Here is a 144,179-nt window from a genome sequence, read left to right on the forward strand (position 1 = left end):
CAAGATCCTGAGAACCTGACCACCTCAGACTTCTTGCAGGCTTACGACTTTTGATATAGTTCCAGGTATATCCCTGCACCTCATACTGCACTTCCCCACACCTTAAGCAATATTCTGGGACTTCCCTAAGGTCTAACACGCTACCTGGTGGCAGAGTGCAGTAAGCATGGTCAACTTCCCACCTCCCACCTCCCTGATCTACCAAGGCCTGTGTCAGAGTGGACACGGGACCCACCATAACCCTACAGAAAACACATATTTCTCATTTACAAAGATCAATTAATATTTGTATGCACAGAGAATATTAACAATGCCTACTGAAGCACCACTGAACTCAATTTTCAACTGTATACACATAGTCATACATTAATTCAAACACACACACAAAAACACACAAACACAGATATACACACACACACACTTCTCTAGAATGTCTGATATTGGAGACACAATTAATATATCATTTTTATTTTTTATTTTATTTCCAAAGAACTTTGACACTTTTGCTGCTACCACAGTCAAGTTCAGATTTAGCTATTTGATCTAATTCTCACACTGTTTTATGTTCCTGGAATCAATCCTGCCTGGGCTATCTCAACATTCTCAGTTTGATTTCTGGATATGTAGCTGTCATGACCTCTTTGGCATAATCTCCTGAACGTTATAGTGAGTGTCACCTCAGAACTCCCAAGCCAAGTTACTGGTTCTGCACCTTGGAGCCATTTTGTTTAATTTTTATTTTTTCAACCAAATTTCCATATACTATATAGGGAAACATTATTGACATCCAAATTTCCACAACCAAATACCTAGCTTCTCCCTTATAATTCCATAGCTGGATACCCCATGAAAATGATTCTATAATGTGGACATATGTACTAGCCTCACTATTGAGGAGGTGATCAGGTATCAAATATGATCGTGAAATTCCTCTAACCTGAGTTTCCAAAGAGAGCCATCCCTACATTCTCCAATTTAGCCTTCCTGATGAGACAACTCTTGCACCATCACTCCCTGTCACTACTTAAACAAATCATGCCTATAGCATCACTACAAACTCAGTTACTAACTCTAGGGGAAAGCTTAGGTACTAAATTGAATGATAATGCTCACAAATTCATTTCTTAGTAGAGTTAGGGAAATTGTCCCTTGTCTTTCAATGGTGACACTTCTCTTTATCCAGGTTCCCCCACTATATAATCCAAATACTGAGAATATTCCAAGGCAAACACACTCTGAAACATACCTCTCCAAACTAATATTGTTTAAAGATTCAGTTCAAGAGATGGAAGGTTAGAAAGAACCTCACTGATCCTGGCCCAAAGCTCACCTAACACCATCTGGGACCCGGGTGAACGGGGGCCCCAGGAAAAGGCTGTGCAGGCCCTCCTGGTTGCCACCTGTAGAGGGCCGCAATAACATTCGCCACCACTAGATGGTGCTGGCTTGACTGCGCCCCACGTGGAAGGCCAGGATAGCCTCCACCATTACAAGATGGCGCCAGCCTTCGCCGCACCAGCCGGCTCCCTTTCAGGAAGTTAACTGTGCGCAAGTGCAAGAGTGCCTTCGTGCCAGGTCTTTGCCCACTCTGGGGTGTGCCTTATGAGATCATGGGTAAACAACCAATCAGGTGTGGGTGCGCCGCACTAGGGTGTTTATAAGCGCGCCATGTTGGCACGGCGGGCGCTTCCTCTTCTAAGATTAATAAAGTTGGTCACAGTAAGAATTTCTATGTACCCGCGTGCTTCCTGCCGGCGGGAAGTCGCGCGCGGGACATTTGGTGCCGAGAACCCGGGACAAAAAAGCCACATCATCGCCGGCGCTACGAGAAGCCTCCATTTCACGGAAGAAATTCAGAAGCTGTGGAATGCGGGTAAGACTCTGAGAGACTATGTTTAGCCTTGACCTGTTCCAGCTCAGTACCCTGCCGGACGCAGCAGGAGCCGCTATGGTTGCTCTAGCAGCCCTCGGGTTGTTTCTATTGACCTTTGAGTTTCTAGTTACCGCCAAACGGCGTCAGAGGTTGCGTGGGAACTGCCCAGCTGTAACAGCAAAGCAGTGAGTGTTGGGGGAAGGGCGAAGCGAGTCAGAAACAGAGGTTAGTGAAAAGTTGCAACAAGAAAAGGATTCTGATCGATCTCAAGCACCAGGCCCCTCTGCGGTCTTACCACCGCCAGAGGCGAAAGATTGGGGAAAGAACAGCCCAGGTGAGGAGAAGGGAGGAGATAAAAGGAACACAACATTTTGGGAGAAAAATTTTGTCTTTGTGCCTGTAAGAAGTGTGCTTAAGCTCCGGCTTTGCAGAGTCATACTGATTAGGCTTGATAGAGGCAGACCGCCTGAAAATTTATTCAGGAGAATCAAACAAAAGGACATCTCAGTGCCCGTGCACAGCCTGATGGAGTTAATGTAATTGGGTTGTGAGTAAATATATTCAGGGCTGTGTTTCACTTCCATACCATTGGCAAATGTCAGTCGTTCTGCTCAGATAATATATCTCAGTATCTTACAGGAATTGGGTTTCAACACGCTGGTGGACTAGTCCAGGAATTGAGACAATCCATCGCCCATATCGACTCCACTCGAGTGGATAGTCGCGGTGAACACCATCTGGTTTTTTCCCTCTTTGTCTATTGTTTGTCTCTGGTGCACCAGGATGTCCCCATGTCTGTCAGTGTATGTCTGTGGTTTTTATTTCTCGTTGTTTAAATGTTTTATGTTTCATGTTCAAAAGAAAAAATGGTAAAAACTTTATCTGCCAGTCGTTCACACCTTGACTTGGTTTTAACTTGTTTCAAAAGGGAACAAATGAATAAGAAACAGTTTCAATCAGGTCTTTGGACCCCTGTGCCTGGAGCCAGGTGTCTAGATTAGCTGGAGAAGCTGCCCAGAGGCTAAGCGTCTACACGAGCTGATCTTAAAGGCACCAACAGCTTCTCAGCTTCTTCGATACAAGAGTTGATAGCTGTTTCTCTTAGAGAGGTCCCTGACTTATTATTTGACTCAACAGGTGACAAGGTGCTTCTCTTAAAATCATAGCTAAAAAGGTAAAAATGGTGTTTGGTCTAAATATTAAAGATATGTGTAGCCACTTCAATTTTGTTTCTCATTGGTTTTAAATGTATAAATATGCTCTACTTGCCTTGGTTATGGACTATTGGCTTTCAAGTTATTGGATATGGTTAAAAGGGTATAATATTGGTAACAGAAAGTTGACATAAAGCTGGTAATCTGGATGGAGTCATTCTAGATAGCATGGGACATGGGCCAACCTAGGGAAACAGGTCTAAATTGAAATAATATTTTTATGGAATTATTATCCTGGAAACCAGGCTTCTAAAAGAATTTAGGACATTGTCTCTTTGTTGAGGTATTGGAGACCACACCGTCGTGCGTTCATATATAAGAATTGGCAGTCAAACTTTGTATCTGTATTTTAATGCTAATTCCACTGCCCCAAGAACAGTTGCCTAGCAAGTTTTGCTCTCCAAAGTTGTGGTTTGCCCTAAAGCTATTGGTATTTTTATGCTAATTTCCACTGCCCTAAGGACAGCTGCCTAGTCACATACTCAGAACTCAGGTGACCTTGTGGCTGTGTTCTGGTGTTACAAAGAGAACTTAAAGATTGTGATTTAGGATTGCCAGTGTTACATTGACTAACTCAAACTTATTTTTAATTAAGGAAAAATCATACAGGTAGAGATTGTTACAAGATTTATGAAGGATTGATGAGGTTTTGGAACTTGTGAGAACATTACAGCCAGTTTACTTACTCCAACTGCCATTTCAGGATAGATTTAGAGGATTGCTAACAGCCTTATATTAGGTAATTTTGTTGCTTCTTCAGTGTAAAAAGTTAGAACTTAAGTCTTTCAATGTATATGGAAATTTTTACTACAAACCTTTGCTCTCAAAATGAGCTTTGATATTTGGGGAGTAGCTGTTACACTACGCCAGATAAGAATATTTGAAGCTAATTTTAAGCTTCTAAGGATATGTTAATTGGCTAAGTACCTCACCCTACCAGAGGACTTAGGTCTTTCTTATGCACATTAGAGATAAAGCTTCAGCTGTGTTAGTACAGAGTTGTGGACTAGAGTCATAGAAGTATTTTGAAAAGAAACCTGGTAAAAGATATCTTATTCCAAACAACAGTTAATTGGTTATTACAAAATACTGATATTTGGCCTACTACATATATAAATTTTTCAGACGAAATTGATAATTTTACTCTTTACATGCTTTTGTACTTCCTGTATATTTGTGCATACAACCCATAGGAAATGCGCTTACTGTATTTATAGGTGGTTCATCTAATGAAAAGGCTACAGGTATGATTGGATCACTTGTTTATTCTCTTGAGTTTCTATTGCTTCAACACAGATTATTAGATTCTGTAGTTTAGCCACTGTTTTTAAATCAAACTTTCAATTCACAATGTGTGGCTTGTGGTTTACAATTGATTTCAATTACTTAATGTTTTATTAGAGACAGGTTTTCTACTTAAAATCAGTGAGTGATTTCAGTGTAAATTGTCTGACAACTCACTGTCCTTTCAGTGCTCTGGCTCAGACAACTAAACAAAACCATAGACCCAGCTCTTTAAAAATGGTAATGGAGTTGATGACACACCCTCACGAAAAGAGGAAGACTCCATTTGCTTACTTTCAACTCCCAGCCTCACCCTGCCAGCTCAGGGATTTCTAGTAAGACTGAATCTAGACGATATTTACAAGATTCAACATTTCTAATTAATGCTTATGTTTAGGAAAATAAAGTTTGTGAGGTGCTAGAGAAATGGCTTAGTGGTTAAGAGCACTAAATACTGTTCCTTTATAGGATATTTAAGAACTCAAACTGGATTGCCTGGGCTCTTTAGCAAGGGAGGACAAGATACCAGATAGATTATAGGCCTTACATAGGAAAAATTAGTCAAAAAATCTCATTCTTTATATATCCAAAACATTAATGCTGGAGACAATAATTTGGTATACAAGTCAATTTATAAATACAAGTGCTCAGTGTCCTCAATTTAATCCTCGAGGACTTACCTTAATAAATAATATCTTTACTATATCTTAATAAATAAAAAGGGGGAGTTATCCCTGTATGCTAAATAATGCTCCTTTTATTTCAATTTTAAAATTTTGGATGCCAAAGTGTATGGCACCCTACAACTAGGCATACTTCTGCCTCGGTGAAATAGAGAGATCCACTTATTGACATGATCCTGTCCAGATATTTTATATGGGGAAGAGGGAATGTTTGTGTTTTTTCTACAGGATGCTACAAGAGTGTGCCAGCTGCCTGAGTGGTTGCTGAGACTTGCTGATCCTGGTTGCATAAAGATTCAGCTCTCCTGGTTCGGGTCCCTGGAGTCATCCCTCTGCTCTAAGAGGAAGATGAAAGATTCCCCTTCATCCTTTGTCATCACAGAGATTTTGCCGTTGCTGCAGTCAGTGTTACTGCTGCGTGTGTCCCGTCCCACTATGGCCTGCTCTCTGACCCTCTGTACACTGCTGCTTGCTGGAGGGGACTGGACTCCAGCCGTTGCTGCTCCCCCTTCATTTTCCCTGGTGACTCTTGCTGCCTTAACTGGCCATTTTACAGACTGTAGCTTTACAGGAATGCTACCTGCGTAAAGCTACAGTGGACTGGGGAACTCTGTCCTGGTTATACAGATCTCAGAAATGGTTCCATTTTCTGCTGGTTGTTCCAGAGAAAAATGACTGATCCTGAACTGTCCTGGAAAAGACCTTGACACTTTCGCTGCTATTGTAGCAGCCATTACTGCTGCAGACATTGTGTCTGCAGTGTCTGGAGTTATCCTTCCCCAATCTATTGTTAGACAAGTACAGTGGATGAACTTTCTGGAGTAGTTACTAACAATTGGGAATTCTAAATTTTATTATAGGAGCGGCTTGACTATGGCCCTTGGTGGTAACAGCTGAGGAGGACCAAATGAGGTGCCCACTACTTATCAGTAGTGGCTCTGTCTGGTGCAGCCCTATGCTGTGGATCAGTGTTCATACTATGGTTGGTTTGCAAACTCAGATCTCAACAGAAACGTGACAAGGCCGTTATCACTCAAGCACTTGTGGCCATTGTACAAGGGACCTCCCCTGGAATTTGGTTATCTTGCTCAGGACTCTCTCTGTATCTGAGTTCTCTGCTCCTGCACCCCATGGATCTGTGGATCCATTGCACTGGGAGGAGAGGGACACTCTCTGTATCTGAGTTCTCTGCTCCTGCACCCCATGGATCTGTGGATCCATTGCACTGGGATGAGAGAGACTCATTGTTCCTTTGATCAGCCCTACCACATTGCTGAGGTTTCCTCATTGCACGTGATAGGGTGATCATGACTGCTATAAAATAATATAAATTATAAGGTTGAGATGTAGAGGGCCGCAATAACATTCGCCACCACTAGATGTCGCTGGCTTCCACTGTGCCCCGTGTGGAAGACCAGGATAGCCTCCACCATTACAAGATGGCACCAGCCGGCTCTCAGGAAGTTAACTGTGCGCATGTGCAAGAGTGCCTTCGTGCCAGGTCTTTGCCCACTCCAGGGCGTGCCTTATGAGATCATGGGTAAACAACCAATCAGGTGTGGGTGCGCCGCACTAGGGTGTTTATAAGCGCACCATGTTGGCGTGGCAGGCGCTTCCTTTTCTAAGATTAATAAAGTTGGTCACAGTAAGGATTTCTATGTACCGGCATGCTTCCTGCCGGCGGGAAGTCGCGTGCGGGACAGCCACCCTCACAGAGAGCTCAAAAGTAGCCCCCCACAAGCACCTTGAGCTGCCGGACCAACTTTTCTGCTCCAAGAAACCTGCCTGGTGGACTCAGGACCAGGCACACAGGAAGAGCTGAAGACAGGTAGACAGGAAAGACTACACGCCTGAAAGCAGAACATACTGTTCACGTAACTGGCTGAAAGAAAACAGGAAAATATGTCTACAGCACTCCTGACACACAGGCCTATAGGGCAGTCTAGCCACTGTCAGAAATAGCAAAACAAGGAAACACCAGAGACAAATTGATGGCAAGAGGCAAGCAAAGGAACCAAAGAAACAGAAACCAAGACTACATGGCATCACTGGAGCCCAATTCTCCAACCAAAGCAAACACTGAATATCCAAACACACCAGAAAAGCAAGATCTAGTCTTAAAATCATATTTGATCATAATGATGGAGGACTTCCAGAAAGACATGAAGAACTCCCTTAGAGAAACGCAGGAAAACATAAACAAGTAGAAGCCTAAAGAGAGGAATCACAAAAATCTCTGAAAGAATTCCCGGAAAACACAAACAGATTAAGGAATTAAAAATGGAAATAGAAGCAATAAAGAAAGGACACAGGGAAAAAAAAACCCTTGATATAGAAAACCAAAGGAAGAGACAACAGCCATAGATACAAGCATCACAAACAGAACACAAGAGATAGAAGAGAGAGCCTCAGGAGCAGAAGATTCCACAGAAATCATCGACACAACTGTCAAAGATAATGTAAAACGGAAAAAGCTACTGGTCCAAAACATACAGGAAATCCAGGACTCAATGAGAACATCAAACCTAAGGATAATAGGTATAGAAGAGAGAGAAGACTCCCAGCTCAAATGACCAGTAAATAACTTCAACAAAATCATAGAAGAAAATTTTTATACCATAAATAAACTGATGCCCATAAACATGCAAGAAGCCTACAGAACTCCCAATAGGTTGGAACAGAAAAGAAAATTGTCCCATCACATAATAGTAAAAACAAAAAATGCAAAAAATAAAGAAAGAATACTAAAAGCTGTAAGGGAAAAGGGTCAAGTAACATATAAAGGCAGACCTATCAGAATCACAGCAGACTTCCCATGAGAGACTACAAAAGCCAGAAGATCCTGGACAGATGTCATACAGACCCTAAGAGAACACAAATGCCAGCCCATCTTACTGTAACCTGCAAAAGTCTCAATTAACATAGATGGAGATACCAAGATATTCCATGAGAAAAACAAATTTGCACAATATCTTTCTACAAATACAGTGCTACAAAGGATAATAAATGGTAAAGCCCAACATAAGGAGGCAAGCTGCACCCTAGAAAATGCAAGAAACAAATTGTCTTGGCAACAAAACAAAGAGAAGAAAAGCACACAAACATAATCTCACATCCAAATATGAATATAACCAGAAGAAGGAATCACTATTCCTTAATATCTCTAAACATCAATGGCCTCAACTCTGCAATAAAAAGACATAGATTAAGAAACTGAGGACCCTGCATTCTGCTGCCTCTAGGAAACATGCCTCAGAGACAAAGACAGACACTACCTCAGAGTGAAAGGCTGTAAAAACAACTTTCCACGCAAATGGTCTGAAGAAGCAAGCTGGAGTAGCCATTCTAATATTGAATAAAATCGATTTTAAACTAAAAGTCGTCAAAAAAGATAAGGAAGGACACTTCATATTCATCAAAGGAAAAATCCACCAGGATGCACTGTCAATGCTAAATATCTATGACCAAATACAAGGGTGCCTACATACATAAAAGAAACCTTACTAAAGCTCAAAGCACGTATTGACCCTCACAGTATAATGGTAGTAGATTTCAACACCCGACTCTCATCAGTGGACAGTTTATGGAAACAGAAATTAAACAGAGACAGAGACAGACTAAGAGAAGTCATGAACCAAATGGACTTAACAGATATTTATAGAACATTCTATCCTAAAGCACAGGATATACATTCTTCTCAGCACCTCATGGTACTTTCTCCAAAATTGACCATATAATTGGTCAAAAAACGGGCCTCAACAGATACAGAATCATAGAAATAATCCCATGAGTCCTATAAGACCATCACAGCCTAAAGCTGGTCTTCAACAATAAGGGAAGAACGCCCACATATACATGAAAGTTGAACAATGCTCTACTCAACGATAACCTGACCAGGAAGAAATAAAGAAAGAAAGTAAGACTTCTTAGAATTTAATGAAAATGAAGGTACAACATACCGAAACTTATGGGACACAATGAAAGCTGTGCTAAGAGGAAAACTCATAGCTCTGAGTGCCTGCAGAAAGAAACAGGAGAAAGCATATATCAGCAGCTTGACAGCCCACCTAAAAGCTCTAGAACAAAAGAAGCAAATACACCCAGGAGGAGTAGAAGCCAGGAAATAATCAAACTCAGAGTTTAAGTCAACCAAGGAGAAACAAAAGGGACCATAGAAAGAATCAACAGAACCAAAAGTTGGTTCTTTGAGAAAATCAACAAGATAGATAAACCCTTAACCAGACTAAGGAGAGGACACAGAGAGTGTGTCCAAATTAACAAAATCAGAAATGAAATGGGAGACATAAATACAGAATCAGAGGAAATTCAAAAAATCATCAGATCCTACTACAAAAACCTATGTTCAACAAAACTTGAAAATCTGCAGGAAATGGACAATTTCCTAGACAGATACCAGGTACCAAATTTAAATCAGGAACAGATAAACCATTTAAACAACCCCATATCCAACTAAAATCAGGGACTAGAAAAGGCTGCCCACTCTCTACCTACTTATTCTATATAGTTCTTGAAGTTCTAGCCAGAGCAATCAGACAACAAAAGGAGATCAATGAGATACAGATTGGAAAGGAAGAAATCAAAATATCACTATTTGCAGATGATATGATAGTATATTTAAGTGATCCCAAAAGTTCCACCAGAGAACTACTAAAGCTGATAAACAACTTCAGCAAAGTGGCTGGGTATAAAATTAACTCAAATTAATCAGTAGCATTCCTCTACACAAAAGAGAAACAAGCCGAGAAAGAAATTAGGGAAATGACACCCATAATAATAGTCTCAAATAATATAAAGTACCTCGGTGTGAATTTAACCAAGCAAGTAAAAGATCTGTATGATAAGCACTTGAAGCCTCTGAAGAAAGAAATTGACGAAGACCTCAGAAGATGGAACGATCTCCAATGCTCATGAATTGGCAGGATCAATAGAGTAAAAATGATCATTTTACCAAAAGCAATCTACAGATCCAATGCAATCCCCATCAAAATACCAATCCAATTCTTCAAAGAGTTAGACAGAACAATTTGCAAATTCATCTGGAATAACAAAAAACCCAGGATAGCTAAAACTATCCTCAACAGTAAAAGGAATTCTGGGGGAATCACTATCCCTGAACTCAAGAAGTATTATAGACAAATAGTGATAAAAACTTCATGGTATTGGTACAGAGACAGACAGATAGACCAGTGGAATAGAATTGAAGACCCAGAATTGAACCCACACACCTATGGGCACTTGATTTTTGACAAAGGAGCCAAAACCATCCCGTGGATGGTGCTGGTTAAGCTGGAGGTCAGCATGTAGAATAATCCAGGTCCATCCATGCTTATCAACCCGTACAAAGCTTAAGTCCAAGTGGATCAAGGACCTCCAAATCAAACCAGATACACTAAAACTAGTAGAAGAAAACGTGGGAAAACATCTTGAACACCTGGGCACTGGAGAAAATTTCCTGAACAAAACACCAATGGCTTATGCTCTAAGATCAAGAATCGACAAATGGGATCTCATAAAACTGCAAAGCTTATGTAAGGCAAAGGACAATGTGGTTAGGACAAAACGGAAACCAACAGATTGGGAAACGATCTTTACTAATCCTGTAACATATAGAGGGCTTATATCCAAAATACACAAAGAACTCAAGAAATTAGACCACAGGGAGACAAATAACCCTATTAAAATTTGGGGTTCAGAGCTAAAAAAGTAATCACAGCTGAGGAATGCCAAATGGCTGAGAAACACTTAAAGAAATGTTCACCTTCTTTAGTCATAAGTGAAATGCAAATCAAAACATGCCTGAGATTCCACCTCACACTAGTGAGAATGGCTACGATCAAAAACTCAGGTGACAGCAAATGCTGGCGAGGATGTGGAGAAAGAGGAACACTCCTCCAGTTTTGGTGGGATTGCAGTTGGTACTACCATTCTGGAAATCAGTCTGGAGGTTCCTCAGAAAATTGGACATTGAATTTCCTGAGGACCCAGCTATACCACTCTTGGGCATATACCCAAAAGATGCCCCAACATATAACAAAGACACATGTTCTACTATGTTCATAGCAGCCTGATTTATAATAGCCAGAAGTTGGAAAGAACCCAGATGCCCTTCAACAGAGGAATGAATACAGAAAATGTGGTACATCTACACAATGGAATATTACTCAGCTATCAAAAACAATGACTTTATGAAATTCATTGGCAAATGGATGCAACTGGAAAATATCCTGAGTGAGGTAACCCAATCACAGAATAACACACATGGTATGCACTCATTGATAAGTGGCTATTAGCCCAAATGTTTGAATTACCCTAGATGCACAGAGCACATGAAATTCAAGAAAATGGCCAAAATGTGAAAGCTTCACTCCTTCTTTAAAAGGGGAAAATAATACCTTTGGCAGGGATAGTGAGGCAAATTTAGAACAGAGGCAGAAGGAACACCCATTCAGAGCCTGCCCCTTATTTGACCCATACATGGACAGCCACCAATCTAGAAAAGATGGATGAAGCAAAGAAGTACAGGCCGACAGGAACCGGATACAGATATCTCCTGAGAGACACACCCAGAATACAACAAATACATAGCTGAATACCAGCAGCAATCCACTGAACTGAGATTGGGACCCCCGTTGAAGGAATCAGAGGAAGGACTGGAAGAGATTGAATGGGCTCGAGACACAATATGAACAACAATGCTAACCAACCAGAGCTTCCAGGGACTAAGCCACTCCCCAAAGACTATACATGGACTGACCCTGGGCTCCAAATTCATAGGTAGCAATGAATACCCTAGTAAGAGCACCAGTGGAAGGGGAAGCCCCTTGTCCTTCGAAGACTGAATCCCCAGTGAATGGGGAGGGTGTTAATGGGGGGAGGATTGGGAGCGGAACCCATATTGAAGGGGAGAATAAAGGGTTTGGGGGATGTTGGCCTGGAAACCGGGAAGGGGAATAACTATTGAAATTTATATAAGAGATACGCATGTTAATAAAGATAAAAAAGAAAAAAGAGTTGGAAAGATAAATTCTGGAACTATTCACAGAGTCCCAGTTCATGTTGTGTTCTCTATTTTCTTGCCATTAGCACCAGGTAAACATGTATATCTCCATTGCTAAGTTCCTAAATATGTATGCAATATTGAAACATCAGTTTTTCTGAAGTTCTTTAAAAATCTTCATTCTTCACAATAAGTCCTAATGTCAAAGACTCTTGCAAGAAAATTCTCTGGTATAGTACCTAATAATCAAACAAGGTTTTTCATCTTGTCTGTAGGAGAACATGTTCTATAAATTTAACTCTGTACCATGTATTCCTGGTAAACTACTTAAAAACTTTTCCCAGCTCTACCAGGTACTCCTTGTACAGCCTTAATTTTTTAGCACACATAGCTTGTTGGCTTTGTCTGCAGAAATTTGTGCCTTACTAATTAAACCCTTCCCCTATTTCCAAGCCTACTTATATATAGGCAAATGATACACTGAATTGGTCTTGTGATGTTCTTTTTTTCCATTAAGTGTCTGCCATGATGTATTGTGTGTAAGGCACTAATCTATGTATACATCAGTATTTTATTAAAAGTCATTTTATTTCAGTATTCCTTGGACAGACTAATGTTAGGGGTTTACTATGTCTATCTAATATTGGGCTCCTTTCCACTTCAGCATATACTCTATTTGTTCTATCTCATGAAAAGGGACTTGAATCATTTTAAATTATGGTGGTTACTCACATAACATATTTAACACTATTAAAACAATAAATCTTCAATCAGGTCACTACTATAGTTAACAGGAATTGCAACTGTTTGAGATTGACAGTGGGAAGTAGTTTAACTTTGATTACTACAAATACTAACCAGTAAATCTGAAGCTTGTATTTGGCAAGAATTCTATTCCTTCATATTCAATAGCATAAAAAATATTGTTCTTTGCAGGAGGGCCAGAACATATGGTTGTGGAGAACGCTGTTGAAATAGACAGGAAATAAACCACCATGCCAAGAGTACACAGGGATGGAAGTATGGCTCCATCCTCATATATAGCAAATGATGGACTTGTTAGGCATCAATGGAAGGAGAGGCCTTCTTTCAGGCCGAGGCTTGATGCACCAGAGTAGGGGAATGTCAGGGCAAGGAGTTGGGAGGAAGTTAGTGTGTGGGTGGGTGAAGGAGCACCCTCATATAATCAGGGGGAATGGGAATGGGATAGTGGATTTCTAGAGGGGAATCCAGGAAAGGAGATAAAATTTAAAATGTAAATAAAGAATCCAATAAAAGAAATGGAAAGACTCCTCAATAAATATTTCTTTTAAGAGAAAAAAACAAAATAAACCTAAGAAATAAGCAGTGATTGTGTTTTTAAGGAAGCATAGTGTTTATGAAATCACATTTGTCAAAGTCTCAAACTAATATTTTCCTGTTCTATTAATGGGGGTTTTATTGTAGGCATAAGATGTATAGTTTGGGAGTTATCACACCAATAATGTTGTGACACTGCTTAATTGTTTACATATATGTACATATATGAGAAGTGTCTACAATAATGGATTTCCTGAATGTTTTAAAAAGGCCTTTTTGTTGCTACCCTGGGTTCTCCACACAAGAATATGTTTTTGTTTACCTGTCACTTGGCATTTGTTTTGTTCACTTTTGTAAGTTGTATCTTAGGATTAATTTGCTTACTAGTGCTTGTTGGCAAAATCTGAACACATTATCATAGCATTCAGAGTTTTAGATGTGAAAAAAAAATAAAGGAGTAGGTAAGTGATATAGAGGATGAAATGAGCTTAAACATGCTCTGAGAATCAGCTGATGCTTAATATAGAACACATTTTTTTTATTAACTTGAGTATTTCTTATATACATTTCGAGTGTTATTCCCTTTCCCGGTTTCCAGACAAACATCCCCCTCCCCCCTCCCCTTCCTTATGGGTGTTCCCCTCCCAACCCTCCCCCCATTGCTGCCCTCCCCCCATAGAATAGTTCACTGGGGGTTCAGTCTTAGCAGGACCCAGGGCTTCCCCTTTCCACTGGTGCTCTTACTAGGATATTCATTGCTACCTATGGGGTCAGAGTCCAGGGTCAGTCCATGTATAGTCTTTAGGTAGTGGCTTAGTCCCTGGAAGCTCTGGTTGCTTGGCATTGTTGTACTTTTGGGGTCTCGAGCCCCTTCGAGCTCTTCCAGTTCTTTCTCTGATTCCTTCAATAGGGGACCTATTCTCAGTTCAGTGGTTTGCTGCTGGCATTCGCCTCTGTATTTGCTGTATTCTGGCTGTGTCTCTCAGGAGCGATCTACATCCGGCTCCTGTCGGTCTGCACTTCTTTGCTTCATCCATCTTGTCTAATTGGGTGGCTGTATATGTATGGGCCACATGTGGGGCAGGCTCTGAATGGGTGTTCCTTCAGTCTCTGTTTTAATCTTTGCCTCTCCCTTCCCTGCCAAGGGTATTCTTTTTCCTCATTTAAAGAAGGAGTGAAGCATTCACATTTTGATCATCCGTCTTGAGTTTCGTTTGTTCTAGGGATCTAGGGTAATTCAAGCATTTGGGCTAATAGCCACTTATCAATGAGTGCATACCGTGTATGTCTTTCTGTGATTGGGTTAGCTCACTCAGGATGATATTTTCCAGTTCCAACCATTTGCCTACGAATTTCATAAACTCGTTGTTTTTGATAGCTGAGTAATATTCCATTGTGTAGATGTACCACATTTTCTGTATCCATTCCTCTGTTGAAGGGCATCTGGGTTCTTTCCAGCTTCTGGCTATTATAAATAAGGCTGCGATGAACATAGTGGAGCACGTGTCTCTTTTATATGTTGAGGCATCTTTTGGGTATATGCCCAAGAGAGGTATAGCTGGATCCTCAGGCAGTTCAATATCCAATTTTCTGAGGAACCTCCAGACTGATTTCCAGAATGGTTTTACCAGTCTGTAATCCCACCAACAATGGAGGAGTGTTCCTCTTTCTCCACATCCTCGCCAGCATCTGCTGTCACCTGAGTTTTTGATCTTAGCCAATCGCACTGGTGTGAGGTGAAATCTCAGGGTTGTTTTGATTTGCATTTCCCTTATGACTAAAGATGTTGAACATTTCTTTAGGTGTTTCTCAGCCATTCGGCATTCCTCAGCTGTGAATTCTTTGTTTCGCTCTGAACCCCATTTTTTAATAGGGTTATTTGTTTCCCTGCAGTCTAACTTCTTGAGTTCTTTGTATATTTTGGATATAAGGCCTCTATCTGTTGTAGGATTGGTAAAGATCTTTTCCCAATCTGTTGGTTGCCAGACAAAACGGCAAATATAGAACACATTTATTTCGAATCCTTTCAGGTCTACATGATTTTCCTTCAGTGTTAAGAAGCACCTCAAGGAAGATTCTCACAGGTGTTGCAAATGCAAAAGGCCTCATTTAGGTCTCTGAAAGAGCCTCTTTGGAAGCATACTTACCCTTAACAGGACTCTTTAGTTTCAAATATCTTATCTCAAAGACAAGCACGATTACACTAAAGAGTGACATGGTGGATACTAGGAGGCTTACTGGCAACACAGTAGTTAAATACTTGCTTCTTAAGCTTTCTTTCTGAACATGAAAATCTGGTGAAAAATCAAGAGTAGTTTGGACATAAAGATCTACCATGTGATTCCACGTCACAGAAACAAATATGTATACATTGCTAACACTCACCCTTACAGCAGAGTTCATGTAGAACTATGTATGCACCTCCACAAATGGTTGTTTCTTGCAACTGATCTTAATGTTCATTGCACTGAAAACGGGAACCATGGTTTCATCAAAATGGCCCATACTATAAGTTTCTGTGCATATAAGAATTCAGTTGAAATTTCCAAGTTGAATCAATAGGTATGTACACCATCATGTGGGTTAGTGTCACAGAGATATTAAACTGTTCAAATAATGTGCTTCCCATAGTCCAAAGGACACAAACTGCACAAAATGGTTGTCAATTTCCCACATATTTGCCAGCATATCCTGCTTGCAATGTGTATATCAAAGATGAGAGCTGATAGTCAGCCAAGGAGTCCACTTAGCATGTAGATGCACTCTGTCCGACTGTTAAATCTGAAGATGATATTGAACAAGTATAAATTCAATGCAGTCACATGAAAGTATCTGGGAAAACAAAAAGTCACATTTTGTGGAGGACAAAGATCTCATAACACATATCTATTTTCACATATTTGCATTTAAGTAGTATATGAATCAGTGTTTAAAATGCTGCATATAACAATAGACGAAGCCTAGAAATCCATGACAGTGGAAGGATGACCATTTACCAGTGATTTTTTTGCATAATTTTAGTGTATCTTTCAAATAATAATCTGAAAGTATTTATTTATGAAGAATATTAACACTTGGAATTACTATTTAAAAAGAAAATAACTTTTGCAAATAATGTGATGGTTTATCATCTGTTTTTTCAATGCCCAAATGTAATAAAATAATGAGAGCAACAAGTACAAGAGTTCTTGAATATCATTTCTAAATTATATTGCAAGACTATCATATAACCATTGGAAAATGAAGTCCACTGTAAGAACAAGTAAAATGAAAAATTATTCACATGTTATAACAATGCATGTCCAAATTACATACATGAAACATCTATAGTCTTATATGTGTTTACAGTATTTAACACACACACACACACACACACACACACACACACACACACACACACACACCCTTACAAACAGATGGGAACCTTGTGTAGAGCACACTAACTGTGTGGTATATCTTTCTTATATATTCTTTCTGAAATTAAAAAAAATAGCTATAAATATTTTATAATTAAAGTCACAATGACAATGACTTTCAAATTCTGGAGATAATTGTGCATTGTTATTCCTCGTGAAAAATTCATTCTTCAGTGCCTAAATCCAAAATCTGCATGTAAACCCTGAGGATTTATTGAAGTTTCCATGATTTACACATAATGTAATCAAATGTAAACTCTTATTGATGAAATTTATTTGATTTTTGAATGTAAATTTTCCTAACTATTGCATGTGTACCTTTTAGCAGAAAAAATGAAGATTCCACATGTATGCACAAATTCATGTTCATCTCTCCTGATTTCAAAATTTTGGATGTAGTCCGTGCTTGTGCTCATGGAAAGTTATTCTTTCAGGGATGACAGAGTATACTTGAGAAGAACACCAAGCAGGCACTTATTTACATTTACCAGGTATGTGATAAATTTCATTGCCATTTTCCATTCAGAAGTACTAAGGGTACTAGAAGTAAGGGTACTAAAAACAGGATCTAGTTGCTGGAAAAAATCTTCCCTCCCAGGTACCAACAACTGAGCAGTTTCAGTGGACTTTGCTCCCCAATTTGAAGAACATATTAGCTCTACCATTTGAAAAGTTATAGCAGAAAGATGTGATTTCAATTGATCTAGGCCTCAGTAATACCCTACTAACACCTTCTTATTCACAAAGACAGATTCAGGGTAGTGGACTACAGGAGCAGTGCATTTTGATTTATAACCTCACACAGGTAGAAAATGCTACAGTTTCAAACAAATGTGCTATCGTAGCAGGATCAGGTTCTGCTCATATTTGAATTCCATGCAATATGTGCATCTGTTTCATCCATTCCCAATTTGAAAGCCCCCATTTAACTCATTTAAAGTTTTACCAAGGATGTATCAAGGATGAGTAATCCATTTGAAAGATGCTATGATCAAAAATATCTGCCAACTAACAGAAATGTTGAACAGAAATGGAGTCACACAAGATGTGAATCACCTTCAAGAAAAGCAGTTTTTTAGGAAGACACTTCAACTCAGAAAAGTGTCTTACCAACCAACTTCTGGGTCACACAAACCTTTAAAATTCTGCTCTATGCTTTGATTAAATGGAACCTCTGACATACACTTTATGGATATTAACACATTTGATTTTCCTAAACCTCCAATCAGATGCAAGCAATCATCATTTACTTTTTATTGATAGAAGAGATAGTCTAAATCATATACTCAACTTCAGGAAACTACACATATATTCTGGTCAGCACAAGCTGAAGAACCCTCTTACATATGCAGGGCTTCATGGCACTTGATATTGTCAGATTTACATACATGGAAATGTTATCAACAAACTGCTCAATCATATATCAGTGGCCCCTCTGTCACTCTTTATTTTGTGAAATAGTAAGTTGTTACTGATAACTACATAAAATATTAAATACTTGCCTCTATATATTCCTTGAAGTGGAAGTGTTAGTGATTACCCAGTGTTAGGCAGTGACCTTAAAAATTCTTGTTGCCATGACTACCAAAGCTAAATGACTCATTATGAGCGATGATTCAGAGTCAAGACTTATGGTCTTATAGTGCCATTAAGGTAAATGTCCTTCTCATAGGTGAGAAGGTTTAGAAAAATAATTTCTTTCTTTTTTTATATTGGAGAATTTATGTATATACAATTCAAATGTCATCCCATATCCCTCTCCCATCCCCCTACTTCTCCTCCAACTTATGGAAGACAATGCCATCCTCTGCTACATATGTGGCTGGATCTCTCTACATATACTCTTTGATAGGGGATTTAGTCACTGGTAGCTCTGAGGGGTCTGGTTGGTTGATATTGTGGTTCATCCTATGTGGTTGGAAATCCCCTCAGCTCCTTCAGTACTTTCTCTAACTCCTCCATTGTGGTCCCTGTGCTCAGTTGATGGTTAACTGCAAGAATCCACATTTGTATTTGTCAGGCTCTGGCAAGGCCTCTCAGGAGGCATCCACACTTGCCTCCTCTCAGCAAGCATTTATTGGTATAAGCAATAATAACTGAACCCAGTTCGTGGCTGCATACGTGATAAATCCCCAGGTGGAGCAATCAATGGATGGCCTCTGCTCCACTTTGTGTCCTTGTATTTCATTTATACAAGGAGCAGTTCTACACTAAAATTTTGATAATGGTGGGTGTCTTGGTCCCCCAATCGGGGCCTTTGCCTAATTTCTATATATGGTCTCTACAGGTTTGCCCTCCCCTTTGCTCAGCATTTCAGGTAATATCTTACCCATTTTGTTCTGCAAGCATATTGATTTCCTATCATCTTAGACATGATTGTGGCTAATCACAGTTCTCCAGCCCCCATTGTTACACACCTCTGTTCATATTTCTGATCCTCTCTCTGTATATTGTCCTCATATATTTTTCTATCTTATCCTGCCACCCTATATTACTTCCCCCCTCCTATCTTCCTCCTAAATCCCTCCAACCCTCTACCACCCGTGGGTATTTTATTCTTCCTTCTACTAAGAACTGAAACATCCACATTTCTGTCTTCCTGCTTGAGTTTCATATGGTCTGAGAACTGTATCTTAGGTATTCAGAGCTTTTGGGTAAATATCTATTAATCAGTGAGTGCATTCCATGTGTATCCTTTAGGGACTGTATTACCGCACTCAGGATGATATTGTCTAATTCCATCCATTTGCCCATGAATTTCATGAATTATTGCTTTTAGATGTACCAAATTTTTTATATTCTTTCCTCTGTTGATGGACTTCTGGGTTCTTTCCAACTTCTGGATATTATAAATAAGGCTACCATGAACATAATTGAGCGTGTGTCCTTGTTATAGGCTAGAGCATCTTTTGAGTATGTGCCCATGAGTTGTAGAGCTGGGTCTTCAGATAGAAAGATGTCCAATTTTCTGAGGAAGCACCAGACTGATTTCCAGAATGGTTTCACCATCTTGCAATCCCACCAACAATGGGGGGGTTTTCTTTTTTCGCCACATTCTTGCCAGCATCTGTTGTCACTTGAGCTTTTGATCTTTGCCATTCTGACAGATTTGAGGAGGATTCTCAGTATTGTTTTGATTTGAATTTTCCTTATGACTAAGATGTTGAATATTTCTTTAGGTGCTTCTTGGTCATTCGCTATTCCTCAGTTGAGAATTTCTTGTTGAGCTCTGCACCCCACTATCATTTAAACTTTATTTTTCTTGGATTTTTTATGTTTTAGATGTAACTTGTCTCCCATATTCCCTCCTCCTCCCCGTGCTTCTGTGAGGAGGCTCCTACTTTGTTCTAACCACTCCCAAATTAATGCACTGCCATTCTCCTATACTGGGGAAATGAGTCTTCAAGGACCAAAGGCTTTTCCTCCTACTGCTGCTGGACAATGGCATCATCTGCTTCATATGCGGATGGAGTTGTTTCCCACTATATATACTCATTGACTGGTGGTTTAGTCCCTGGAAGCTCTGGTGGAGTCTGATTAGTTCATATTGTTCTTCTTCCTACTCACCATTTTTAAGGTTACTTTGGTCTCTGGTGTCTATCTTCTTGAGTTCATTGTGTATTTTGAATATTAGCCTTCTAATATATGTAGGATTGGTAAAGAATTTTTTCCCAATTGCTTGGATGCCATTTTGTCCTATTGACTGTTTTTTACCTTACAGAAGCTTTGGAAATTTATGAGGATCCATTTGTCAATTCTTAATCTTAGAGCATAAGCCACTGGTGTTCTGCTCAGGAATATGTCCCCTGTGCCTATGTCTTTGAAGCTCTTCTTCTCTTTCTTTATTATTCGTTTCAGGGTATCTGGTTTTCTGTGATGGGCCTTGATTAACTTGTACTTGATCTTGGTACAAGGAGATAAACTGGATTGATTTATTTCTACATACCGACTGTCATTTGAACCAGCAACATTTTTTCAAAATGCTCTTTTTCCCACTGGATGGTTTTAGCTCTTTTTTCAAAGATAAAGTGACCATAGGTGTGTGGGTTTATTTCAGGGTCTTCAATTCTACTACACTGAACAACCAGCCTGTCTCTGTACCAATACCATGCAGCTTTTATCACCATTGCTCTGTAATACTGCCTGAGGTCAGGGGTTGTGATTCCCTCAGTTCTTTCATTTTTGAGAATTTTTTGCTATCCTGGGCTTTTATCTTTATTATTATAAATTAATTTGTAAATTGTTCTTTCTAACTTCATGGAAAATTAAAGTGGAATTTTGATGAAGATTACATTAAATCTGCAGTTTTCTCTTGGCTAGATGCCCATTTTTACTATATTAATCTCATCAATCTCTGAGCGCAGGAAATCTTTCTATCTTCTGAGATTTTCAATTTCTTTCGTCAAAGACTTGACATTCTTGTTATATAGGTCTTTCTCTTCCTTAGATAGAGTCACAACAAAGTATTTTATATTAAGACTACAGTGAAGAGTGTTGTGCCACTAATTTCTTTCTCAATCTTTTTATCAGTTGCATAGAGGAAGGTTACTAATTTCTTTGAGATAATTATATATCTAGCCAATTTACTGAAATCATTTGTCAGGTTCAGGTTTCTCTGGGCAATTTTTTGGGGGTTACTTAAGTATACTAACATATGATCTGCAAGTAGTGATATTTTGATTTCTTCCTTTCCAATTTGTATTCCTTTAACCTCCTTGTGTTGTCTAATTGCTTTGGGTATGACTTCAAATATCATATTCAATAGGTAGACAGAGAGAGTGGACAGCCTTGTCCAGTCCCTGATTTCAGTGGGATTGCTTCAAGTTCTTCTCCATTGATTTTTATTTTGGCAACTTGTTTGCATAAAATTGCTTTTACTGGGGTTGGGGATTTAGCTCAGTGGTAGAGCGCTTGCCTAGGAAGCTCAAGGCCCTGGGTTTGGTCCCCAGCTCCGAAAAAAAGAAAAAAATTGCTTTTACTATGTTTATGTATGGGCCTTGAATTTCTGATCTTTCCAAGACATTTTTCATAAATGGGAGTTGAATTTTGTCAAATGCTTTCTCAGCATTTAATAAGATGGTCATGTGTGTTTTTTTCTCTGAGTTCATTCATATAGTGGATTATTCTGTCAGAGTTCTGTATATTGAACCATTCCTGTATCACTGTGATGAAGCCTACTTGATCATAGTGAATGATTTTTTTGATTTGTTGTTGGATTTGGTTTCTGATATTCCCCATCAAGTTAAGTGCATGTGAGTGTGTGTGTGTGTGTGTGTGTGTGTGTGTGTGTGTGTCCCACACCATACAAAGTTTCATAACTTAGTTAATTATTTTTGGACCACACATAAACTCCTTAACTGTTTCCTGCCATTGTGCTTGTCCAGGAATAAAATAGATGTATCTGGTGATGTTCCTTTTGTAAAAAATTAACGTTCTTTCTTCCAGCAGACATCAAATTAAAATAGCTTCCAGGTTAAAAGCTGGTTCACTGTGTTCGGTACTTGGTGAAAATATGACTAATGTCTTGTGTGAAGTTGTGTGCATGCTGTCACAAACTGTGGTATCAGTGGAAAGGTCATGGTGAATACATGTCATTGAGGAATGAATGTTTCAAAATCTTGCACATTCTTCTCACTGTTCAATTGTAGGTCTATTTGTCAATTGTTATCTACTGCAAGAAAAACTTTTCAGATGTGGGTTGTGTAAAGCAGTAATCTGTGTGTAAAATAGATTTACATTAAGAGTTATCTTATGTCGTTGATCAAAATATTCTTAGTAGACTTCCCTATGGCAATGGCATATCAAATTCCAGGTGCTCTGTAGTGAGTCATATTGAATTTGTGCCTGGCTGCTTTGTAACTGCATGGCCACAGTTAAGAAGTCATGGGATTGTTGGACAGAGGCCTCTCCCATGTATTTACATCACAGGAAGAAAAGACCAAGTAGTAAACATCCAGTGTCTCCACTGCATGACCTCTGCTGAGCCAGGCTGATGCATGTGGAACTGACACACCTGGACCACACCTGGATGGTGGTCAATTTACTTCTGCCTTTTGCTTCCTCAGCCTTTATCCTTGAGATTTAGGCTGGTCTTCTCGGACCACACTTGGGCCTAAGCTAGCTGTGTTCAATGGTAACCTTGAAGACAGGAATCTGCTGTTCTTTGTATGTGGATGAGTTTATATCTTTCTGCAAATCTGGCTCATTTATGAATCTGCATTTGTTCCTTTAGATTGGTGAAACACCTCTCAATTCATATTGAATCCTGATATTTTGTGAAGTTGAGAAGTTATGTATTCTTGATCTTATCTAGAGCCCTTTCCCAAAGAATCAAGGGCTGACTTTAAGGTCCTAGCATTTACCATTTCACTGAGATATTAGCCAAAACTTCAGCTCCTGGAGTCCTGTGGCATCTAATTCTTCTGGAGTAATTAATATTAACAGGGAGGACATTCCTAGGAGGAATGTGAAAATATGTGCATTATTATACAAACATGACTTATGCCCACAGCAGCCATCAACATTCATGAAGGCTCACACCCAGGCCCTGTCCTGGGGCAGCATCATGTCACTATTTCGACAACAGGGCCACAGGCTTCCACACCGTTTGGAGGCTCAGACCTGGGAACTTACCCAGTGTGCTTCCTGTTCTTTTTACCTTTTGGATATTAGCCCTCTATTGGATGTGGCAATTTTAAAGTTTTTTCACAATAGGTAGACTGCCTATTTGTCTGATTGACAATGTCTTTCACCTTACAGAGGTTTTCTAGGTCCCACATTTTAATTCTTGATCTTAGAGCATGACCCATTAAACTTCTGTTTAGGAAATTTCCCCCTGTGCCAATGAGATCAAGACTCTTTTCCACTTTCTCTCTATTAGATTCAGTGCATCTGGATTTATGTTAAGTTCCTTGATCCATGTGGACTTGAGCTTTGTGCAAGTTGACAACTCTGAGTCTATTTTCATTTTTTCCACATACACATAGCCAGTTAGACCAGCACCATTTATTGAAGATGCTTTCTTCTTTCCATTGTATATTTTTGGCTTCTTTGTCAAAGTACAAGTAAATACATGTGTATTTTTATTTCTGGGTCTTCAATTATATTCCATTGATCAAACTCTGTACCAGTTCTATGAAGTTTTTATCCTAATTAAGATTGGCCTGAAGTTCTGTTTTTTGGTTGGGTTCTTGTGTGGTTTACTTATCAAAGTAATTTTTGGCTTCATAGAATGAATTAGGTAGTATACCTTCTGTTTCCTTTTTATGAAAAATTTTGATGAATATTGGTATCAGGTCATTGAAGGTCTGGTAAAATTCTGAACTAAATCTGTCTGGCCCTGGGCTTTTATTTGGATGGTTGGGAGATGGTTTCAATGAATTTTTCTATTTCCTTATGGGATATGCACCTGTTCATAAAGTTTACCTGCTCTTGACTTGACTTTGGTATGTGGTGTCTAGAAAACCATCCATTTCATCTAGTTTACAGTTTTAATGAGTATAGGCTTTTTTAGTAGGATCTGATGATTTTTTGAATATCCTCCATTTCTCTTGTTATGTCTCCCTTTTCATGGAAGAGTCTCTTAATTTGGATGCTGCCTCTGGGCCTTTTAGTTGGTTTGGCCAGCAGTTTATCTATCTTCTTTATTCTCTAAAAGAAGCATCATTTGGTTTTGTTGATTCTTTATATTAATCTCTTTGTTTTTAGTTGGTTGATTTAATCACTGAGTTTGACATATTTCCTGCCATCTACTCCTCTTGGGTTATTTTGATTTTCTTTTTGTTCTAGAGCTCTCAGATATGCTGTTAAATTGCCAGTGTAATATTTCTTGAGTTTCTTCACTAGGGCACTTAGTGCTATGAATTTTCCTCATAATGCTGTTTTTATTATTTCATAAATTTTGGTGTAATATGTCAAATTTTTCATTTAATTGCAGGAGTCTTTCTTTATTCATTCACTGATCAAATTAGCATATACTAGTTAATCATTCAGCTTTCCCCCTGTATGTGGACTTTCTGTTGTTTTTGCTGTTACTGAAGACAAACTTTGGGCCACTGAGTTCTTATAGGGTGCATGTCATTATTTCAATGTTCTTGTATTGGTTGATCATTGTTTTGTGATCAATTACATGGTCGATTTCAGAGAAGGTATCATGAGTTGCTTAAAAAAGATGTATTCTTTTATATTAGGGTGAAATGTTCTGTAGATATCTGTTGCAACCATTTGTTGCATAACCTCTATTAGTTTGACTGTGTCTGTGTTTAGATTCTGATTTAATGACCTGTCTATTTGTGAGAATGTGCTGTTTAAGTCTCAAACTATTATTGTATGGGGTTCAATGTGTGTTTTCAGCTTTAGTAAAGATCCTTTTATGAATGTGGGTAGCCTTGCCTTTGGGGAATAGATATTCAGAATTGAGACTTTCTCTTATTTTCCCCCCTTTGATGAATATGAAGTGTCTTTTCCCATCTTGCTTGATAACTTTTGATTAAAAGTCTATTTTATTGAACATTGGAGTGGCAAATCCATCTTGTTTTTTTAGAACCATTTGCATGGAAAACCTTTTTCCATCCTTTTACTCTGAGATAATGTCTGTCTTTTTGCTGAGATGTGTTTCTAATAAGCAGCAATATGATGGACCTTGTTTGGATAACCAGTCTTTTAACTTATGTCCTTTTATATGTGAGCTGAGTCCATTAATAATGAGAAATATTAAAGATAAATTATTGTTTGTTCCTGTTATATTTGCTTCTGTATGTGGCTTTCTTTATGTGCTTGTGGTTTCCTACTTTTGGCTTCTTTGTGAAATGATTAACATCTTTTCTTTTATTTGGTAGTTACCTTCCTTGTCTTGAGTTTTTTCTTGGATTCTCTGTAGGGTGGATTAATAGATAGATGCTGTTTGAATTTGGATTCATCATGGAATATTTTGGTTTCTCCATCTATATTGATTGATAGTTTTGCTGGGTATAGTAGCCTGGGCTGGCATTTGTGTTCTCTGAGAATCTGAATGACCTCTGAATAGGCTCTTCTGACTTTCATAGTCTCTGTTGAGGAGTCTGTTGTTATTCTAATAGGTTTATCTTTGTATGGTACTTGGCCCTTTTCCCTTAAAATTTTAATATTCTTGATTTGTTCTCTGCTTATTGTTTTGATTATTATGGGACAAGAAGATTTTCTTTTCTGGTCCGATTTGTTTGTGTTATATAAGCATCCCCTACCTTATTGGCCATTGCTATCTTTAGGATGATTAAGTTTTTGTCTATGCTTCTGTTGAAGAGGTTTTTGGGGCCTTTGACCTGGGAAACTTCATTCTCCTTTATTCCAATTATCCTTAGATTTGGTCTTTCATTTTGTTCTGAATTTCCTGAGTGTTGAGGGTTAGGTGTTTTTATGACTTAAATTTTTTTGACAGTTGTGTTAATCTCTTCTAAAGTATCTTCTACATCACAGATTGTCTCGTCAATCTCTTATATTCTGAAGGCGATGCTTGACTCTATGACTCTTCATCTCTTTCCTAGGTTTTCTAATTCCAGGATTATCTCTCTTTATGATTTCTTTATTGTTTCTACTTCCATTTTTTAGATCCTGGATGGTTTTGTTCACCTTCAACTCTTTTGTTTCCTTCACCTGTTTAGTTGTGTATTTCCTTACCTCTTTGCTAGATTTTTCATTTCCATTTCTGCTTCCATTTGCATTTTCTTTATTGCTTCTACTCCCACTTTTAGGTCTTAGAAGGCTCTATGCAATTCCTTTACCTGCTTTGTTTCCCCCTGTATTTGTTTAAAGAATTTATTTGTTTCATTTCTAAGGTTTTTTATCTCTTTACTGTGTTTTCCTGTATTTCTCTCAGTGTGTTATGTATATCCTTCTTACAGTACTCTATTGTTTTCATTAAACAGAATTTTTTTCTTTTTTTTTATTATTAACTTGAGTATTTCTTATATACATTTCAAGTGTTATTCCCTTTCCCGGTTTCCGGGCAAACATCCCCCTCCCCCTTCCCCTTCCTTATGGGTGTTCCCCTCCCCATCCTCCCCGCATTACCGCCCTCCCCCCAACAGTCTAGTTCACTGGGGGTTCAGTCTTAGCATGACCCAGGGCTTCCCCTTCCGATGGTGCTCTTACTAGGATATTCATTGCTACCTATGAGGTCAGAGTCCAGGGTCAGTCCATGTATAGTCTTTAGGTAGTGGCTTAGTCCCTAGAAGCTCTGGTTGCTTGGCATTGTTGTACATATGGGGTCTCGATCCCCTTCAAGCTCTTCTAGTTCTTTCTCTGATTCCTTCAATGGGGGTCCTATTCTTAGTTCAGTGGTTTGCTGCTGGCATTCGCCTCTGTATTTGCTGTATTCTGGCTGTGTCTCTCAGGAGCGATCTACATCTGGCTCCTGTAGGTCTGCACTTCTTTGCTTCATCCCTCTTGTCTAATTGGGTGGCTGTATATGTATGGGCCACATGTGGGGCAGGCTCTGAATGGGTGTTCCTTCTGTGTCTGTTTTAATCTTTGCCTCTCTCTTCCCTGCCAAGGGTAATCTTGTTCCCCTTTTAAAGAAGGAGTGAAGCATTCACATTTTAATCATCCATCTTGAGTTTCATTTGTTCTAGGCGTCTAGGGTAATTCAAGCATTTGGGCTAATAGCCACTTATCAATGAGTGCATACCATGTATGTCTTTCTCTGATTGGGTTAGCTCACTCAGGATGATATTTTCCAGTTCCAACCATTTGCCTACGAATTTCATAAAGTCATTGTATTTGATAGCTGAGTAATATTCCATTGTGTAGATGTACCACATTTTCTGTATCCATTCCTCTGTTGAAGGGCATCTGGGTTCTTTCCAGCTTCTGGCTATTATAAATAAGGCTGCGATGAACATAGTGGAGCACGTGTCTCTTTTATATGTTGGGGCATTTTTGGGTATATACCCAAGAGAGGTATAGCTGGATCCTCAGGCAGTTCTATGTCCAATTTACTGAGGAACCTCCAGACTGATTTCCAGAATGATTGTACCAGTCTGCAATCACACCAACAATGGAGGAGTGTTCCTCTTTCTCCGCATCCTCTCCAGCATCTACTGTCACCTGAGTTTTTGATCTTAGCCATTCTCACTGGTGTGAGGTGAAATCTCAGGGTTGTTTTGATTTGCATTTCCCTTATGACTAAAGATGTTGAACATTTCTTTAGGTGTTTCTCAGCCATTTGGCATTCCTCAGCTGTGAATTGTTTGTTTAGCTCTGAACCCCATTTTTAATAGGGTTATTTGTCTCCCTGCGGTCTAACTTCTTGAGTTCTTTGTATATTTTGGATATAAGGCCTCTATCTGTTGTAGGATTGGTAAAGATCTTTTCCCAATCTGTTGCTTGCAGTTTTGTCCTAACCACTGTGTCCTTTGCCTTACAGAAGCTTTGCAGTTTTATGAGATCCCATTTGTCGATTCTTGATCTTAGAGCATAAGCCATTGGTGTTTTGTTCAGGAAATTTTTTCCAGTGCCCATGTGTTAGAGATGCTTCCCTAGTTTTCTTCTATTACTTTGAGTGTGTCTGGTTTGATGTGGAGGTCCTTGATCCACTTGGACTTAAGCTTTGTACAGGGTGATAAGAATGGATCGATCTGCATTCTTCTACATGTTGACCTCCACTTGAACCAGCGCCATTTGCTGAAAATGCTATCTTTTTTCCACTTGATGGTTTTGTCTCCTTTGTCAAAAATAAAGTGACCATAGGTGTGTGGGTTCATTTCTGGGTCTTCAATTCTGTTCCATTGGTCTATCTGTCTGTCTCTGTACCAATACCATGCAGTTTTTATCAATATTGCTCTGTAATACTGCTTGAGTTCAGGGATAGTGATTCCCCCTGAAGTCCTTTTATTGTTGAGGATAGTTTTAGCTATCCTGGGTTTTTTGTTATTCCCGGTGAATTTGCAAATTGTTCTGTCTAACTCTTTGAAGAATTGGATTGGTATTTTGATGGGGATTGCATTGAATCTGTAGATCGCTTTTGGTAAAATGGCCATTTTTACTATATTAATCCTGCCAATCTATGAGCATGGGAGATCTTTCCATCTTCTGAGGTCTTCTTCAATTTCTTTCTTCAGTGTCTTGAAGTTCTTATTGTACAAATCTTTTACTAGCTTGGTTAAAGTCACACCGAGGTACTTTATATTATTTGGGTCTATTATGAAGGGTGTCGTTTCCCTAATTTCTTTCTCGGCTTGTTTCTCTTTTGTGTAGAGGAAGGCTACTGATTTATTTGAGTTAATTTTATACCCAGCCACATTGCTGAAGTTGTTAATCAGCTTTAGTAGTTCTCTGGTGGAACTTTTGGGATCACTTAAATATACTATCATATCATCTGCAAATAGTGATATTTTGACTTCTTCTTCTCCGATCTGTATCCCGTTGACCTCCTTTTGTTGTCTGATTGCTCTGGCTAGAACTTCAAGAACTATATTGAATAAGTAGAGAGAGAGTGGGCAGCCTTGTCTAGTCCCTGATTTTAGTGGCATTGCTTCAAGTTTCTCTCCATTTAGTTTAATGTTAGCAAATTGTTTGCTGTATATGGCTTTTACTATGTTTAGGTATGGGCCTTGAATTCTTATTCTTTCCAGGACTTTTATCATGAAGGGGTGTTGAATTTTGTCAAATGCTTTCTCAGCATCTAATGAAATGGTCATGTGGTTTTGTTCTTTCAGTGTGTTTATATAATGGATCACGTTGATGGTTTTCCGTATATTAAACCATCCCTGCATGCCTGGGATGAAGCCTACTTGATCATGGTGGATGATTGTTTTGATGTGCTCTTGGATTCGTTTTGCCAGAATTTTATTGAGTATTTTTGCGTCGATATTCATAAGGGAAATTGGTCTGAAGTTCTCTTTCTTTGTTGGGTCTTTGTGTGGTTTATGTATAAGAGTAATTGTGGCTTCATAAAAGGAATTCGGTAGTGCTCCATCAGTTTCAATTTTGTGGAATATTTTGTATAATATTGGTATGAGGTCTTCTATGAAGGTCTGATAGAATTCTGCACTAAACCCGTCTGGACCTGGGCTCTTTTTGGTTGGGAGACCTTTAGTGACTGCTGCTATTTCTTTAGGAGTTATGGGGTTGTTTAACTGGTTTATCTGTTCCTGATTTAAGTTCGGTACCTGGTATCTGTCTAGGAAATTTTCCATTTCCTGCAGATTTTCAAGTTTTGTTGAATATAGGCTTTTATAGTAAGATCTGATGATTTTTTGAATTTCCTCTGAATCTGTAGTTATGTCTCCCTTTTCATTTCTGATTTTGTTAATTTGGACGCATTCTCTGTGTCCTCTCGTTACTCTGGCTAAGGGTTTATCTATCTTGTTGATTTTCTCAAAGAACTGACTTTTGGTTCTGTTGATTCTTTCTATGGTCCTTTTTGTTTCTACTTGGTTGATTTCACCTCTGAGTTTATTTCCTGCCTTCTAGTCCTCCTGGGTGTATTTTCTTCTTTTTGGTATAGAGCTTTTAGGTGTGCTGTCAAGCTGGTGAAATATGCTCTCTCCTGTTTCTTTCTGCAGGCACTCAGTACTCTGAGTTTTCCTCTTAGCACAGCTTTCATTGTGTCCCATAAGTTTGGGTATGTCATACCTTCATTTTCATTAAATTCTAAGAAGTCTTTAATTTCTTTCTTTATTTCTTCCTTGACCAGGTTATCGTTGAGTAGAGCATTGTTCAACTTCCACGTATATGTGGGTGTTCCTCCCTTATTGTTATTGAAGAGCAGCTTTAGGCCTTGGTGGTCTGATAGGACGCATTGGATTATATCTATCTTTCTGTACCTGTTGAGGCCCGTTTATTGACCAGTTATATGGTCAATTTTGGAGAACGTACCATGAGGAGCTGAGAAGAATGTATATCCTTTTGCTTTAGGATAGAATGTTCTATAAATATCTGTTAAGTCCATTTGGCTCATGACTTCTCTTAGTCTGTCTACATCTCTGTTTAATTTCTGTTTCCATGATCTGTACATTGATGAGAGTGGGGTGTTGAAATCTCTCACTATTATTGTGTGAGGTGCACTATGTGCTTTGAGCTTTAGTAAGGTTTCTTTTAGGTATGTAGGTGCCTTTGTATTTGGTGCATAGACATTTAGGATTCAGAGTTCATCTTGGTGGATTTTTCTTTGATGAATATGAAGTGTCCTTTCTTATCTTTTTTGATGACTTTTAGTTGAAAATTGATTTTATTTGATATTAGAATGGCTACTCCAGCTTGCATCTTCCGACCATTTGCTTGGAAAGTTGTTTTCCAGCCTTTCACTCTGAGGTAGTGTCTGTCTTTGTCTCTGAGGTGTGTTTCCTGTAGGCAGCAGAATGCACGGTCCTCGTTGCGTATCCAGTTTGTGAATCTATGTCTTTTTATTGGGGAGTTCAGGCCATTGATGTTGAGAGATATTAAGGAATAGTGATTTTTGCTTCCTGTTATATTCATATTTGGATGTAATGTTATGTTTGTGTGCTTTTTTTCTCTTTGTTTTGTTGCCAAGATGATTAGTTTCTTGCTTCTTCTAGGTTATAGCTTGCCTCCTTATGTTGGGCTTTACCATTTATTATCCTTTGTCTTGCTGGATTTGTAGAAAGATATTGTGTAAATTTGGTTTTGTCATGGAATATCTTTGTTTCTCCATCTATGTTAATTGAGAGTTTTGCAGGATACAGTAACCTGGGCTGGCATTTGTGTTCTCTTAGGGTCTGTATGACCTCAGTCCAGGATCTTCTGGCCTTCATTGTTTCTGGCGAAAAGTCTGGTGTGATTCTGATAGGTCTGCCTTTTTATGTTACTTGACCTTTTTCCCTTACTGCTTTTAATATTCTTTCTTTAATTTGTGCGTTTGGTGTTTTTACTATTATGTGATGGGAGGTGTTTCTTTTCTGGTCCAATCTATTTGGAGTTCTGTAGGCTTCTTGTATGCCTATGGGTATCTCTTTTTTTAGGTTAGGGAAGTTTTCTTCTATGATTTTGTTGAAGATATTTACTGGTCCTTTGAGCTGGGAGTCTTCACTCTCTTCTATACCTAATATCCTTAGGTTTGATCTTCTCATTGAGTCCTGGATTTCCTGTATGTTTTGGACCAGTAGCTTTTTCCGCTTTACATTATCTTTGACAGTTGAGTCAATGATTTCTATGGAATCTTCTGCTCCTGAGATTCTCTCTTCCATCTCTTGTATTCTGTTGGTATAGCTTGTATCTACAGCTCCTTTTCTCTTCTTTTGGTTTTCTATATCCAAGTTTGTTTCCATGTGTTCTTTCTTGATTGCTTCTACTTCCATTTTTCATTCCTTCCACTGTTTGATTGTGTTTTCCTGGAATTCTTTCAGGGATTTTTGTGTCTCCTCTCTATGGGCTTCTACTTGTTTATTTATGTTTTCCTGGAATTCTTTCAGGCATTTTTGTGATTCCTCTCTGTAGGTTTCTACTTGTTTATTTATGTTTTCCTGTGTTTCTCTAAGGGAGTTCTTCACATCTTTCTTGAAGTCCTCCAGCATCATGATCAAATATGATTTTGAAACTAGATCTTGCTTTTCTGGTGTGTTTGGATATTCCTTGTTTGTTTTGATGGGAGAATTGGGCTCCGATGGTGCCATGTAGTCTTGGGTTCCTGAGCTTGCCTCTCGCCATCAGATTATCTCTAGTGTTACTTTGTTCTTCTATTTCTGACAGTGGCTAGACTGTCCTATAAGCCTGTGTGTCAGGAGTGCTGTAGACCTGTTTTCCTGTTTTCTGTCAGCCTGTTATGGGGACAGAGTGTTCTGCTTTCGGGCTTCTATTTTTTCCTCTCTACAGGTCTTCAGCTTTTCCTGTGGGCCTGTGTCTTGAGTTCACCAGGCAGGTCACTTGCAACAGAAATGTTGGTCTTACCTGTGGTCCCGAGGCTCAAGTTCGCTTGCGGGGTGCTGCCCACGAGCTCTCTGCGGAGGCAGCAACCAGGAAGATCTGCACCGCCGTTTCCGGGAGCTTCAGTGCACCAGGGTTCCAGATGGCCTTTGGTGTTTTCCTCTGGAATCAGTAATGTGTGCAGAGTGCAGTCTCTTCTGGTTTCTCAGGCGTGTCTGCCTCTCTGAAGGTTTAGCTCTCCCTCCCACAGGATTTGGGTGCAGAGGACTCTTTATCTGGTCTGTTCCTTCAGGTTCCGGCGGTGTCTCAGGCACAAGGTTCCTGCCGCTCCTGGGCCCTCCCCCACGGGAACCCAGAGGCTTTATACAGTTTCCTCTTGGGCCAGGGATGTGGGTAGGGGTGGGCAGTGTTGGTGGTCTCTTCCGCTCTGCAGCCTCAGGAGTGCCCACCTGACCAGGTGGTGAGGTCTGTCTCCCACGGGGTCTGGGAGCATAGAGCTGCTGCGGGCCGGGATTCGCGGGTGTGAGACCAAAATAGAATTTTTGATCAGGTTCCTGATTTCCAGGTCTGTTAGTGTATTCTGTGATGGCTGTGGTGGGATAAATGGGTTCTGATTATGACCACACAAAATGGTGTCTGTTCCTTATGGTCTTGCCTTTCACCATGTGGTTATCCCTAGTGTGTGGTGGTCAATATAACTCTATCTGGAGACTTCCTCTTTTGTTCCTTGGTTAATACAGGTCTCCTGTTAGGCCTGCTGCAGTGGCTGTAGACGATCTCCTTTGTGGGTTTCCACCTAGAGGGTATTAAGAGGGTCAATGAAGCTGCTGACTTTTTGCACTGGCTGCAATAAGTCTTCTGAGAAGGCATCAGAATATTGGGTCTTCAGAGGATCACTCAAAGTGTTGTCCTGTGTGAAGCTGTTCTCCAGGGTAGGCATATGGACTGTGGTTTCTGTTTCTCTATTTGCAGCTTACCTCCAGCAAGGCTTTCTGTCTTTTGTGTCAGTTGCCCTGTTTTCCACAGAGCACCTGGAAGATCTTCAGATTGTGGTGTCAGTTGCCTGCCCAGTTTCCCTGTGTACAGAGGTACTTCTTAGATGCTTTAAGCTGTGTAGCCCTGTATGCAGTAGATCTCATGGAATGTCTCCACCTGTGATGTCAGATGCCATGGCTGTAGCAGATCTCCTGGCATGCCTTATGATGTGGTGTCAAATGCTCTGAGTGCAGCTAAATTTCTGATATGCCTCAGGATATGGTGTCTTCTTGGGAGCATATTAGCTAGTAGTCATATTATCTGAGATCAGCAAATCCTCTGTTATGCCTCAGACATATCCCTTTCCAGGGAGCAGACTAGCTAGCAGTCTGTACCAGCAGAAAACAAAAGGTAGAAAGACAGTGTTTTGGGGGGCCAGCTGGGGGAGGTTATTTGGGGGATGGTGGGTCCCTGATTCCACTGTGATTGCAGTGGCAGCTGTGGGACATCAGGAAGGTTCTTTTCAAATGGTATGAGGGCAGTGGATCCTCTTGTATGCCTAAGAATGTAGCCTTTTCCAGGAAGCACACTAGCTAACAGTCTGACCCAGCAGAAAGGACCAGGAAAAAAGGGAAGTGGTATTTGAAGGTTGAGGAAGGGGGAGTTCGGGGATGGTGGTTCCCTAGGCCACTGGGCGCCCAGAGGCAGCTGTGAATCTTTGTGTGGGTTCTTACGAAATGCTCTGAATTCAGTAGGTCCTCTTGTATGCCTCAGAGCATAACCTCTTCCAGGGAGAAGACTAGCTAGCAGTCATTCCCAGCAGCAAAATCACCCTTTTCAAGGGGATTACAATACTCTGGCATTCCTTCACCTCAAACTACAGGAAAACATCCTGGTTCAATTACTTTGCCAGGTGGGTATTTTAACACAATCTTGTGAGTATCAAGAATCAATGCAATTCCTGAGATGGTTCTTTATGCATTCTCAAAAAAAAAAAAAAACTCCTTACACTCACTTAACAGTATATCAATTATCCTACAAGGTAAAAATTATGACTCATGGGGTATGAATCACCTTTCATCTGTAGGTCTTGGAAATCAATTAGCCTGCATGTTATACACACTAATGCAAGATATTACACCCATAGATCAGGTCTATTTGTTGCATTCACAATGGGGACATCATTGCCTTCCAGTGCCAACCATAACTTCCCAGGAATAGCTATGGTCATACTATGCCTGAACATGGTATTCTTCATAAGTTATATAGTAACTTAGAATGTCTTCCACTTTACCACATATTTCAAGGAGTAGCTATATTGCATATATCTCATACTGATTACCCTCATGATATTCACTAAAATCTTTTTAGTTGGCAACATATCCCCAGTCTCTATTTTTCCATACTACTAGGCTTAGATCTGGGCACACTGACCTGGCTGTGTATTTCTATGACACATGACACTTTTATCTCCATTGAAATTTACACAGTATTTGTGCCATATGTACTATTTGGTTTATCCATAGCCACACAGCACAGCAATATCTCTGACTAGTTTTTACTTCACCATATCTGTTAGAAAAACCTGGCAGAATCTAATTGAAAAGCCTCATGACTGTCTAACAATGAGCAATTGGTTACTTGTGTTTATCTGATGGGGTACATGGAACTTTTTCTTACAGGGATATTTCACACTCTCATTCTTAACTGTGGTCATTCAGCACCTGGTCTGGAATTACCTGGTGAGAGGCTTCAGAGTACATTCTACCAGTGTTATAATATTTTCAGGATTAGCTGTCAATATAACTCTGTCACTAGCTTCAAATGGTGGAATCAACTCAAAATTCCCAATGAATCCATCACAACATTCTTAAAACTATGGCTAGCAATTCAGTTCCTGAACCAATTTTCTTCAGATTGTTTCCAAAAAAACTTGCAAGGACACATAAACTCTTGTAAGAATGGCTCCATTAAGTGTCATTGCTTAAATTTTAAATATAATTTTAACAGAACCTTGTGTATCGACTCCATCCTCACAGCCTCAGGTATAGGTTGACTTGTACTTCCATAGGTCAATTTCCTTTCTAAATTATACTGGTTCATGTCTTTCTGTAAAATCTAAGTAATCCATATATTGTTAAGTACAACCTTCACCAGATCTACCTTGTATATTGACATATATTTTACGGGCTTCATGCTGATGAAACAACACCACCAACTCTGACAAGCTGCCATTACATATAAAATACTTGTGCCACAAGATCACGTTGGAATCCTCTTGGTTTTTGTGATATTCACAGTCAAGTGAGTAGATGGCTATTGTCTTCTAATAGAGACAAGAAACAAATAGCATTAGCATCCAAAGTGCATAGAATTTCCTCCCTGATCCAAGTTGGCCCTCACTGTCAACAATGCAAAGGCTAAGATATTCAGCTTTACCCCCCAAATATATAGGTACTTAAACTTTCCCAGACATGAAGTGGTTTCTTTTCAGAGTTGAGGTTCCAGCTTCCCTACATCCAATCATTTGCATTATATTTGTTATGCTTACTATTGAAACATGAATTATACCAGCAGTCTTGTGTGTTGGCAATAACTGAAGACATGAAATGAACTCCAGAAATTACAAAGAGAAAACACCTAGAGAGAGGAAGGTATTTGATATAACTAGGAGTGTTCAAATTATAACCACACCACTAGAAAAGATAGTTAATGTTTAACTGAATGATAGGACCTACACTGCTGTCTTAGTTAGGATTTTAGTGTTGTAAACATATTCAATGACCAAAGTAACTCTTATAAAGGACAGCTTTTAACTGGTGCTGGTTTACAGGTACACTGATTTGGTCCATTATCATCAGGGCAGGAACATGAAATCATCCAGACAAATGTGAGGCAAGAGGAGTTGAGAGTTCCACATCTTTTTCTGAAGGCATATAGGGTTAGACTGACTGCTAGAAAGCTAGGAGGAATGACTTAAAGCCCACCCTCACAGTGACAAAATTTGTACAAAGTCAGACGTACTACAAAAAGGCCGCACCTCAAAATAGTGCCACTCGCAGGGCCAAACATATTTAACCACCACATTCCACACTCTGGTCAACATATGCTTGTTCAAATACATGAGTCTATGAGTCTATGTGTCATATTTAGCAATACAATAATGCAAAATGAATTGTGTCCAACATCAAAAATCCCCAGTCTATCAGTCTTTTCAATGTTTAGATTTCCAAAGTTCAATGTTACTTCTGAGATTCACATAATACCTTAATGGAATCCCCTGTAAAATCAATAGCAAAAGGCAGATTATAAATCAAAAACCACAGCCAGTTCAATAACCAGATGGGTCAACTTCAAATTCTGCATTTCCATAACAGATATCAAAGTGCTCTTTAGATCTCCAACCCATTTCTGCTTTGTTGACTGCAGCACAGTTCTTTTATTATGTGTAGTTCTACCCTCTGATAGCGCTTTGCTCAGAAGGTATCCTGTGGTGCTGGCATCTTGAACTTCTTGGGGTCTCCAAGGGAACTTCAACATAACAGCCTCTTGTACCAGTATCTGGGATCCACATGTGATCTTCTGGACTCCAACTGGCTTAGATAACATATATGTCTTCTCTCTTTACACTCCAGGTTCTACTTTACTCCACTTCACTGCTGCTTCTTTTGCTGTTCATCTCATTGTACTGGCATCTCAAATACCCTAACGTCTTCTGCTGTAACTATGTTTAATCAATAGTCTCCGGTATGTTCTTTACATGATTCCAATCCTTAAATACTTTGCATGACCCTTTCACTCTTGGGATATCATGTACAACTGAGGCTGCACCTTCATCAATGTCTCTTGCTCATCTCTCACAGTGCCAAACACCAGCATCTCTCAATGATTTTCTCTTGCCTACAAAACTACTAGGTCCAGCTACAGCACAACATAAAAAGTTGGCTATCTTTGGAACATGGCCTTTTTATGCTCTAGAAAACATCTCCCATATTTAAGCTTGTTGGTGCTGATACCTTCTTAATAAGTGCTAAATTCCTAACTTCATGTAATGAGCATAATTTGTCCCTGAAGTCCCTTCAATTTCGAATTGGAAATCCAGAGAGGAGTTGTCAAAGCTACTGATTAATGCTGCCTCCTTGGGCTGCTGGAATATTGCCCCCTTTTCTATTAAATTATCACCAGCTTTTGGTTTTCTAACTCCTTCACTACATAAGCTTGGCTATACAAGACCTTGCTCTGTAGATCGACATTGAACTCAGTGATCTCTAGGGCTCTGTATTCTGAAAGCTGTGATTATAGGCACATGTCATCACACTTACCCTTCAAGTTTTCTCTACTTGGAATTTTCTCTGTCCAAGACTGGCCTTGAACTCAGAGATATAGATGGAAAACTCCAACACAAGAAGGGAAACTAAACCCTAGAAAAAGCAAGAGAGTAATATTCTTATAACATACCCAAAAGAAGAGAGCCACACAAATGTAATTCCACCTCTAAAAACAAAAGTAACAGGAAACAACAAACACTATACCTTAATACTTCTTAACATCAATAGATATGATACCCTAATAAAAAGACATAAACTAAGAGACTGGATACATAAAGAGGATCCAGCACAGAACAGTGAAAAAGCCAGACCCCTTAATTAAATGCTATAAAATAATTTTCCAAGCAAATGTTCCCAAGAAAAAAATCTGGAGTAGCCATTCTAATAACAAATAAAATTGACTTTCCACAAACATTTGTAAAAAAATGAGGAAGGACACTATATTCATCATAGGAAAAATCCACCAAGATGAACTCTCAATCCAGAATATCTATGTTCCAAATGCAATGGCAGTGAGTTCCATAAAATAAACCTTACTAAAGCTCACAGCACACATTGCACCTCACAAAATGATAGTGGGATACTTCAACACCCCACTCTCTGCAAAGGACAGATCATGGAAACAGAAACTAAGCAGAGACACAGAAAAACTAATAGAAGTTATGAGCCAAATGGATTTAACAGATATCTATATAATATTTCATCCCATAACAAAATAATATACCTTCTTCTTACACTTCATGGTACCTTCTCCAAAATTGACCGCATAATTTGTCACATAACAGGACTGAACAGATACAAGAAGATTGAAGTAATCCATTGCATCCGATTAAATCACCACAAACTAAGGCTGGAATTCAATAACAATAAAAATGACAGAAAGCCAACATACACATGGAAATTGAACCATCCTCTACTTCATGATATCTTGCTGAAGAAGAAATGCTGTGGTCTAGCCTCAACACTGGATCAGAATTCTCAGCTGGAAGCAGGGATATCTGGAAGGCTCATAATAAAAATACACAAACTACTCTTTGAGTACAAACTGACAGGAAATTTCAAGGCTCAAAGAAGTTACTGTCTGTTCTCTCTCTCTCTCTCTCTCTCTCTCTCTCTCTCTCTCTCTCTCTCTCTCTCTCTTGCTTGCCTGCAGCTTGTGGCTATACACTTTCTGCTTTCCTTTTAAACTCTGCTTTTTCATTTGTCCTTTTCTTTTCTCATTTCCCACATTCATGCACACCGCTGTCCATTACTCTTTTATCCTTACCCACACTCTTCACACATACGTCACACATATACCACACACACCACATCCACTCTCCTTTCACACACACAGTCTTTATACACACCTCACATTATCTCTTCACTCACTCTTTACATGTTATTCTCACGTGCGTGCTCTCTCTGTCTCTCTCTCCATCTCTGTCTCTGTCTCTCTCTCTCTCACACACACAAACACACAAACACACAATTTCATGTACACCTCACTCTCTCTCTACTTACTCTCCATTTGCTCTTTAGAAGCTCACACATTTTCTCTCACTCACACCTTCACTAGCTTTCTCATTTGTTCTCTCAATCACTCTCTAGCTTTTCTCTTGCCCCAGTCTGTTATTGATAACCCAAAAGCAGGGAGAAAAAAGACATTGTATAGTCATTGCCAAATCAAACTCAAAAGAATAACCACATCCCATAAAGAATTAAGAATTACAATTGTTCCCCAAATATTCAAGCTTCCTCTATTCCTAGGCCTGTAGCCAATAATAATTGCAAACTTACCATTTTTAAACTTTAACTTTTGCCTTATTATACTTAAGAGCTCCGAGCTGTGAGGTCAGCAACATTCATTTTCCTATGAAGATATATTGATAAATGATATGGGCAAAGCTGCCAGTCAGTGGCAAGAAAGAACCAAGTTAACCCTAATCTCATTAGTTCCCCTAGCAATCTGTTCCTTTACATTGCACACAATGACTCTCATAAGAGTCCCAGTATTTTGACTTAGTTTTACTAGTATAAAATTTTATGCATTCTATACTTCCTTATCCAGAAACCACTCGCAAATATTATGCAAAACTTATTTCCTAACATCAATAACTCTTTTCCTTTCTTGTGGTCTCAATGTTGGCTCTAATTTATTTTCTAATAATTTCTTCAAAGTTTTTTTGAAAGTCAAGCATTAATCTGGAACTACCATTGTGGAGTTATTACATTGTTTCTAAGATGAGAACACACAGCATGCACCTAGGTCATTAAGGCTGTGTTGTGCTGTGCTTCTATGACTCAATTTCCAATTGTTTAAGAGTTATTACATCAAGGAACATCTAGTTTCCTAGAACTTACCAGAGCAGAAGGATAAAGAAGTAGAAAAGTCAGATATCATAGAATAAATATACACAGCAAGGACAACTGAAAATCAGTCACACACAAATGAAATTTATACAGTCATTGTCCAGAGCTAAGGTTCAGAGAAATGGGAACAACCTTTTCTTACAAAAAGCTTCTGGCAGTTCCTGAGATGTCTCCATCCCAGCCAACTGTGGGCAGCCTCTTATTTCAGATTACAGCTCCCCTGGAGGGATGGGTCTCCTGCTCCTCAGGGTCCCAGACACCATACTTTTGTACAAGAAGCTGCCACATGCTTCTGAGATATCTAATCCCGGCCTACTGCTGGTAGTCAAATTTATGGTACGCTGTCCCAAGCAAAGAAATAATGAAAGAAAACAAAGACTTTTTAGAATTTAATGAAAATGAAAGCACAACATACCTAAACTTATGGGATACAATGAAAACAGTGCTGTGAAGAAAACTCATAGATCTGAGAATCTCATAAAAGAAACAGGAGAGAGCATACACTAGCAGCTTGACAACACACATTAAGAGCACTAGAACAAAAAGAAACGAATAACCCAAGAGAAGTAGAAGGCAGGAAATAATCAAACTCAGGGCTGAAATCAACCAATTAGAACCAAAATAACTATTAAAAAAGAAAAACAAGCAAACAGAAAAACAGGAGCTGGTTCTTTGAGAAAATCAACAAGATACATAAAACCTTAGCCAGACTAACCAGTGGGGAGGGAGAGAGTATTCAAATGAAGAAAATCAGAAATTAAAAGGGAGACATAACAACAGAATATGAGTAAATTAAAAAAATGGATCCTACTGAAAACAAAACTGAAAAATCTGGATGAAATAAAAAAATTCTAGAGAGATACCAGGTTCCAAAGTTAAATCAACATCAGATGAACCATCTAAACAGTTCCATAGCTCCTAAATAAAGAGAAGCAGTTATGAAAGTTCTCCCAAACAAAAAAGCCCACAACCACATGGGTTTAGTGCAGAATTCTATCAGACCTTCATAGAAGACCTAACATACTATCGAATTATTGCACAAAAATAAATAGAATGAATACTAACCAATTCCTTCTATTAAGCCATAATTACATTTATGCCTAAACCACCAAAAGACCCAACACAGAGAGAACTTCAGAATAATTTTACTTGTGAATATCAACACAAAGATACTCAATAAAATTCTCACAAACAGAATCAAAGAACACACCAAAAACTGTTATCCATCATGTTCAAGTAGGCTACATCACAGGGATGCAGGGATGGTTCAATATATGGAAATCCATCAATGTAATTCACTACATAAACAAAGTCAAAGAAAAAAACACATCATCTATCACATTAGATGCAGAGAGGGCATTTGACAAAATTCAACACCCCTTCAAGTAAAACGTCTTGGAAAGATCTGGAATTCAAGGCCCATAACTAAGCTCAGTAAAAGTGATATAGAGCAAACCAGTAGCCAACATCAAACTAAATGGAGAGAAACTTGGAGCAACCCCACTAATATCAAGGACTAGACAAGGCTGCACATTCTCTTACTACTTATTCACTATAGTATTCAAAGTCCTAGGGGGAGAAATCAGAAAACCAAGACAGGTAAAAGAGATACAGATTGGAAAGGAAGAAGTCAAAATATCACTATTTGCAGATGATATGATAGTATACTTTGGTGACCCCAAACGTTCCACCTGAGAACTCCTGAGCCTGATAAACAACAACAGAAATGTGGCTGGATATGAATTTAATTCAAACAAATCAGTATCTGTCATCTACTTAAAAGATAAATAGGCTAAGAAAGAAATTAGGTAAATGACACCCTTCAAAATTGTCACAAATAATATAAAATACCTTGCTGTAGCTCTAACCAAGCAAGTGAAAGATCTGATGGACAAGAACTTCAAGTCTCTAAAGAAAGAAATTGAAAAGATCTCAGAAGATGAAAAGACCTCCCACAATCATGGAATTACAGGATCAATATTGTAAAAATTTGTATCTTGCCAAAAGCAATCTACAGATTCAATACAACGCCCATCATAATTCCAACTCAATTCTTCATAGAGTTAGAAAGAGCAATTTACAAAATTATTTGGAATAACAAAAACCCAGGATAGTAAAACCTATGCCTCTACAATAAAAGAACTTCTGAGGTTCTCCCCGTCCCTGATCAGAAGCTGCATTGTAGTGAAATAGTAACAGAAACTGTATCATATTAGTACAGAGACAGGAAAGTAGATCAATTAGAATAGAAGATACAGAAATGGACCCCACACACCTATGGTCACCTGATATTTCACAAAATAGCTAAAACAATCCAGTGGAAAAAAGATAGCACTTTCACAAAATGGTTCAACTGGAGGTCAGCATGTAGATGAATCAACTTGAACCATTCTTATCTCCCTGTAAAAAGCTCAAGTCCCAGTGTATCTTCACATAAAACCAATACACACAAACTAATTGGAAAAAAAGTGGGGAAGATCCTTGAACACATAGGCACAGAGGAAAATTAACTGAACTGAACACCAATGGTTTATGATCTAAGATAAAGAATCAACAAATGGGACTTCATAAAATTAGAAAGCTTCTGTAAGGCAAAGGTCACTGTCATTTGGACAAAATGGCAACCAAAAGATTGGGAAAAGATATATACCAATCTTACATCTCATAGAAAGCTAATACCAACATGTACAAAGTACTCAAGGAGTTATATTAGAGAGAATAAAATAACCATTTTAAAATGGAGTACAAATCTAAACAAAGAATTCTCAGCTGAGGAATATTAAATAGCAGAGAAGAACCTAAATAAATGTTCAACATCTTTACTCATCAGGAAAATGCAAATCAAAATAACCCTGAGATTCTACCTAACACTAGTCAGAATAGGTAAGTTAAAAAATGCAGTTGACAACAGATGCAGGCTAGGATGTGAAAGAAGAGGATCACTCCTCCATTGTTGGGGTGTACAACCACTCTGAAAATTAGTCTGGAAGTTCCTCAGAAAATTTGACATAGTACTACCTGAGAAGCCAGCTATACCATTCCTGTGCATATGCCCAAAGTATGCTCCAACCTATAACAAGGATGCATGTTCCACCATGTCCATAGCAGCCTTAATTATAATAGCCAGAACCAAGGAATAAGCGAGATATCTGTCAACAGAAGAATGGATACAGAAAATGTGGTACATTTACACAATGGAGTACTACTCAGGTATTAAAAACAATGACTTCATGAAATTCATAGGCAAATGGATGGAACTAGAAAATATTATCCTGAGTGAGGTAACCCAATCAAAAAAATACACACATGATATACACTCACTGTTAGGTGGATATTAGCCCCAAAGCTAGGGTTATCCAAGATACAATCTACAGACTACATGAAGCTCAAGAAGAAGGATTACCAAATTGTAGATACTTTAGTCCTTCTTAGAAAGGAGAGCAAAAATATTCATAGGACTAAATATGGAGACAAATTTTGGAGCAGAGACTTAAGGGAAGTCCACTCAGAGCCTACCCCACCTGGGGATCCAGCCCAGGATCAAGCCCAGACAATACCGCTGATGCCAAGAAGTGCAAGTTGACAGAAGCCTGATAGAACTGGCTCCGGAGAGAATATGCCAGAGTATGATAAATACAAAGGTGAATGCTTGCAGGCAACCGTTGAACTGAGAATGGGGTCCCCATTAAAAGAGTTAGAGAAAAGGCTAAAAGAGCTGAAGGCACTTGCAACCCCATAAGAACAATAATACCGACGAACCACAGCTTCCAACTATCCAAGGAGGACACATGGACAGACCCAAGGCTCCATCTGCATATTAACAGAGGATGGCCATATTGTGCACATTGAAAGGAGAAACCCTTGGTCCTACCAAAGCTGGACTCCCCAGTTCAGGGGAATGTCAGGTCAGGGAGTCAGGAAAGGGTTGGTGGGTGGGGAATACCCTCATAGAAGAAGGGGGAAGTGTGCATCAGGGGGTTTATGAAAGGGAAACAGGGAAAGTTGATAACAATTAAATGTAAATTTTAATAATCCACTTAACAATGTTTAAAAAAAGAAAGACAATGAAGAGCAAAGAAAAAAATAAAAACAAAAACAAAGAATGGAGGGTGACCTTTATTTTAGCAATTGTGTGTAGATTTTACCATGCATACTGGTAAATGATAAAAACATTTATAAGATGCCAAGGTCATAAATATCACTTCTTTGAACTACTGGCATAATTATGCACTAACACCATCTGACCCTGCAGTTTATGATTAGGAGAATTTAATGAGTGCTTCTATTTCCTTAGGGGTTGTAGTCCGGTTAAATATTTAATTTTGGTAAGTTGCCTCTGTCTAGAAAATCATTAATTTCTTGAACATTTTTTTTTTAATTTTGTGGACTATAGTGTTTTGAAGTAAGACTTCACGACTCTTTGGATTTCCTCAGTGTCTGTTGTTATGTCTCCATTTTTATGTCACATTTTTTAGTTTGGATAGTGTCTCTCTGTCCTTCACTAAGTGTTTGTATATCTTGTTAATTTTTTAAATAAACCAGCACTTATTTTTGATTGGTTTTTTGGATATTTTATTTATTTAAATTTCAAATGTTATCCCCTTTTCTAGTTTCCCCTCTGGAAACCCTCTATCCTCCCTGCCCCTGCTTCTATGAGGTTACTCACCCAACTAACCACCCACCCACTCCTGTCTTTCTGCCCTGACATTTCCATACACTGGGGCATTGAGCCTTCTCAGGACCAAAAGACTTTCCTCCCATTGGTGCCTGAGAAGGCCATCCTCTGCTACATATGTAGCTGGAGCCATGGGTCACTCCATGCATAATTTTTGTTGGTTCTTCAGTCCCTTTGACTTCTGGGCAGTCACCTTGGTTGATATTGATATTCTTCCTGTGGTACCAAACACTTCAACTCTTTCAATCCTTTTCTTTACCTCCTCCATTTGGCAACCCATGTCCCCATTAAAATGGTTGGCTATGACCATCCACCTCTGTATTTGTCAGACTCTGGCAGAACCTCTCAGGATACAGATGTATCAGTCTCCTGTCAGCAAGCAGTTATTGACATCTGCAATAGTGTCTGGGTTTGGTGTTTGTTTATGGGGTGTTTCTGCAAGTGAGGCCATTTCTGGAAGGCCTTTTCTTCAGTCTATACTCCACATTTTGTCTTTGTACTTCTTTCCTTGAGTATTTTGTTGTTCCTCCTTTTAAGAAAGACTGAAGCATCCATGCTTTTGTCTTTCATCTTTTTGAGCCTCATGAAGTCTGTGAATTGTATCTTGGGTATTCCGAGCTTTTGGGCTAATATCCATTTATCAGTGAGTGTATACCATATGTGTTCTTTTGTGGTTAAGACACTATATTACAGATGATATTACAGCTGTATTACAGAGCATTAGTTATAAAAACTGCATGGTATTGGTATAGGAACATGCAGCTTGATTCATGTAGTCAGATTGAAGCCTCTGAAACACACACACCTATGGACATTTCAATTTTTACAAAGAAGGTAAAATTGTACAATAGAGAAAAGAAAGCATCTTCAACAAATCATACTGGTCTAATTTGATGTCTACATGTGGTAGATCAAAAATAGTTTTATATTTGTCATGCTGCATAAAACTCAAGTTCAAGTAGATAAAGGACATAAACGTAATACTGAATTCACTTAATCTCATAACAGAAAAATGGAAAATACTCTTGAATGAATTGGTACAATATACTATTTTTTTAATTGGACACCCATTGCTTAGGGTATAAAAATTTGATAAACAGGACTCAAGAAAGTGAAAAACTACTGTTAGGAAAAGGACAATGTCATAGGGACAGAACAGCAGCCTACAAATTGTGACAAGGTCTTTACCAATCCTACATCTCACAAAAGGAAAATACTCAAAATGTATAAAAGAACTAAAAAATGATAGACACTAGCAAACCAAATAATCCAAATAAAAAATGTGGTGCACTCACACCAGTGAGAATGGCTAAGATCAAAAACTCAGGTGACAGCAAATGCTGGTGAGGATGCGGAGAAAGAGGAACACTCCTCCATTGTTGGTGTGATTGCAGACTGGTACAACCATTCTGGAAATCAGTCTGGAGGTTCCTCAGAAAACTGGACATTGAACTACCTGAGGGCCCAGCTATACCTCTCTTCGGCATATACTCAAAAGATGCCCCAACATATAAAAAAGACACGTGCTCCACTATGTTCATCGCAGCCGTATTTATAATAGCCAGAAGCTGGAAAGAACCCAGATGCCCTTCAACAGAGGAATGGATACAGAAAATGTGGTACATCTACACAATGGAATATTACTCAGCTATCAAAAACAATGACTCTATGAAATCCATAGGCAAATGGTTGGAACTGGAAAATATCATCCTGAGTGAGGTAACCCAATCACAGAAAAACACACATGGTATGCACTCATTGATAAGTGGCTATTAGCCCAAATGCTTGAATTACCCTAGATGAACAGAACACATGAAACTCAAGAAGGATGATCAAAATGTGAATGTTTCACTCCTTCTTTAAAAGGGGAACAAGAATACCCTTGGCAGGGAATAGGGAGGCAACGCTTAGAACAGAGGCAGAAGGAACACCCACTCAGAGCCTGCCCATACACATGTGGCCCATTCATATACAGCCACCCAATTAGACAAGATGGATGAAGCAAAGAAGTGCAGGCCAACAGGAGCCGCGTGTAGATCTCTCTTGAGAGACACAACCAGAATACAGCAATACAGAGGCGAATGCCAGCAGCAAACCACTGAACTGAGAACGGGACCCCCGTTTAAGGAATCAGAGAAAGAACTCGAAGAGCTTGAAGGAGCTCAAGACCCCTAATGAACAACAATGCCAAGCAACCAGAGCTTCCAGGGACTAAGCCACTACCTAAGGACTATACATGGACTGACCCTGGACTCTGACCTCATAGGTAGCAATGAATATTCTAGTAAGATCACCAGTGGAAGGGGAAGCCCTTGGTCCTGCTAAGACTGAACCCCCAGTGAACGTGATTGTTGGGGGAGGGCAGCAATGGGGTGAGGATGGGGAGGGGAACACCCATAAAGAAGGGGAGGGGGAGGGATTAGGGGGATGTTTGCCCAGAAACCGGGAAAGGGAATAACACTCGAAATGTAAATAAGAAACACTCAAGTTAATAAAAAAAATGTGGTGCAGAACCAAAAATAATTCTCAACAGAGGAATTTAAAACGGCTGAAATGCACTGAAGGAAGTGTTCAACAGTCTTCAGAACCAACAAAATGAAAATGGAAACTCCATCTCAAAGCCCTTAGAATGATTAATATATAATAACTCAAGTTGTTGACTTGTTGATGAGGGTATGGAACAAGGGGAACATTCCACCCTTGCTGTTGTGAGTGTAAACTTGTACAATTTGTAAATCAATTTGTCAGTTTCTTGGAAAACTTGGTATTGTTATACCTCAAGACCTAACATTATCACTTCTGGGCATATACCCCAAAGGTACCCTACTGTGTGAAAATACTTGCTCAATTATGTTCATAGGTGCTTTATTCATAAGATTCAGAAATTTAAATCAACATAGATACCCAGTAACTGAAGAATGGATAAAAATGGCATATCTAAAAATTTAAACAGTATCCAGCTATTAAAATAAAATTATCATGAATATTCCAGGCAAAGAGATGGAACTTGAGAATAGTATCTACAGTGAAGTAGCCTAGTCCAGAAAGGAAATGCATAGTATGTAGTCACTTACAAATGGGTATTAGCTATAAAATCAGGATACTCACACTATACTCCATAGAAACAAAAAAGCTAAAGATGAAGGAAGAACCAAGCAAGGATGATCAGAGTTCACTTTGAAGGAGAGAATAAACTAGTCATATGAGGCATATGGTGGGAGGAAATTGTGAGGGAGAAGAAATGCCCTGGAGATTAAGGGTGTGGATTAAGGATTATATGTGAGGAGAAACTGGAGAGAGCCAGAAGGTAGTAAATATGAATGAACAGCTACAGGTGGCAGAGTTTGGGTTAAGGGCCATCTATCAGGTATGCCATATATCTTGGATAGGGTAGGTTCCAAATAATCAGTGGGGGATGAAATTAGCAGAGATTCAGAACAGTGTTTGAAAAATATGCAAGTATTTATTTACTTTCATGTATGAAGTTATTTGGACTCTGCTTTTACTTTTGCACATCCAGTGTGTGTGTGTGTGTGTGTGTGTGTGTGTGTGTGTGTGTGTGTGTGTGAGAGAGAGAGAGAGAGAGAGAGAGAGAGAGAGAGAGAGAGAGAGAGGGGCAGAGAGAATTTTCTCTCTACTCTCCAATAACTGGCACCAATAGGAAGCAACTCCTAGTATCTGGATCCACTCACATTAACCAGAGTCAGGACTGACTCAATATTGTCTCTGTGCTCGAATTTAACCTCTAGTGTCAGAGCTGGGTTTCTTTTGGCACCAATGGGCATACACATGCTGGACCTTAGCTCTCCTGGCAATATATAGCTTGGTATTCATGTGGGTTCCAAACAACTTCAGCAACTTCTATCCCTAGAGCTGTTGTGTTGAATCCTTCCCCTAACTTTGTTGTCTTGTCTGGCCTTCATGGGAGCAGAAGGGCCTGCCATTGACAGAGTTGATGTCACAGAATGGGAGATACCAAGGGAAAGCATCCATTTTCTGAGACGTGGAGGGGATAGGGATGAGGGACAGACTGTGGGAGGCAGACACTTGGAGTAGTGACAGCAATCAGGATGTAAAGTGAATAAATTTTAAATTTTCTAAAGAAGCCAAGTGAAGCAAATTAGTAGGAAGCTTACTCTCTGTGCACTCAGCTTGAGTTCTTCCCAAATTCCTTGGTTATTGGTGGCAATAACCCAAGCAAAGGCTCTCCTACTGTGTTTCCTTTGTGTATTGTATTTGTATTTGTCACAAATTAAGAATTTTATGACTACATGAAAGATATATATAGATATATGTATATAAATATCTATCTATATTTATATCTGTCTGTATGTCTATGTATCTATCTATGTATCTATGTATCTATCTATGTATCTATCTATGTATCTATCTATGTATCTATCTATGTATCTATCTATGTATCTATCTATGTATCTATATCTATCTATCTATCTATCTATCTATCTATCTATCTACCTATCTATCTATAAAATTGAGGTTCATAAGATGAAGAAAGCCACAAATCACTTTTGCTTTTTAATTCCAGGTAATAGAATGAAGCATAGTTGTTTACTGACTCTAAATATACTTTTTTGCTTACTAAAATTGTGATTCATTTAAAAATACCTGTTTGACACCTGACAGTTAAAAGTTATAAGAGAAAAGAATTTACAACTTAAAATTATTATTAATTAAATAATTATTAATATGGTTTATTTATGTTTTAATTTTGTGTCTACTTAATCATGGTTTTCCCCTGTGAGAACACAAGAAAAAAACTTGATATTCAGCTGGGATTGAAAAAGAATCAGCAATAAAATGACCCAGACCACGTTTCTAATGAGAGCCAGATGAAGGGGAATGAAAGTAAGCACAATGGGACTGTAACCCTGAAAATTGGTTCTATTCAGTGAGGCATAATGTAGATCTGGGGGGAAAGGGAAGGCTTGATCAGGTGGTGTGTATTTTCTTTTGTATAATTATTCACAAGGGGATTAATTGAGAGTATATCAACAACTCTCTCAGAAGCTTCTTTTATTTGCTTTCATATTCACTCACTTTTGTTCCAGCAAGTTTTTTGCTTCTTTCTTCATTTCTTCTATCCCCAACTCATCATTCAGTAAAATTGAAACTTTGGATAGTCAGTTGGATGGTGCCTTGCCAGGACAAACATGTGAAGGAATGTTTCATTAAAGTGGACACAGGTGTGAAAGTCTAAGACAGACACTTCAAGGAATGTTTTGCTGAAGCAGACACAAGAGAAAGATTGTTGAAAGCACATGTGAAGAAGAAAACATGCATGTATTGGTCTGCCTAATATTGATTTGTTGAGCTGCATTTGCCAGGACTCCACAGAAAGAAATGCAACAAAAATCTTCTAGTGCTCTGCTGCAGTTTCTTGCCAATTCTGTGGACACTGGCAGATTGACAGAGTGATGTCAGCTGAGAGAGGCACTTCTTCTGAGGCAACATATGTGATGACAAGAACTAGGGAAGACAGGTGAAGTTTGAAATGTATAAATAAGACTTAATGGACAATGGTAAAGTATGTGCTGTTCTTGCTTATTGGGGTCACTGCAATATTTGTAGGTTACTACTAGTCTTCACTTACCTTTGCTTCACTGAAATAGGCCAAGCCAATAAATTCTCCTGACATTAGTCCTGGTCTTTCGTGCAGAGTCATCCTGAGGCTGAAACCTGGATGGCTCTTCTAGGTAGTGTCACTGCTGGAGCTACCCAGACTCTACCAAATCTGGACTACTGATGCATCTGTGAACTGTCTGCAAGTGGATCTAACTACTTCTGCTAACCTGTGCACTGACCTGCAGATTTCCAGACATCACAGACGGGCGTTGCCCCAAAGAACCTTTCTTTCTTTTTTTCTTTTTTATTAACTTGAGTATTTCTTATATACATTTCAAGTGTTATTCCCTTTCCCGGTTTCTGGGCAAAAATCCCCCTCCCCCCTCCCCCCTCCCCTCCCTTATGGGTATTCCCCTCCCAACCCTCTCCCCATTGCCGCCCTCCCCCCAACAGTCTAGTTCACTGGGGGTTCAGTCTTAGCAGGACCCAGGGCTTCTCCTTCCACTGGTGCTCTTACTAAGATGTTCATTGCTACCTATGTGGTCAGAGTCCAGGGTCAGTCCATGTATAGTCTTTAGGTAGTGGCTTAGTCCCTGGAAGCTCTGGTTGCTTGGCATTGTTGTACATATGGGGTCTCGAGCCCCTTCAAGCTCTTCCAGTTCTTTCTCTGATTCCTTCAACGGGGGTCCTATTCTCAGTTCAGTGGTTTGCTGCTGGCATTCGCCTCTGTATTTGCTGTATTCTGGCTGTGTCTCTCAGGAGCGATCTACATCCGGCTCCTGACGGTCTGCACTTCTTTGCTTCATCCATCTTGTCTAATTGGGTGGCTGTATATGTATGGGCCACATGTGGGGCAGGCTCTGAATGGGTGTTACTTAAGTCTCTGTTTTAATCTTTGCCTCTTTCTTCCCTGCCAAGGGTATTCTTGTTCCCCTTTTAAAGAAGGCGTGAAACATTCACATTTTGATCATCCGTCTTGAGTTTCATTTGTTCTAGGCATCTAGGGTAATTCAAGCATTTGGGCTAATAGCCACTTATCAATGAGTGCATACCATGTATGTCTTTCTGTGATTGGGTTAGCTCACTCAGAATGATATTTTCCAGTTCCAACCATTTGCCTACGAATTTCATAAAGCCATTGTTTTTGATAGCTGAGTAATATTCCATTGTGTAGATGTACCACATTTTCTGTATCCATTCCTCTGTTGAAGGGCATCTGGGTTCTTTCCAGCTTCTGGCTATTATAAATAAGGCTGCGATGAACATAGTGGAGCACGTGTCTTTTTCATATGTTGGGGCATCTTTTGGGTATATGCCCAAAAGTGGTATAGCTGGATCCTCAGGCAGTTCAATGTCCAATTTTCTGAGGATCCTCCAGACTGATTTCCAGAATGGTTGTACCAGTCTGCAATCCCACCAACAATGGAGGAGTGTTCCTCTTTCTCCGCATCCTCGCCAGCATCTGCTGTCACCTGAGTTTTTGATCTTAGCCATTCTCACTGGTGTGAGGTGAAATCTCAGTGTTGTTTTGATTTGCATTTCCCTTATGACTAAAGATGTTGAACATTTCTTTAGGTGTTTCTCAGCCATTCGGCATTCCTCAGCTGTGAATCGTTTGTTTAGCTCTGAACCCCATTTTTTAATAGGGTTATTTGTCTCCCTGCGGTCTAACTTCTTGAGTTCCAAAGAACCTTTCTAATCATGTCCATTTCTCACATATCCTTACTTTCCCACTATCTCTGTTGGCTGGTGGGTTAAAGGGAGGGTGAAGCATTTAAGAACGCTCATTTTGTACATTAAAATTTAAAAAATTAATGCTAAAATGTTTAATCTCTGCATTTTTGGATGAATCCTGTGGATTCCCTTGCTGTTGATTTCATGGTTTTATTACATACTGGCTATGTAGGATATTTGAAATTATTTCAAATTTTCTGAACTTTTTAAAATGTGTTTCATGTTCATAATGTAATCCATTTTAGATAAGTTTCCATGCCCAGATAAACAGAATGTATATTTTTATCATGTGTCTCCATCTGTCTCAGACAGGTGCTGGTACAGCCACTCAATGGACAGCTATGTTAAGCTCCTGAATGCAAGCACAACTTGGCCTCTGAAATAGTGTCAGGGTTTAGTGCCTGTAAACAGGATGGATCCAAATTTGGGCCAGTCGCTGGATTGCCTTTAGTTAAGTCTCTACTCTCTTCTGCCCTTGTGTTTATTTTAAACAGAAATGATTCTCAGTCAACAATTTTGTTGTTGGGTGACTCCATCCCAAAACTGGGGAAATTGTCTATCTCCTGGAAATTGTCTCCTCAAGTTTCATCTCCCCACTGGTAAGCATTTTAGCTAATGTCATCCTCACTGAGTCCTAGCTGCCTCTCATATCAGAGCTCTCTAGTACTTTCTAAAGTTTACCCCCACCTCACCTCCCACAGCTTCATATCTCCATTCATTCTCTTTGGAATTATTCTCTCACCCACATAACTTATTCTGACCCATTTTCCCCTCCCTCTTCCCTTTCACAACTTTCCCTTCCTCCTAGACGTTCAGTCCTTCCCTCTCACCTGCACATTCCCTGCCACCTAAGTTTCTCCTCAGAAAAGCACAAGAGGCCTCCTATGTATAACAATTGCCTAGGCAAATTATTGCTGCATGATTAGGGTATCTTCTCCTATGAAGTCTAGATAAGGCAGACATATTAAAGGAAATGGATCTAAAGGCAGGAAATGGAATTAGTGACACACCCTGATCCAATTGTTAGGCATTACACAAATTTATATAAGAGTAGGGGACTTAGGACCACCTCATGAATGCTCTTTTGTTGGTGTTTCAGTATCTGTTATCCACTATGGGCCCAATTTAGTTGATTGATTAAGATATCCTGTGTTATCCTTGACCTATTAGTATATTTCTATGCTTCCTTTTACACATTATTCCCAGAGCTCCATCTAATGTTTGGCTGTGGGTTTCTACATCTCTTTCCATCAACTGCTGGGTGAAGCCTCTCAGATAAAAGTTTTACTAGCTTCCTCTCTGCAAGTATAGGAATATCATGAATATTGTCAATCGTGAGCCCTCTCATATGGCATGGGTCTTAAGTCAGGCTAGTCTTTGGTTGGCCCAGCCCTCTATTTTGCTTCATCTTTATACATGCACATATTGCACGTAGAACAAATTATGAGTGAAAGGTTTTGTGGGTACATTGGTGTTCCTATTACTCCATTAGAAGTCTTACCTAGTTATAAGAGGTTGCTATTTCAGGTTCCAAATCTAATATTGCTAGGAGTCTTAGCTAGGGTCATGCCGATAGTTTCCTGGCAGTTTCCCTTGCCCTGGGCTTCTAGTTTATCCTAGAGATGGCACCACCAACCAATCCCAGTTCAATCTCCCAGTTCGCTTTCCCATGGTGATCATCACCACTGATCCATCCTGTTTCCCTCCCTACTCCCTCTTCCTCTCAGGACCCTACCTCAAATCTCCCACAATTATCTATTTTAATCTCCTTCTCAGTGAGATGCAAGTATCCTGCCTTAGTTCCACTTGTTAATGAGCTTCTTTGGGTCTATGGATTTTAGCATGCTGATGCTGTACTTTGTGGCTAATATCCGATTATAACTGAGTACATACCACACATGTCTTTCTGAGTCTCTTTTATCTCAAACAGGATGATAATTTCTAGTTCTATCCACTTACCTACCCATTTCATAATGCTCTATTTTTGGTAGCTGAGTAATATTCTATTGTGCAAATGCACTGTATTTTCTATATCAATTTTTCAGTTGAAAGATAGCTAGGTTGTTTCCAGTTTTGCAGGACTATTAAAAAAGTGACTCTGAACATAGTGGAGCATTTGTCCTTGTGTTAAAGAGCATTATTTGAGTATAGAGCAAGGAGTGGTATAGTTGAGTCTTAAGACAGAACTATTCCTAAATTACAGAGAAACCATCAAGTTGAATTCCAAATCAACATGGTTGTAAATGTTTGCAATTCTTACAGCAATGGACTAGTGCCTAATCCTTTACAGCATGAGTTGTTGCTTGAGATTTTGATTTTTATCTATAATATGGAAGTAAAATGGAATGTCAGGATCATTTTGATTCATATTTCCCTGATGACTATAGATCTTGAATATCTGTTAGTGATTCCTGATCTTTTGATATTCAGTTCTTGAGAATTATGTTTTTTTAATTTCATTTTTCTTGGATATTTTATGTACTTGAATTTCAAATGTTATTCCCTTTCTCCCCTCTCTCATACTCCTCCAACCTCCACCTGATTCTGTAATGATGCTTCTACTCCCACCTACTCACTCCAATCTCAATATTATCCTACATTGGTGCAATGAACCTTGACAAGACCAAAGGATTTTCCTTTGATGCACGATGGACTATGTCATCCTCTGCTACATTTGTGGCTGGAATCATGGGTTCCTCCATGTGTACTCATTGGTTGGTGGTTTAGTCCATGGCAGCTCTGGTGGGGTCCTGTTGGTTGGTATTGTTGTTCTTCCTCTGGGGTGCCAAATCTTTTCAGCTTCTTCAGTGTTCTCAAACTCCTACATTGGGGTCCCCTTGTTCAGTCCAATAGTTCTCTGAAACCATCCTCATCTGTATCAGCTGGATTCTGGCAGAACATCTCAGGAGATATCCATATCGGGCTCCTGTCAGCAAATACTTCTTGGCATAAGCAGTATTGAATGTGTTTCATGATTGGGAACAAGCCAGTAATCTCACTGGGGAGGCTAAATGCTGCCTAAAATATGGATCGAAGACTGTGTTTCTCCACAAGAAACACTGAAAAGACTAGAACCAAGGTGTTTGTTTTCAAACTTCTGGACACACAGACCATCCTGGGAACTGCAAAGAGTTTAGAATGAGGCTCTTGGTCCTAAGATGAACCTGGAGACAGGGAAATCCAGCTTAGTTCAGGGTTGAGTACCAGGATTATGGAGTGTTCTTACGCAGGAGACTTAGATGCTGGTTGATATAACAAAGGATTCCACCCTTGTGCCAATCAGTTTATTTATGGTCAAAAAGGTGCCTACTATTTATTCAATTTGGACAAAATATTAAATACCTTTTCCATGAGTGTATGCCCCAGAAATCAAGGTATATCTATATACCTCATTAAAATGGAGAAATCTGGTCTGTGTTGTCACGCCCGCCTCGGCCGGCAAGGAAGACGCAACACGGTCGGATTCTTCTCAACATCCTTTATTACAGGACCACCTCTTTGCTTGATACGGGGACCTTGAGCTGCAAAAGCTCTCGCCTTATATACACAGCAGGCTGGGTCTATGCTAGTTGTCCTTCAGAGATTGGCGGAGCATGAATCCCTCATTAGCATATTAACGTCCCTGCCAACTGATGCCAGGTGCAAAACCAGCGCATGCGCAGTACCGTTGTTCACCACAGGTGGGCGCCGGATCACCTCATTATCCTAAGGCCGCCCTGGCAAGGGGACAAGCCTGCGCATGCGTTATAAGTCATTTACTACCAGACGGGACTGGATGTCGGTGCCATCTTTGTTTTACCGAGCCGCTCCCTACATGTGTGATATGACCAGTTGTCATGATCTTCATATCGGGGTGTCATGGTCACATGATGATGATAGAAATCATATCGGGGTGTCATGGTCGCATGATAATGATAGGAATCTGATCTGTAGCAGAATTAAAAGCTTAACACTTTCAAGTGTGAGAATTTCTGGGGCTCCAAAATCTGCTTTACCTCCCGAGTTTTTCTGTCTTCTGACATGGTTCCTCATGATCCACCTGCCTGTGCCCCCTAGATCACAAAACCTTGGTGAAATCCTTTATAAATTAGCACAGATACACCAGGTGCACTCTGTCCAGACTTGATATGTGTTCAGAGATAACATGCTGGCTTTTTCTGCTGATCTCTTTACTCATAAGAACATTGCCATAATTTCCTAACCTACTTATGCATAGACAGATGGTACAATGAATTGTTCTAGTGATGATCTATTTTTTACCATTAATTAATATTATTCTACTAAGTGTTGTATGTAAGACACTAATCTGTGGGTATATCAGTATTATTTTAAAAGTCATTTTATTTCTATCTTTTTTGAACAGAAAGAGTAAAGAAGTTTTCTAAGTCTATAACATCAGGATCCTTTCCACTTCAGCATATATTCAATGGCTTCTATTTCATGGAATGTGCCTTAAGTCCATTTAAATTATGTTGGTTACTCACATAACATTTCTGACACCATTATACCAATAGCTCACTAATCAGGTCACAATGGTAGTTCACAGGAATTGCAGCTGTTTGATATTGATAATAGGAAGTAGTCTAACATTAATTTTCACGAATACTTATCAAAAGGTGGTGAAGATATATTTGGCATGTGTTCTAATGTCCCATGATCAATTGCATGAAAATATTGTTCTCCACAACAGGGCAGCAATATCTCAATGTAGAGAATTATGAGTGGAATCACAAGTGTCTATGGTGTTGTTTTGTTTTGTTTTACCTCCAGAAGCATATTTTTATGGAACTCTACTCACCACTGATTAAAAATAATGTTTTCCATCCTGTCAACTGAAAATTTATTGGAGACATATAATATCTATTGTGGGAGTTATGTCACCAATTAGGTTGTGACACTGTTTAAATCCCTTACAAATGTGTAAATATGTACGAAGTTTGTTTATTAGTGGATTTTCATAAAGTTTTTAAAAGGGCCTTATCTATTGTTAGGATCTGAATTTCTCCACACAGGAATTTGCTTACTTTTCTTTGTTTAGGCATCAACTTCTTTATGAAGTGATTTCACTTGGCATTTGTTTATTTTTGCAATGAGTACTTAAGATGATAATTATTCTACCTGTTAGCAATTGCTTGTTGGAAAAATTTGAAGACATTATCATAGACTTTAGTGTTTGGGATATAACAAAATTAAAAAAGTAAAAATATCAAGGGATATGGAGGATGAAGTAAGCTTAACCACAGCCTGGGAACCATTTGAAATTTGATATAGAACAAAGTTATTTAGAATGAGTAGGTGGCCACATGAGTTCCCTGTAGGAATAGGAAACTTCACAAGGAACATTCTCAAAGATGTTACAAATGCATAATTGTTAGCTTCAGGCATTGAGTCGGGTTGTTGTGGAACCAGATTTGGTTTTCAGAGGATTCTGTAGTTTCTTATCTCAGAGATGAACATGAATATAGAAAACAAAGTCATGGTGGATATGAAGAGGCCTACTGGTAACACTGCAGTTAAAGGTTTGCTTTTCAGTGTTTTTTTTTCTTAACCAGAAATTCAGGTGGAAATTCAAGACTGGTTTGGCCATAAAGATCTACCATATGGTTCCAGGTCACAGAAACAAATATGAACATGCTGCTAACAAACAAAATTAAGGCAGAAATCTTATAGCAATATATCTGCATCTCCAGAAGTTGGTCTTTAATGCAGCTGATCTTAAAGGGCATTGCACTGAAAGTCAGAACCACAGGCTTCATCAAATGGCCCATACTACAAGGTTTTGTGCATACAAAAATTCATTTGAAATTTTCAAAGTTGAATTAATAGGGTGTACACCAGCATCTTGGTTAGTGTCCAAAAGACATTAAGCTGTTGACAATATGCTTCCCATAGTCCAAAGGACACAAACTGCACAACATTGTCAAATTCCCACAGCTGCCAGCATAAGCTGCTGGCAATGAGCATTTACAACTGGAAAGCTGATAAGCTGATAATTAATCCACTCAACTTGTAGATGCACTCCTTTCTACAGCTAAATCTGAAGCTAATATTGAAGAAGTATAAAGTCAAGACAGGGACACAAAGGAATTTGGCAGAACAAAATAGTCACTGTACATAGAGTACTAAGATCTCACCACATGCCACTAATTTCACACAGTTACATTTATAAAGTCTAACCATGGCCGAGCTCTCTGCACCCAAATCCTGTGGGGCAGAGAGTTGAACATCCAGAAGTATGGAACATCCTGAGACCGCAGGACAGACTGCCACTTCTGCCCACCTCTGCCCAGGTCCATGGTCTAAAAGGAAACTGCACAGTGCCTCTGGGAACAGAAATATAGGAACAGTCTGTTGCATTATGCAAGTTAAGGCAGACAAGATAAAATGAGGCCATTTTCTGTCATTGGAAGAGAAGGAATGGAGGCAGGAACACAGGTTTTACAAAGGAGAAAGAAGCAGGGAAAAAGGAACTGGGAGAACATGGCAGCAGATGTTAAGAACCTTCTCCATGGACTTAACCATGGACTGACCTAGGGCTCCAATTGCATATGTAGCAGAGAATAGCTTTGTTGGGGCACTAGTTGAGGGGAAGCTCTTGCGCCTGCCAAGGTTGGATTCCCAGGACAGTGGAATGTTGGGATTAAGGTAGGGGAGGTGGAAGGGGGGAACACCCTTGTTGGGGAGGGGAAGCAGATAGGGAGATTATAGGCAGGAAACTGGGAAATGGAAAACATTTGAAATGTAAATTAAGAAATATTCCCAACAAAAAATCATGAAGAAAGAGAAGTCTAGCCATTAATGGTTAACATAATACAAGTAAGGATATAAGAAGACTGGAAATCTAGAACCATGAAAGGATTACCATCTACAAGTGTTTTTACTCTCACAATTTCAATGTACTTGTCAAGTAATAAATTGTAAGCTTTAGTAACAAAGAATATTGATAGTAATTATAGTAGGAAAAAAAGTATATATTTTCACATGAAAGGTGATGTTTTGTCATCTGTGTTTTCAATACACATACATAAATAAATGAGAATAAAAATCACAAGGATTTTCAAATATAATTTCTAAATTACTTCTCAGGACTATCACATATCTATTGGGCAATGAATTCTGGAGAAATAACAATCAAAATAAAAATAATCCATATTTTATGAAGATGCATGTCTAAAATCCCTACATGAGACATGTATAGTCTTATATATGTATACATGCTTTAATACAAGGACAGGGACACAACACACAGGAAAAGAGATAGGAACATATAGATGCATTTCAAAAAGGAACACTAAATAGATCAAACTAACAGTGTGGAATGTTATTCTTATATACTCTTTCTGAAATGCAAAACTTTTAATATATATATATATATATATATATATATATATATTTTAAAGCCATAATAACATGACTTTCAAAGTCTCTAGATATCTGTGCCAAGGAAATTCCTCAGAGGAGAGTGATTGCTGAAACCCTGAAAGATCCTGAATTCACTCTTGAAGACTAACATCTAAAATTTACATGAAAACCATGAAGACTTGTTAATATTTCCATAACTTACCCATGAAATAAACAAATAAACACTTTTAGAAGATGCACTTTTTTGATTATTGCATATCAATTTCCCAGACTAACTTGTATATATCTCTTAGCAAAAAATAAAGACTCCACATGTAATGTATGCGCAAATTCATTTAGATGTGTCCTGCATTCATAACTTTGGAGGTAGTAAGTGTTAATGGTCATAGAAAATTATTTCCTGAGTGATGGCATGGGGTGCTTGAGTAGAATTCCAAGTAAACAAATGTTTGCAGCTACCAAGTCGGTGGTTAATTTCATTGCTACTCTCCTTGCAAAATTTATAAAGGTACTAAAATCAGGATCTTCTGGCTCAAAAACTTTCCCTCCGAAGAAAACAATACTGGACAGTTTCTGTGGCATGTGATTCCCTATTTGGAGAAAATAGTAATTGTATCCCTTGAAAAGTTACAGCCAAAATATGGGATTTCAATTGATGGTGACTTCAGTAATACCTTACTCACACCTTTTTACTTACAAAGGAAGATCTACAGCAGTGAACTGAAGTGGCAGTAAGTTTGCATTTACAACCAGAGACAGGTAAAAAATGCTATGCCACACAAATATGATAGCCTAACGGTATCTGGTATCTGGCAATTCTCATGTCTGAATCTTATAGTGTAAATGCAAGTGCTTCATACAGATCCACTTAGAAATCCCTCAAAAAACTAATTTACAGATCTATCTTCGTGTACCAATGATGAGTTGTTCCATTTGAAATATACTCTGATAATAAAAAAACTCTCAAGAGTTATTGATAAGTGCTGTTATTACTCCCTGTCATGTTGGCTGTCCTAGATGTACAAAGTGATGTTCCTTTGGTAAAAATGTCTTTCTTTTTTCTAGCAGGCTTTCAATAAAAATAAATTCTTGGAGAGTGGTGATTCTTTGTGTTAATTACTTTATGACGATATTGGTATTGTCTGGTATGAACTTGTGTACATACTATCACAGTCTCATGAATCACAGCAGCATGATGAACAGATATCATTTAGCAGTACATACCTCAATGTCTCCAACACTGTGGGTTTGTCGGTTTCTTTGTTAATTATCATCTACAGCAAACGAAGCCTATGAAATGTGTTGAGTAAGGCCAAAATCTATGAGTAAATGAGGTTTATATTAAGAGTGATCTTACTTCAATATGCCTTGATTAGAATTTTAGGACTAGGTTTCTCCTATGGTGATGACTTATCTAATATCAGGTGCTTGTCGACTTAGGCATTGTTGTAAATGGGTTCTACCTCTTGAAATGGACCCTGAGACAGTCCAATATAAATGTTGTTTGTTACTCCCATAACCTTTATAGAACTTACAAAAGTATAACATCCAGGCAGGTCACTGTATTCCTAAGGACTTGAAGCTATGTGGTTTTGTTGGTTAAATTTCTTCTGAAGTAACTATAACTGTATCTTAAAAGTATCGCGATCACTTGTAAGTAAAGATGGAAATGAGACAAAGTAAAAATATTAACCTGTTTCAAAGACTTCTCCAGAAAACATAACCAATAAGAATGCAGATTTGTTAATCCACTCTCACTGGACATATCTAAAATTGTACTTGCATGTAAGGCTCAGAAAATACGCCCAGACCCCGTGGGAAAGAGACCTCACTGCCTGGTCAGGTGGGCACTCCTGAGGCTGCAGAGCAGAAGAGACCACCAACACTGCCCACCCCTGCCCACATCCCTGGCCCAAGAGGAAACTGTATAAGGCCTCTGGGCTCCCGTGGGGGAGGGCCCAGGAGCAGCAGGACCCCTGCCTGAGACACCGCCAGAACCTGAAGGAAACAGACCGGATAAACAGTTCTCTGCACCCAAATCCCGTGGGAGGGAGGGCTAAAACTTCAGAGAGGCAGACAAGCCTGGGAAACCAGAAGAGACTGCTCTCTGTACATACATCTCGGACACCAGAGGAAAACACCAAAGGCCATCTGGAACCCTGGTGCACTGAAGCTCCCGGAAGGGGCGGCACAGGTCTTCCTGGTTGCTGCCACTGCAGAGAGCCCGTGGGCAGCACCCCTCGAGCAAACTTGAGCCTCGGGACCACAGGTAAGACCAACTTGTCTGCTGCAAGAAAGCTGCCTGGTGAAATAGGGACACACAGAGGCAGAACTCCTCTAGGACAGGGCACCTCCTGTGTTTTCCGGAAATCACACACCCGCGGATCCCGGCCCGCAGCAGCTCTCTGCTCCCAGACCCCGTGGGAAAGAGACCTCACCGCCTGGTCAGGTGGGCACTCCTGAGGCTGCAGAGCTGAAGAGACCACCAACACTGCCCACCCCTGCCCACATCCCTGGCCCAAGAGGAAACTGTATAAGGCCTCTGGGCTCCCGTGGGGGAGGGCCCAGGAGCAGCAGGACCCCTGCCTGAGACACCGCCGGAACCTGAAGGAAACAGACCGGATAAACAGTTCTCTGCACCCAAATCCCGTGGGAGGGAGAGCTAAACCTTCAGAGAGGCAGACAAGCCTGGGAAAACAGAAGAGACTGCTCTCTGCACACACATCTCAGACGCCAGAGGAAAACACCAAAGGCCATCTGGAAACCTGGTGCACTGAAGCTCCCGGAAGGGGCAGCACAGGTCTTCCTGGTTGCTGCCACTGCAGAGAGCCCGTGGGCAGCACCCCACGAGCGAACTTGAGCCTCGGGACCACAAGTAAGACCAACTTTTCTGCTGCAAGAAAGCTGCCTGGTGAACTCAAGACACAGGCCCACAGGAAGAGCTGAAGACCTGTAGAGAGGAAAAACTACACGCCCGAAAGCAGAACACTCTGTCCCCATAATTGACTGAAAGAGACGAAAACAGGAGCACTCCTGACACACAGGCTTATAGGACAGTCTAGCCACTGTCAGAAATAGCAGAACAAAGTAACACTAGAGATAATCTGATGGCGAGAGGCAAGCTCAGGAACCCAAGCAACAGAAACCAAGTCTATGTGGCATCATCGGAGCCCAATTCTCCCACCAAAACAAACATGGAATATCCAAACACACCAGAAAAGCAAGATCTAGTTTCAAAATCATATTTGATCACGATGCTGGAGGACTTCAAGAATGACGTGAAGAACTCCCTTAGGGAAACACAGGAAAACATTAATAAACAAGTAGAAGCCTACAGAGAGGAATCGCAAAAATCCCTGAAAGAATTCCAGGAAAACACATTCAAACAGTTGAAGGAATTAAAAATGGAAATAGAAGCAATCAAGAAAGAACACATGGAAACAACCCTGGATATAGAAAACCAAAAGAAGAGACAAGGAGCTGTAGATACAAGCTTCACCAAAAGAATACAAGAGATGGAAGAGAATCTCAGGAGCAGAAGATTCCATAGAAATCATTGACTCAACTGTCAAAGATAATGTAAAGCGGAAAAAGCTACTGGTCCAAAACATACAGGAAATCCAGGAATCAATGAGAAGATCAAACCTAAGGATAATAGGTATAGAACAGAGTGAAGACTCCCAGCTCAAAGGACCAGTAAATATCTTCAACAAAATCATAGAAGAAAACTTCCCTAATCTAAAAAAAGAGATATCCATAGGCATACAAGAAGCCTACAGAACTCCAAATAGATTGGACCAGAAAAGAAACACCTCCTGTCACATAATAGTCATAACACCAAACGCACAAAATAAAGAAAGAATGTTAAAAGCAGTAAGGGAAAAAGGTCAAGTAACATATAAAGGCAGACCTATCAGAATCACAACAGACTTCTCGCCAGAAACTGTGAAGGCCAGAAGATTCTGGACTGATGTCATACAGACCCTAAGGGAACACAAATGCCAGCCCAGGTTACTGTATCCTGCAAAACTCTCAATTAACATAGATGGAGAAACCAAGATATTCCATGACAAAACCAAATTTACACAATATCTTTCTACAAATCCAGCACTACAAAGGATAATAAAGGGTAAAGCCCAACATAAGGAGGCAAGCTATACCCTAGAAGAAGCAAGAAACTAATCGTCTTGGCAACAAAAGAAAGAGAATGAAAGCACACAAACATAACCTCACATGCAAATATGAATATAACGGGAAGCAATAATCACTATTCCTTAATATCTCTCAACATCAATGGCCTCAACTCCCCAATAAAAAGACATAGATTAACAAACTGGATACGCAACAAGGACCCTGCATTCTGCTGCCTACATGAAACACACCTCAGAGACAAAGACAGACATTACCTCAGAGTGAAAGGCTGGAAAACAATTTTCCAAGCAAATGGTCAGAAGAAGCAAGCTGGAGTATCCATTCTAATATCAAATAAAATCAATTTTCAACTAAAAGTCATCAAAAAAGATAAGGAAGGACACTTCATATCCATCAAAGGAAAAATCCACCAAGATGAACTCTCAATCCTAAATATCTATGCCCCAAATACAAGGGCACCTACATATGTAAAAGGAACCTTACTAAAGCTCAAAACACCCATTGCCCCTCACACAATAATAGTGGGAGATTTCAACACCCCACTCTCATCAATGGACAGATCATGGAAACAGAAATTAAACAGAGATGTAGACAGACTAAGAGAAGTCATGAGCCAAATGGACTTAACAGATATTTATAGAACATTCTATCCTAAAGCAAAAGGATATACCTTCTTCTCAGCTCCTCATGGTACTTTCTCCAAAATTGACCATATAATTGGGCAAAATACGGGCCTCAACAGGTACAGAAAGATAGATATAATCCCATGTGTGCTATCGGACCACCACCCCTAAAATTGGTCTTCAATAACAATCAAGGAAGAATGCCCACATATACTTGGAAATTGAACAATGCTCTACTCAATGATAACCTGGTCAAGGAAGAAATAAAGAAAGAAATTAAAAAATTTTTAGAATTTAATGAAAATGAAGGTACAACATACCCAAACTTATGGGACACAATGAAAGCTGTGCTAAGAGGAAAGCTCATAGAGCTGAGTGCCTGCAGAAAGAAACAGGAAAGAGCATATGTCAGCAGCTTGACAGCACACCTAAAAGCTCTAGAACAAAAAGAAGCAAATACACCCAGAAGGAGTAGAAGGCAGGAAATAATCAAATTCAGAGCTGAAATCAACCAAGTAGAAACAAAAAGGACCATAGAAAGAATCAACAGAACCAAAAGTTGATTCTTTGAGAAAATCAACAAGATAGATAAACCCTTAGCCAGACTAACGAGAGGACACAGAGAGTGCGTCCAAATTAACAAAATCAGAAATGAAAAGGGAGACATAACAACAGATTCAGAGGAAATTCAAAAAATCATCAGATCTTACTATAAAAACCTATATTCAACAAAACTTGAAAATCTTCAGGAAATGGACAATTTCCTAGACAGATACCAGGTACCGAATTTAAATCAGGAACAGATAAACCAGTTAAACAACCCCATAACTCCTAAGGAAATAGAAGCAGTCATTAAAGGTCTCCCAACCAAAAAGAGCCCAGGTCCAGACGGGTTTAGTGCAGAATTCTATCAAAGCTTCATAGAAGACCTCATACCAATATTATCCAAACTATTCCACAAAATTGAAACAGATGGATCACTACCGAATACCTTCTACGAAGCCACAATAACTCTTATACCTAAACCACACAAAGACACAACAAAGAAAGAGAACTTCAGACCAATTTCCCTTATGAATATCGACGCAAAAATACTCAACAAAATTCTGGCAAACCGAATCCAAAGCACATCAAAACAATCATCCACCATGACCAAGTAGGCTTCTTCCCAGGCATGCAGGGATGGTTTAATATACGGAAAACCATCAACGTGATCCATTATATAAACAAACTGAAAGAACAAAACCACATGATCATTTCATTAGACGCTGAGAAAGCATTTGTCAAAATTCAACACCCCTTCATGATAAAAGTCCTGGAAAGAATAGGAATTCAAGGCCCATACCTAAACATAGTAAAAGCCATATACAGCAAACCAGTTGCTAACATTAAACTAAATGGAGAGAAACTTGAAGCAATCCCACTAAAATCAGGGACTAGACAAGGCTGCCCACTCTCTCCCTACTTATTCAATATAGTTCTTGAAGTTCTAGCCAGAGCAATCAGACAACAAAAGGAGGTCAAGGGGATACAGATCGGAAAATAAGAGGTCAAAATATCACTATTTGCAGATGATATGATAGCATATTTAAGTGATCCCAAAAGTTCCACCAGAGAACTACTAAAGCTGATAAACAACTTCAGCAAAGTGGCTGGGTATAAAATTAACTCAAACAAATCAGTAGCCTTCCTCTACACAAAAGAGAAACAAGCCAAGAATGAAATTAGGGAAACGACACCCTTCATAATAGACCCAAATAATATAAAGTACCTCGGTGTGACTTTAACCAAGCAAGTAAAAGATCTGTACAATAAGAACTTCAAGACACTGAAGAAGGAAATTGAAGAAGATCTCAAAAGATGGAAAGATCTCCCATGCTCATGGATTGGCAGGATTAATATAGTAAAAATGGCCATTTTACCAAAAGCAATCTACAGATTCAATGCAATCCCCATCAAAATACCAATCCAATTCTTCAAAGAGTTAGACAGAACAATGTGCAAATTCATCTGGAATAAAAAACCCAGGATAGCTAAAGCTATCCTCAACAATAAAGGGACTTCAGGGGGAATCACTATCCCTGAACTCAAGCAGTATTACAGAGCAATAGTGATAAAAACTGCATGGTATTGGTACAGAGACAGACAGATAGACCAATGGAATAGAATTGAAGACCCAGAAATGAACCCACACACCTATGGTCACTTGATTTTTGACAAAAGGAGCCAAAACCATCAAATGGAAAAAAGATAGCATTTTCAGCAAATGGCGCTGGTTCAACTGGAGGTCAACATGTAGAAGAATGCCGATCGATCCATGCTTATCACCCTGTACAAAGCTTAAGTCCAAGTGGATCAAGGACCTCCAAATCAAACCAGACACACTCAAACTAATAGAAGAAAAACTAGGGAAGCATCTGGAACACATGAGCACTGGAAAAAATTTCCTAAACAAAACACCAATGGCTTACGCTCTAAGATCAAGAATCGACAAATGGGATCTCATAAAACTGCAAAGCTTCTGTAAGGCAAAGGACACTGTGGTTAGGACAAAACGGCAACCAACAATTTGGGAAACATCTTTACCAATCCTACAACACATAGAGGCCTTATATCCAAAGTATTCAAAGAACTCAAGAAGTTAGAACGCAGGGAAACAAATAACCCTATTAATAAATGGGGTTCAGAGCTAAACAAAGAATTCACAGCTGAGGAATGCTGAATGGCTGAGAAACACCTAAAGAAATGTTCAACATCTTTAGTCATAAGGGAAATACAAATCAAAACAACCCTGAGATTTCACCTCACACCAGTGAGAATGGCTAAGATCAAAAACTCAGGTGACAGCAAAGGCTGGCGAGGATGTGGAGGAAGAGGAACACTCCTCCATTGTTGGTGTGATTGCAAACTGGTACAACCATTCTGGAAATCAGTCTGGAGGATCCTCAGAAAATTGGACATTGAACTGCCTGAGGATCCAGCTATACCTCTCTCGGGCATATACCCAAAAGATGTCCCAACATATAAAAAAGACACGTGCTCCACTATGTTTATTGCAGCCTTATTTATAATAGCCAGAAGCTGGAAAGAACCCAGATGCCCTTCAACAGAGGAATGGATACAGAAAATGTGGTACATCTACACAATGGAATATTACTCAGCTATCAAAAACAACGACTTTATGAAATTCGTAGGCAAATGTTTGGAACTGGAAAACATCATCCTGAGTGAGCTAACCCAATCACAGAAAGACATACATGGTATGCACTCATTGATAAGTGGCTATTAGCCCAAATGCTTGAATTACCCTAGATGCCTAGAACAAATGAAACTCAAGACAGATGATCAAAATGTGAATGCTTCACTCCTTCTTTAAAAGGGGAACAAGAATACCCTTGGCAGGGAAGAGAGAGGCAAAGATTAAAACAGAGACTGAAGGAACACCCATTCAGAGCCTGCCCCACATGTGGCCCATACATATACAGCCACCCAATTAGACAAAATGGATGAATCAAAGAAGTGCAGACCAACAGGATCCGGATGTAGATCGCTCCTGAGAGACACAGCCAGAATACAGCAAATACAGAGGCGAATGCCAGCAGCAAACCACTGAACTGAGAATAGGTCCCCTGTTGAAGGAATCAGAGAAAGAACTGGAAGAGCTTGAAGGGGCTCGAGACCCCAAAACTACAACAATGCCAAGCAACCAGAGCTTCCAGGGACTAAGCCACTACCTAAAGACTATACATGGACTGACCCTGGACTCTGACCCCATAGGTAGCAATGAATATCCTAGTAAGAGCACCAGTGGAAGGGGAAGCCCTGGGTCCTGCTAAGACTGAACCCCCAGTGAACTAGACTGGTGGGGGGAGGGCGGCAATGGGGGGAGGGTTGGGAGGGGAACACCCATAAGGAAGGGGAGTGGGGAGGGGGATGTTTGCCCGGATACCGGGAAAGGGAATAACACTCGAAATGTATATAACAAATACTCAAGTTAATAAAAAAAAAAAAAGAAAATACTGTGAAGGTGGAGCTGAAAGATTATACCATAAGAGTATTATGGAGTTACTTTTCAGATTGTATCCCTAAGTTATATCAGAAGACATAACTATAAAATCTCACAATCATTACTGTTCAAATATTGGAAGCAGAAGAATGATATCAAAGAGCATGTAAAACTGGGAAGGAACAAGACAAGGAGACCCCAAACCTAGAAAATATATTATAGGCAACTCAGGGAAGCTGAAATTGGAGAGTTGGTATTATCCAAGGAAAAGAAAACCAGAGTCAAATGATCAACCTTGAAAACATTTACAAAGTTGGCATTCATTACACAGACTACATAGTAATATGTATATGTATATATGTATGTGTTTGTGTATACATATATAAACATAAATTCATATAAAAACTTGTGTGTGTGTGTGTGTGTGTGTGTGTTGAGGTTGGTGTACACCTCTGTATGTAGGCACAAAATAACTTTCAGTATAATACTGCAGATTTGTCAGAAAAAATTGAGGGTTATCAGAAGGATTTGTTAGGAAGAAATGGAATTAAAGTATAATCTTAAAAACAAATGTAAAGTATGTGCTCTTACAAACTTTAAAGTATAAAAATGATGAATGTATTCATATATGCCACCTACCCTGTTTAAGTCTGATTTGGTTAATTACTTAAACTCACCCACAATTTCTAATAAATTAGTAATTGAAAAATCTACTATCCCAAAGTATCAAAGAAAAAGAGACACATTAATTGCAGATTTTATGAGAATTTCACAATAAAGTTAAGGCTAATATTCTCCAAATTATTTCATAACATAAAAACTGAAGTAATGTATTTTAATGCATTTTATCATACCCACTATTGTCCCAAATCCATACCATAAAAAGATCTAAGTAAAATTAAAGACAAAGTTTTCTATGTATTAGATGCAAACCCTTTTTACCAAAATTCAGTGTAAATGAATAAGGACATGGAAGAAATACTGTCCATAGTATTTATGTTGGCTCCATCATAGAGATGTGGAGATAATTCACATATAATAAAACTCCTGAATAAATAGGGATGCAAGATATATACCTCAACATAATAAAAGCAGTTTAACAAAAGCCCATAACTAAAAGTAAATAGAAAAAAATGGGGATGAAGAAAATAAAACATTCCATAATAAAATGAAATTTGAATACTATCTACTCATATATTCAAACCCACAGTTTGTAACAGAAGTTAATACCACGGGGATAACTATACTCATGAAGACATAGGAAATAATCATACGAACTAACTGGAAGAACACATATACACATATACATACATACATACATACATACATACATACATACATACACACACACACACACACATACCTACAGAGAGACAGAGTGAGAGAGAGAGAAAGACAGACAGATGAAGAGAGAGAGAGAAAAAAGAGAGAGAGACAGTGAGAGAGAGAGACAGAGACAGAGAGACAGAGAGAGAAAGAGAGAGAAACTCACATACAGATAAAAAGCATACTACCATCATCACCATAAGAAACAACAGAAAAAAAAAAACCCAGGAATTAACAATCATTGGCCATTAATGTCTTTTTATTTCTGACACATTCTGGTATATGTAACTATATGGAAACAAAATCAGGATCCATCTTTCAGTTGCATACAAGGAACAGATATCAGCATGTGAACAGTTTTCATGGTATTTGATTAAATTTTTTGATCAATATGTGTCAACATCCAGTGCATTGTGGGCCCTGAGTTTTGTCACAAGTAACCAGGACACAGGGGGTGTAGAGCAAAGGCAGAAGCAACTGCATGCAGTTCCAAGCTTTATTAATTCTTATTTTTTCCATGTGGAAAGGTTTAATGAGAGAAGAATAGAAGAGCAGAAAGGGGGCCGGCTGTAGGCATGTAGAGAGGGGGGTGGTGTGGGGATGGGGGCAAGAACAGCGAAGAACAAAGAGCAAGAGGGGGTAAAAGTTTATTAATCCTTATATAGACATGAATATGCATTACTTCAATTTCCATTTTCGCAAGAGATCATAAGATCGTTATTCCCATGATACCAGGAACAACTGAGGCAAGACTAAACAAAAAAATTATGACTAAACAAAGGTTTCTTTTTAAAATATTCACATAACAAATCAAACCTCTTATTGTTATCAAAGTATACTTGCCATTATCAAGAGAGCGTGAGAACTGCTTCTGTAGAAACAGGACACAGTCGAACATATGTTTAGGCCAAGTGAGAAAAACATTTTCTTCTAAAGGGCGGCATTCCAGCCTCTACTTGCACCTGTCACCAGTCCTTATTTAACCCTGCCTGGGAGCTGCATCTGTATGCCTCCACAATTCCTTCTCTCCTTTATTTTTTGTTTTAAAAGTAACACTTGGGGTTGGGGATTTAGCTCAGAGGTAGAGCGCTTGCCTAGGAAGCGCAAGGCCCTGGGTTCGGTCCCCAGCTCCGAAAAAAAAAAGAAAAAAGAAAAAAAAAGTAACACTTTCCACAAGAGAGCTAAATGCCCTTGTAGGGGTTTAATCATGCAAAAATAAAGCAACATAATACATAATACACATAATATTATGGCAAAACTAGCTCCTCCCATACTATGGAAAATACTTTGAAGCCAACTTTGGGATCTAATCCTGTCAAGTGATCAGCCAATAATTTAGCTATTTCCTCAGGGGTAGTTCCTCTAGCTGTTTGTCAAAAATTTTTCATTAGATATATTTCTTCACTTACATTTCAAATGTTCTTCTCCTTCCCGGTTTCCTGTCCCTAAGCCCACATTCCCTCCCCTTCCCCTCCCCCATGTAGGTATTCCCCCTATACATCCTCCTTATTGCCCACCCCATATTCCCTTGCAATGGGGGTTGAACCTTGGCAGGACCAAGGGCTTCCCCTTCCACTGGTGCCCCAACAATTCTATTTTCTGCTACATATGCAGTTGGAGCCCTGGGTCAGTCCATGTATAGTCTTTCAGTGGTGGTTTAGTCCCTGGAAGCTCTTGTTGTTGGCATTATTGTTTTTATGGGGTTGCAAGCTCCTTCACCTCTTTCAGTACTTCCTGTAATTCCCCACATTGGGGTCCTATTCTTAGTTTTGTGGTTTGCTGCTAGCATTGTCCTCTGTATTGGACATGCTCTGGATGTGTCTCTCAGGAGAGCTCTATATCCCAAGTAAACAGGCATTCATACATATAATTTTTGTTGAATAATCATAATAGAATCTTGATTCATATTAAACTGAATAGAGGAATGAATACATGAATACAAACAGCAGTTAATATAAGCAAATCTATGAGTAAAATTAAATCTACCTATTAATAATATATGGCATAGGAATACAAGTAGTAACCTTTTCTTTTTTAAATGTAAAATTATACTGAGAGGCAGATTAAACAGTCCCAGAGACACTTCCATTAGCAAGCACAAATTCTTTTAATATAGCAGGAGTCTTCCACAAATGAATTTAAAATGTAGTAGACCTTTTCGCAGAGGCCAGTCAATTATCAGTAGTATCACCATCTCCCCATTCCATCAGCAACGATCGATTAAGATGTTCATTCTTCTCTCTGCTCATTCTGTTGACATTAGAAAAATCACCAGTGGTAATATTCCATTCTGAACATGTATTTATAAATTGGCCATAAGGACCCCAATTTTTCCATTTATCTTGATTTTTTTCAAAAGTACCAAGGCAATTTTTTCAAGTGAATGGATGATATTATGCCTGTGACATTTATTCCCTGTAATAGACAATTTTGATAACCCATTTGTAGGCATGGTCTCAGTCCTAAATATAAAGGCATCTTTGAGCCAGCGTAAGAAAAATTATACAAAGCTCCATCATGCCTATTCAAATAAGTCAAATTATTCCAAGGAGATGAGAAAATGCTTGGAATAGTATATAAAACCATATCTGTTTCCCCTCAAGGAGCAGGTTCAAATAAATGTGGATTAAGAATATAAGCCCAAAAAGTCACATTGGTCTCAGCAGAAGATACCATAAGTAAAGCACACATTGCTAAAAATAAATGTTCAGCAGTAAAGGACTTTCCTGTAGAAGACAACATTTTTTGTCCTTCAGTGGTTAATCGCTTCACCTGACATCACATACATAATGGGGTTGTCACAGCATGTATCCTTCTCCATTGTTGTTTATCAACATTAAGAGAATACATGGATTCAGTAACCAAAGACACTGCTTTTATCTCCGAAGGACTTGTATCAGGAGAAAATGTAGCTGGTTTAATTCCTGCAAGAGTAAGGCACAATTCTTTTTTTTTTTCATTTTTATTTTTTTAACTTGAGTATTTCTTATTTACATTTCGAGTGTTATTCCCTTTCCCGGTTTACAGGCCAACATCCCCCTAATGCCTCCCCCTCCCCTTCTTTATGGGTGTTCCCTTCCCCATCCTCCCCCCATTGCCGCCTTCCCCCCAACAATCATGTTCAGTATTAGCAGGGCCCAGCGCTTCCCCTTACACTGATGATCTTACTAGGATATTCAATGCTACCTATGAGGACAGAGTCCAGGGTCAGTCCATGTATAGTCTTTAGGTAGTGGCTTAGTCCCTGGAAGCTCTGGTTGCTTGGCATTGTTGTTCACATGGGGTCTCCAGCCCTTTCAAGCTCTTCTAGTTCTTTCTCTGATTCCTTCAACGGGAGTCCTGTTCTCAGATTAGTGGTTTGCTGCTTGCATTTGCCTATGAATTTGCTGTATTCTGAGTGTGTCTCTCAGGACAGATCTACATCCGTCTCCTGTTGGCCTGCACTTCTTTGCTTCATCCATCTTGTCTAATTGGGTGGCTGTATATGTATGGGCCACATGTGGGGCAGGCTGAGTGGGTGTTCCTTTTGTCTCTGTTTTAATCTTTGCCTCTCTATTCCCTGCCAAAGGTATTCTTGTTCCCCTTTTAAAGAAGGAGTGAAGCATTCACATTTTGATCATCTGTCTTGAGTTTCATTTGTTCTAGGCATCTAGGGTAATTCAAGCATTTGGGCTAATAGCCACTTATCAATGAGTGCGTACCATGTGTGTTTCTCTGTGATTGGGTTACCTCACTCGGGATGATATTTTCCAGTTCCAACCATTTGCCTACGAATTTCATAAAGTCATTGTTTTTGATAGCTGAGTAATATTCCATTGTGTAGATGTACCACATTTTCTGTATCCATTCCTCTGTTGAAGGGCATCTGGGTTCTTCCCAGCTTCTGGCTATTATAAATAAGGCTGCGATGAACATAGTGGAGCACGTGTCTTTTTTTATATGTTGGGGCATGTTTTGGGTATATGCCCAAGAGAGGTATAGCTGGATCCTCAAGCAGTTCAATGTCCAATTTTCTGAGGAACCTCCAGACTGATTTCCAGAATGGTTGTACCAGTCTGCAATCCCACCAACAATGGAGGAGTGTTCCTCTTTCTCCACATCCTCGCCAGCATTTGCTGTCACCTGAGTTTTTGATCTTAGCCATTCTCACTGGTGTGAGGTGAAATCTCAGGGTTGTTTTGATTTGCATTTCCCTTATGACTAAAGATGTTGAAAAGTTCTTATCAGTCCATATTTGGATCCATCTCCCAGGTAACCAGAATTGTCTCCCATTCTGTAATGAGACAAAAACCTATCCCTTACCTAAATACCCATGCCTTCAGGGGGAAGTTCAATAAAGTGTCTATCTGCTCTTGATAAAACTTTACCTTGTGGTGAATTAAGAAAATTAATAACAAATAATGCATATTCCAATATCGCTCTGGGTTTGACTGCAAACTCCCTTCAGGCAGTGCAAGATCATCTCTTTCCCTCCTTTTTAATTTTTAATTTGTTGTTTCAAGGTATGGTGTATTCTTTCAACAAAAGCTGGTCCTTGTGGATTGTATTCTATACCAGTAATATGTACAATATGAGTGTTGTTGATAAAATTGTTCAAATTTATAAGAAATACATGCTAGTCCATTATCAGTTTTAATTTTAGAGGGCAATCCCATAACAGCAAAAGTTTCCAACAGATACTGTATAACATGAGCAGTGTTTCTCATGTAGCCCATATAAATTTTGAAAAAAGTATTTCTACTTACATGTATATATGAAAGGCTACCAAACTCAGAAATATGGGTTACATCCATCTGCCACAATTTATTAGGTTGCATTCCTCTGGGATTAATGCCAGATGAAATACATCTTACATGTAAAGGCTTACAAATAGAACAATTAGCAATAATTTCTTTGTATTGAGAATAGGGAATCTTATTCAATAAGTAAATATTATGCATTGGCATGATTATGACTATGTTCTTCTTCTTGGATAGTAAATGTCACTAATTAACCTACCATATGATTGCCAAATGTTAAAGGTCCTGGCAATTTTGAATGTGATCTAATATGTGTAATAAATATTCTAGAGGTACCTAATAATTATAGTCTTTTAATATGTGAAAAGAAAATATTTAATGTAGGCTTAGATGCAGAAAGAACAGCAGTCACAATATTCTGTTCTACTCCTACAACATAAGCTGAGTAAGCTATAATATTTACTTCCAGAGTAAAATCCTGGAATACATTAAATACTGCTAATACTTTTTTTTTGTTGTAGTGAACCAATAGAAGATTCCTGCACCCAAAATTTATCTTTGGTCCAATAAGCACTCTTGGTCTTAGAGCCATCAGTAAACACAGTAACAGTGGATGATAATGGATCAACAGAAATTAGTGTATTTATCACAAATTTCTGTTTTCTAAAGCAATCCTTCAATTTACTACAGGGATAAAAAATTCAGTATTTCCAGTGCAAGAAATCAGGGCTAATTCAAAAACTTCAGACATCTGCATTAAATATTCAACTTTATCTTTACTTAAGGGGAAAACAATAGCAGTACAATCATATCCCGACAGTATAACAGCTCTTTGCCTGCCTAGTTGAGAAGTTCAAGAAATCTGTTCCTCATAATTTGCTAATGTTTTGCTAAAGTTATATTTAATACATATCCATTCTAAATGCAGCACATTTTGAGCTAAAATGTCTGTACAATATTCAAAAGTATATAAAATATACAATTTAATAACTATCAGGATCAATATGTGCCAAAAATTCATCTTTCCGTTTCCAAAAAAAAATATCCTTGCATGCCTTCATATAAACACTAATATCTCCAGGCTCCTTTATATGTAATAATGTTCTGATACATTTTCTATTAGCATTCTCAAAAGCAATCCTTTTCAGCTGTTCTCTTCTAGCTTCCTCTCCTACTACTGTTCTTTCCAATATTAATTTTAGTATAGATCAAAACTTAATATATGATTCATATAAAGTCACTGTCTTTTTCACCTGACCAATATCATCCTTTATAATAAGCTGGTTGAGCCACAACTTGAACCAGTGCTAGCCTAATGATAGGAAAAGAGAAAGCAGGTAATTAATGATCATAATTGTCTGAATCTTATCGTTAATATGCAATCCTCAGTAAACTATGTAAAAAAAAAAAAAAAACGGCGCCCAGACCCGGTGAGAGAGAGACCCAACCGCCTGGTCAGGTGGGCACTCCTGAGGCTGCAGAGCGGAAGAGACCACCAACTCTGCTCACCCCTGCCCACATCCCTGGCCCAAGAGGAAACTGTATAAGGCCTCTGGGCTCCCGTGGGGGAGGGCCCAGGAGCGGCAGGACCCCTGCCTGAGACACCACCGGAACCTGAAAGAAACAGACCGGATAAACAGTTCTCTGCACACAAATCCCGTGGGAGGAAGAGCTAACAAAACCTTCAGAGAGGCAGACAAGCCTGGGAAACCAGAAGAGACTGCTCCCTGCACACACATCTCGGACGCCAGAGGAAAAAGCCAAAGACCATCTGGAACCCTGGTGCACTGAAGCTCCCAGAAACGGCGGCACAGGTCTTCCTGGTTGCTGCCGCTGCAGAGAGCCCGTGGGCAGCACCCCACGAGCGAACTTGAGCCTCAGGACCACAGGTAAGACCAAATTTTCTGCTGCAAGAAAGCTGCCTGGTGAACTCAAGACACAGGCCCACAGGAACAGCTGAAGACCTGTAGAGAGGAAAAACTACACGCCCGAAAGCAGAACACTCTGTCGCCATAACTGACTGAAAGAGAGGAAAACAGGTCTACAGCACTCCTGACACACAGGCTTATAGGACAGTCTAGCCACTGTCAGAAATAGCAGAACAAAGTAACACTAGAGATAATCTGATGGCGAGAGGCAAGCGCAGGAACCCAAGCAACAGAAACCAAGACTACATGGCACCATCGGAGCCCAATTCTCCCATCAAAACAAACATGGAATATCCAAACACACCAGAAAAGCAAGATCTATTTTCAAAATCATATTTGATCATGATGCTGGAGGACTTCAAGAAAGACATGAAGAACTCCCTTAGAGAACAAGTAGAAGCCTACAGAGAGGAATCGCAAAAATGCCTGAAAGAATAACAAAAATCAATGAAAGAATTCCAGGAAGACATAAATAAACAAGTAGAAGCCCATAGAGAGGAGACACAAAAATCCCTGAAAGAATTCCAGGAAAACACATTCAAACAGTTGAAGGAATTAAAAATGGAAATAGAAGCAATCAAGAAAGAACACATGGAAACAACCCTGGATATAGAAAACCAAAAGAAGAGACAAGGAGCTGTAGATACAAGCTTCACCAACAGAATACAAGAGATGGAAGAGAGAATCTCAGGAGCAGAAGATTCCATAGAAATCATTGACTCAACTGTCAAAGATAATGTAAAGCGGAAAAAGCTACTGGTCCAAAACATACAGGAAATCCAGGACTCAATGAGAAGATCAAACCTAAGGATAATAGGTATAGAAGAGAGTGAAGACTCCCAGCTCAAAGGACCAGTAAATATCTTCAACAAAATCATAGAAGTAAACTTCCCTAACCTAAAAAAAGAGATACCCATACACATACAAGAAGCCTACAGAACTCCAAATAGATTGGACCAGAAAAGAAACACCTCCCGTCACATAATTGTCAAAACACCAAACGCACAAAATAAAGAAAGAATATTAAAAGCAGTAAGGGAAAAAGGTCAAGTAACATATAAAGGGAGACCTATCAGAATCACACCAGACTTCTCGCCAGAAACTATGAAGGCCAGAAGATCCTGGACTGATGTCATACAGACCCTAAGAGAACACAAATGCCAGCCCAGGTTACTGTATCCAGCAAAACTCTCAATTAACATTGATGGAGAAACCAAGATATTCCATGACAAAACCAAATTTACACAATATCTTTCTACAAATCCAGCACTACAAAGGATAATAAATGGTAAAGCCCAACATAAGGAGGCAAGCTATACCCTAGAAGAAGCAAAAAACTAATCGTCTTGGCAACAAAACAAAGAGAATGAAAGCACACAAACATAACCTCACATCCAAATATGAATATAAAGGGAAGCAATAATCACTATTCCTTAATATCTCTCAATATCAGTGGCCTCAACTCTCCAATAAAAAGACATAGATTAACAAACTGGATACGCAACGAGGACCCTGCATTCTGCTGCCTACAGGAAACACACCTCAGAGACAAAGACAGACACTACCTCAGAGTGAAAGGCTGGAAAACAACTTTCCAAGGAAATGGTCAGAAGAAGCAAGCTGGAGTAGCCATTCTAATATCAAATAAAATCAATTTCCAACTAAAAGTCATCAAAAAAGATAAGGAAGGACACTTCATATTCATCAAAGGAAAAATCCACCAAGATGAACTCTCAATCCTAAATATCTATGCCCCAAATACAAGGGCACCTACATACGTAAAAGAAACCTTACTAAAGCTCAAAACACACATTGCACCTCACACAATAATAGTGGGAGATTTCAACACACCACTCTCATCAATGGACAGATCATGGAAACAGAAATTAAACAGTGATGTCGACAGAGTAAGAGAAGTCATGAGCCAAATGGACTTAACGGATATTTATAGAACATTCTATCCTAAAGCAAAAGGATATACCTTCTTCTCAGCTCCTCATGGTACTTTCTCCAAAATTGACCATATAATTGGTCAAAAAACGGGCCTCAACAGGTACAGAAAGATAGAAATAATCCCATGCGTGCTATCGGACCACCACGGCCTAAAACTGGTCTTCAATAAGAATAAGGGAAGAATGCCCACATATACGTGGAAATTGAACAATGCTCTACTCAGTGATAACCTGGTCAAGGAAGAAATAAAGAAAGAAATTAAAAACTTTTTAGAATTTAATGAAAATGAAGATACAACATACACAAACTTATGGGACACAATGAAAGCTGTGCTAAGAGGAAAACTCATAGCGCTGAGTGGCTGCAGAAAGAAACAGGAAAGAGCATATGTCAGCAGCTTGACAGCACACCTAAAAGCTCTAGAACAAAAAGAAGCAAATACACCCAGGAGGAGTAGAAGGCAGGAAATAATCAAACTCAGAGATGAAATGAACCAAGTAGAAACAAAAAGGACCATAGAAAGAATCAACAGAACCAAAAGTTGGTTCTTTGAGAAAATCAACAAGATAGATAAACCCTTAGCCAGACTAACGAGAGGACACAGAGAGTGCGTCCAAATTAACAAAATCAGAAATGAAAAGGGAGACATAACTACAGATTCAGAGGAAATTCAAAAAATCATCAGATCTTACTATAAAAACCTATATTCAACAAAATTTGAAAATCTTCAGGAAATGGACAATTTCCTAGACAGATACCAGGTATCGAAGTTAAATCAGGAACAGATAAACCAGTTAAACAACCCCATAACTCCTAAGGAAATAGAAGCAGTCATTAAAGGTCTCCCAACCAAAAAGAGCCCAGGTCCAGACGGGTTTAGTGTAGAATTCTATCAAACCTTCATAGAAGACCTCATACCAATATTATCCAAACTATTCCACAAAATTGAAACAGATGGAGCACTACCGAATACCTTCTACGAAGTCACAATTACTCTTATACCTAAACCACACAAAGACACAACAAAGAAAGAGAACTTCAGACCAATTTCCCTTATGAATATCGACGCAAAAATACTCAACAAAATTCTGGCAAACCGAATTCAAGAGCACATCAAAACAATCATCCACCATGATCAAGTAGGCTTCATCCCAGGCATGCAGGGATGGTTTAATATACGGAAAACCATCACCGTGATCCAATATATAAACAAACTGAAAGAACAAAATCACATGATCATTTCATTAGATGCTGAGAAAGCATTGGACAAAATTCAACACCCCTTCATGATAAAAGTCCTGGAAAGAATAGGAATTCAATGTCCATACCTAAACATAGTAAAAGCCATATACAGCAAACCAGTTGCTAACATTAAACTAAATGGAGAGAAACTTGAAGCAATCCCACTAAAATCAGGGACTAGACAATGCTGCCCACTCTCTCCCTACTTATTTAATATAGTTCTTGAAGTTCTAGCCAGAGCAATCAGACAACAAAAGGAGGTCAAGGGGATACAGATCGGAAAAGAAGAGGTCAAAATATCACTATTTGCAGATGACATGATAGTATATTTAAGTGATCCCAAAAGTTCCACCAGAGAACTACTAAAGCTGATAAACAACTTCAGCAAAGTGGCTGGGTATAAAATTAACTCAAATAAATCAGTTGCCTTCCTCTATACAAAAGAGAAACAAGCCGAGAAAGAAATTAGGGAAACGACACCCTTCATAATAGACCCAAATAATATAAAGTACCTCGGTGTGACTTTAACCAAGCAAGTAAAAGATCTGTACAATAAGAACTTCAAGACACTGAGGAAAGAAATTGAAGAAGACCTCAGAAGATGGAAAGATCTCCCATGCTCATGGATTGGCAGGATTAATATAGTAAAAATGGCCATTTTACCAAAAGCAATCTACAGATTCAATGCAATCCCCATCAAAATACCAATCCAATTCTTCAAAGAGTTAGACAGAACAATGTGCAAATTCATCTGGAATAAAAAACCCAGGATAGCTAAAGCTATCCTCAACAATAAAAGGACTTCAGGGGGAATCACTATCCCTGAACTCAAGCAGTATTACAGAGCAATAGTGATAAAAACTGCATGGTATTGGTACAGAGACAGACAGATAGACCAATGGAATAGAATTGAAAACCCAGAAATGAACCCACACACCTATGGTCACTTGATTTTTGACAAAGGAGCCAAAACCATCCAATGGAAAAAAGATAGCATTTTCAGCAAATGGTGCTGGTTCAACTGGAGGGCAACATGTAGAAGAATGCCGATCGATCCATGCTTATCACCCTGTACAAAGCTTAAGTCCAAGTGGATCAAGGACCTCCACATCAAACCAGACACACTCAAACTAATAGAAGAAAAACTAGGGAAGCATCTGGAACACATAGGCACTGGAAAAAATTTCCTGAACAAAACACCAATGGCTTATGCTCTAAGATCAAGAATCAACAAATGGGATCTCATAAAACTGCAAAGCTTCTGTAAGGCAAAGGACACTGTGGTTAGGACAAAACGGCAACCAACAGATTGGGAAAAGATCTTTACCAATCCTACAACAGATAGAGGCCTTATATCCAAAATATACAAAGAACTCAAGAAGTTAGACCGCAGGGAAACAAATAACCCTATTAAAAAATGGGGTTCAGAGTTAAACAAAGAATTCACAGCTGAGGAATGCCGAATGGCTGAGAAACACCTAAAGAAATGTTCAACATCTTTAGTCATAAGGGAAATGCAAATCAAAACAACCCTGAGATTTCACCTCACACCAGTGAGAATGGCTAAGATCAAAAACTCAGGTGACAGCAGATGCTGGCGAGGATGTGGAGAAAGGGGAACACTCCTCCATTGTTGGTGGGATTGCAGACTGGTAAAACCATTCTGGAAATCAGTCTGGAGGTTCCTCAGAAAATTGGACATTGAACTGCCTGAGGATCCAGCTATACCTCTCTTGGGCATATACCCAAAAGATGCCTCAACATATAAAAGAGACATGTGCTCCACTATGTTCATCGCAGCCTTATTTATAATAGCCAGAAGCTGGAAAGAACCCAGATGCCCTTCAACAGAGGAATGGATACAGAAAATGTGGTACATCTACACAATGGAATATTACTCAGCTATCAAAAAAAACGAGTTTATGAAATTCGTAGGCAAATGGTTGGAACTGGAAAATATCATCCTGAGTGAGCTAACACAATCACAGAAAGACATACATGGTATGCACTCATTGATAAGTGGCTATTAGCCCAAATGCTTGAATTACCCTAGATCCCTAGAACAAACGAAACTCAAGACGGATGATCAAAATGTGAATGCTTCACTCCTTCTTTAAATGAGGAAAAAGAATACCCTTGGCAGGGAAGGGAGAGGCAAAGATTAAAACAGAGACTGAAGGAACACCCATTCAGAGCCTGCCCCACATGTGGCCCATACATATACAGCCACCCAATTAGACAAGATGGATGAAGCAAAGAAGTGCAGACCGACAGGAGCCGGATGTAGATCGCTCCTGAGAGACACAGCCAGAATACAGCAAATACAGAGGCGAATGCCAGCAGCAAACCACTGAACTGAGAATAGGTCCCCTGTTGAAGGAATCAGAGAAAGAACTGGAAGAGCTTGAAGGGGCTCGAGACCCCAAAACTACAACAATGCCAAGCAACCAGAGCTTCCAGGGACTAAGCCACTACCTAAAGACTATACATGGACTGACCCTGGACTCTGACCCCATAGGTAGCAATGAATATCCTAGTAAGAGCACCAGTGGAAGGGGAAGCCCTGGGTCCTGCTAAGACTGAACCCCCAGTGAACTAGTCTATGGGGGGAGGGCGGCAATGGGGGGAGGGTTGGGAGGGGAACACACATAAGGAAGGGGAGTGGGGAGGGGGATGTTTGCCCGGAAACCGGGAAAGGGAATAACACTCGAAATGTATATAAGAAATACTCAAGTTAATAAAAAAAAAAAAAAAAAAAAAAAAGAAATGTCTTAACCACCCACACAGAAAAAAGGAGGGGAATATTTTTAGGTGTATCTGATGACTCTGGTAAGTTATGCACTCATTTTCATGATTCTGGGAACTGTAAAATTTCCTTCCTGATGCCCACTAGTCATTAAAAGTTGTCCTTCTCAAAAAAAAAAAAAAAAAAAAAAAAAAAAAAAAAAAAAAAAAAAACGGCTTCAGGCATTGGTGCAGACAGGGAAACTTTTACTTTCATTTTTGTCATAATGAAGGTGTATCTTCATGTTCTATATTCATTATCACCCTTTCTTCATTCATGTCCTTGAACACAGTAAAAATTACAGCTCAAATACACCAAAAACGAATTGGAATCTTTTTGCACTGCCTGACAATTCTTTCCACATTAGCTTTCATTTTGATCCAGATATCAGAATCTATGGAAACCTCTTCAGAGAACAAAGAATGAGACTCTCTTGCTGTCCCTAAACACATTTCTAAATCAGACTGAGAAAAATCAATTCCCTGCACTTTTAAAAGGTGTTAGAGCATAGCAAGTTAAGGAGAAGATTTACCTTGTCCCGTTTCCCTGCAATAAATTATACTTACCTTATCCAACTGTCCTGAGTTACCTTAAGGGTCCCTGTTCCGGGACCAATTATCAACGTCTAGTATGTTGTGGGTCCTGGGTATGGTCGCAAATAACCAGGGCACAGGGGATGCAGGAAAAGGCAGAAACAACTGCATGCAGTTCCAAGCTTTTTTAATTCTTATTTTTTCCACGTGGAGATGTTTAATGAGAGAAGAGTAGAAGAGCAGAAAAGGGGCTGGCCATGGGCACATGGAGAGGGTTGTTGGATGGGGAAGGGGGCAAGAACTGTGAAGAACAAAGAGCAGGATGGGGTAAAAGCTTTATTAATCCTTATATAGACATGAATATGCATTACTTCAATTTCCATTTTGGCAAGATATCATAAGATCGTTATTCCCATGATATCAGGAACAACTGAGGCAAGACTAAACAAAGAAATGAGACTAAGCAAAGGCTTCTTTTTAAAATATTATATAACAAATCACCCTCTTCCTATTACCAAAATATACTTGTCCTAACCCAGAGAGCAAGAGACTCACTCCCACAGAAACAGGACATAGCAGAATATAGTTTAAGGTCAAGTGAGAAAAGTATTTTCTTCTCAAGGGTAGCATTCCAGCCCCTGTTTTCACCTGTCACCAGTCCTTACTTGATCCTGCCTGGGAGCTGCATCTCTGTGTCTCCACAAATGTGTCTGGTATTATTCCAATACTATGCTGCTTTTTAATATTTCCTGATAATAGTTTGACATTAGTAATGGTGAAACCTCCAGAAGTCTTTTTATTGTGCACTATTGTGTAGGTATGCTGTGATTTCACTCTCTTTGCTTTATTTTTCTTTATGAATGTAAGTATTGTTCTTAAAATTCTGTAAATAATTCTTTTGAAGTTGTATGGAATTATGTTCTGTCTCTAGTTTACTTTTGCTAATGAGCATGGGAGGTTATTTCATCTTCTGGTATATTCTACAGTTTTTCTTTTCAAAGATTTGAAGTTCTTGTCACGTATTTTACTTTCTTGGTTATAAGCCACTGTATTTTGTATTAATTTTTGCAACAATAATGTGTGTTTCGTCCTTAATTTCTTTTTAAACCTTTTTATAGCTGGCATTGAGGAGGGATTCTGGTTTTTGTGAGTTAAATTTGTATCCAGTCACTGTGCTGAAGGTATTTACTATACAGATCAATTTCCTGATAAAATTTCTGAGTTTGCTTACGTATACTATCATCTTATCATCTGCAAAACGAGGAACTTGACTTCTTTTTCTATTATTGTGGCTATTATGAAATGAGTTGCTTCACTAATTTTTTCTTAGCCTGTTTGTCATTTATATAAGGAAGTCTACAAATTTATTTGAGTTAATTTTATATTCTCCCACTGTGCTGAAGTTGTTTATCAGCTTTAGAAGTTCTCAGGCAGTATTTTTGAGTGAGCTTATGTATACTATCTACCATATCATCTGCAAATAGTGAGTGATAGATTTATTTTTTCTTTGCCAAATTGTATCCCCTTAATCTAGTTTTGTTGTCTCATTGTTCTAGTTAGCACTTCTAGTACTGTATTGAATAGATATGAGGAGAGTGGGCATACTTATCTTGTCCATGATTTTAATGGGACTACTTCAAGTGTCTCTCCATTTGATTTGATATTGGCTTTTGGTTTGCAGTAAATTGCTTTTATTTTATTTAGGTATGGATTCCTGATCTCTCCAATACTTTTAACATGAAAGGATGTTGTATTTTGTCAAATGTTTTGTTTGCATCTAATGACATATTCATGTGATCTTTTTCTTTGAGTTTGTTTATATAGAAGATTTCATTAATGAATTTTTGTATATTGAACCAAACTTGTAATCCTGGGATGCAGCCTACTTGAACGTTATGATGGTTTACAAATGCTTGGCCCAGGGTCTGGCACTATTGGAAGGTTTGGTCTTATTGGAGGAAGTGTTTCACTGTAGAGGTGGGATTGGAGACCCTCCTACTAGCTGCCTGAAGATGCTCAGTTTGTTCCTGGCTCCCTTTGTATGAAGATGTAGAACTCTCAGCAATTCCTGGACCATACCTGCCTGGGTGCTGACATGCTCCTGTTTTGATGATAGTGCAACGAACCTCTGAACCTGGAAGCCAGCACCAATTAAATGTTGTCCTTTATAAAACTTGCATTGGTCATGGTGTCTGTTCACAGCAATAAGACCCTAAGACAGAAGTTGGTACGAGGGGCTGAGATATTTCTGTGATAGGCCTGACCATGCTATTGTTTGTAAGAATGTGGATTTGGGGATTTTGGATTTGGTAAGCAGTGGAATGCTTTAAACTGGGCTTAATGGACTGTCCTAGTAGGAATGTGGAATATTTTTTTAATGAGAGTTATTTGAATTGTGTGGATCTGGAATATTAAAAGGACACCAGTAAGTAAAATGGAGCTAAATCCTGGATTCAAAGATATCAAATTGAATTAAGGCAGTAGTGACCTTGGGCAAGATTCCACCCAGCTAAATATAGATTCAGGCATGTTAGTAGAAGCCTTTAATGCCAGGAGGCAAAGACAACCAGATCTCTCCAGATCTCTAAGTTCAAGGTCAGCTTAGCACAGAGCAAGTTCTAGATGAATACAAACTTAGTTACTGCCTTGATGGACCACAACTTTAATCCCAGTGCTTAGGAGACAGGCATGCAGATCTCTGTGTTCAAGGTTAATCTACAGAGCAAAATGCAGGACAACCAAGCTTAGGTAGTGAAGGAGTTAGAAAAGGGAAATTTAGTGATAATGTAATAGAATGAAAGTGTCATGTTCCTGCTCCTGTAAGCAGCAGAACTCAGCAGCTTTGGCCATGTGTCTCTGGCTTTATATTCAAGAGGAGAATGGGACTACTGAGGCAATTGATGATGTTCAGCTGGAGTTAAGAAATTAGTGGTTGATTAAGAAAGAGGTCAGCATCACTGGGGTGAAATCTTCTGGGAAGTGTTTTCTGAGAGTAGAAAAAAGGCTGTGTTTCAGAGATAATCAAGGTTGTACCTCATGCTGCAGATGCACTTGGAAATGTATAAGAATCACCCAGATGGTACTGGTTTTGAAAGCAAGATGGTGTCATGAAAAATAGCTGAGGCTGGGGACTGTGAGAGGCCATGGAATGCAGTTGGTGAAAGTAGTCTCAGTTGTAGTGGACAATCCAGGACTGAAGGGGTTATGCAAAGGTGTAGAGGCTTGACAGTGGAAAGACAGTCTATGAGAGACTATTGGTGAAGCCTAATTTTTTTAACTCTATTAACTTGAATATTTCTTATTTACATTTCGATTGTTATTCCCCTTCCCGGTTTCCGCACCAACATCACCCTAACCCCTCCCCCTCCCCTTCTATATGGGCTTCCCCTCCCCATCCTCCCCCCATTACCACTCTCCCCTCAACAATCACGTTCACAAAGGGTTCATTCTTGGCAGGACCAAGGACTTCCCCTTCCACTGGTTCTCTTACTAGGCTATTCATTGCTACTTATGAGGTTGGAACCAAGGGTCAGTCCATGTATACTCTTTGGGTAGTGGCTTAGTCCCTGGAAGCTCTGGTTGGTCAGCATTGTTGTTCCTATGGAGTCTCGAGCTCCTTCAAGTTCTTCCAGTCCTTTCTCTGATTCCTTCAATGAGGGTCCTGTTCTCAGTTGGTGGATTGCTGGCGGCATTTATCTATGTATTGGCTGTATTCTGGGTGTGTCTCTCAGGAGAGAGCTACATCCAGTTCCTGTGTGCCTGCACGTCTTTGCTCGATCCATCTTATCTAGTTTGGTGGCTGTATATGTTTGGGGCACATGTGGGGCAGTCTCTGAATGGATGTTCTTTCTGCCTCTGTTCTAAACTTTGCCTCCCTAATCCCTCCCAAGGGTATTCTTAATCCCTTTTTAAAGAAGGAGTGAAGCATTCACATTTTGGTCATCCTTCTTGAGTTTCATGTGTTCTGTTCATCTAGGGTAATTCAAGCATTTGGGCTAATAGCCACTTATCAATGAGTGCATATCATGTGTGTTTTTCTGTGGGTTACCTCACTCAGGATGATGCTTTCCAGTTCCATCCATTTGCCTATGAATTTCATAAATTCATTTTTGATAGCTGAGTAATATACCATTGTGTATGTGTACCACATTTTCTGTATCCATTCCTCTGTTGAAGGGCATCTGGGTTCTTTCCAGCTTCTGGCTATTATAAGTAAGGCTGCTATGAACATAGTGGATCACGTGTCTTTGTTACATGTTGGGGCATCTTTTGGGTATGTGCCCAAGAGAGGTATAGCTGGATCCTCAGGCAGTTCAATGTCCAATTTTCTGAGGAACCTCCAGACTGATTTCCAGAACGGTTGTCTGCAATCCCACCAACAATGGAGGAGTGTTCCTCTTTCTCCACATCCTCGCCAGCATCTGCTGTCACCTGAGTTTTTGATCTTAGCCATTCTCACTGGTGTGAGGTGAAATCTCAGGGTTGTTTTGATTTGCATTTCCCTTATGACTAAAGATGCTGAACATTTCTTTAGGTGTTTCTCAGCCATTCGGCATTCCTCAGCTGTGAATTCTTTGTTTAGCTCTGAACCCCATTTTTAATAGGGTTATTTGTTTCCCTGCGGTCTAACTTCTTGAGTTCTTTGTATATTTTGGATATAAGGCCTCTATCTGTTGTAGGATTGGTAAAGATCTTTTCCCAATCTGTTGGTTGCCATTTTGTCCTAACCACAGTGTCCTTTGCCTTACAGAAGCTTTGCAGATTTAAGAGATCCCATTTGTCGATTCTTGATCTTAGAGCATAAGCCATTGCTGTTTTGTTCAGGAAATTTTCTCCAGTGCCCATGTGTTCAAGATGCTTCCCCACTTTTTCTTACATTAGTTTGAGTGTGTGTGGTTTGTTGTGGAGATCCTTGATCCACTACGACTTAAGGTTTGTACAAGGTGATGAGCATGGATCGATCTGCATTCTTCTACACGCTGACCTCAAGTTGAAAGAGCACCATCTGATGAAAATGCTATCTTTTTTCCATTACATGGTTTTGATTCCTTCGTCAAAAATCAAGTGACCACAGGTATGTGGGTTCATTTCTGGGTCTTCAATTCTATTCCACTCGTCGATCTGTCTGTCTCTATACCAATACCAAGCACAATTTGCAAATTGTTCTAACTCTCTGAAGAGTTGGATTGGTATTTTGATGGAGATTGCATTGAATCTGTAGATCACTTTTGGTAAAATGGCCATTTTTACTATATTAGTCCTGCCAATCCATAAGCATGGGAGATCTTTCCATCTTCTGAGATCTTCAATTTCTTTCTTCAGAGGCTTGAAGTTCTTATCATACAGATCTTTTACTTGCTTGGTTAAAGTCATACCGATGTATATTATATTATTTGGGACTATTATGAAGGGTGTCGTTTCCCAAATTTCTTTTTCTGCTGGTTTCTCTTTTGAGTAGAGGAAGGCTACTGATTTTTTTGAGTTAATTTTGTACCCAGCCACTTTGCTGAATGTGTTTTTCAAGTTGAGTAGTTCTCTGGTGGAACTTTTGGGATCACTTAAATATTCTATCATATCATCTGCAAATAGTGATATTTTGACTTCTTCTTTTCCATTCTGTATCCCATTGATCTCCTTCTGTTGTCTGATTGCTCTGACTAGAACATCAAGAAGTATATTGAATAAGTAGGGAGAGAGTGGGCAGCCTTGTCAGTCCCTGATTTTAGTGGGATTGCCTCAAGTTTCTCTCCATTTAGTTTAAAGATAGCTGCTGGTTTGCTGTGTATAGCTTTTACTATGTTTAGGTATGGGCCTTGAATTCCTATTCTTTCCAGGACTTTTATCATGAAGGGGTGTCCAGTTTTATCAAACGCTTTCTCAACATCTAATGAAATGATCATGTGGTTTTGTTCTTTCAGTTTGTTTATATAATGGATCACGTTGATGGTTTTCCATATATTAAACCATCCCTGCATGCCTGGGATGAAGCCTACTTGATCATGGTGGATGATTGTTTGCAGGTGCTCTTGGATTCGGTTTGCCACAATTTTATTGAGTATTTTTGCATCGATATTCACAGGGGAAATTGGTCTGAAGTTCTCTTTTTTTGGGACTTTGTGTGGTTTAGGTATAAGAGTAATTGTGGCTTCATAGAAGGAATTCGGTAGTGCTCCATCTATTTCAATTTTGTGGAATAGTTTGGATAGTGTTGGTGTGAGGTCTTCTATGAAGGTCTGATAGAATTCTGTACTGAACCCATCTGGACCTGGGCTCTTTTTGGTTGGGAAACATTTTTTGACTGCTTCTATTTTGTTAGGAGTTATCGGGTTGTTTAAATGGTTTATCTGTTCCTGATTTAACTTCAGTACCTGGTATCAGTCTAGGAAATTATCCATTTCATACAGATTTCCACGTTTTGTTGAATATAGGCTTTTATAGTAAGATCTGATGACTTTTTGGATTTCCTCTGATTCTGTAGTTATGTCTCCCATTTTCTTTCTGATTTTGTTAATTTGGACATGCTCTCTGTTTCCTCTTGTTAGTCTGGTTAAGGATTTATCTATCTTGTTGACTTTATCAAAGAACCAACTTTTGGTTCTGTTGATTCTTTCTATGGTCCTTTTTGTTTCTGCTTGGTTGATTTCATCTCTGAGTTTAATTATTTCCTGCCTTCTATTCCTCCTGTGTGTATTTGCTTCTTTTTGTTCTAGAGATTTTAGGCGTGCTGTCAAGCTGCTGATGTATGCTCTCTCCTGTTTCTTTCTGCAGCCACTCAGTGCTATGAGTTTTCCTCTTAGCACAGCTTATATTGTGTCCCATAAGTTTGGGTATGCTGTGACTTCATTTCATTAAATTCTAAGAAGTCTTTAATTTCTTTTTTATTTCTTCCTTGATCATGTTATCGTTGAGTAGAGCATTGTTCAACTTTCATGGATATGTGGGCGTTCTTCACTTATTGTTATTGAAGACCAGCTTTAGCACGTGGTGGTATGATAGGAAGCATGGGATTATTTCTATCTTTCTGTATCTGTTGAGGCCTGTATTATGACCAATTATACGGTCAGTTTTGGAGAAAGTACCATGAGGTGGTGAGAAGAAGGTATATCCTTTTGTTTTAGGAAAGAGTGTTTTATAAATATCTATTAAGTCCATTCAGTTCTTGATTTCTCTTCCTCTGTCTATATCTCTGTTTAATCTATGTTTCCATGATCTGTCCATTGGTGAGAGTGGGGTGTTGAAATCTACTATTATTGTGTGAGGTTCAGTGTGTGCTTTGAGCTTTATTAAGTTTTCTTTTATGTAGGTAGGTGCCCTTTTATTTGGAGCATAGATATTTAGGATTGAGAGTTCATCTTGGTTGATTTTTCCTCTGATGAATATAAAGTGTCCTTCCTTATCTTTTTTGATGACTTTTAATTGAAAATCTATTTTATTTGATATTAGAATGGCTAATCCAGCTTGCTTCTTCAGACCATATGCTTGGAAAGTTGTATTCCAGCCTTTCACTCTGAGTTAGTGTCTGTCTTTGTCTCTGAAGTGTGTTTCTTGTAGGCAGCAGAATGCAGGATCCTCATTGCATATCCAGTTTGTTAATCTATGTCTTTTTATTGGAGAGTTGAGATTAATGATTTGTGAGATATTAAGGAATAGCGATATTGCTTCCTGGTATATTCATATTTGGATGTGAGATTATGTTTGTGTGCTTTTCTTCTTTTTGTTTTGTTGCCAAGATGATTATTTTCGTGCTTTTTCTAGGATGTAGCTTGCCTCCTCATGTTGGGCTTTACCATTTATTATCCTTTGTAGCACTGGATTTGTCGAAAGATATTGTGTAAATTTGGTTTTGTCATGGAATATCTTGGTACTCCATCTATGTTAATTGAGAGTTTTGTAAGATACAGTAACCTGGGCTGACATTTGTGTTCTCTTAGGGTCTGTATGACATCTGTCCAGGATCTTCTGGCTTTCTTAGTCTCTGCTGAGAAGTCTGGTGTAATTCTGATACGTCTGCCTTTATATGTTACTTGACCTTTTTCCCTTACTGCTTTTAATATATTTTCTTTATTTTGTGCATTTTCTGTTTTGACTATTATGTGATGGGAGGAGTTTGTTTCTGGTCCAATCTATTTGGAGTTCTGTAGGCTTCTTGTATCTTTATGGTCATCTCTTTCTTTAGGTTAGGGAAGTTTTCTTCTATGATTATCTTGAAGTTATTTACTAGTCCTTTGAGCTGGGAGTATTCACTGTCTTCTGTACCTATTATCCTTAGCTTTGATATTCTTATTGAGTCCTGGATTTCCTGTATGTTTTAGACCAGTAGCTTTTTCTGTTTTACATTTTCTTTGACCGTTGTGTCAATGATTACTATGGAAGCTTCTGCTCCTGAGATTCTCTCTTCTATCTCTTGTATTCTTTTTGTGATGTTTGTATCTACAGCTCTTTGTCTCTTCGTTTGGTTTTCTATATCCAGGGTTGTTTCCCTGTGTCCTTTCTTCATTGCTTCTATTTCTATTTTTAATGCCTTTACCTCTTTGATTGTGTTTTCCAGGAATTCGTTCAGGGATTTTTGTGATTTCTCTCTATAGCCTTCTACTTGTTTATTTATGTTTTCCTGTGTTTCTCTAAGGGAATTCTTCATGACTTTCTTGAAGTCCTCCATCATCATGACCAAATGTGATTTTAAATCTAGATCTTGCTTTTCTGGTGTGTTTGGATATTCAGTGTTGGCTTTGGTTGGATAATTGGGCTCTGATGATGCCATGTAGTCTTGGTGTCCGATGCTTGTTTTTCTGTGCTTGCCTCTCGCCACCAGGTTGTCTCTGGTGTTACCTTGTTCTGCTATTCTGACAGTGGCTAGACTGTCCTATAAGCCTGTGTGTCAGGAGTGCTGTAGACCTGTTTTTCTGTTTTCTTTCAGCAAGTTATGGGAACAGAGTATTCTGCTTTCGCGTGTGTAGTTTTTTCTGTCTACAGGTCTTCAGCTGTTCCTGTGGGCCTGTGTCCTGGGTCCACCAGGCAGGTCGCTTGGAGTAGAAAAGATGGTCTTACCTGTGGTCCCATGGCTCAAGCTGTTATTGGGGGGCTCCTTTTGAGCTCTTGGTGTGGGCGGCAACCAGGAGGGCCTGCGTCACCTTTTCCTAGAGCCCCTGTGCTCCTGGGTCCCAGATTGCGTTAGGTGTTTTCCTCTGGAGTCAGAAATGTGGGCAGAGTGTAGTCTCTTCTGTCTTCCCATTCATGTCTGCCCCTCTGGAGGTTTAGCTCTCCCTCCCACGGGATTTGTGCGCAGAGAACTGTTGATTGGTTCCTTTCAGGTCTGGGCAGTGTCTGGACTTCATGGGATCTGCCGTTCAAGTGGCCCTATCTTCTGGTTCCCAGGAACCATAGACAGTTTGCTCTTGGGCCAGGGCTGTGTGCAGGGGTGGGCAGTATTTGTGGTGTCTCCTGCTCTGCAGTCTCAGGAGTGCCCTCCTCTCCGGGCAGTGAACTCTCTCTCCCAAGGGGTTTGGAAGCAGTGAGCTGTGGGGTGAAGCCTACTTATAATGGAAGATCCCAGTGTATTGGGGAAGCCAGTACCATGGGATTATCAAGAACACCTGAGGCAGTGGAGTGGATGGAAGTGTCTGCTACTGCAGGCAGACCTGGAGAAGTGAAACCACACAATTGGAAGATCATGTGTGGATCCCAGACATTTAAACAAGCTGTAACATTGAAGCTGCCTTGGGTACACAAAGATGTTAAAGATGCCAAAGCTGCCTTCTATCTGCTGAGGAAAGTTGCTAAGAGGGAGTGGAAACAGCTTAGCAGAAAGAAGTTTGTTGCAGTCAACAAAGATGCAAAAGGAGTTGAAGATCTGAAGACCACTTTGATAGCACACGTGGAGAAGGCAGAGTTTGAAGTTTGCCCAACTGCTTTCCTGTCTTAATTTGGGGATTACAGTTAAGTGTTTAGATGGATCTCAGAAGAGACTTTGAACTTTGGACTTTTAACATTGTTGATAATGCTATAGACTATGGGGACTTTATAAGTTGTACTAAATGTACTTTTTCATTATGTTGTGTTTAGAGATGGCCTTCATAGACTCATGTGTTTGAACAAGCCTATGGAGGACAGGGTATGGAATGTGATGGTTTGTATATGCTTGGCCCATGGAGTGGCACTATTAAAAGGTGTGGCCTTGTTGGAGGAAGTGTGCCACTGAGAGGGTGGGCATAAAGACTTTCTTCCTAGCTGCTTGTTATGCTCAGTCTCTACCTGGCTTCCTTCAGGTGACGGTGTAGAACTCTCAGCATCTCCTGTACCATGCCTACTTGCATGCTGCCATGCTCCCTCCCTCTTGATAATGGGCTGAATTTTTGAACCTGTAAGACAGCCCCAATTAAATGTTTTCTTTACAAAACTTGTACTGGTCATGATATCTGTTCACAGCAATACGAAGCTAACTAAAACAATCCTGGTGAATGATGGTTTTGATGTGTTCTCAGATTCAGTTTGGAAGAATTTTATTGAGTATTTTTGCATTGATATTCATAAGTAAGATTGGGCTGAAGTTCACTTTTTTGATTGGGTTTTTGTGCGGTTTAGGTATCAGAGTAATTATCGCTTCATAAGATGAATTAAGTAGTATTTGTTCTGTTTCTACTACATAGAATATTTTGACGAATATTAGTATCAGGTCTTCTTTGAAGGTCTGGCAGGATTCTGAACTATATCCATCTGGTCTGGGTTTTTTGTATTGTTTTGTTTTATTGTTGTTGTTGATGTTATCTTTTTTTGTTTGTTTACTTGGGTTTTTGGGGGGGATGGTTTTTTTATGAATTTCTCTATTTCTTTATTGGATATGGGCCTGTTTATAAAGTTTACCTGCTCTTGCTCTTGATTTATCTTTGGTATGTGGAATCTGTCTAGAAAATCATCCATTTAGTCTAATTACCAGTTTTGTTGTATATAGGCTTTTATAGTAGGTAATGATTGTTTGACTTTACTCCATTTCTGTTTATATGTCTCCCTCTTCATTTCTGATTTTGTGAATTTTTTTACTGCCTCTGTGCCTTTTAGTTAGTTTGGCTAGAACTTTATCTATCTTGTTGATTCTCTCGAGAAGCAGCTTTTGGCTTTGTTAATTTTTTGTATTATTCTTTTTGTTTCTGTTTGGTTCATTTCAGCCCTGAGTTTAACTTTTTTCTGACTTCTACTCCTCTTGTGTTAGTTTGTTCTTAGTGGCTCTGGACTGTCATTATTTTTACTTTCTATAAAATTAATGAGTTTGGAATCAGAGATTCAGTAGGTAGTTCAAGAAATGCAAGTTTGTACAAGCTATCCATGGGTCTTTTTCCATCACAGGATATGGTAAATGCCTAGGTATTTGTGATATCCAAACAGATACATTGGAAATGCCTATTGCCAAGTGTACAGAATAGCCTTAATATTACATGATAACTACACATAATGTCCACACATCCCACATTAAGAAGTCCAGTTATGTCCTCATTATCCTAGAGAACCTAAGGGTCTCAAAGGAAAAATGTTGTTACTTTTCTGAGTAAATATTAATTTCGTCATAAAATGCTGTCACCTGGCACTTGTTTTGTTTATTTTTGAAACTTGCATTTCATAAGTACCTTTGACTACTACCGCTTTTAGCAAAACCTGAGCATGTGATCATGGCTTTTGGAGTTTGGCGTATGAGTCATTTAAAGAAATGAACAAGTTAAAAATATGGTGGATGACATAAACCTAGGCAGACCCAGAAAGCCAAGTGAATGCCTTCTGTATAATAAATTTATTTAGAACAATTTGAGAACTACATGAATTTCTGAGGTTAACAGGTCATTTCTTCAAGGAGCCTTCTGACATGTGATGAAAATGCAGGAGCCCTCACTTTAGACCTCATGAAAGAATACTTTGGAAGCACAGGACTCTTTATTTTTATATAGCTTATCTCAAAGATAAACATGATAACATGATCACATCAAAGTATGACATGCTTCATAATAGGATATATACTGTGGACATGGCAGTAAAGTAATGGCTTCTCAAAGTTTCTTTCTTAAAAGTAAAATCAGGTAGAAAGTCAACAGTAGTTTGTCCAAAACTATCAACCATGTGGTTCCAGATCACAGAAGCAAATATGAACATGCTTCTAAGACAAAATTAAAGCAGTGATCTTGTAGCAATGTATCTGAATCTCTCCAAACGGATGTTTCCATGCATCTGCTCTTGATGGCCATTGCAATAAAGATAGAACCGTAGACTTGGTCAAAATACCATCTACTATCAGGTTCTGTGCATACAAAATTTCAGTAGAAATGTTCCAATTGAAACAATATGGGTATACACCAATATCTTTGTTAGGGTTCCAGAGACATTGAACTCTTGAGGATAAAGCTTCCCATAGTCTAAATGACACAAACTCTACCATATTGTTGTAGAACTCCCACAGACACAAGCATAAACTGCTTGCAATGAGTATTTCAAATGCTAAACCTGATAAGATTCTAAGCACACCACTCAGCTTATATATGCACATATTCCCAGTGGAAAGTGGAATATCATATTGAACAAGAACAAAGTCAAGGCGTGGACACAAAAGACTCTGGGAATACAAAATAGTCACAATATATGGAGCAACTGCTTCTGTTTTCACATAGCTGTATTTAAGTAGTCTAAAAATTAGTGTTTAACAGAATAAGAAGCCTGGAAATGCATGAAGGTAGAAAAAAATATCATCTTTCTCAATTTCAGCGTATTTGTCAAACACAAAACAAAATGTATTTTTAAAAATTGAGAATTTTAATACTTGTAATTAATAGTAAGAAGAAAGAATTTGTATCATCTTATGTACAGTAATGATTTATTATCTACTTTTTCAATGAATAAATATAAAAATTAATTAGAGCAACAAGCATAAGAATGTTAAAATATCATTTATAAACTATATTAGTTGACTATCATGTGACTATTTCAAATTGAATTCTGCTGAAGACATAAGTAAAACAATGATCCACATTGCAAAATGATGCATGTCCAAATTCATAGATGAAGTAGGTATATTGTTATACATGTGTACATACTTAGACATACAGAACCACACAACTACACATACACACAGAGTCTTTCAAAGAGATAGGAAAATGAAAGTTACATGCCAAAAGGCAACCAATGTACACCAAATTACAGTGTAGAATGACTTTCTTAGTTGTACATGTTCCTGAAATGCACAATTTAAAAAACATATATGTATATTTTGTAACCAAAACCACAACTAGCATGACTTTAAATATGTAGAGATAAACGGGCAAAATTACTTCTCAGTGTAAAAGTGAATGTTGAACACGGGAAAGACACAGAATTTAGTCTTTGGTGGCAATATCTAAAATTTACCCGTAAAACATGAGAGCATGTGGACATTTCAATTATCAACCCACAACATATTCAAGAATTTACTTTCAGAAAATAAACTTTATCTTATTGTTGAATATAAAGTTTCCTGACTATCTTTTAGGACAAAATAGACAGTCAACATTTACTACATGCACCAATGTATTTTGCTTTATTCTTAGTTCAATCATTTGGATAAAATTTCTGTTGATGCTTTTGGGGCAGAGGGCTGTGAAATGTACCCTGGTTCCTGGTTGCGCTGAGGTTTGAACCCAGTTGACCCTGAGGGATGGTAGGCATTTCTCTAAGCTCCCAGGAAGCTAGGCTGCTATCATGTAGCCCCAGACCTCCACAGCCCCCTTTAGATAGGTTTGTGACCATCAGTCACATAAGAGTAATACTCCAAGCTCTACCACATGTAGATAAGTTATCCACAAGCTCTAAGAACAAGCCAATAGGAAGTACCTACTGTAAGATGCTAACCTACCTCAAAACTGTATATAAGAATCCTATCCAGTAGGACTAATGTTGTGCAAGAACTACTCCATTGTCTGGGAGCAACTGAAGGGTCAGTGGCAGAGAGGTGGAACAGTAGAGACAATTCCCCTTCCCTGCTTGGGTTCTCTCCCTTTCCCCTGAACCCTCACACATTTACGGGCCAGAGATCTCCATGGAAAGCTTGCAATACACAGGCCCACATCTGGTGACCAGGTGGGGCTTGAACAGTGACCCAATTTCATGAACAGATATGGCAGTAAGATGAAACCCCTCTCCTATACCCTGGAGACAAACAGCCTGTCCTTTCCTGCAGTGCTTACAGTCAGTGCTATCCCCTGGATTTGGATAAGCTGAAGGGGCAACTGGCCAGAGCTATTCTCTGGCGTTGGCTGAAGGTCCCTCTAGTGCCTCTCTAAATCTCTATTGCATTCAATGACTATTGGCAAAGACTAACTTCTCCTCAAATCAAAAAGAAAGCCTGGCAATGCAGCAGCCACTTAAATGTCATATGACAGCTGGCAGTTCTTAAAACTGTTGGAAAGCTTAGCATTTTGGACCTCTGTGGAATTTCCCGAAGCCAATAGACCAAGGGAACATTCCTAATAGACAACATGTTTCTCCTGTTTTTTGTCATGGGTCTCTCATCATCACATAACAAAATTTCCCCAGTCCATGGAGATACGTGCCCTACTAAACTCCCATGGAATAAAAATAGCCAGAAACAAGTTTCCTTTTTTTGGGAGGAAGTCTTTCAGAAAGCTCCATGCACAGCCAATAATAATATTTATAACCCAGACTCATAAACCCAAGTATCTTCTCTCATCAAAAACAGAGATACTCAAGAAGGAATAACAACCTCCCATGATTGATATTTTGTCAGTTTTAGTGGCAATTTGGCAATGCATAGGGCCATCTAAAATAGGACAATCTGATAGAAACGCAGACACTGATCCGAGTCAGTCAGATGAGCCCAAAGATCAAGGTCCTAAAAAACACTCTATTTCAGATTTCACAGCCCTTACCCAACTAATAAGGTAAATAAAGCCGATATACGCACCCCTGCCTCCTTATGCTTCAGAGAAGATACTAAATAAACTGCCCCTCCCTCACCGACCCAAAGGCATGGCTCCATTACCAAAAAAACAGGTGGAACCTTGCTGATCCCGGCCCACAGCTCCCTGCTTCCAAACCCCGTGGGAGAGAGAGCTCATCACAAAGATGTGTGGGCAATCCTGAGAATGCAGGGAAGGAGAGACCACCATTTCTGTCCAAATTTGGCCACATCCCTGGACCAAGAGGAAAATGTATAGGGCCTCTGAGCACAGGAAGATAGGGACAGTCAAGATGCAGGAGCCCTGCAGTCCAGACTGCACCTGGATCTGAAGGGGCCCGGTTAAATAGCTCCCTAAAACCAAATTCCATGGGAGGTAGAGCTAGGCCTTCAGAGGGGCAGACAGGCCTGGGAAACCAGAGGAGACTACTCTCTCCATACATTTCTGACTCTAAAGGAAAATGCCTAGTGACATCAGGGCTCAATGTGCGCAGAGACCCAAGAGAAGGAAAGGAAGGCCCTTCAGATTGCAGCCCACACAGAGAGCTGAAACCAAGCCCCAAGGAGCGACTTCAGACCCGAGACCAGAGGAAAGACCAACTTTTTGCTCCAAGGGTCCTGCCTGGTGAACTCAAGACACACACCCACAGGAACAGCTGAAAGCCAGTGGACAAGAACAAATACACACCTGAAATCAGAACACTCTGTTCACATAACTGACTGAAAGAAAATAGGAAAACAGTTCTACAGCACTCCTGACACACAGGCCTATATGACAGTCAAGTCATGTCAGAAATAGCAAAAAGGTAGCACCAGAGACAACCTGATGGTGAGAGGCAAGCACAGGAACTCAGGCAACAGAAAGCAAAACTACATGGCATCATCAGAGCCCAATTCTCCCACCAAAGCAAAACTGAATATCCAAACACACCAGAAAAGCAAGATCTAGATGTAAAATTACATTTGTTCATGATTATGGAGGACTTCAAGAAAGACATAAACAGCTCCCTTAGAGAAGTGTGGAAAACGCAGGTAAACAAGTAGAAGCCCTTAGAGAGAAAACATAAAAATCCCTGAAAGAATTACAGGAAAACACAATCAAACAGGTAAAGGAATTGAACATGGAACTAGAAACAATAAGAAAGGCACAAAGGTAGATAAACCTGGATATAGAAAATCAAAAGAAGAGACAAGGAGCCGTAGACACAAGCATCACCAACAGAATACAAGAGAAAGAAGAGAGAATCTCAGGAGCAGAATATTCTATAGAAATCATCGACACAACTGTCAAAGATAATGTACAATGGAAAAAGCTACTGGCCCAAAACATACAGGAAATCCAGGACACAATGAGATCAAACATAAGGATCATAGGTATAGAAGAGTGTGAAGATTCCCAAATCAGAGGACCAGTAAGTATCTTCAAAATCATAGAAGAAAATTTCCCTAACCTAAAGAAAGAGATGCCCATAAACATAAGAGAACTTCTGTAGAACAACAAATAGATTGGACTAGAAAAGAAACTCGTCCCGTCACACAATAGTCAAAACACCAAATGCACAAAACAAAGAAAGAATATTAAAAGCAGTAAGAGAAAAGGTCAGGTTACCTATAAATGCAAACTTATCAGAATTACACCAGACTTCTCACCAGAGACTAAGAAAGCCAGAAGATCCTGAACAGATGTCATACAGACACTAAGAGAACACAAATGTCAGCCCAGTTTACTGTAACCAGCAATACTCTCAATTAACATAGATGGAGAAAGCAAGATATTCCATGACAAAACAAAATTTACAACCGTTTTTTCTACAAAGCCAGCCCTACAAAGGATAATAATTGGTAAAGCCCAACACAAGGAGGCAAGCTACACCCTAGAAAAAACAAGAAACATATCGTTTTGCAACAAAACAAAGAGAAGACAAGCACACAAACATAATCTTACCTCCAAATACAAAGAAAACGAGAAGCAAAAATCACTATAAGTAAATATATCTCAGCATCAATGGACTCAATTCCCCAATAAAAAGACAGATTAACAAACTGGACACGCAATGAGGACTCTGCATTCTGCTGCCTACAGGAAACACACCTCAGAGACAAGGGCAGACACTACCTCAGAGGGAAAGGCTGGAAAACAACTTTCCAAGCAAATGGTCTGAAGAAGCAAGCTGGAGTAGCCATTCTAATACTGAATAAAATCGAATTTCAACCAAAGGCATCAAAAATATAAGGAAGGATATTTCATATCCTTCAAAGGAAAAATCAACCAAGATGAACTTTCAATCCTAAATATCTATTCTCCAAATCAAGGGCAACTATATATATAAAAGAAACTTGACTAAAGCTCAAACTACACGTTGCACCTCAGACAATAATAGTAGGAGATTTCAACACCCCATGCTCATCAATGGAGAGATCATGGAAACAGACATTAAACAGAGACATAGACAGACTAACAGAAGTTATGAACCAAATGGACTTAACACATATTTATAGAACATTCTATCCTAAAACAAAAAGAAATAACTTCTTCTCACCACCTCATGTTACTTTCGCCAAAACCGACCATATAATTGGGCACAAATCAGACTTCAACAGATACAGAAAAATAGAAATAATCCCATGCATCCTATCAGACCATGACAGGCTAGAGCTGGTCTTGAATAACAATAAGGAAAAAATGCACACCAATAAAAGGACATTGAACAATGTTCTACTTAATAATAATCTGGTCAAGGAAGAAATAAAGAAATTAAAGATTTCTTAGAATTTAGGGAAAATGAAGGTACAACATACCCAAACAGAATGGACACAATGAAATCTGTACTAAGAGGAACTCCCATATCTCTGAGTGCCTGCAGAAAGAAACAGGAGAGAACATATATCAGAAGCTCGACAGCACATTTAAGGCTCTAGAACAAAAAGAAGCAAACACACGCAGGACGAGTAGAGGGCAGGAAATAAACAAAGTCAGAACTGAAATCAACCAAGTAGAAACAAAAAGAACTATACAAAGAATCAACAGAACCAAAAGCTGGTTCTTTGAGAAAATCAACAAGATAGATAAACCCTTAGCCAGACTAACCGGAGAACACAGAGAGTCTGTCTAAATGAATAATATCAGCAATGAAAAGGGAGAAATAACAACAGAATCAGGAGAAAATAAAAAAAATCAACAGATCCGACAACAAAAGGCAATATACAACAAAACTTGAAAATCTGGAGAAAATGGACAATTTCCTAGACAGATACCTGGTACTGGAGTTAAATCTGGTACAAATAAATGATTTAAACATTCCCATAACTCCTAAAGAAATAGAAGCCGTAATTAAAAGTATCCCAACCAAAAAGAGCCCAGTTCGTGATAGGTTTAATGCAGAATTCTATCAGACCTTCATAGAAGACCTCATACCAATACTATACAAATGATTCCACAAAATTGAAACAGACGGAGCACTACAAAATTCCTTCTATGAAGCCAGAATTATTCTTATACCTAAAAAAAAAGACCCAATAAAAAAAGAGAACTTCAGACCAATTTCCCTTATGAATATTGATGCAAAATTACTCAATAAAATACTTGCAAATCGATTCCAAGAACACCTCAAAATAATTATCCATCATGATCAAGGAGGCTTCATCACAGGTATGCAGGTATGGTTTAATATATGGAAAACCATCAACGTATTCCACTATATAAACAAACATAAAGATAAAAACCACATGATCATTTCATTAGATGCTGAGAAAGCATTTGATAAAACTCAACACCCCTTCAGGATAAAAGTCCTGGAAAGAATAGGAATTCAATGCCCATACATAAACATAGTAAAAGCCATATACAGAAAACCAGTAGCTATCATTAAACTAAATGGAGAGAAACTTGAAACAATCCCACTAAAATTACGGACCAGAAAGGCTGCCCATTCTCTACTTACTTATTCAATATAGTTCTAGATGTCCTAGCCAGATTATTCAGACGACAAAAGGAGATCAAAGCGATAGAATTTGGAAAGGAAGAAGTCAAAATATCACTATTTGCTGATGATATAATAATATATTTAAGTGATCCCTAAAGTCCCACCAGAGAACTCCAAATCTAAAAAACACCTTTAGTAAAGTGGCTGGTTATAAAATTAACTCAAATAAATCAGTTGCCTTTCTCTACACCAAAGAGAAACAAACTGAGAAAGACATTAGGTAAACGACATCCTTCATAAGAGTCCCAAATAATATAAAATACCTAGCTGTGACTTTAACCAGGCAAGTGAAAGATATTTATGGTAAGAAATTGAAGACTCTGAAGAAAGAAATTGAAGAAGACCTCAGAAGATGGAAAGATTTCCCATGCTCATGGATTGGCTGGATTAATATAGTAAAAACGGCCACTTTACCAAAAGCAATCTACAGATTCAATGCAATCCCCATAAAAATTCCATTCAATTATTCATAAAGTTTGGCAGAACAATTGGCAAATTCATCTGGGATAAGAAAAAAACCCAGGAGCGCTAAAACTATCCTTAACAATAAAAGGACTTCTGGGGGAATGGCTATCCCTGAACTCGAGGAGAATTCCAGAGCAATAATGATAAACCTCTATGGTATTTGTCCATAGACAGGCAGATAGACCAGTTGAATAGAACTGAATATCCAGAAATGAACCCACACACCTATGGTCACTTGATTTTTGACAAAGGAGCCAAAACCATCCAATGGAAAATAGATAGCATTTTCAGCAAATGGTGCTGGTGAAACTGGAGGTCAGCATAAAGAAGAATGCAGATAAATCCATTCTTATCACCTTGTACAAAGCTTAAGTCCAAGTGGATCAAGGACCTCCACATCAAACCAGATCCACTCAAACCAATAGAAGAAAATGTTGGGAAGAATCTCAAACACATGGGCACTGGAGAAAATTTCCTCAACAAAACACCAATGGCTTATGCTCTAAGATCAAGAATCGACAAGTGGGATCTCATAAAACTCTAAAGCTTCTGTAAGGCAAAGGACACTGTCATTAAGACAAAATGGCAACCAACAGATTGGGAAACAATCTTTACCAATCCTACTTCTGATAGAGGGCTTATATCCAAAATATACAAAGAACTCACGAAGTTAGATTGCAGGGAGGCAAATATCTCTATTAAAAAATGGTATTCAGAGCTAAACAAAGAATTCACAGCTGAGGAATGCTGAATGGCTGAGAAGCACCTAAAGAAATGTTCAACATCTTTAATCATAAATGAAATGCAAATCAAAACAACCCTGGGATTCCACCTCCCACCAATCAGAATGGCTAAGATCAAAAACTGGCAATAGCACATGCTGGCGAGGATGTGGAGAAAGAGGAACACTCCTCCATTGTTGGTGGGATTGCAGACTGGTGAAATCATTCTTGATATCAGTCTGGTGGTTCCTGAGAAAATTGGACATTGAACTAACTGAGGACCCAGCTCTACCTCTCCTGGACATATACCCAAAAGATGCTCCAACAAATAACAAAGACACATGCTCCACTATTTTCATAGCTGCCTTATTTATAATAGCCAGCAGCTGGAAAGAACCCAGATGCCCTTCAACAGAGGAATGGATACAGAAAAGGTGGTACATCTACACAATGGAATATTACTCAGCTATCAAAAACAATGACTTTATGAAAATCATAGGCAAACGGATGGAGCTGGAAAATACCATCCTGAGTGAGTTAACCCAATTACAGAAAAATACACATGGTATGCACTCATTGATAAGTGTATATTAGCCCAATTGCTCGAATTACCCTAGATGTGCAGAATTCATGAAACTCAAGAAGGATGACCAAAATGTGGATACTTCACTCCTTATTTAAAGTGGGAACAAGAATACCCTTGGGAGGGGATAAGGAGGCAAAATTTAAAACAGAGCCTGAAGGAAGGCCCATTCAGAGCCTGCCCCACATGTGGCCCATACATATACAGCCACCAAAATAGATAAGATGGATGAAGCAAAGAAGTGCAGGCTGACAGGAATGGAATGTAGATCTCTTCTGAGAGACACAGCCAGAATATGTCAAATACGTGAATGACAGCATCAAACCACTGAACTGAGAAGGTGACCCTCGTTGAAGGAATCGGAGAAAGGAATGAAAGAGCTGAAGGGGCTTGAGACCACATATGAACAACTGTGCCAACCAACCAGTGCTTCTAGAGACTAAGCAACTACCCAAACGCTATACATGGACTGACCCTGGGCTCCAACTGCATAGGTAACAATGAATAGCATAGTTAGGGCACCAATTGAAGGGAAAGGCATTGGTCCTGCCAATGCCGGACCCACCTCCCCAGTGAATGGGATTCTTGAAGGGAGGGCAGTAATGGGGGGAGGATCATGAGGGGAACACACAAATAGAAGGGGAGGGGCACGGGCTAGGGGGATGTTGGCCTGGAAACTGGGCAAGGGAATAACATTTGAAGTGTAAATAAGAAATACCCAATTTAATAAAGATGGAAAAAAATCAAAAAAAAGAAGAAAACAACAAGCTTTTACCTGCCTCTTCCATTTCTTGCCATGTGACCAGAGTGTGTCTTCCTTTCTCCCTCTTCAATGAGCCACAAAGATGAAAGACCTACAAAATTGATAGACAAAATCCCACAAGACTCCATAGTCCCTTATCCTGAACCACCTACAACCCAACTTTGTAACTTTCAGAATCCCCTTGAACAACCAAAACCTTTGTCCCATGCTACTTAGGAATCTGATATGGAACTCGAACCCCCAAATGCTTGAGCATTCCCAGTTAATATCAACCCCAGTAATAATAAACCACTCAACTGTCACTCATTGCAAGCCTCAGACTGAAAAAAACTTAGGCAGGCAGTTTAGGAAGATGACATCCATGCACCTTGGACAAAACCTCCCCTACAGAGCTGTATTGCCAACCTAATCACCACCCGAGATTGGGGAGATATTTGCCATTCTTCCCTACCAGGCCTGATATTTTTGTAATGGGAAGCCTTATTTTGAGGTAAATGCCATCAACAATCAGAGAAATTTGGGACTGAGGTGATACCCCTTGGTGTTTTAGTGAACTCTTTTGCCAGGAAGACATTTTCTACTGGAGCACAGTAGAAAACTCAGCTGGCAGGGTATTATGAACAGTTCCACCTCTTTGTAACTGAAACTTGGGAGAGGCTCACCCCACCCTCAGGGTCATTAGACCCTGCCACCTCCCTTGTGTCTCTCCATCAAAAGCCTGGAGAACACCTATCTGATTTTATTCTCAGAACTAAAGTGAGAATAAAAGGAAATTTTTCCAACCCATAGCCAGAGACCTCCTTTTTTTTAATATTCTTTCTTTATTCTTTTTTTTATTAACTTGAGTATTTCTTATTTACATTTCAAATGTTATTCCCTTTCCCGGTTTTCGGGCAAACATCCCCCTAATCCCTCCCCCTCCCCTTCTTTATGGGTGTTCCCCTCCCCATCCTCCCCCCTTTGCCACCATCCCCCCAACTATCACGTTCACTGAGGGTTCAGTCTTAGCAGGACCAAGGGCTTCCCCTTCCACTGGTGATCTTACTAGGATATTCAATGCTACCTATGAGGTCAGAGTCCAGGGTCAGTCTTTAGGTAGTGGCTTAGTCCCTGGAAGCTCTAGTTGATTGGCATTGTTGTTCATAAGGGGTCTCGAGCCCCTTCAGGCTCTTCCAGTCCTTTTTCTGATTCCTTCAATGGGGGTCCTGTTCTCAGTTCAGTGGTTTGCTGCTGGCATTCGCCTCTGTATTTGCTGTGTTCTGGCTGTGTCTCTCAGGAGAGATCTACATCCGTCTCCTGTCGGCCTGCACTTCTTTGCTTCATCCATCTTGTCTAATTGGGTGGCTGTATATGTATGGGCCACATGTGGGGCAGGCTCTGAATGGGTGTTCCTTCTGTGTCTGTTTTCATCTTTGCCTCCCTACTCCCTGCCAAGGGTATTCTTCTTCCCCTTTTAAAGAAGGAGTGAAACATTCACATTTTGATCATCCATCTGCGTTTCATGTGTTCTATGCATCTAGGATAATTCAAGCATTTGGGCTAATAGCCACTTATCAATGAGTGCATACCATGTGTGTTTTTCTGTGATTGGGTTACCCCACTCAGGATGATATTTTCCATTCCAAACATTTGTCTATGAATTTCATAAAGGCATTGATTTTGATAGCTGAGTAATATTCCATTGTGTAGATGTACCACATTTTCTGTATCCATTCCTCTGTTGAAGGGCATCTGGTTTCTTTCCAGCTTCTGGCTATTATAAATAAGGCTGCTATGAATATAGTGGAGCACGTGTCTTTTTTATATGTTGGGGCATCTTTTGGGTATTTGCCAAAGACCTCCTTCTTAAAACCATTGTATGGGAAGGGATGAGCTCTGAATCCAGACTAGCCAGGGTCTCCAGGAGGAGCACCATGATAGGTAGATTGTGGCAACCTGAGATGTAGGAACCATATCACATCAGATTACATTTGTGGCTCAGGCATTTGTAGCAGCAGTAAAAACAGAAGAGATCTGCTTCAAATGTGTAGAGACAAGACATTGGAGGAAAGACTGCCCACGAAACACCCTCTGCAAACCAGATACTAATCCCCCTATGAAAATTTGATCCTGCTGCAGAAAGGTTTCCACTGTAGGAGATACTGTACTGCTGAATATGATAAGTACAGTAAGCCACTGGAGTATTTAAACCAGAAGAAGTAGCCGTGAACCATGACAGTAAGAGGAACAACTACTCCCATAGTAGTCTTATGGGTATCCAGCATCTCAGAAAGTCCCCACCCAAAATTAACCAATAAAATGGATAGTAAGCCATTCAAGTGTATTGATTATACAGAAGGAGACAGGACAATTTTTAAGACAGCAAGGGATCTTATGTGACTGGCAACTGATCCCTGGGCCCCATTGCCGGTTGTGGTGGCGCACACCGGTAGGATTTGCTGAAGGAGGCAGAGGCAGGAGGATCACGAGTTCGAGGCCAACTCCTATGGTGGCTCCTCTCATGCATTCATCACCAAACAGGTCTATAGGTGAGAAGACCAAGATGGAGCTAATGGCCTCATATGCTCCCTCATGACTCAAGTAGCCACCAATCTTCTAGGAAGAGATATCTTCCAAGCCTTAGCTTTAATTCTTACACCCAACCTTAAAGGGACCACATTAAAATAGAGGCCATTACCTATAAAGAAGGTAATACCAAAGGAGTCCTTAAAACCCTTCCTCCAAATCCCCCCTATCCTAGGAGCCTCTGTTAGATTTAATATTCCCTGCCTCGATTAACTCTCCAATGAAGCCATCTGAGTCCCACCGCAGCCTCTATCAAGAGAGAAACTTAGAGCCCTCACTCAGTTGGTTGAAGAACAGCTGTTGCTACAAAACATTTGCCCCTACCACAGTCCATGGAATACTGCCGTGTTTGCTATAAAACTGAGTTCATGGCAATGGAGAATATTGCAACATTTGAGGGGAATTAACAAAACTATGTGACCCTGAGGTACCCCACAAAGAGGACTACCTCATATTTCAGCAATCCCTGTCAAAGTTCCCCTATTATCACTAGACATAAAAGTCTGCTTTTTTCTATTCCTCTCCATCCTTGAGACTGTACAAACTTTGCAACCTCAGTAACCCCCATTAACAAATTGGGCCTAGCCTTACAATATGAATGGACTCTCGTCCCATATGGAGTGGCTTACAGTTCAACCATTTGTCAGGAGGCTGTAGCCACTGCATTAAAACACTACGCAAAACCCCAGTATATACCACTATATTGATGATATATTAATATGGGGGAAGTACTTCCACCTCCCCCTCCCAGCTTAAGGACCAGCTAATACCTTACCGATCTGCCCTAGGATTCAACATAGGCCTTCACAAAATCCAATTTATTTTTCCCATTGCATTATTAGGAACAGAAATCTTCCTTACCTCAATATATCCCCTCAAACCCACCATTATCTTCCATTAAAAATTAACTTGCCTCCTTCCAGAGCATTTTAGGCAACCTTGATTGGCTTCAACCTTGGATCTGCCTTCCCAAAATTACCCTTCAACTCCTCTTCAACATTTGGAAAGGAGACAAAAATCCCTCTTCCCCAAGAACTCTGTCCCAGGAAGCAGGCCAAGGTCTGAATTCTGTCACTGCTTTCCTAAAAGATATGGATTTTGCTAGGAGTGACCAAACAATACCCATAGAGCCCCTAGCTTTATCTCCTCTCCTATACTTGTGGGGGCCCTTACCGACCTCAGGGGGTGCTGGAATGGCTCAATTCCCTAATGGGTGGCACACCCTGAATTTTAAATTAGGTGGATGCACTTGCTAGCATGATTAAAAATGGCAGAGGCAGAGCCCTGCAAACCCTAGGAAAAAAACCTGACATTCTTGTCACCCACTTCTCCCACTCTGACATTCAGTGGCTAATCAAAAATCCCACCTACTTAACTATCAACCTAATAGGGTCCCCAGGAAAAATTGAAAACTATTATCATGCCAAAAGTTGGCCTCTGCCCTTCCTCTGTTGTGATGGCTACTCCCCAAATTATTTTCAAAAGGACCCATAGTGAGAGTCCCCTCAATATTTACCGATGGGGCAAAGGGGGTAACTGTAGCCATAACAGATCAGTTCCCTGAGGGTGAACTTCCTATCCTCTGATTCAAAGAGCTGCTGTATCACTTTTCCCCAATATAAATAATTACGTGCCATCTATCTAGTTCTAAAAGAAGTAACGTGCCCCCTTAACCTCTTTTCTAACAGTGTATATGGTGTCAGTTTGCTTCCCTGGTTGCCAAAATCCTTCATCAAACTAGATGCCAACCCAATTTCCCCTCTACTCGTACAGCTTTTCACCCTCCTACAAGAAACAGCCTCCCCCATCTACCTCTATCTACCTCTAATGCCACAGTTAATTGCCAGGTCCTATATCTGAGGGAATTACACTTGCTGATCAAACTGCCTCAACAGGGACATTCATAGCCTCCACTAAGCAAGCAGATCAATTTCATTCATGCACACACAAAGAAGTATCAAGGGGCTCAATGCATGCTTCTCCCACATCCATCTTGCTCAACTCCAAAGAATAATAAAAACATTCTCCTCTTGTTCATCCTTCACTACCATCCCAGCTTTACAAATGATGGGCACCAAGGACACAAATCCAATGTCTTATGGCAAACTGATGTCACAGATATTCCTAGTTTGGTAGACAGAAATATGTTTTTGTCACTATAGACACATACTCACATTTTATATGGGCTACATCCCAAACAGGTGAAAACTCACAAAGATTATTGCACCATATGCTCTCTACCTTTGCCATCATGGGTATTACTCAACAAATAAAAACTGATTATGGCCCTGCCTTCGCTCGCTCCCAATTCAAAACCTTCTGAATATGTTGGGAAATTGCTCATGATACAGGGAATCTCCACTATACTCAGGAACAAGCAATAATAGAAAAAACACATCAAACCCTAAAAACCCAACTCCTAAAACAAAAGACAATCACCTACCCCTGTAATCTACAATTAATGATGACTATGACTAATTTAAACATATTTAACATCTACAAAAACTCCAAAATCCTTCCTATCTCCCTTCATTGGCACACACCAAAATTACCCCCTCCCCATCCTAATACAATGGTGAGATCCTTTGGATGGAATTTAGAAGGGACCAGACCCAGTCCTTACAAACAAGAGGGGTGGTTTTGCTTGTGTTTTTTCATAGAACCATCCTAAGCCTACCTGGTTTCCCACCAGAAATGCCCTACACCACCCCACCAAACAAGAAGAGGGTCTGCCTGTTGCTGGCAGATCAAGGACAGAGGAAGAAGAGGAGGCAGAGGAAACACCACATTGAGATCTACTGGAAGGACATCCATGCCCTGGTGATAGCTCTCCAGGCCGTGTGCCCTCCACAAGCCTCCCTCGTCTCTATTTCTATGGCTGTTTTTGTCATTCTTCTTGCCAACTCTGCTAGTACCCAGCCTCTTCCTAGAATTCCCAATACATTCCACTGGAGATTCTATTCTAGAGAAAACTACAACAAACACAACAAATTTATAGGATCCCAGAACTGCCCACTTCAAGGATGTTGGACCAGAATTGAGATCTCCCTACACCCAGATTCCATGTCCACTATCCCTAGACATTTGTCTGCATTCCTTACCAAAACACAGGTGACTGTCTCCAGGAAGTCTCCACATATGGAGGTTGCAGATATGGGAGATGCAGAATGGAATCCACCAGTCAGGATGGCACCATGCTTGCAAACCTTAAACTCATTTTCAGCTTTCCATCAACGATCCATGGTATCAACATTGGGAAAACGGAGTCATGGGTAAATTTGACCCCAATGGCTAGCCAAAATACCACACAGCTGACCCACACACCTCCAGTGAGCTTATTCATACCACCAAATCAGTCTCTACTCATTCTAACATTATCCGACAGGAAAATAGGTCTCAGACAGAACTGTGAGGTACTCATTTTTGGCTACAGTACATCCAACTTGCAGCTGGCCTCCTTCCTTTAACAACCCATCCCAACTCTTCGCAGTGCTTTTTCTGTGTTTCTCTCTCCAGAGCATTAGCAGCTGCTCCCACTAATATTTCCCTTCACGACATGCATGGACACCTATCCATGAGAAAAGCACAAGACATTCCTCTCTTTGACCTACCCACCTCTTTGCCTCATAAGGCCCTCCTCAAAACCCCATCCTACATGTGTCAGTGATATCAACATCACCAAATCAGTATTGGTAACCCTCCTGCCCTCCTATGGTGCAAAGACACTACAGGGACCTGTATTAACTCCCCTTGTCAAGGTTCCTGCAGTCCTATGATAATTGCCCCCCCAGGTTTATCTTTATGAACCTGAAGAACATGCTTACGGATGGGAGAAAGCTGAAAGAAGAGAGAGATCTTTATCCCTCTGCTAATTGGACTAAGCCTTACTGTCTCACTGGATGCAACAGGAACTGTTGAAGCAGTCCTCGTCCAAACACAACATATGACCAGTGACTTCCTGGACAAGCTTGACCAGGCAATGTCTTCCACTACAGACAGACTTCAGTGTCTACAACTCCAGATAGACTCGATTGCAGGAGGGGTACTTGAAAACTGGGGAGCCCTGGAATTACTCACTGCTGAACATGGAAGGACTTGCATTTTGCTGGGGGAGCATGTTGTTTCTATGTCAGTGAATCTGGGTTGGTAGAACAAGATATACAAATGCTCAATGAGGTCTGTGGGAAGCTCTGCACATACTATACTCCAAACACCCCTTCACCTTGGTACTCTAAACGCTTGGTAGCTTGGATCCTTTCCATTCTTGGCCCTGTAGTAGCCATTGGAGCCTTGGTTCTCTTGGCACCTTGTCCCATTCATCTTCTAAAACAGCATATGAGTGACATTGCAAAGATCACTACCAATCAGGTCTTGGTTCAGTAATAAACTGTTCCCAAAATAGGGCACAGTTATTCTGATGACACAACTCCCTTATAACAAGAAAACGGAAATTGTGGGACAATTGGCTGTGAAAGATATCCTGGTTCCTGATTGAGCAGAGGTTTGAAACCCAGGTAATCCTGAGGGACGGTAGGCATTTCCCAGGAATCCAGGATCCTTTTATGTAGCCACACCACCCTTACCCAGTCCCCTGTAGAGAGGTTTGTGACCATCAGCAGCACTACAAGCCCTCCCACATGTAGATAAGGTCACAGGATCTGAGACCAAGCCAATAGGAAGTACCTACTGTCAGACCCTGAACCTCCCCAGTACTGTATATAAGAATCCTAGCCAGTTCTGTTTCACTGTTTGTAGCTGAATTACAGTGAGACTTACAGTTGTTTGGGGTTCCAGTTGCCCTGTAAGCCACAGAATGCCCAGGAGGTCTTCAGACTGTGATGTCAGTTGCCCAGTTGCCCTGTATACAGAGCTACTCCAGGAGTGCCTTCAAACTGTTGTGTCTTGGGTGCAGTGGATCTCCTGGGATATCTCCAGCTGTTGTGTCAGATACCCTGCATGCAGAAGATATCCGGGAATGCCTTAGAATGGTGTATAAAATGCTCTGAGTCCTGCCAATCTTCTGATATTTCTCAGGATATGGTATCTTTAGGGGATCAGACTAGTTAGCAGTCAAATTATCTGAGTGAACATGTCCTCTGGTATGTTTCAGAATCAGAATATAGCCTCTTCCAGGGAGCAGATTAGCTAGTAGTCTTTCCCAGCAGAGAGGACAAGGTAGAAAGGGAGTAGTATTTGGCAGTGGGGGGGGGGGCAGGTGGTTCCCAAGTCCACTGGGATTGCAGCAGCAGCTGTGGGGTTGCAGAAGTGTTCTTTTCATAAGTTCTGAGTGCAGCAGATCCTCTGGTATGTCTCAGAATGTTGACTCTTCCTGAGATCAGACTAGCTATCATTTTTTTTCTAGAAGGATCAGATGGAAGGGGAGTTGTATTTGGCTGGCGGTTTAGGAGTAGGGGAGATGGTGGGTCTCCTAGTCCACTAGGATCTCAGCAGCAGCTGTGTGACTTCAGGGGGGTGAAGGTACTTACCTAATGCTCTGAGTGGTATGCTTAAGGGTATAGCCCTTTCCAGGGCACAGACTATCTAGCAGTCTGCCCGAGCAGAAAGGACCAAGTTAAAGGGAAGTGGTATTTGGTGGGCAGTGGGGAGTTGAGAGATGAGTGGTTCCCATGTCCAATGGGCTGTCAGAAACAGCTGTGTGACTTTGGGTGTGATCTTACCAAATGTGTTTATTGCAGTGTGTCTTCTAGTATGCCTCAGAATATAGCCTATTCCAGGGAGCAGACTAGCTAGCAGTCTTTCCCACCAGCACAATCATAATATTCAAAGGAATTACAATACTCTGGCATGCCTTCACCTTGAACTACATGAACACATCCTGGTTCAATTACTTTACCAGGTGCGTATTTCACCACAATATGATGAGCATCAAGATGTTTAACTGTGAACTGAAATCATTCAAAGCTTCAACAAATCCTATCTTATATGTCATATGCAAATCATTCCCATATCCCTGTAACACCTCATGTTCATTTTCCTGTAGCAAAAGAACAGAATCTCCATGTTGCTCTCCCGGAGCCTGGTCTGTTTCCCCAGTGAACACAATTCTGTGTCCATATTTCATGCCTTTTTCTACATGAACTTCACTTCTTTAATCTTGACTTCTTTAAATATATGTTTGTTTGTTTATTTATTTTATGCATATGAGTACACTGTAGCTGTCTCCACACACACTTGAAGGGGGCATCAGATCCCATTAGAAATGGATGTGAGCTACCAAGTCATTGCTGGGAATTGAACTCAAGACCTCTGGAAGAGTTGTCAGTGTTATTAATGGCTGAGCAATCTCTCCAGCCCCTAATCTTGAGTTCTCTAATCAACTTCTTTCCTTCACATTTTCACATAAGTCTGTTTCATTGATGACCTCCCCTTCTCCATTGCAATCAGAGCATAAAAACTGCATCTGCCACACCATTCCTGTTTTCAACTACTTGATCAAGGTGCGCACACTACGACCCTGACAAGCAGTATATTTCTGAAAAGATCCATAATTTCTACCATGGTCAATGCATGCAGTACAGAGCACATTCTTGCTTAGTAGTAGTTTGGTTGTCTTGCCATAATACAGGTCTTCTAAAAATACTTTCAGTGGATGCATCATGTCCTTTTGTCTTTTGACATTTCAACTCCTACTCTAATTATCCATGAAGCTAAACAATCCTCCACCAAAAATATGTAATAAAATATCATCCATGCTATCACCTCTGCCGCTGCATTCATGTAGACATTGTTCTCCATATCTGTCATATAGCTCCTGGTACTCTGGATTTGACAATACTTCATATGCAAAACTTGTTTCTTTAAATTTATCTTCAACATTGAGATTCTTATTAGGATAGTATTATTTGGCTAACTTTTTGTATGCTTTCTTCAGGTCATTCTTCCTGGCGCTGCCAGGAAGGATGGCCAAGATGTTTTAAAACTTCATGTAGGGCAAGATAGCCATGGCAGGCTACTGGAAAGCATTCACAATTAGGCAGTGGAGTGGAAGGAACATAGACCAGGCCAAGAGAGTCCAGGGTGTAGGCCAAGGAAACATCACGGGTGGCCTCTCATATCTGTTTTCAGGGGTGTAACTCCTGGGATGGTTCTTTATGCATTCTCAAAAAAAATCTCCTTAAATTCACCTAACAGCGTGTCCATTACCTGTAAGGTAGAGCTCATAACTCATGGTATGAATCACCTTTCTACTGTGAGTACTGGAAATCAACTAGTCTGCATATTATCTACACTCTAATGCAAGATATATCCATATATCATATAAATTCATAGCCTTAACAGCTTGGGAGCTAATTGCCTACCATCACCATCCATACCCTCTGAGTAATAGCTCTGGTCATACTATAACAGAACAGGCTTTTCTTTATAAGTTATACGGTAACTTAGAATATCTCCCACTTTACCATATGTATCAAGATCTAGCTATATTACATATATCTTATACTGCTTATCCTCATGATACTCACCAGAAACTTTTAGATGGCCACATACCCCAGCCTCTGTTTCTACTACAATTCTAGGTTTAGATCTTGGCACACAGACATAGCTCTTTATTTTTATGATATAATATACTGTTCTGTCCATTACAATTTATACATTATTTGTTCCATTTACAGTATTTGGTTTATCCATGGCCACACAGCCCAGTCACTATCTCTTCCTAGTCTTTAATTCACCTTGTCTGTCAGACAAAAGCCTGCACACTCCATTAGATAAACCTCATGAATGGCTAACAATGAGCAATTGGTTACTTGAGTTTATCTGATGGGGTACACAGAACTTTTTCTTACAGGGATATTTCACATTGCCATTCTTAACTGTGGTCACTCAGCACTTGCTCTGGAATTACCTTGTGAGTGGTTTCAGAGTACTTTCTACCAATGTTATAATATTTTCAGGATTAGCTCTGTCAATTTAACTCTGTCACAAACTTCAGATGATGGGATCAACTCTAAATTTCCAATTAATCCATCACAGCATTCTCAAAACTATGACTAGCAATTCAGTTTCTGAACCAGTTTTCTGCAGATTTTTTCAAGAATGACTTGCAATAACATATCTACTCTTGTAAGAATGACTCCACTAACATTCATTGCTTAAAATAAGTTTAAAGATAATTTTACCAAAAATTTGTATAACATCTACATCCCCACACCCTAAGGCATAGAAGGTCTTGCACCTCTGTTGTATAATCCCCATTCTATAGTCCACTTTCTGTAAAATATGAATATTCCAAGTATTGTTAAGCACAACCTGCACCAGAACTATCTGGTATATTGACCTATTTTTCATGAGTTTCAGCCTATGGAGAGAAGGAGTAGGATATTCTGTCATAAAATTAATTTGTGGTTTGCAAAACAACTCATTTGTTAAAGGAATTTCCCAGGATTCATGATAAGACTTTGAATTCATTGATAAGGCTGTTGAAGCAATATACCAACTATGAGAAGCTACCATTTCCTATACAACATTTAGGCCACTAGAGCCCACTGGAGTTATCTTGACATTTGTGATATTCACAGCCAAGTTAGTATAAGGTACTGTTTACTAGTGGAGATGGCACAAATGACATTAGTATTACATTGCTACTCCAAGATGGAACCCCTCACAATCAACAATGCAAAAGCTAAGACATTCAGCTTTACCTCCAAAAGATAAATATACTTAAATTTCTCCAGACATAATGTGCTTTCCCGAGTTGAGGTTCCATCTTACTTACATCCAACCTTTCAATTTATATTTGATTTATTTACTATTGCACCATGAATTTCACCCGTATTCTTGTTTGATACCAATTGTTGACTGCAACTAAAAACATGATTATGAAAAAGAGAAAAAAAAACTAGAGAGAGAGGAAGGTATTTGATATAAGTAGGAATGTTCAAATTATAAATACACACCCAGAAAAAATAGTTGATGGTTTACCTGCATGACAGTAGCTACACTGGTGTCTTAGGTAGGGCTTTACCAACATAACCAGACTCAATGACCAAGGTAACTATTATAAAGGACAACTTTTAATTGGGGCTGGATTTTAGGTTCCAGGCTTTGGTTCATTATCATCAAGAGAGCAACAAGAGAGCATCCAGGCAGACGTGGAACTAGAGGATTTGAGAGTTCTACACCTTGTTCTAAAGGCTTACAGGGTTAGACTGACTGCCAGAAAGCTAGAAGCAATGCCTTAAACCACACATCCACAGTGACAAAATTTATACAATGCTACACCTACTCCAAAAAGGACACAACACAAAGTAATGCCACACCCTGAGCAAAACATATTTAAACCACCACATGCCACTCTCTGGTCAGCATAAGCTTATTCAAGTGCATGAGTCTATGAGTCTGTGAGTCACACTTAGCCATAGCATAGTGGAAAAGGGATTTTGTCTAACATCAAAAATCCCCATAGTCTATCAGTCAAATGAATGTTCAAATTTCCAAAGTTCAGTGACACTTCTGACATTGAAGGATGGTTTCAATGGCTCAAAGATTGGAAGGAGACAGTCCATCCTAGAAAGGATCATATAGTTATGAGAGGTCTAGTTGGTAGAAGTAGACTAGTTGGTAGTATGTGAATGAGACTCTTTCCACTTGGGTGGAGCAAGGAAGAGAAATGGGGGAAATTCTAGGTCTTAGCTTCTTCTCTGTGATTTAGTGCAAGAATCTAGCCTAAGGGGTATGATGTCACCACCATTCAGATTGAGTTTTGTGTTGATTTTCTCTGCCTAACCCCTCAGAGACATACTCTAAGGCATGCTTCACTAACACAGTAGGCATTTTTTACTTACTCAAATTGTCAATGATCAACAGAGCAAAGACAAGAAGGTAGCATGGCCATTTAGAGACAAGAATCAAGGAGTTATATTCATGCAAGCCACAAGAGAGCTACAGGAAAGCTGAGACATCAAAGAGTCATGCACATTTTCTCATGTTTTTTCATGGTTTTCCCAGGATGACATTCAGATGCCCATTGTAACTTAAGGCATTTCTGGATGGAGCCAGTTTTCCTACATGATATTAGGAAACAGTTGCAAGGAAAAAAATTGAAACAGTGATCTTTGTTCTGATTCTGAGGGACATAAGTCTGATACTAGGATGCAAATGTCTTTTTTTAATTTATTTTTTTATTAACTGGAGTATTTCTTATATACATTTCGAGTGTTATTCCCTTTCCCGGTTTCCGGGCAAACATCCCCCTCCTCCATCCCCTTCCTTATGGGTGTTCCCCTCCCAACCCTCCCCCCATTGCCGCCCTCCCCCCCACAGTCTAGTTCACTAGGGGTTCAGTCTCAGCAGGACCCAGGGCTTCCCCTTCCACTGGTGCTCTTACTAGGATATTCATTGCTACCTATGAGGTCAGAGTCCAGGGTCAGTCCATATATAATCTTTAGGTAGTGGCTTAGTCCCTGGAAGCTCTGGTTGCTTGGCATTGTTGTACATATGGGGTCTCGAGCCCCTTCAAGCTCTTCCAGTTCTTTCTCTGATTCCTTCAACGGGGGTCCTATTCTCAGTTCAGTGGTTTGCTGCTGGCATTCGCCTCTGTATTTGCTGTATTCTGGCTGTGTCTCTCAGGAGCGATCTACATCCGGCTCCTGTCAGTCTGAACGTCTTTGCTTCATCCATCTTGTCTAATTGGGTGGCTGTATATGTATGGTCCACATGTGGGGCAGGCTCTGAATGGGTGTTCCTTCAGTCTCTGTTTTAAACTTTGCCTCTCCCTTCCCTGCGAAGGGTATTCTTTTCCTCATTTAAAGAAGGAGTGAAGCATTCACATTTTGATCATCCGTCTTGAGTTTCGTTTGTTCTAGGGATCTAGGGTAATTCAAGCATTTGGGCTAATAGCCACTTATCAATGAGTGCATACATGTATGTCTTTCTGTGATTGGGTTAGCTCACTCAGGATGATATTTTCCAGTTCCAACCATTTGCCTACGAATTTCATAAACTCGTTGTTTTTGATAGCTGAGTAATATTCCATTGTGTAGATGTACCACATGTTGAGGCATCTTTTCGGTATATGCCCAAGAGAGGTATAGCTGGATCCTCAGGCAGTTCAATGTCCAATTTTCTGAGGAACCTCCAGACTGATTTCCAGAATGGTTTTACCAGTCTGCAATCCCACCAACAATGGAGGAGTGTTCCTCTTTCTCCACATCCTCGCCAGCATCTGCTGTCACCTGAGTTTTTGATCTTAGCCATTCTCACTGGTGTGAGGTGAAATCACAGGGTTGTTTTGATTTGCATTTCCCTTATACTAAAGATGTTGAACATTTCTTTAGGTGTTTCTCAGCCATTCGGCATTCCTCAGCTGTGAATTCTTTGTTTAGCTCTGAACCCCATTTTTAATAGGGTTATTTGTTTCCCTGCGGTCTAACTTCTTGAGTTCTTTGTATATTTTGGATATAAGGCCTCTATCTGTTGTAGGATTGGTAAAGATCTTTTCCCAATCTGTTGGTTGCCGTTTTGTCCTAACCACAGTGTCCTCTGCCTTACAGAAGCTTTGCAGTTTTATGAGATCCCATTTGTCGATTCTTGATCTTAGAGCGTAAGCCATTGGTGTTTTGTTCAGGAAATATTTTCCAGTGCCCATGTGTTCCAGATGCTTCCCTAGGTTTTCTTCTATTAGTTTGAGTGTGTCTGGTTTGATGTGGAGGTCCTTGATCCACTTGGACTTAAGCTTTGTACAGGGTGATAAGCATGGATCGATCTGCATTCTTCTACATGTTGACCTCCAGTTGAACCAGCACCATTTGCTGAAAATGCTATCTTTTTTCCATTTGATGGTTTTGGCTCCTTTGTCAAAAATCAAGTGACCATAGGTGTTTGGGTTCATTTCTGGGTCTTCAATTCTATTCCATTGGTCTATCTGTCTGTCTCTGTACCAATACCATGCAGTTTTTATCACTATAGCTCTGTAATACTGCTTGAGTTCAGGGATAGTGATTCCCCCTGAAGTCCTTTTGTTGTTGAGGATAGCTTTAGCTATCCTGGGTTTTTTGTTATTCCAGATGAATTTGCAAATTTTTCTGTCTAACTCTTTGAAGAATTGGATTGGTATTTTGATGGGGATTGCATTGAATCTGTAGATTGCTTTTGGTAAAATGGCCATTTTTACTATATTAATCCTGCCAATCCATGAGCATGGGAGATCTTTCCATCTTCTGAGGTCTTCTTCAATTTCTTTCCTCAGTGTCTTGAAGTTCTTATTGTACAGATCTTTTACTTGCTTGGTTAAAGTCACACCGAGGTACTTTATATTATTTGGGTCTATTATGAAGGGTGTCGTTTCCCTAATTTCTTTCTCGGCTTGTTTCTCTTTTGTATAGAGGAAGGCAAATGATTTATTTGAGTTAATTTTGTACCCAGCCACTTTGCTGAAGTTGTTTCTCAGCTTTAGTAGTTCTCTGGTGTAACTTTTGGGATCACTTAAATATACTACCATATCATCTGCAAATAGTGATATTTTGACCTCTTCTTTTCCGATCTGTATCCCCTTGACCTCCTTTTGTTGTCTGATTGCTCTGGCTAGAACTTCAAGAACTATATTGAATAAGTAGAGAGAGAGTGGGCAGCCTTGTCTAGTCCCTGATTTTAGTGGGATTGCTTCAAGGTTCTCTCCATTTAGTTTAATGTTAGGAACTGGTTTGCTGTATATGGCTTTTACTATGTTTAGGTATGGGCCTTGAATTCCTATTCTTTCCAAGACATTTATCATGAAGGGGTGTTGAATTTTGTCAAATGCTTTCTCAGCATCTAATGAAATGATCATGTGGTTCTGTTCTTTCAGTTTGTTTATATAATGGATCACGTTGATGGTTTTCCTTATATTAAACCATCCCTGCATGCCTGGGATGAAGCCTACTTGATCATGGTGGATGATTGTTTTGATGTGCTCTTGAATTCGGTTTGCCAGAATTTTATTGAGAATTTTGGCGTCGATACTCATAAGGGAAATTGGTCTGAAGTTCTCTTTCTTTGTTGTGTCTTTGTGTGGTTTAGGTATAAGAGTAATTGTGGCTTCGTAGAAGGTATTCGGTAGTGATCCATCTGTTTCAATTTTGTGGAATAGTTTGGATAATATTGGTATGAGGTCTTCTATGAAGCTTTGATAGAATTCTGCACTAAACCCGTCTGGACCTGGGCTCTTTTTGGTTGGGAGACCTTTAATGACTGCTTCTATCTCCTTAGGAGTTATGGGGTTGTTTAACTGGCTTATCTGTTCCTGATTTAACTTCGATACCTGGTATCTGTGTAGGAAATTGTCCATTTCCTGAAGATTTTCAAATTTTGTTGAATATTGGTTTTTATAGTAAGATCTGATGATTTTTTGAATTTCCTCTGAATCTGTAGTAATGTCTCACTTTTCATTTCTGATTTTGTTAATTTGGACGCACTCTCTGTGTCCTCTTGTTAGTCTGGCTAAGGGTTTATCTATCTTGTTGATTTTCTTAAAGAACCAACTTTTGGTTCTGTTGATTCTTTCTTTGGTCCTTTTTGTTTCTACTTGGTTGATTTCAGCTCTGAGTTTGATGATTTCCTGTCTTCTACACCTCCTGTGTGTATTTGCTTCTTTTTGTTCTAGAGCTTTTAGGTGTGCTGTCAAGCTGCTGACATATGCTCTTTCCTGTTTCTTTCTGCAGGCACTCAGCACTATGAGTTTTCCTCTTAGCACAGCTTTCATTGTGTCCCATAAGTTTGGGTATGTTGTACCTTCATTTTCATTAAATTCTAAAAAGTCTTTAATTTCTTTCTTTATTTCTTCCTTGACCAGGTTATCATTGAGAAGAGCATTGTTCAATTTCCACGTATATGTGGGCATTCTTCCCTTATTGTTATTGAAGACTAGTTTTAGGCCGTGGTGGTCCGATAGCACGCATGGGATTATTTCTATCTTTCTGTACCTGTTGAGGCCCGTTTTTTGACCAATTATATGGTCAATTATGGAGAAAGTATCATGAGGAGCTGAGAAGAAGGTATATCCTTTTGCTTTTGGATAGAATGTTCTATAAATATCCGTTAAGTCCATTTGGCTCATGACTTCTCTTAGACTGTCTATGTCTCTGTTTAATTTCTGTTTCCATGATTTGTCCATTGATGAGAGTGTGGTGTTGAAATCTCCCACTATTATTGTGTGAGGTGCAATGTGTGTTTTGAGCTTTAGTAAGGTTTCTTTTACGTATGTAGGTGCCCTTGTATTTGGGGCATAGATATTTAGGATTGAGAGTTCATCTTGGTGGATTTTTCCTTTGATAAATATGAAGTGTCCTTCCTTATCTTTTTTGATGACTTTTAGTTGAAAATTGATTTTATTTGATATTAGAATGGCTACTCCAGCTTGCTTCTTCTGACCATTTGCTTGGAAAGTTGTTTTCCAGCCTTTCACTCTGAGGTAGTGTCTGTCTTTGTCTCTGAGGTGTGTTTCCTGTAGGCAGCAGAATGCAGGGTCCTGGTTGCGTATCCAGTTTGTTAATCTATTTCTTTTTCTTGGGGAGTTGAGGCCATTGATGTTGAGAGATATTAAGGAATAGTGATTATTGCTTCCCGTTATATTCATATTTGGATGTGAGGTTATGTTTGTGTGCTTTCATTCCCTTTGTTTTGTTGCCAAGACGATTAGTTTCTTGCTTCTTCTAGGGTATAACTTGCCTCCATATGTTGGGCTTTACCATTTATTATCCTTTGTAGTGCTGGATTTGTAGAAAGATATTGTGTAAATTTGGTTTTGTCATGGAATATCTTGGTTTCTCCATCTAGGTTAATTGAGAGTTTTGCAGGATACAGTAACCTGGGCTGGCATTTGTGTTCCCTTAGGGTCTGTTTGGCATCAGTCCAGGATCTTCTGGCCTGCATAGTTTCTGGCGAGAAGTCTGGTGTGATTCTGATAGGTCTGCCTTTATATGTTACTTGACCTTTTTTCCTTACTGCTATAATATTCTTTCTTTATTTTGTGCGTTTGGTGTTTTGACAATTATGTGACGGGAGGTGTTTTTTTCTGGTCCAGTATATTTGGAGTTCTGTAGGCTTCTTGTATGCCTATGGGTATCTCTTTTTTTAGGTTATGGAAGTTTTCTTCTATGATTTTGTTGAAGATATTTACTTGTCCTTTGAGCTGGGAGTCTTCACTCTCTTCTATAACTATTATCCTTAGGTTTGATCTTCTCATTGAGTCCTGGATTTCCTGTATGTTTTGGACCAGTAGCTTTTTCCGCTTTACATTATCTTTTGACAGTTGAGTCAATGATTTCTATGGAATCTTCTGCTCCTGAGATTCTCTCTTCCATCTCTTGTATTCTGTTGGTGAAGCTCGTATCTACACCTCCTTGTCTCTTCTTTTGGTTTTCTATATCCAGGGTTGTTTCCATGTGTTCTTTCTTGATTGCTTCTATTTCCATTTTTAATTCCTTCAACTGTTTGATTGTGTTTTCCTGGAATTCTTTCAGGGATTTTTGTGACTGCTCTCTATGGGCTTCTACTTGTTTATTTATGATTTCCTGGAATTCTTTCAGGGATTTTTGCGATTCTTCTCTGTAGGCTTCTATTTGTTCTCTAAGGGAGTTCTTCACGTCTTTCTTGAAGTCCTCCAGCATCATGATCAAATATGATTTTGAAACTAGATCTTGCTTTTCTGGTGTGTTTGGATATTCCATGTTTGTTTTGGTGCGAGAATTGGGCTCCGATGATGCCATGTAGTCGTGGTTTCTGTTGCTTGGGTTCCTGCGCTTGCCTCTCGCCATCAGATTATCTCTAGTGTTACTTTGTTCTGCTATTTCTGACAGTGGCTAAACTGTCCTATAAGCCTGTGTGTCAGGAGTGCTGTAGACCTGTTTTCCTCTCTTTCAGTCAGTTATGGGGACAGAGTGTTCTGCTTTTGGGCGTGTAGTTTTTCCTCTCTATACGTCTTCAGCTCTTCCTGTGTGCCTGTGTCTTGAGTTCACCAGGCAGGTCACTTGCAGCAGAAAAGTTGGTCTTACCTGTGGTCCTGAGGCTAAAGTTCCCTCGCGGGGTGCTGCCCTCGGGCTCTCTGTGGCGGCAGCAAAAAGAAAGATCTGCGCCGCCCCTTCCGGGAGCTTCAGTGCATCAGGGTTCCAGATGGCCTTTGGTGTTTTCCTCTGGCGTCTGAGATGTGTGTGCAGAGAGCAGTCTCTTCTGGTTTCCCAGTCTTGTCTGCCTCTCTGATGGTTTAGCTCTCCCTCCCACGGGATTTGGGTGCAGATAACTGTTTATCCGGTCTGTTTCCTTCAGGTTCTGGCGGTGTTTTAGGCAGGGGTCCTGCCGCTCTTGCGCCCTCCCCCACAGGAGCCCAGAGGCCTTATACAGTTTCCTCTTGGGCCAGGGATGTGGGCAGGGGTGGGCAGTGTTGGTGGTCTCTTCCGCTCTGCAGCCTCAGGAGTGCCCACCTGCCCAGGCGGTTGGGTCTCTCTCTCACGGGGTCTGGGAGCAGAGAGTTGCTGCAGGCCGGGATCTGCGGGTGTGGGACTTCTGGTAAACACAGGACATGCCCGGTCCTAGAGGAATTGTGCCTCCGTGTGTCCTGAGCTCACCAGGCAGCTTTCTTGCAGCAGAAAAGTTGGTCTTACCTGTGGTCCCGAGGCTCAAGTTCGCTCGTGAGGTGCTGCCCACGGTCTCTCTACAGCGGCAGCAACCAGGAAGTGCAAATGTCTTTATAACATTCAATACTTTTGTAAATAAAGAATAGATAGTATAATCTAATTAAATCTTAAAACATTGTCCACTATGTATTTCTTGAAATATGCATTTACATAATATTCATTTGCAATTGCTGGAAATTGTACTTTCTTCTATATCTATGACCTCTCTGTTCATGGACAGAATTACTAAAGGATATGATGATTGGAGTTGTGTGTGTGTTTGTCTATGTGTGTCTCTTTCTGTGGGTGCGTTTGTGTAAAAATGGAGGCTCTGTCAACCTTCAGTATTTTTTGTAGTAGCTATTGTCCACAACTCTTTTGAGATGAATTTTTTTGGCTTGAAAGTCAATAAGCAGTCTTTGCTGCCAAAATGTCTTTATCTCTCCTTCTCTGATACTCGCATGTATGTATATACATGGATTTTGACATGGGTTCTGCACATTGAAGTAAGGTCCTTCTGCATGCCTGACAAGTACTTTACACTCTAAGATATCTCTGCAGCCCACGAAGAGTAATCTTTGATTGAATATTTCCTGAGTCAAGATCTCATTAACTATTAAGTCTGCCCACTGAATTATTGATATAAAAATTTCAAGGGAACATATACCCCTACCCTTTTTTGGTTCCTGTTCTACTCCCTGACTACAAAATAAAGAAATGCATAAGATTTCCTAATTCCTACTCAGTCAAACAATCCTTGAGAAATGTGAAAATGATCAGTTCTTCCAATGACTCAGTTTTTTTGTCAGTTGTGTATCAAACTATCCTGTGTACATAGGTGTAGATGGAAGAGAAGATGAAATAACAGAATTACAATGCCAACCATATTTTCCTGCTAACTCCTTAGGAATAATATATTTTATAATTCTTCATCTTCCCATGAGACAATTTCATACCTTAACCTTCCCCATCAAAAGATTACATAGATTTGACCATAGAAGGGACAGCCAGAGTTTACCTTAGAAACTCTATTTTCACAGAGGCACTATTCATAATGTCTACTTAAGGCCTTTGAGAATTAAGTGATGCCTAAGATGTCTCTCCTAAGCTAGTAAACACTGGTATATATTCAATAGATATTTTTTCTGTCTTTTAAATTCAATTGTTTAGCCAAAGGAAGGAAGAAAAAGAAAGGAAGATATGGTGGAAAAAGAATATGCCTACTTGGTTATTATTATTCAGTAGTGAATGTTCAAGAAATAGAAATATTTCTGGGCTCCCAAACCCCGTGGGAGAGAGAGGTCACCGCCGAGACAGGTGGGCACTCCTGAGACTGCAGAGCAGAAGAGATCACCAACACTGCCCAATGCAGCCCACATCCCTGGCCCAAGAGGAAACTGTATACGGACCCTGGGTTCCCTTGGATAAGGACACAGGAGCAAGAAATCCGCTGCATCTGAGACACCACCGGAACCTGAAGAGATTGACTGATAAACAGTTCTCTGCACACAAATCCCATGGGAGGGAGAGCTAAACCTTCAGAGAGGCAGACACGCCTGGGAAACCAGAAGAGTCTACACTCAGCCCACATCTCTGACTCCAGAGGAAAACACCAAACGCCATCTGGAACACTGGTGCACAGAAGCTCCCAGAAAGGGAGGCACAGATCTTCCTGGTTGCTGCCGCCGCAGAGAGCTCATAAACAACACCCCACGAACAAACTTGAGCCTTGGGACCGGAGTTAAGAACAACTTTTCTGTTGCAAGCGACCAGCCAACAGAAACCAAGACTACATGGCATCATTGGAGCCCAATTCTCCCACAAAGCAAACACGGACTATCCAAACACACCAGAAAAGCAAGATCTAGTTTCATATTTATCAAAGGAAAAATCCACTTGTTCTCTAAGGGAGTTCTCCATGTCTCCCTTGATGTCCCCCAGCATCATGATCAAATACGATTTTGAAACTAGATCTTGCCTTTCTGGTGTGTCTGGATATTCCATGTTTATCTTGGTGGGAGAATTGGGCCCTGATGATGCCATGTAGTCTTGGCTTCCGTCGCTTGGGTTCCTGCACTTGCCTCTCGCCATCAGAACATCTCTAGTGTTACTTTGCTCTGCTATTTCCGACAGTGCCTAGACCGTCCTATAAGCCTGTGTGTCAGGAGTGCTGCAGACCTGTTCCCCTGTTTTCTTTCAGCCAGTTATGGGGACAGAGTGTTCTGCCCTCGGGCGTGTAGTTTCTCCTCTCTACAGATCTTCAGCTGTTCCCGTGGGCCTGTGTCCTGAGTTCACCAGGCAGGCTTCCCGAAGGGGAAAAGTTGGTCCCACCCGTGGCTCCAAGGCTCAAGCCCGCTCGCGGGGCACCGCCCAAGTCCTCTCCGCAGCGGCAGCAACCGGGAAGATTCGCGCCGCCCCCTCCGGGAGACACCATGCACCAGGGCTCCAGATGGCGTCCGGTGTCCTCCTCCAGCGTCTGGACACGCACAGAGCGCAGTCTCCCCTGGCCTCCCAGGCGTGTCCGCCTCCCCAAAGGCTCAGCTCTCCCCTCCACTGGATCTGGGCGCAGAGAACTGTCCTCCTTCAGGTTCCGGCGATGTCCCAGGTGCAGGGGTCCCGCCGCTCCTGGGCCCTCCCCCACGGGAACCCAGAGGCCCTACACAGCCGCCTCTTGGGCCAGGGATGTGGGCATGGGCGGGCAGTGCCGGTGCTCTCCCCCGCTCCGCAGCCCCAGGAGTGCCCACCTGAGCAGGTGGTGAGGTCTCTCCCCCACGGGGCCCGGGAGCAGAGAGCTGCTGCGGGCCGGGATCCACGGGTGTGTCATGACTTCTCTGAATCTGTCTACATCTCTGTTTAATTTCTGTTTCCATTGATGAGAGTGGGGTCTTGATTCTGATAGGTCTGCCTTTATATGGAAATAGAAGCGATCAAGAAAGAACACATGGAAACAACCTAGGACATAGAAAATCAAAAGAGACAACATGCTGTAGATACGAGCTTCACCAACAGAATACAAGAGATGGAGGAGAGAATCTCGGGAGCAGAAGATTCCATAGAGGTCATTGACTCAACTGTCAAAGATAATGTAAAGCAGAGAAAGCTACTGGTCCAAAACATACAGGAAATCCAGGACTCAATGAGAAGATCAAACCTAAGGATAATAGGTATAGAAGAGAGTGAAGACTCCCAGCTCAAAGGACCAGTAAATATCTTCAACAAAATCATAGAAGAAAACTCCCGTAACCTAAAAGAAGAGATGCCCATGGGCATACAATAAGCCTACAGAACTCCAAATAGATTGGACCAGAAGGGAAACACCTCCCGTCACATAATGGTCAGAACACCAAACGCAGAAAATAAAGAAGGAATATTAAAAGCAGTAAGGGAAAAAGGTCAGGTGACATGTGAAGGCAGGCCTGTCAGAATCACACCAGACTTTTCGCCAGAAACTATGAAGGCCAGAGGATCCTGGACAGATGTCATACAGACCCTAGGAGAACACAAATGCCAGCCCAGGTTACTGTATCCTGCAAAACTCTCAATTGACATGGATGGAGAGGCCAAGATATTCCATGACAAAACCAAATTTAAACAATATCTTTCTACGGATCCAGCACTACAAGGGATAATGTAGGGTGGAGCCCAACATGGGGAGGCAAGCTGTACCCTAGAAGAAGCAAGAAACTAATCGTCTTGGCAACAAAACAAGGAGAGGAAAAGCACACAAACATAACCTCACATCCAAATATGAATATAGCAGGAAGCAATAATCACTATTCCTTAATATCTCTCAACATCAATGGCCTCAACTCCCCAATAAAAAGACATAGATTAACGAACTGGATACACAATGAGGACCCTGCATACTGCTGCCTACAGGAAACACACCTCAGAGACAAAGACAGACACTACCTCAGAGTGAAAGGCTGGAAAACAACTTTCCAAGCAAATGGTCAGAAGAAGCAAGCTGGAGTAGCCATTCTAATATCAAATAAAATCAATTTTCAATTAAAAGTCATCAAAAAAAGATAAGGAAGGACACTTCATATTCATCAAAGGAAAAATCCACCAAGATGAACTCTCAATCCTCATCTTCGGTTGGTTTATATACAAGTGTGCAATTTCTAGGATTGAAAGTAAAATGATGCTATCTGGGGCTGGATAGAGGAGCCTTATTTTTTATTATGGCAGCTTGCTATTTTTGGAACATGGTGATTTGGTTGAACACAATAAAGTACAGTAGTAACTGAAAAAAAAACTACAATAATTGTCCAGGTAATAAAAATAAGGACATTCTGACCCATTTTCACAGCTAAGAGGAATCCAAGGAGAGCAAAGCGATTCGATGTCTATGAGGCACCCGTATGATGATGGATTGATTCTAGAACACAAGGGAGGTGAGGAAGTTGGGAAATCCGGATGAATGATAATACTAAATCAACTTTGGTACACAACTCTTAGCAAATGTATCAGTATAAGACGGGAATGTCATCATTTGGCTTGGGACATCTAGTATGTATGTAATTCTTCTGTAAATCTAAAATGTTCTGCATAAGAAACCTATTAAAATCATAATTTATGGAAAAAAAGAGAAGTCATGAACCAAATGGACTAAACAGATATTTATAGAACATTCTATCCTAAAGCAAAAGGATATACTCTCTTCTCAGGTCCTCATGGTACTTTCTCCAAAATTGACCATTGGTTAAAAAATGGGCCTCAACAGGTACAGAAAGATAGAAATAATCCCATGTGTGCTATCAGACAACCACGGCCTAAATCTGGTCTTCAATAACAATAAGGGAAGAACGCCCACATATACTTGGAAGGTGAACAATGCTCTACTCAACGATAACCTGGTCAAGGAAGAAATAAAGAAAAAAAATTAAAGACTTCTTAGAATTTAATGAAAATAAGGTACAACATACCCAAATTTATGGGACACAATGAAAGCTGTGCTAAGAGAAAAACTCATACCTCTGAGTGCCTGCAGAAAGAAACAGGAGAGAGCATATGTCAGCAGCTTGACAGCACATCTAAAAGGTCTAGAACAAAAGGAAGCAAATACACCCAGGAGGAGTAGAAGACAGGAAATAAACAAACTCAGAGCTGAAATCAGCCAAGTAGAAACAAAAAGGACCATAGAAAGAATCAACAGAACCAAAAGTTAGTTCTTTGAGAAAATCAACAAGATAGATAAACCCTTAGCCAGACTAACGAGAGGACACAGAGAGTGTTTCAAAATTAACAAAATCCGAAATGAAAAGTGAGACATAACTACAGATTCAGAGGAAATTCAAAAAATCATCAGATCTTACTATAAAAGCCTATATTCATCAAAACTTGAAAATCTGCAGGAAATGGAAAATTTCCTAGACAGATACCAGGTTCCAAAGTTAAATCTGGAACATATAAACCAGTTAAACAACCCCATAACTCCTAAGGAAATAGAAGCAGTCATTAAAGGTCTCCCAACCAAAAAGAGCCCAGGTCCAGACGGGTTTAGTGCAGAATTCTATCAGACCTTCATAGAAGACCTCATACCAATACTATCCATACTATTCCACAAAATTGAAACAGACTGAGCACTACCGAATTCCTTTTATGAAGCCACAATTGCTCTTTTACCTAAACCACACAAACACCCAACAAAGAAAGAGAACTTCAGACCAACTTCCCTTATGAATATCGACGCAAAAACACTCAATAAAATTCTGGCAAACTTAATCCAAGAGCACATTAAAACAATCATCCACCATGATCAAATAGGCTTCATCCCAGGCATGCAGGGATGGTTTAATATACGGAAAACCATCAACATGATCCATTATATAAACAAACTGAAAGAACAAAACCACATGATCTTTTCATTAGACGCTGAGAAAGCATTTGACAAAATTCAACACCCCTTCATGATAAAAGTCCTGGAAAGAATAGGAATTCAAGGCCCATACCTCAACATAATAAAAGCCATTTACAGCAAACCAGTTGCTAACATTAAAGTAAATGGAGAGAAACTTGAAGTAATCCCACTAAAATCAGGGACTAAACAAGGCTGCCCACTTCTCCCTACTTATTCAATATAATTCTTGAATTTCTCACCAGAACAATCAGACAACAAAAGGAAATTAATGGGATACAGATTGGAAAAGAAGTCAAAATATCACTATTTGTAGATGATATGATAGTATATTTAAGTGATCCCAAAAGTTCCACCAGAGAACTACTAAAGCTGATAAACAAATTCAGCAAAGTGGCTGGGTATAAATTTAACTCAAATAAATCAGTAGCCTTCCTCTACACAAAAGAGAAACAAGCCAAGAAAGAACGTAGGGAAATGACACCCTTCATAATAGACCCAAATAATGTAAAGTACCTCGGTGTGACTTTAACCAAGCAAGTAAAAGATCTGTAAAATAAGAACTTCAAGACTCTGAAGAAAGAAATTGAAGAAGACCTCAGAAGATGGAAAGATCTCCCATGCTCATGGATTGGCCGGATTAATATAGTAAAAATGGCCATTTTACCAAAAGTAATCTACAGATTCAATGCAATCTCCATCAAAATACCAATCCAATTCTTCAAAGCATTAGAAAAATTTGCACATTCATCTGGAATAACAAAAAACCCAGGATAGCTCAAACTATTCTCAACAATAAAAGGACTTCAGGGGCAATCACTATCCCTGAACTCAAGCAATATTACAGAGCAATAGTGATAAAAACTGCATGGTATTGGTACAGAGACAGACAGATAGACCAATGGAACAGAATTGAAGACCCAGAAATGAACCCACACGTCTATGGTCACTTGATTTTTGACAAAGGAGCCAAAACCATTCAATGGAAAAAAGATAGCATTTTCAGCAAATGGTGCTGGTTCAACTGGAGGTCAACATGTAGAAGAATGCAAATCAATCCATGCTCATCACCCTGTACAAAGCTTAAGTCCAAGTGGATCAAGGACCTCCACATCAAACCAGATACACTCAAACTAATAGAAGAAAAACTAGGGCAGCATCTCGAACACATGGGCACTGGAAAAATTTCCTGAACAAAACACCAATGGCTTATGCTCTAAGATCAAGAATCGACAAGTGGGATCTCAAAACTGCAAAGCTTCTTTAAGGCAAAGGACACTGTGGTTAGGACAAAACGGCAACCAACAGATTGGGAAAAGGTCTTTACCAATCCTACAACTGATATTGACCTTATATCCAAAATATACAAAGAACTCAAGAAGTTAGACCACAGGGAGACAAATAACCCTATTAAAAAATGGGGTTCAGAACTAAACAAAGAATTCACATCTGAGGAATGCCGAATGGCTGAGAAACACCTAAAGAAATGTTCAACATCTTTAGTCATAAGGGAAATGCAAATCAAAACAACCCTGAGATTTCACCTCACACCAGTGAGAAGGGCTAAGATCAAAAACTCAGGTGACAACAAATGCTGGTGAGGATGTGGAGAAAGAGGAACACTCCTCCATTGTTGGTGGGATTGCAGACTGGTAAAACCATTCTGGAACTCAGTCTGGAGGTTCCTCAGAAAATTGGACATTGAACTACCTGAGGATCCAGCTATACTTCTCTTGGGCATATACCCACAAGATGCCCCAACACATAAAAAAGACACGTGCTCCACTATGTTCATAGCAGCCTTATTTATAATAGCCAGTAGTTGGAAAGAACCCAGATGCCCTTCAACAGAGGAATGGATACAGAAAATGTGGTACATCTACACAATGGAATATTATTCAACTATCAAAAACAGTGCCTTTATGAAATTCATATACAAATGTTTTGAACTGGAAAATATCATCCTGAGTGAGGTAACCCAATCACAGTAAAACACACATGGTATGCACTCATTGGTAAATGGCTATTGGCCCAAATGCTTGAATTACCCTAGATGCATAGAACACATGAAACTCAAGACGGATGATCAAAATGTGAATTCTTCACTCCTTCTTTAAAAGGGGGAATAAGAATACACTTGGCAGGGAATAGAGAGGCAAAGATCAAAACAGAGACAGAAGGAACACCCATTCAGAGCCTGCCCCACATTTGGCCCATACATATACAACCACCCAATTAGAGAAGATGGATGAAACAAAGAATTGCAGGCAGACAGGAGCCAGATCTAGATCTCTCCTGAGAGACACAGCCAGAATACAAGTACAGAGGTGAATGCCAGCAGCAAACCACTGAACTGAGAATAGGTCCCCTGCTGAAGGAATCAGAGAAAGAACTGGAAGAGCTTGAAGGGGCTCGAGACCCCTTATTAACAACAATGCCAAGCAACTAGAGTTTCCAGGGACTAAGCCACTACCTAAAGACTATACATGGACTGGCCCTGGACTCTGACCTCATAGGTAGCAATGAATATCCTAGTAAGATCACCAGTGGAAGGGGAAGCCCTTGGTCCTGCTAAGACTGAACCCCCAGGGAACGTGATTTTTGGGGGGAGGGTTGCAATGGGGGGAGGGTGGGGAGGGGAACACCCATAAAGAAGGGGACGGGGAGGGATTAGGGGAATGTTTGCCTGAAAACCGGGAAAGGGAATAACATTCGAAATGTAAATAAGAAATACTCAATTTAATAAAAAACTAAAAAAACCAAAAAAAAAAAAAAGAAAAAGAAATATTTCTGGACTGCCAGTATGAGGAGTCATCATGAATTTCTGTTTCTGCTTCATTAGGTAAAAGTCTGCATTTCCTTCAAATTGAAAGCCGTACAAATATTTGTCCTATGATTGGAAGGAGTATAGTAAATTGAGCATGATTGTAAATCAGAAAAATTGCTGAAGCTCCAGCTGAACAGGAAGGTTAGTGATTATGAAGGGTGCAAGAGCACATTCTTAGTGACTTGGGGAGGGTTTTGATGTAGGCAGTTCATGGAGGACAGACTGGCAAGTGGGTTAACACTTGAAATGTAAACAAAATGATTAATAAAGGGAAAAAAGTGAGGCGTGACCTTGTTAGAGAAAGTGTGTCCTTGGGAGCATGGAACTGGAGAAGCTCATCCTAGCTCTATGGAGGTCAGTTTTCTCCCATTTACATATGGAACAACATGTAGAACTCTCATCTCTTCCTGTATCAGCCTGGCTGGAATTTGCTTTGCTCCTGCTTTAATGATAATGGATTGAACCTCTGAAAATGTAAGCCCAACTCCCTACTTAAAATTTTTTTTTGTTATAAAAGGTGCTCTTGTCATTGCGTATGTTGACAGCAGTAAAACCCAAACTAAGACAGTTTACTTTGATATTTAACTAGTAGAAATGACTAAAAAATATTTAGCTTTGTGAACTGATACAAAAATGAATAAACCAGGCTCTGAATATGGCAGACTAGACACCTAACAACTGTATCTATAGGAATCTGAAACAGAATCTTGCTTCCATGAACACAGTGAGAGGTGAGACTTATAAAAAGCAGCAAAGTCAACACAAAACAGGAGAGGTTTAGACACCAGAACTTCAGATTTGTAAAGTAAACTATAGACCCTAACTACACACACACACACACACACACACACACACACACACATGTATATATGTATATATATGTATATATATATATATATATATATATAGAGAGAGAGAGAGAGAGGGGGGGGGGAGGGACGGAGGGAGGGAGGGAGAGAGAGAGAGGGAAAGAAAGAGTTGAGAGTTGGGGAGATGGAAAACTCTTACCCTACTCTTAGTGGATTCACAGTGAAACAGGAAAGGTCAGCCTTTATAACATGAATAGGTCACAACCTCCCTAGTTGAGTGAATCTTTAACACACTTCCTAATAATGTTAATACTCCCAATAAAATTATGTTTTACTCCCAATTTGGGTAGTTGTACATTAATTGTAATTTTGCTACTGTTATAATGATCCTACGGTGATGACATCCACTCTGAACACTCCGCTGAGGAGCTAGCCAGCACTTCTGGGAAATGATGCATTAGATGGGAGTCATCCCATGATGCAGCTGAAGCAAGCTGATGCTGGAGGATGAGCATGCATTGGTGGAGTACAAATGGTCAATACATGGAACCTCTGCAAAGACAATCCTAGATTAGTATTGGCCACCATGACACTCTTCCAGTAGCATTTAAATGTCCAAAGGTTTTTATATCTCTTGAGTTCAAAGATCCTCACTTTGTTTTCAGGATAAAGAAGCAAACTTCCATATTATTAGAATCAGGGCCACAAGGGGACAATAGGGTCATAGATGCATGCTCTCCAATACAAATCCAACTCTGCAGAGAAATCAGATCAAAGGCCCTGTAGCTGAGGAAAGTCAGTTGGTGGAAATATCGAGGCAAATTTTAGCCAGTATTCTATTAAGAGGACAAAATTCACTCAGAAGTATAAATTCGAATATGAGTGGCAGCCTCACCATGGCTTTAATGACTGTTATCCCGTCATGTTCCTGCTTCACATTCTCTAACCTAGTTGAGGACGGAATTAAAGTATAGACATGCTTCAATTACTTCTGTACCCTTTCTGCTCTCCAATGGTATGGATGGGACTCTTAAGATTACAGAACAATTATTCATTATAAGAAGATTCCCAATATCCCTAGCATTCTACCTTTCTTTGAGTCTATTTTTGCGTCTTCTACTGCTCCTTAAAGAGAGGCATGGTGGCAAGTATTAGTTTGGGGTGGTGTTTATGGAGGTTCTTTTTTTCTCTATCTTTATTAAATTGGGTATTTCTTATTTACATTTCAATTGTTATTCCCTTTCCCGGTTTCCAGGCCAACATGCCCTAACCCCTCCCCCTCTTGCTCCCCTCTACATGGTTGTTTCCCTCCCCATCCTCCCCCAATTACCAGCCACACCCCAATAAAAACGTTCACTGGCGGTTCAGTCTTGGCAGGACCAAGGACTTCTCCTTCCACTGGTGCACTTACTAGTCTATTGATTGCTACCTATGCAGTTGGAGCCCAGGGTCAGTCCATGTACAGTCTTTGGGTAGTGGGTAGTCCCTGGAAGCTCTGGTTGGTTGGCATTGTTGTTCTTATGGAGTCTCAAGCCCCTTCAAGCTCTTTCAGTCCTTTCTGTGATTCCTTCAACGGGGGTCCTGTTCTCAGTTCAGAGGCTTTCTGCTGGCATTAACCTATCTATTTGCAATATTCTGGCTGTGTCTCTCATGAGAGATCTACACGCGGTTCCTGTCAGCCTGTACTTCTTTGCTTCATCCATCTTATCTAGATTGGTGGATGTATATGTATAGGCCGAATTTAGGGCAGGCTCTGAATTGGCGTTGCTTCAGCCTCTGTTCTAAACTTTGCCTCCCTATTCCCACCCAAGGCTATTCTGCTTCCAATCTTAAAGGAGTGAAGCATCTGCATTTTGATCATATTTTTTGAGTTTCACATGTACTGCGCATCTAGGGTAATTCGAGCATTTGGGCTAATATCCAGTTATCAATGTGTGCATACCATGTGTGTTTTTCTGTGATTGGGTTACCTCACTCAGGATGGTATTTTCCAATTCCATCCATTTGCCTATGAATTTCATAAAGTCATTGTTTTTGATTGTGGAGTAGTATTCTATTGTGTAAATGTACCACATTTTCTGTACCCATTCCTCTATTGAAGGGCATCTGGGTTCTTTCCAGACCCACACTGTTATGAATAAGGCTGATATGAACTTAGTGTAGCCTATGTCTTCCTTATGTGTTGCACATCTTTTGGGTATATGCCCAAGAGAGGTATTAGCTGGGTTCTCGGTTAGATCAATGTCCAGTTTTCTGTGGAACCTCCAGACTGATTTCCAGAATGTTTGTACCAGTCTGTAATCCCACCAACAATGGAGGAGTGTTCCTCTTTCTCCAAATCATCGCCAGCATCTGCTGTCTTTGTTTACCTCTGAATCCCATTTTCACTAGGGTTATTTGTCTCCCTGCGGTCTAACTTCTTGAGTTCTTTGTATATTTTGGATATAAGCCCTCTATCTCTTGTAGGATTGGTAAAGATCTTTTCCCAATCTGTTGCTTGCCGTTTTGTCCTAACAACAGTGTCCTTTGCCTTACAGAAGCTTTGCAGTTTTATGAGATCCCACTTGTCGATTCTTGATCTTAGAGCATAAGCCATTGGTGTTTTGTTCAGGAAATTTTTTCCAGTGCCCATGTGTTTGAGATTATTCCCCAATTTTTCTTCTATTCGTTTGAGTGTATCTGGTTTTACATGGAGGTCCTTGATCCACTTGGACTTAAGCTTTGCACAGGGTGATAAGAATAGATTGATCTGCTGTCTTCTACATACTGACCTCCAGTTGAACCAGCACCATTTGCTGAAAATGCTATCTTTTTTCCATTGGATAGTTTTGGATCCTTTGTCAAAAATCAAGTGACCATAGGTGTGTGGGTTCATTTCTGGGTCTCCATTTCTATTCCACTGGTCTATCTGCCTGTCTCTGTACCAAGACCTTACAGCTTTTATCACTGTTGCTCTGTAATACTGCTTGAGTTTAGGGATAGTGATTCCCCGGGAAGTCTTTTTAATGTTGAGGATAGTTTTAGCTATCCTGAATTTTTCTTATCCCAGATGAATTTGCAAATTGTTCTGTCTAACTCTCTGAAGAATGGGTTTGGAATTTTGATGGGGATTGCATTGAATCTGTAGATCGCTTTTGGTAAAATGGCCATTTTTACTATATTAATCCTGCCAATCCGTGAGTATGGGAGATCTTTCCATCTTCTGAGATCTTCTTCAATTTCTTTCTTCAGAGGCTTGAAGTTCTAATCATATAGATCGTTTACTTGCTTGGTTAATGACACACCAAGTTATTTTATATCATTTGGGACTATTATGAAAAGTGTCATTCCCCTAATTTCTTTCTTGGATTGCTTCTCTTTTGGGTAGAGGAATGCTACTAATTTATTTGAGTTAATTTTATACACAGCCACTTTGCTGAAGGTGTTTATTAGGTTTAGCAGTTCTCTGGTGGAACTTTTCGGATCACTTAAATATAATAATATGTCTTCTACAAATTGTGATGTTTTGACTTCTTCCTTTCCAATCTGTATCCCTTTGATCTACTTTTGTTGTCTGAGTGCTCTGTCTAGGACTTCGAGAACTATATTGAATAAGTAGGGAGAGAGTGGGCAGCCTTGTCTAGTCCCTGATTTTAGTGGGATTGCTTCAAGTTTCTCTCCATTTGGTTTAATATTGGCTACTGGTTTCCGGTATATGGTTTTTACTGTGTTTTGGTATGTACCTTAAATTCCAGAACTTTTATCATGAAAGGGTGTTGAATTTTGTGAAATGCTTTCTCAGGATCTAATGAAATGATTATGTGGGGTTTTTTGTCCTGTAAATATTTACTTATTACAAACAAACACACACACACACACACACACACACACACACACACACACACGCAAGCACACACACACACACACACAGACACACACACACACATATATCAGGAACTGTTATACACAGAAAAAAAAATGAAACTGTCCTCAGAGAGTATACAGTCTAGGAACTGTGTTACAAAAGAAGATAAACAATAAACACTTAACAAAGTATCAAATATATAAGTGCAATGAAAAACATAAGGCATGATGCTAGGATGCTAGGAAAATTGGATGATGCTACATTGAATAGAATATTAAGACATTGCCTCTCTGAATATGTAACTTTATTATCCATCTTTATTAAATTGGGTATTTCTTATTTGCATTTCAATTGTTATTCCCTTTCTGGCTTCCAGGCCAACATCCCCCTAACACCTCTCCCTTCCCACCTATATGGGTATTCCACTCCCCACCCTCCCCCAATTACTTCCCTCACCCCAACAATCACATTCACTGGGGGTTCAGTCTTGGCAGAACCAAGGGCTTGCCCTTCCACTGGTGCTCTTACTAGGCTATTCATTTCTACCTGTGAGGTTGGAGCCCAGGGTCAGTCCATGTATAGTCTTTGGGTAGTGGCTTAGTCCCTGGAAACTCTGGTTGGTTGGCATTGTTGTTCATATGGGGTCTCAAGCAACTTCAAGCTCTTTCAGTCCTTTTTCTGATTCCTTCAATAGGGGTCTCATCCACAGTTCAGTGATTTGCTGCTGGCATACGCCTATGTATTGGCTGTATTCTGGGTGTGTTTCTCATTTTCTGTATCTGATCCTTTCAGCCTGCACTTCTTTGCTTCATTCATCTTATCTAGTTTGTTGGATGTATATGTATGGGCCACATGTGGGACAGTCTCTGAATGGGTGTTCCTTCTGCCTCTGTTCTAAACTTTGCCTCCCTATTATCTCCCAAGGGTATTTTTGTTCCCCTTTTGAAGAAGGAGTGAAGCATTCTCATTTTGGTCATCCTTTTTGAGTTTCACGTGTTCAGTTCATCTAAGGTAATTCGAGCATTTGCGCTAATATCCATTTATAAATGAGTGCATACCATGTGTGTTTTTCTATGATTGGGTTACCTCACTCAGGATGATATTTTCCGTTTCCTTCCATTTGCCTATGAATTTCATAAAGTCATTGTTTTAGAAAGCTGAGTAGTATTCCATTGTGTAGATATACCACATTTTCTGTATCCATTACTTTGTTGAAGGGCATCTGGGTTCTTTTCAGCTTCTAGCTACTGTAAATAAGGCTGCTATGAACATAGTAGAGCATGTGTCCTTGTTATATATTGGAGCATCTTTTGGTTATATGCACAAGAGTGGTATAGCTGGGACCTCAGGTAGTTCAATGTCCAATTTTCTGAGGAACCTCCAGACTGATGTCCAGAATGGTTGTACTACTGTGCAATCCCACCAACAATGGAGGAGTGTTCCTATTTCTCCACTTACTTGCCAGCATCTGCTGTTGTGGGAGGTTTTGATCTTAGCCATTCTGACTGGTTTGAGGTGGAATCTCAGGGTTATTTTCATTTGCATTTCCCTTATGACTAAAGATGTTGAACATTTCTTTAGGTGCTTCCCAGCCATTCAGCATTCCTCAGATGTGAATTCTTTGTTTAGCTCTGAATTCCATTTTTGATAGAGATATTTGTCTCCCTGCAGTCTAACTTCACGAGTTCTTTGTATATTTTGGATATAAGCCCTCTATCTCTTGTAGGATTGGTAAAGATCTTTTCCCAATCTGTTGCTTGCCATTTTGTCCTAACAACAGTGTCCTTTGCCTTACAGAAGCTTTACAGTTTTATGAGATCCCACTTGTCGATTCTTGATCTTAGAGCATAAGCCATTGGTGTTTTGTTCAGGAAATTTTCTCCAGTGCCCATGTGTTCGAGATTCTTCCCCACTTTTTCTTCTATTAGTTTGATTGTATCTGGCTTGATCTGGAGGGCCTTGATCCACTTGGACTTAAACTTTGTACAGGGTGATGAGAATGGATCGGTCTGCATTCTTCGACATGTTGACCTCCAGTTGCACGAGCACCATTTGCTGAAAATGCTATCTTTTTTCCATGGATGGTTTTGGTTCCTTTGCCAAAAATCAAGTGACCATAGGTGTGTGGGTTCATTTCTAGGTCTCCATTTCTATTCCACTGGTCTATCTGCCCGTCTCTGTACCAATACCATGCAGTTTTTATCACTATTGCTCTGTAATATTGCTTGAGTTCAGGGATAGTGATTCCCCCTGAAGTCATTTTATTGTTGAGGATAGTTTTAGCTATCCTGGGTTTTTTCTTATTGTAGATGAATTTGCAAATTGTTCTGTCTAACTCTCTGAAGAATGGGATTGGATTTTGATGGGGATTGCATTGAATCTGTAGATCGCTTTTGGTAAAATGGCCATTTTTACTATATTGATCATGGTAATCCAAGAGCATGGGAGATCTTTCCATCTTCTCAGATCTGCTTCATTTTCTTTCTTCAGAGGCGTGAAGTTCTTATCAAATAGATCTTTCACTTGCTTGGTTAAATTCACACGAGGTATTTTATATTATTTGGGATTATTATGAAGGGTGTCGTTTCCCTAATTTCTTTCTCGTCTTGTTTCTCTTTTGGGTAGAGGAAGGCTACTAATTTATTTGAGTTAATTTTTATACCCAGCCACTTTGCTGGAGGCTTATATCTGGTTTAGTAGTACTCTGGTGGAACTTTGGGGATAACTTAAATATACTATCATATCACCTGCAAATAGTGATATTTTGACTTCCTCCTTTCCAATATGAATTCCTTTAATCTTCTTCTGTTATCTGAGTGCTCTGGCTAGGACTTTGAGAACTATATTTAATAAGTAGGGAGAGAGTGGGCAGCCTTGTCTAGTTCCTGATTTTAGTGGGATTATTTCAAGTTTCTCTCCATTTGGTTTAATATTGTCTACTGGTTTCCTGTATATGGCCTTAACTATGTTTTGGTATGTACCTTAAATTCCAGAACTTTTATCATGAAAGGGTGTTGAATTTTATCAAATGCTTTCTCAGCATCTAATGAAATGATCATATGGTTTACATTTTTCACTTTGTATTTATAGTAGATTACATTGATGGTTTTCCACATATTAAACCATCCTTGTATCCCTGGGATGAAGCCTGCTTGTTCATGATGGATGATTGTTTTGATGTATTCTTAGATTCGGTTTGGAAGAAATTTATTGAGTATTTTTGCTCCGATATTCAGAAGGGCAATTGGTCTGAAATTCTCTTTCTTTTTGGGTCTTTGTGTGTTTTAGCTATAAGAGTAATTGTGGCTTCATAGAAGGAATTCGGTACCCCTCCATGTGTTTAAATTTTGTGGAATAGTTTGGATAGTATTGGTATGAGGTCTTCTATGAAGATATGATAGAATTCTGTACTGAACCCATTTGTACCTGAGCTCTTTTTTATTGGGAAACTTTTAATGACTGTTTCAATTGCTTTAGGAGTTATGGGGTTGTATAAATGATGTGTCTGTTCCTGATTTAACTTCAGTAGCTGCTATCGGTCTAGGAAGTTGTCCATTTTCTCCAGATTTTCAAGAGTTGTTTCATATAGTCTTTTGAATAAGGATCTGATGATTTTTCTGAATTTCCTCTGATTCTGTTGTTATGTCTCCCTTTTCATGTCTGATTTTGTTGATTTGGACACACTCTCTGTGTCCTCTGGTTAGTTAGGCTAAGGGTTTTTCTATTTGTTGATTTTCTCTAAGAACCAGGTTTTGGTTCTGTTGATGCTTTGTATACTCCTTTTTGTTTCTACTTGATTGATTTCAACTCTGAGTTTGAATATTCCCTGCCTTCTACTCCTCATGGGTGTATTTGCTTCTTTTTGTTCTAGAGCTTTTAAGTGTGCTGTCAAGCTGCTGATATACACTCTCTCCTGTTTCTTTCTTCAGGCACTCAGAGCTATGAATTTTCCTCTTATCACAGCTTTCATTGTGTCCAATAAGTTTTGGTATGTCGTAACTTCATTTTCATTAAATTCTAAGAAGTCTTTAATTTCTTTCTTCATTTCTTCCTTGACCAGGTTATCATTGAGTATTGCATGTTTCAACTTCCATGTATATGTGGACATTCTTTCCTTATTATTATTATTGAATACCAGCGTTAGCCCGTGATGGTGTGATAGGATGCATGGAATTATTTCTATCTTTTTGTTTCTGTTGAGGCCTGTTTTATGACCAATTATATGGTCGGTTTTGGCGAAAGTAACATGAGGTGTTAAGAAGAAGGTATATCCTTTTGTTTTAGGATAGAATGTTCTATAAATATCTGCTAAGTCCATTTGTTTTATGATTTCTCTTAGTCTGTCTATGTGTCTGTTTAATTTCTCATTCCATGATCTGTCCATTGATGAATGTGGCGTGTTGAAATCTACTATTATTGTATGAGGTGCAAAGTGTGCTTTGAGCTTTAGTAAGGTTTCTTTATGTATGTAGGTGCCATTGTATTTGGAGCATAGATATTTAGGATTGAGAGTTCTTCTTGGAGGATTTTTCCTTGATGTGTATGAAGTGTCCTTCCTCATCTTTTTTGATAACATTTGGTTGAAAATCAATTTTATTCGATATTAGAATGGCTACTCCAGCTTGCTTCTTCAGACCAATTGCTTGGAAAGTTGTTTTCCAGCCTTTTAATCAGATAGTGTCTGACTTTCTCTCTGAGGTGTCTTTCCTGTAGGCAGCAAAATGCTGGGTCCTCATTGCATATACAGTTTCTTACCCTGTGTCTTTTTATTGGGGAATTGAGTCCACTGATGTTGAGCAATATTAAGAATAGTGATTGTTGTTTCCTTCTCTATTCGTATTTGGATGTGTGATTATGTTTGTGTGCTTGTCTTCTCTTTGTTTTGTTGCAAAACAATTAGTTTCTTGACTTTTCTAGGGTGTAGCTTGCCTCCTTTGTTGGGTCTTACCATTTCTTACCTTTTGTAGGGCTGGATTTGTAGAAAGATATTGTGTAAATTTGGTTTTGTCATGGAGTCTCTTGCTTTCTCCATATATGTTAATTGAAAGTTTTACTGGATATTGCAACCCGGGCTGGCATTTGTGTTCTCTTAGTGTCTGTATGACATCTGTTCAGGATCTTACGGCTTTCATAGTCTCTGGTGACAAGTCTGGTGTAATTCTGTTAGGTCAGCCTTTCATGTTACTTGACCTTCTTCCCTTACTGCTTTTAGTATTCTTTCTTTGTTTTGTACATTTGGTGTTTTGTGTATTATGTGACAGGAGGAATTTCTTTTCTGGTCCAATCTATGTGGAGTTCTGTAGGCTTCTTGTATGTTTATGGGTGTCTCTTTCTTTAGATTAGGGAAGTTTTCTTCTATGATTTTGTTGAAGATATTTACTGGTCCTTTCAGCTGGTAGTCTTCACTCTCTTCTATACCTATTATACTTAGGTTTGATCTTCTCATTGTGTCCTGGATTTCCTGTATGTTTTGGGCCAGTAGTTTTTTGTGTTTTACATTATGTTTGACGGTTGTATCCATGATTTCTATGGAATCTTCTGCTCCTGAGATTTTCTCTTCTATCACTTGTATTCTGTTGATAATGCTTGTATCTACAGCTCCTTGTAGCTTCCTTCGGTTTTCTATATCCTGGGTTGTGTCCCTCTGTGCTTTCTTTATTCCTTCTATTTCCATTTTTAATTCCTTTACCTGTTTGATTGTGTTTTCCTGTAATTCTTTCAGGGATTATTTGATTCCTCTCTATAAGCTTCTACTAGTTTATCTGTGTTTTCCTGCATTTCGCTAAGGGAGTTCTTTAGGTATTCTTGAAGTCCTCCATCATCATGATTAAATGTGATTTAAAATCTAGATCTTGCTTTTCTGGTGTGTTTGGATATTCAGTGTTTGCATTGGTGGGAGAATTGGGCTCTGAAGATGCCATGGAATCTTGGTTTGTGTTGCTTGGGTTCCTGCGCTTGCCTCTCGCCATCAGGTTGTCTCGATGTTACCTTGTTCTGCTATTTCTCACAGTGGCTAGACTGTCCTATAGGCCTGTGTGTCAGGAGTGCTTTAGACCTGTTTTCCTGTTTTCTTTCAGCCAGTTACAGGAACAGAGTATTTTGCTTTTAGGTATGTAGTCTACTGGCCTTCAGCTTTTCCTGTGGGCATGTTTCTTGTGTCCACGAGGCAATCATGTGGAGGATAAAAGTTGGTCTTACCTCTGGTCTCAGGCCTGATGTCACTCCTCACATCTTGGTTTCAGCTCTTTGTGAGGGCAGCAACCAGAAGGGTCTGCCCTGCTTTCTCTCGGGTACCTGTTCACATGGGGCCCAGATGGAGCTAAGCTTTTTCCTTTGGAGTCAGAAATATGGGCAGAGAGTAGTCTCTTCTTTCTTACCAGGCATGTCTGTCCCTCTGAATGTCTATATCTCTCTCCCACAGGATTTGGGTGCAGGAAACTCTTTGACTGCTTCCCTTCAGATCCCGGTGCAGTCTAGCCCACAGTATACTTACAGCTTGAGTACCCCTATCTTCCTCTTCCCAGAGGCTCTATACAGTTTCCTCTTGGGCCAGAGATGTGGGCAATGGTGTGCAGTACTTGCAGTTTCTCCTGCCCTGCAGTCTCAGGAATGCCCACCTGTCTGGGCGATGAGCTCTCTCTCCCATGGGGTTTTGGAGTAGGGAGCTGTGAACTGGGATCAGCGAGATTCGGGCTCCAGCTAGAAACTGAAAGGGTCCAGTTCCAGAGGAATTTTGCCTTTGTGTGACCTGATTCCAACAGGCAGGTCTCTTTGAGCAGAAATTTGGCCTTACCTCTTGTCTAGGGCCTGAAGTTGCCCTTCAGAGGTGGGTTTCAGCTCTCTGTGAGGGCAGCAACCAGAAGGCGCAGATACCTTCTTAATGATTGCTAAATTCTTAGCTTCATATAATCAGTATAAGTTGTCGCTGAAGTCCCTTCTATTCTGGATTGGAAAATCAGAGATGTGTGGTCAAAGCTACTGGTTACTGCTGCCTCCTGGGGCTTCTGGAACATGGCCCTGCCCTCTAATATATTATCACAGGCTATCTGTTTTCTAATTCCTTCTCTCCCTATGTTTGACTCTCTGCCTTTCTCTGTAGGTTGGCATTGAACTGAAGAGATGTATATGGCTCTGTCTTCTGAAAGTTGTGATTAAAGGCACATGCCACCACACTTTGCCTTCAGGTTTTCTCTTCTTGTAATTTTTTCTGTCCCAGACTGGCCATGAACTCAGAGATCTCCTTGCCCTTTCTTGTGTGATTAAGTGTGTATGCCACATTAACTA

The 144,179-nt window shown here is 39.7% G+C and overlaps 2 pseudogenes; both read right to left on the bottom strand.

Annotated features, from left to right (window-relative positions):
- Positions 1–15,480: 15,480 nt before the first annotated feature.
- On the bottom strand, positions 15,481–56,191 carry LOC100911869 (uncharacterized; annotated as a pseudogene).
- A 1,478-nt stretch (positions 56,192–57,669) lies between these two features.
- LOC100362443 (hypothetical) lies at positions 57,670–60,587 on the bottom strand (annotated as a pseudogene).
- Between the last annotated feature and the right edge of the window lie 83,592 nt (positions 60,588–144,179).

Source organism: Rattus norvegicus, chromosome X, assembly GCF_021556685.1.
Source record: "Rattus norvegicus strain SHRSP/BbbUtx chromosome X, alternate assembly SHRSP_T2T, whole genome shotgun sequence".
Taxonomy (NCBI): Eukaryota; Metazoa; Chordata; class Mammalia; order Rodentia; family Muridae; genus Rattus; species Rattus norvegicus.